Raw genomic sequence first — 109,931 nt, forward strand, 5'->3', positions numbered from 1 at the left:
TAATACTGAAAGCACCACAGCAAATATTCTCTTGATGAAAGCTTCAGATTGTCTCTTTCTCAACAGCTCAATCCATCTTATAAACAATCTTTGTGACAATAAAGGGCACAAACATATGTGTCTTCTGCTGTTAGATTTTATTTGTTGAGAATTGTTAGCAAAGATGATTTCAAGATGTAATATGAAGGAAAAATACACAGCATTCCCAATTTCCAGTAACAAAACTCCAGACTTCTCTTGTATGCCTTAAGCTAGCTTTCTTCAGCTAGTGACTAAAATATTTTCCATATTTCCTGCACCTGTCCATAAAGAAAAATGAACACTGTCTCATCATAGCTGAGAAATTGAACAGTATATAGTGCTTGCAAGAATCTACATAATTTGGGAAAAAAACTCTACTTGCTCAAAATAATCACCTCTGCCAGGAAGCTTATACCACCTGGGGGGAATAACATGCATGAAAATATGCAGGCATCTGAACAAGTCATGCAAGCATAGGCATGGGTGAAATGACATCTGATTAATAAGGCACCTCACAATTTTGAAATGCTGGCTTCCTTAAGACTATAGAAACAGAATACTGCACTTTCAGACAGGAAGATTGTATTTTGAAGGAATCCGAAGAGATGGTGAAGAGATAAGGAAGAATGACAGGAAAAGGTGAAATATTCTTTATTTTAATTACCAATATTCTCTTAAGAGTTTTGAACAAAAGAAGATAAAACATAAATGAAACAATACCCTCCCTTCAGTAGTCTTTACAGAATTTTATTCTTGACTTTAACTAATGACTAAAAGGAAAATTTCTTAAATTATGCCATCTATCACTGCCAACAGTCACAGTCCACAATTCTCTTACAAGCTTGAAAGTATTCAAGCCATTTAAAGAAAATATTATATTCTAGTTCATTATGTAGCAAAAGAAAATTCAAATACTATCAATAAGGGCTTAACCAGAGAAGACATAGTTATGTGCCATTATTTCTATGCAATTCAGAAGAGAAAAAACTATTTGTGTGGTTATTTACTCTATCAAAAGTTCCTTCCCACAAGTCAAATTGAAAATACCATAGATTCAAATTCATGGATACTTAATTTGGTTCTGTTGTGACAGCCCTACAAGACTGGACTTTCCTGTGGATGTGCATGAAACTCACTGAGAATTAAATGAAAAATGCAGCAATAGAAAACAACTTATAAACAGATGATAAATCTAGCAATAACTGTATTTTTATTGTAAGAAAAATTATTTTACATACTTCTCTATCCATATATCAATGCAGCAAGTAGTGTTAATGTTATTCAAAAAGCAGTATCACTTGACTCAACTCAAAGATGGTTCTTATAACCAAGAGCTTCAACATGATGACCTCAAAACTGACTGATTTAAGGACCTGGCTGGAGATGTCAAGGGCGCCCAAAACTCCCATGTGAATTACTACTTTTCTTATGGAATGCAGCCCATTGTGGAATTCAGAGACAGTTTTGCCTGAAGAGCAAACATGCCAAACCTATACAGAAACCTATGTTTCTCTCTAAAATGTTCCTTTGTCAGTCAGTTTTATTCACAACATACAATATTGTCATAGTGCAACAGAAGTAACCTTTAAAATGGAAGTAACAGCTTCAAAGAACTAAAAAAACCTCAAAAATAATATAATATAATATAATATAATATAATATAATATAATATAATATAATATAATATAATATAATATAATATAATATAATATAATATAATATAATATAATATAATATAATATAATATAATATAATATAATATAATATAATATAATATAATATAATATGATTAATATAATATAATATAATATAATATAATATAATATAATATAATATAATTAATAGAATATAATTAATAGAATATGATGGTCTGTGACAATGCTGGAGAAAGAATTTATGAATAGATGTAAAATCCATACTTGCAGACACTGCACACTGGGAAAGAGTACACACACAAGCTAACTGGTAGGGTAGATTAACAAGTTGGTACACATTAAAAAATAATGCAATATACCAAGTTCCAGGTTCAAGGGGATGAGAAAGAAAAGTGTGATCTACAAAAAGACCTCTGTACTGAGAAAACTTTTTCTGGACAAGAGTTGAATTTCTTTGCCTATAAACTTCCTCTGTTCTTAGGGTTGTGCTTGGAGTTAAGACAAAAAAGAAAACTCAAAGTTTCACTGACAAGAAAAGGATCCTACATTTGAAAAAGCTGAGACTGGATGGACAGAATGGTCCCCAAATATTAGCACCCATGAGGTGAGACAGTGTCTCTGTAGATAAGAACAAGGGAAGAGAGGAAGGGAAATCCCAGAGGCACAGCCCTGAGGGCTCTGGAAAATCTCCGTCAAACCAAGAAGGATGGGCTGAGGCAGCAATTCTCATATGGAAATAGCCCAGTTTGTGGGAACAGTGTTACAAAGCTCAGAATGTGGTAAGGTTTAACCTGTGAGAAAGCTGAGAGCACCACCTGTTAGGTGGTTAGGTCTAAGAAAGAGAGAAAGCAGCAGGTTGCAATAGGGCTATTGGTTGCAATTGGTCTTGTCTGGGAGTATGGATGTGCCTAGGATTTGCATTATGATTGCCTTAGAATTAGGCTAAAGAGGAAACCTAGACCTCCCATTGGACTGTGGCTGCAAACAGGCTGAAAAAGTGAGGGCCAGGACACTGGGTCTCAAACAAAGGCTCAGCTAAGGCCAGGACCACTGTTAAGGGTTAGGGTATAGGTTGGGAAAGGGACAAAATCTGCAGCAGTGAGATTAGACAAAGGCTGCAAAGGGGCTGAAAAACAAGGCTGTCAAAAGAATTATTCCCTCCAAATGTTCCCATCCCTGCTGTGGCACTGGGCACTGAGCTAGGGTTCAGCCAAGGAGAAGGCTCAGCTAAGGAAGAGAGTTATGGTCAGGAAAGAGACCTACAGCTGGAAGTGGGGTGGCATTGCAAAGGAGCCATCCAGAGGGGTGTAGGTTTCTGTCTTCAGCCTATATCTTTCTTGTGGCAGTCTGTTTGAAACTCTCCTTCACCTGGATTTCTGTGGTTATTTTTTCTTGGCTCCTAAGAATCCCAAGAGATAAGGTGACAGCTCCAGCCCCAGTTTGTGCTTCTATCAGAGGCTCTAGGTTCCTGGGAGGAAAATTCAAATCTCAGCTGTTCCTTTTCCTAGAAGATTTTTCAGTGTCCTAAACATAGCTATCCTGCAGTTTACTGTAATTTTATTCCTAAATATAATCCTGAATATAAAATAAGTATAGGCACTTTCCTTCTTCATTTTACCCAGAAAAGGATTTTCTCCAGGGGTAGATAAAGCCTACAGGGCTGGAGTTTTTTTCAGACAGCCTTTCTTCTGCACCACTCAAGCTGCAGCTCTAGGCTTTTTCTCTCAATCATTAGAGTTGTAAAAGGAAGTGACTGGTGCAAAAATAATTGTTTCCTTAGGAATTTTTCATCTTCACTGGCCTTTTATTTTCTGAGGTTCATTTCAGGGTTTGGGTTAAGGTTTTTTTTGACTGAAAGTCCACAGCTATGTTTGATCCCATCTGGACTGCAGTTGACAAAGAAACCCATGGGCAGACTCTAATATTCTCCTTGGAAGAACAGAGAATCTTTGCAAGGAGCACTTTTTGGTTTATGCATCAGTCAAGCATTTATGTCAGTGCCAGAGGAGGTTTAGAGACAAAGAGAAATCTGAAATGAAGTTATAGTGTGGCTGCAATGTATCCTCCATTGTTAAGTAAGAACTGATACTACAACTGGAAAATTGCATCATATCCATCTAATTATTTGTCTGAATGGAGAGGGATTCCTCTCCTATGTCCAGGCTAGGCTTAGAGCACTCTGTTAATGTTAGATTTGTTGAGGAGAAGAATTAGCTCAGAACTTCAGGGAGTTTTTGGCCAGTTTTCAGTATAGGTAAAGTCCATCTGGTCTTTTGTGACACTCACATGGCATGTAGAATTTGGTGTTAGGGCTTCAGTTACTGTTTTGAGAAAGAGAAATAAGCAAATGACATTTTGGAGGTATCCTTAACAGTTGAGTTAATACTTACATGTAAATTTATTTTTAGGAATATTGATTCTTTTTGGTTGGAGTATTATCCCTGTCCTAGATCAAACTACACTTATTGCCTAAGACTAGAGCTGCAAGAAAGAAATTTCAGAACTCCACTGGCAGGGGGGGCTGGTAATGGACAGCAAAAGAACCCTGAAATTCTCCCATGAGGAAATTTTTGTCATGACTGGGCTGCCATGCTTTTTTTTTAAGGTTCCCCTTGCACTGGGCATTTGTTGAAAGAAATGTAGTAATTTGTTTGAGCATGTAAGATGTTTCCATTTAACTTGCTTTAACCAACAGAATTATGGTGGATCCATGTGCTTTGCATGGTAAAACAAGTAAGGATTTCTTGTGCTAACCACTGACTTGCAGAATAGGCATATATTCACTTAGCCTAAGTGCAAAAATTGTGGAGGACAAAGTTACAAGGTCCTGTGTAAAAGAATAGCATTTTCTTCCCCCCACTTTCCAAAATACAGCAACAAATACTCTTATCTTGCTAGCATTATTTCAACAATGAAAATCCTGCATGTTCTTGTTTTGTATGACACTGTTTTCTTGAGTATCTGTTGCGTTACATGCATGTTGACACACAGGTCTGCTCCAGTTTTCTGTCAAGATCTGTAAAAACTGAAAAGCCTTAGAACCATGAGGAATGGTTAGAATGAACTGAATTTATATTCAATGACTTTGGAGGAAATAAACAAATTTTATATAATTATTCTACACAATTATTTAATTGTATAATTTGACTTACACTCAGCATCACAGCATCTATGTGTTTATGTTTGTTACATGCTAAAGCAAAGCATCAAACCAATAGCTTTATGATTGCAAACCTAGCTCACACAACATAGCTTATACTTGAGGGAACATAAATATAACTTTTCTGTTGCTTCTGGCTGCATGGATAATCTTCCATAAACAAATTGCGGATGACTGAACAATGCTAGCCTGAACATGCCTGTTTAGGAGATTTTTGTAATAAACCCCCTCTTTCTCAGGGAGATGCTTATGCCTTAGGCTCTCTGCAATAAGAATCAGAATTTAATTTTCCTAACTTGATGGAGCTCAGATTCTGTTTTTCGGTTTAGTTCACTAAGAGCAAGAGAGACCAACATTTAAATATAATCATAAAGATTAGTGGATCCATACCAGGACCTGATTGAGAGCCACCACAACTTCCTGCCTAGGTATAAGCAAATCAGTGAAAGTAAAACAAGGAATTTCTCTGAAAGGCTCTGACATAAATAGGAATGGTTATGGCAGCAGTGGTTGTGGGAATAATCCTAACAGTATTGCAGAGACAGCTCATATTTGGTTTGCTTCTTGAGACTACTTTCCACAAAGCTGACCCAGTTTACATGTATGTTGCTTCTGCTTTATGAGCAGAGCATCTATTAATCAAGTCAGAATTCAGACCACTGGTTTGCCTTCTGCATCAGGCATTACTCAAAATCCTCATTTACATTCTGCGTTACAATCTTTAGAACTTCACAGCCATATTTTGAGTAAAGTACAGAAGCCTGTATATTAAATGACTGCTGTTTTGTATGACACTATTTTGAGTCTCCCCATTTAACCTATTTTCATTATTATTTAAATATATGCACATACAGAGTTCTTCACATCCTTTTATTCAGTACTGTATATATTCAAAGGAAAGCATAATATACATGCACTGCACTCCATGTACACTGGTCATATCACTAATTATTACCATGAAATTATTACAGAACAAGAAAACATGACAGAGCAGCCTTCAGCTACATGACACTGAAAAGTTCTTCAGACTGTTTTCTTGTTGTCTAGAGTATAAGACTGAGGCAAAGGTAGATATGTGATGATGCCCTAAGGACCTAGAAATAAAAGAACAGCCTTTCAAGACAATATTAGTATAGGAGATAATATAAAGGCTGATCTTTAATGGAGACCTCCAGGGGTAGATATGGAAAAATGCCCACCCTGCACAGGGTGAATACAGTTTTATAAGTTTACCAAATTAGCATAATTGACAAGTATTCACAACTAGAAGCATAGGTGATAAGGGAATTCCCCCTTCTGGTTAAATCCTTTTCTGGACACCCCCCTCTGCCCCTCCTTGGTACTAGCTGTACTTTGCTTATGAGAAAGTGTCTGGGGAGAGAAGTTCAGCCTTGCTTCCCAGAGAATTTAGTCTTGGACCCCGACAGCTTGGGGCCTCTGGAGGATGTATTTTGTTTTTCTGCCTATCAGGGGAGGAAAATTACTGGAGTTAGCTAGGAAAGGAATTCTAAGGATTCTACTCTGTAAATGTGTGCATACCCAGCCATGTGCTAATCATAGAAGCAAGAATGTCACAATAGAAATTCTAAACACATGTTAACAGCTGGAAAAAAGTATCTGCACCATTTTTTCAAGTCCTTGTCTGTTTGGTATTAACAAGAAGTATAGATACCTCCTGAGACAAATGACATTTTAAGGATATTTTAAGGATAAATATAAATTTCAGCAGCTGTTATTTTTCATCTTTTGTAGGTTATAGAGAGTAATTGTCTATTTACAGAGATGTGGAGACAGGTGAGCAGGAGTGTTAGCTGAGGGCAAACAAAGGTTAATTGATTTTAGTTACATATCAAGCTCACCCCCTTCACAGTGCCCATTCTGGAACACATAGCAAGTAAATTTTATCCTCAGTTTTAATTATGTGTCTGTATGTGTGTTTACACACATAAGTAAGGGCTTGGACTGGTGACCTAGCTACTCATCTTTGGTTTTATATTTTCCCTGAGTAACAACAGTGCTAGGCTGTATTGTAACACCAGATCGTTACAAAATAAAACTATTTTGGGACTGTGCTCATTGCACTCAGAGACCCAATTGTTCAGGCCTCAGGCAGTATCTGTACAAATGATGTAAAGAAATGATTTAATCTCTACTGGAAAGTAGAGAAGTATCACTGAAAATAGCTGAAAAGAGCCCAGGTAGTGAAAATGGTCAAGCTCATTCTATATCAGGGCACAGGTTTGTCCATGTACTTGCCCTATGGCAATGGGGCTATAATTAGAGTTGTAGGTGCTGGATTAAAAGAGATGCTGCTATACTCAAACTCCTATTATGGGCAAAAAGGAACATAACATATGAATGAGGCTAAGAATGTATTTTTATTCCATTTAAAGTTTTACTAGTCTAACAATCTGAGTTAGATAATTAATTGTTATGATCCTCAGCACATCAATAAGTTTTAATTGCTTTGACCTCCATCCATACCCATTGGTCCAGGAGATGCAGTTAAGCTCCTTGCCTGAATTATGCTGGAGGTATGTTTGTGCTCAGCTCTGACCCTAGCTTGGTTGCTTGTTGCTTTGTGTCTCAGATCATATGCTTCTGTTAGAATGAATGTTGTCTCTCCGCATACTGTTGTACCCACCTTGAATATAATTTTTTATGGTGAAAAATACATAAAGAGCTATGCCCCCAGCCTGGGCTTTTATAACCCTCATAAGGCATCATCTGCTACAGCACAAGCAGCTGATGAAGAGCCAAGACACAGAGGCACACCTTACATTCTATGGCAGCAGCAAAAATGCATATTTTCTACCCAAACATTGTCTTTTCTGCTTCAGACTGTAATGGCTCAGCACCTCGTGCTGCTCTCCATCTGTGCCTCAAGTTACAGTAAAGCACTGAACTACCATGGAAGTTCTGTTAACATACTGATAAGAATTCTTTCAACACCTGTACATTGAGTACATTACTAAGTTTTAGAGGATGAAAAAAAAAGAGAAGGAAGAAAAAAAAAAAGTGCTTTAAGGAAGACTATTCTTCAATGGTTATCACTAAGACATGTTTGAAATAAGCTGTTTAGAAAACATCTAATATTCACTCACAGATGCTGCCACCTAGAGTCTGGCATTATGACACGGTGAACACAAGGATTATAGAGTAACTTTCAGGCAGGAATATTCAATTTGTGTGGAGGTGGAGGTGTTAGTTTCTGGGGGAGTAGAAAGCAGGAAAAGGTTAAAGAGTAGCCAAGCAAGCAGAAGGCAATTTTAGACCTCGAAATTTGTGTCTTCTTTCGGTAATGGTCAAAGTCAGATGTTACACTGAAAGGTGGAACGGTAGAAGTTAGCATGGGAAAGCAAATTGGACCTGCTATTCTGTCCATTTATCAGAACACCTAAAAACTAGATTTATTTCCAGTTCAATTCCCAGGTCTGAAAAATAATGGTCAGCAGAATAAGAGATGTTCTAGTTGTGCAACCTTGCCTTCAATTTTGATGAAAAAGCCTGCCAGTTCTCAAAAAGTCATTGAGAAAGCATATTTAAGTTTCTCTCTCTCTCCATCAGTACAATATTGCAGAAGACAAAATATCCCCATGAAGCAGCCTAACTGGAAATCCAAGGCAGCCTGGAAAATGAGCTATCCTGCTATGCTTTAGAAATTGCAAATAGCAGCAACCCAGTTTCTCAGCTAACCTGAAGGACCGGGCAGCATTTGCTACAAGATGCCTAATTCCATGCCCAGACTCTCACACTGTGTGTTATTTGTTTAGAAATGAGCTACAAACCTGGATCTCAATTTGCTCAACAGGAGATGGTTTGATTAAATGTGTCTGGATGCATTTGTAATGGGATTATAGATTTCAATTAGGAGTCATTACAAAGCAATACTTTGTCATGCATACTTTAGCAAGCAGAACTGGGGCAAGAAATAGGACTATGATGGAAAGGTCTCTCATTTCTCTCCTAGACATTGTTACTGCTTCTTCACCCTCTAGTACTGCTTTTTTCTCAAGTTCATGTTATGTTTCTTTCCTTTCTCTTTGCTGGCCTGCTGTCAAATTGATGTCTTCTAGTTCCACAGAGGTCTGAACATGGTTCCAGTAACAGGCTGATGTGCAATTCTTCTTCCTGCTGATGCATGACATGATGAATGATGAATGATCTTTCCTGTATTTGATTGCAGAAGGGTGAAGCCAATTGCCTCCATGTTGGTAGGGGTACATCTTGACTGAAGGAAACCAGCACTGCCTTCCCTTGTGTCTGTGCTGCCTGCTGGAGAACAGGCTTGAGAAGACAGTGTGTGTTCAGTGAGCCCCACGATCCTCCCAGCTGGTGACAGCTGAAAGAGCCAAAACCCAACACCTACTGTTCAATAGGTGAGTAAGCCTCACTCACATCTGCTTTGTCAGGCTGCATCCCAGAGTCCTACTGCAGAGCCATGCACAGAAGGATTCCCTCTTCTCCAGGAAGCACTAGAGCCAAGGCTGGTTTGGCCCCTTTGTGCAAAATTAAGGGTTTACAACATGGTTTGTGGTCAGTTCTCTTCTAATGGGTGGATTCATATCTCTACTGCCTGCAGTAGAGACTACTATCACAGAACATATAACAAAGTGCAACTTACAACCATGCACCTGTGTTTTCTTTTCACCAAACAGCAAGATCTCATTCAAAATGGAAATGCTGCATAGCCTGTACTGCTCTCCAGACTATGTCCTGGAAGTCTGAAAAGTTATTACCTGGCATGGGCTAAAATCATGCTAGAAAGAGAATTAACAGTGCTGGACTTAACTTGGATCTGTGCCCTGGACTTGAATAGTCTTGCGTCCTCAGAAAGAAGGAACTCAAGACAGCGGTGAAAATAGGTGTGCAACTGATTCTGAACAGGATGCCAGTTTAACAAAATACTGCTTGTCAACTATGGTTTAAGTGCCCATAGCCTCCTGTGAAAAAAATAATGTTCAATGGCAAAGGTAAAAACAAGACAGTTTATTCTCCTGGACTCCCTCTAAGGTCATGGTTACTTAAACAAAAAATAATCACTTAGGATAGGCAAGAGAGCAAGGTTCTAAAGTCTTTTAGAAACATGATGTCAGGAAATCTATTCAGTCCCATACAAGATGATAAAATCACAGAATCATAGAATGGTTTGGGTTGGAAGGGTACCTTGATGATCTAGTTACAAATCCCCTGCCATGAGCAGGGACATCTTCAACTAGGCCAGGTTGCTCAGAACCCCATCCAGCCTGGCCTTGAACACCTCCAGGGATGGGGCATTCACAACTTCCCTAGGCAACCAGTTCCACTGCCTCATCACCTTCTCAGTAAAGAATTTTTTCCCAATATCTAACCTAAACTACTCTCTTTTGATTTGAATCCATTCCCCCTTATCCTGTCACGACATGCTCTTGTACATCTTGTCCCGTCTTTCCTTACTGATTAGAGTTACCTTTTCTCCTTATCCATCATTGTGGTGGTTGGTGATGCCTGTTATCAATAGACATCTGGCCTGCTACTGTTATGGTCTGTCAGTGGATTGCACATGCTCAGATTTTATTCCAACCTACAGAACCGGTCTGCATCAGTCTGCACTGTACTGGAAACCCCGTTTGCATACACTGCTGTGCACTGGCACAAAGAGTATGGAAATGACTCACAGGCAATGCACTACTTATCATTTTGCCAAATGGGGCAGAGTATTGGCAATTTTGTTGCATCTGCCATGATATTCAGGCCAACTTTCTCTTCTGCAAGGGAAAGAAAACTGTCTTCCAGACCAGATGAATTTAAAAGGAAATATGACAAATTCTGCCCATTCATTCCACTATCACATTTTTATTCACTAGTTACTATTTTATTTATATTCTTTAGCATAGTGAAGATCTGGTGCCTCTCAGCTCCAGTATTCTGGAGTGCTATTACCAACCCATGGAATTGAGTGCACTACTAAGAAAAAAAACTCCTTTCTACAAGAACAGAACAAAAACATGTGGTTACTCAGCCTGGACTGATCACTTACTTTCTTGTTAATCCTTTTTTTGATTTAATTTAATTCTTTGAAATTTACAGAAAAACAAAAAAAGTAAAATACATGCCAGAGTTTAGAGTATAGATAGAGAAATGGAAAACCAACTGAGGAAAGAAGAACAAGAGAAAGTGAGAAACACAGGTAACAATTCCAAAGGCACACAGCAGATTCACATGATGAATTATCATTAACTGTGTCAGAAATGAGCTGACAATATCCTACAGATATATCTGATTACTTCAGCAAATCAGAGAGTGGGAAGAAAGATTGCTGACAAGGTGCAGTGACGTGAGATTAAGTTATCCTGAAAATCAGTCCATAGGGGAAATAAATTTTAAAGTTGTAGGTATGTTTTTGAAAAGCACTCACCTTTATACCATTTTCCAGGATCACAAAGCATGTGATCTTAGAGGTACATTAGACACAACTGTCAAAGGTCATAAGCAAAACAAGTCTTAGTTAAATATGGGGTTATTAGACCAGATAATATCACTGAAAATGTTTCCTTCAGAAAGTATTTCCTTTATGTAGGAAAACCTGATCTGCAGATCTTCCATTCTGCCCAACTTTCTAAACCCTCCCTAGACCTCTCTGCTTCCCACTGGTCACCTCCAGGAAAACGCTCCAGGAGAAGGATGTCAGAAAGTTACAGATCAGGAGCAAGGCTGAGTATCTGATATGTAGGGTGGCCAAGGAGTTCAGGGCAAATCAAGCAACCAGCAGATTGAAAAAGAATGCCTTAAATGACCTGTGTGATTCTTCTGTTCAGGGAAAAATAAGAGTCAGTGGAGCCCATATTCACTCTTCATTTTCTCATCAGCCCCACAACCCCATATTTCCTAAGATTTTAATTTATATTGTAATACTATTTATAACAGTGGTTTTCTCCAGAGTTAAAACTAATAAACAGGGAAGTACAAATATGGTAGGATTCAGACAGGTGTAGGACCAACATGTATATGCCAAAAGGTAGTCGCCTGGAAGAATTAAATGCCAGCACTAATGAGCAGTGATAAATTATTTTCACAACAGAGACAAGTTTTAATTTTTAAATTGGAATACATTCAAGTTTTAGGTGAGGGTTCTGGGAGGTCTTTAGGAGTTTGGGTTTTTTGCTTGCTTGTTTAGAGAAAATAGAAAGTGTTTCCAAGACTGCATACTGGAAGACATATTTATTTCTCTTCATCTTACAGGATCATAGAAAAGAGTATCAGGTCTGTTTCATCGCTTCCACTGAGCAATGCCAGAGCAGCTGTATTCCATGTGGCAGTGTAATGAAGTTCATTGGAACCTCAGAAGGCTCATACTTATTTCAGCAAATAATTTTTTACTGCTATGCTAGATAAGTTTTGATCTAAAATTCCCTGGGTGGTTAAAAGCCACTGAGGTTCTCATACTTTCCACCAGTAGGTGAAATCTCCTAAACCAACAGCCACTGTGGGGTGTTTGCTGGATATATGGCTGGGGTTTTTCGGCAGAGAGCATTTTTCAAGGAATGGGAAAGCAATCCCAGCAGGATTGCAGGCACATAAATGAAAACATTACTGTGTTTTCTTTGGAAAGACAATTCATTGTGTAGTAAGGACATTTCATGGGCATACATTCCTCTTCAAATGAAGGACTTCACTGCCCAGATGGTTGGAAAAACAAAGGCAAATACTACACTGGGTTTACCAAGCCATTAGTCCTCAATAAGTTGACACATCTAAGACTTGTACCTAAAGTGGACACATGCTCACACACAACCAAACTCCATAAAGGACTGTTTTCCTAGCATGTCCTTATTAAAGGACTTTAATTGCTCTTTACTTGACCTATCAGCTACTTGCAAAGATTCCAATATTTTAGCACATTTATTCTTTCCTTATATTCATATCTGTTCCGATTTTTTGTTCAACTGAGAGCTGAAGAACAGAACAATGTTAGTGCCTTCTGGGCTTGCCATAAGGAGAACTGAGATGATCAGTAAAAATTCCCAGTAAGCACTCTGTCAAGAACTAAGTTTATAAAAAAAGGATGACCAATTTTCTGCTGTAGGCCAGCTGTGCCTCTTCAACACTCCCAGCTTTACTACTGCTGACAGTGCAGTACAGACAGGCAACAAACAGCACTTGCACACGGAGCATCCCTTGGCTAACAGCAGACTGCAGGATCCATAACAATTCAGTCCCTTTGGGGAGCACGGGCAAAGACACTGCTGCAAAAATTACAAATTCTGACTTTTGATTCAAAGGAACTTCTATGACAGGTCTTGCATTTTAAAAGATCTGTTCTCTGGGGATGTGAATCTTTCCATTGTATTCATGTATCATTTTGCTCAGCATCTGTGGTCTCAGATTTCCCTTTCTATTCCTCTTATACAGTGTCAGTCCATTTGATCTGGCATTTATTCTACTCACCTCTGGAGTCATCCTAAGGCAGCTGGTTAGCCATGGAGAACGTAATAAAATTAAAAACAGCAAACAAAATCCCAGAAGGCAAGAGGTTCACTACCTCAGGGATATTTCATTTTATATAAATAAGCTATGCAATTTAGATTCATGGAATGTGAGAATCCAAGCTTTGACTCCAATTTGCAGATATTACTTCATGCAGAAAAGAAACATGTTTAAGCGGGTAATTATTTTGATGTCAGAATTAACTTATAAATGTATAAGTTATTTGTCAATTTTCCTCTATTTTCAATCAGTCTTCACTACTGTGAATTTATTTTCTATAAGACAGATCTCAGAGTTTCTGAAATGTTTGGGAATGAAAAGCTGTACTATAAGTGTTAAGCTCCGCCACTCAAATTCATTGGCATTTATTTTACAGATTTCTTCTGTGCAAAATCCAAGAGTAAAATAGTGGAACTTATTTGTAAATCATCCTAGATGTTATTGGTTTAATGGCTATAAACACTATTTTGATTTCTGTGCACTCTGCTTTCCAGTCTTTTAAAAGTTATTGCCTCAGATATCTGCAAGCTGCGTTTTTGTCATGAATTCTACACACCTCATAACCCATTGCAGAATAATCAGAGGTTTGTAAAAGCATATTTAATCCATTGGCACACATATTTTCTTTCATTAGGTATTTCACAGTTCATGCCATGAGGTTTTTTAACTATATGGAACTAGAATGACTGCCTTAAGGTCCAGATCCCTGATTTCATTAGATGGATTTTTTTTGCTAGGAGAGGATGAAAGGTTGCTGATTTCTGAGACTGGAAATATATTTGTGCTCATTGTACAGTACTTGGATTAAAATTTCAGATTCTGACTACACAGTTAAGATTCTGTGAAATCCACTTCACTTTTTTCTCCATTTTTTAAAACTCTATTCCCACAAGATGATTTTTCCTTCATATTATGGTGGATTGACCCTGGCTGGATGCTGTGTGCCCACTGAGCCACTCTGTCACCCCACTCTGCAGCTGGATGGGAAAATTTAACAAAAAGCTCATAGGTCAAGAGAAGGACAGGCAGAGATCACTCAGAAGTTAACAGTATTGGCAGGAGTGACTTGACTTGAGGAAATTAGTTTAATTTATTACCAACAAATCAAAGTAGAATAATAAGAAATAAAGACAAATCTTGAAACACCTTCCACCTATGCACCCCTTTTTCCTGGGCTTAACTAAATCCCAGATTCTCTTTCTCCTGCCCCCCAGCAGCTAAGCAGGACAGGAGATGGGGCTGCGGTCAGTTCACCACAGGTTCTTTGCTGCTCCTTCCTCCTCCACGGGGAATTCCTCACACTCCTTCCCTGCTCTACTGTGGGGTCTATCCCATGGGAAACATTCCTTTGTGAACTTCCATGAAAACTGGCATATTACTCAGACTTTAATTCCATTACTTTAAATTTTTATTTTTGATAGAATATTGACCTCCATAGCTTCAACCTTTACAGCTTCTGACAACACATAAGGAGTGAACCAAAAAAGCTGCAAAACAAGAAGGCAAGTAAAGAACTCAAAAAATTGTTCCTTTAATAAAAAATAAATTTCAAAATGTAGACAGAAATGTAAAACTCATCATTTTGGATTTAAGTTCAGGTTCTGCTGAACATTAGGGACAATTATTGCTCACCCATTTGACAGGGAAGTTAAGTTTCTGTTTGTGACTCCTGCCTGCAGCACTTCTGGTCACCACTCTCCTGAAATGCCAGTTAAAAAGCAAACAGGAGCCAGGTGCAGACATCTCCCACTCTTGGGGAAGATGCCTTTCTTCCTTCCTTCTTATTCTTTCTTGTAAAATTAAATGTGACCCCCACGAACTTCATGGGCACAGCTCACATAGCTGTGTGTGCAACACCATTACTGCCACATGCTCATTCTGCCCATGCCAACCTCACAGCAAACTCAAGTAAAACCATAACTAGATACTGGTTACCAATTAAACAGACGTTTAGGCGACAGTCTCAGTGAACGGGGAATAATTAAATGCATCACATATTTTCACTGTCCAAAAATGCATTTAAGCTATTCTAAGCAGCTTTGTTATGGATTCTCATGGCAGACTAATGGACAAACTTGAACAATTTGTTCAATTTGTTGTTTTGGAGGCAACACCAAAAGACCACTAGACATCTACTGCTAAAAAATGCTAAATCTGAGTGTTCCATGTCACTGCAGATTTGATGAAAATCTCAAGAGCTTGTTAGCATATATACAGCATTCCACATTCCAATTAGAAAAGGGAAGATTAATATAATCAACTTCAGTCAACTCAAAGTTGACTACTTCAAAATGAGTAACCTTAAGCCCTGTATGTATGAAGAGAATGAATGAGGCACCTCCAGTGGGTAATTCATCTTACCCTAAATCTGCTGTTTTAGACAAGATAAATCACTCCATGCAGACACTCAATTCATTTCACTGACTCAAAACTCAGTGTTTAAACTTATACAACTTCCAAGATTATAAATCAGATAGGATAAAGGTTGCATAAAACACCTATTGTCTGAACTCTCTTATCAGATATCTATACAGGCATTTTCACTGGGAATATATATCCAAAAACACCTAGAAAAATAGGTTTCATAATGACAGGCAGATTCTGAGTGCAAATATTTCAGAACTTAAAAACGCAGTCATTATATAGCATGCAGTTACTAATATCCATAGACATGACAAGCACTACAGTATGAGCCTTCAGCAAAAAGATCCGTGACTTCAGAATTCTAATAGACTTTTCAAATCCTGTATAAAATGAAAAAAAATGAAATTTCCAAGGAGAGGACCCGTTGGCAAGGCTACAGTAGTTAGAAAAACTAAACAAAGCAGAAACTTGGCATTTAAAGGCCCTAATAATCTGTGGTTTTACTATTTAAAATGTATTACTCATTTTAGTATCATCATGCTTGGAATTCTGCATACACAATATTAGACACAGTAATTGTGCAGTTCTCTTATTCAGCAAAGGCCAAAAGTACTGATACTGTAAGTATGTGTCATGAGAAAGGGAATAAGCATGTCACAAAACAAAAGAGCACAGAGGTGCTACAGAAATAGTGAAGCAGTTGGCTGATGAATACCCCAGACTGAAGTTGTTCACTTCTCATGGTCAATTAACTGGTGTTAGCCTTTCTGACAGAAGGCTGATCACCACCCCCTGTCCCCTAGTCTTTTTGGCTCTGCAGGAATTGGAAATTCCACTTCTGATCACAGCATTTTGGGGCTATCCTAAGAACTATTCTTCTTCTGTGTATAAACTGAAGATAATGGCTGGGATTCCACACGAGGTTAAGTAAGCTGAAGTGTAAGTACAGATATCCAATGCACATAAAATGCTTTCAGCTATTTAAAACACCTGCATAGGGTGGGTAAACATGACACAATCCTTGAGGAAGACACATATTTCTACAGGGGCTGTGAGAGAGCAGAAGAAATATCCCACAAAACCTAAATGACACTAGGGATCTACATACATGCAGCTGAATCTTTCCCAAAGGTAGGTGCCTACAATCATGCTGCTTACTTAGGGTCTCACTACAACTAACAAAGATCTAACCAGCATAATCCAAGGAGCCTAGAAAGCATCACCTTACTGAGTAGATACTGACAGCTTGATTTCATTGCCCACCAGTAGACAACAAGCATTATTTCTGATGTCATAAGCTATTCAAAACTCATGACTCCCAAATATGACACAGGTCTTGGGGAAGACCAGTGTGACCAGTCTCATAGCTGGTCACCTGAAGCTTCCTCTGGGCTCCACTGACAAAATTGACTAGATTCTCATTTTTGTTGACTAAGCATAAGAACCTAATACCATTTGAGATGTTTAAAAGTCTTCCACGTGACTTTCAGAAAAGCTAAGGACTCCTTCAGGACTTTTGTTATACTTATCAAATCCACACAGGTGACAAACGTTAATCTCAGACTGGATCTCAAGCAAGATTTCTTATCTAATATTTAAAGTGAGCTAGCTAAGAGGTTGCTAGAAGAGATCAAAAAAAAAAAAAAAAAAACAACAAAAAAAAGCATAAAATGCTCAGGTGCTTTCACTTGAGGGCATTAATCAAGAAGACTATTCTGTTACTAGTAAGACTAAAATGTGTACTTATATATATATAGCCAACAAAAGGACAAATTTCTGCCCTAGGAACCTGCAGTCTAATAACAAGACCAGACATAGCAGATGGAGACCAGTGAAACCATGACACATCTTTATTTGTCAAGTGCTCTCTGCACACTGGCAAATCTGTTAACTTCTGCAAGAAAACAAAATTTCTATTAATAAATACTTTGTGCAGAATGCCAAAATCTAAGGCATATTTTTTGCCCTAAATATCTGACTCCTTAGGTTCAGTAGTTATCATTGGAGCACTCAGGAAGATTATTCTACTCAATTTCTGGAGGTGCACAGGAAGACTTTTTTTCCTCAAACCTAATATCTGCAGATGTATATTTTGCAGAAGGTTTGAATTTAATTTTCTTTTGGTTTTTTTTAAGCTGTATTGTTTCTTGTAGAAGGATGAATTTGCTTCTCAGTGTGCATTGGCATTTCATAAATACCCATCTAAAAGATCTATTTGCAGTGTGCACAACACAAATGCACCCTCAAATAAAACAACATAGAACTGAATAAATTAATATGTTGAACTAAAATAGAGTTGTTCTGCTCAAGCATGCCTATAATTTCAGAGGTTTATTGCTGCACTAAATTGAAACAAACAGGAGAAAAAATCTGTCTTTGAAGTTTTTTTCTGAAAACCTTCTACTTTGAGTCTGTTTAATTAGTTTTCTAGAAAGATGTCAAAATTAAGTTTTTCAAGTAATTGTATTGTTCAGTTCATAAAAGAAAAGCCAAAGCATAGAATTGTTTATTTCACTTACAAACATAAACAAATTTTGTTAAGAGCAGTCAGGAAATGGATTAGCAAATAGTATGCAAGAACACAATCAGAAGCATTCGGGCTACTGCATCCTGGCAGGTTACCACAGAGGACAGATCTCCTACCCTGGACATCTCAGGCAACTGAGTCTCGTCTCCCTTAGAAAATTCCAGCTAAAACCAGTTCAGTTGTTTGCCTCAACTCACATCCTGAAGTAGTTACAGAATGCCATTGTTCTGTGGAAACACATTTGTCTCTATCTTAATTATAGCTTTTCCATATAGATCAGTTTTTTACCTTCTGATTAAAGGTTCAATCAGGCTTTTTTTTTCAGGCTTTTATTTCAGGTATTTCAAGCTTTCAAAAGTAAAGACAGATCATTTTTGTAAAACAGAACCTCCATTCCCTTGTCATAAACTGTACCTACACATCTTACAGGTTTTTTTTCTTTTTAACTTGGACAGTTAGAACTGTACATGATTCTGATAAGCATTGTCTTTCACCAGGGCATTAACACTCCCATCTTTACCAGAAATATCTGACCCCAAGCATCCTTGCATCATAGTAATCCTTCTCACAATGTTATACATTTTTAGGCCACGCTGATTCCATGGACTAATTCAACTAAAGTGTTACGGTGACACAAATACTAATGCTCATTAAGTCAGTCTGGAAATTAGATTAAATCATCTAGATAGACTGAGAAAACAGCTTTTCAGATGGAAGAGAGCATGAGGGAAGAAGACAGTTACTACTCGTACTTTGAAATGAGGAACATGTGGTCTCCTGTGAAGTGATATGAGCGAAGGCAAAGCAATGATCTGAAGTTTCTATTCTCATTCAGGGCTGAAAACATCCCAAGGAGGACAGGAGAGCAAGAGAAACTGCAGTCAAAAGCCTTCTCTCCTGTAAAGTGATGGAAACCACATGGTTCAAAGGGGCAATTTCAGAGGTCATGGCATGACAGAGAGACAGGTAGGCTTGAAACCTGGTTCCTTCCTTTCCATTAAAATTCCCCTCCTGTGTGAAATACAGAATTCTACGCTTTTATGAAGTTCTCTCCCATTTCATGGCAATGGATTTCCAGCACCTTCAGTACCTGAACCCACGCTGTGCTGTGAGCTGGCACCTCTGCTGATCTTTTGATACCTGTCAAGGATATGCAAAACCTCAGTTCTCTGCTTTAGGATGAGATTAGTGACAGCTCAACGACAACAGAATCCTCATACAAACAAAGCATCACATAAAAGGCATTTGGAAATATACTACTGGGGAAAAAAGCACTCCAGGGATAAAAGACTTTGGTTTTCTTTTTATTTTTGCATTTGTCCACATTGCATTTTTAAATTATATTAACAATAAATCTGTACTTCCCTCCTGTCTTTGAGGGCTTTTATTTTAATTCTCTGGTTTTAAGTGCTGCTTAAGTATTTGCTTGCCATTGGATTTTGAGACCTTCTGTTGACAAACTCCTTAAAATTTTCTCTGTTCCTTTTGATAGCAAAAATGTTTGTTTATTTATGCACCAACATATATTTTGTATTGTTGCAATATTTCACAAGGCCTTCTAGCATACTATGAATAAAAATTTTATATACTACTTCAGTGCTTTGTTCCATGATAGTTCAGTATGTCAGAGGAAGATATATTTAATGTTTGCAGTTTCTCACTATGACATGCTATGCTATTACTGACAAATTGATCCTCTATTTAGCATTAATCAAAATATTCAGCTGAATGACAAAATGTGAGTATTTACAGCAGCTTTTGTTTTTTTCAATTTTTTTCCACAAATATTGAATTTTTAACTGGGCATATGGCTGAAAACTGCAGGAATACATGTCTCTTCCCTTGAATCATAGTCAAAGATCAGGTCAAACAAATGGTTACTCTAAATTCTGCATATCATGTTTAACCATTCCTCAGAAAAGATCAAAGGCAGTTTTGTCAAACACAATGTGGGAATTTGCTCATTTGAACACTTCAGTACATTTAGTCTTCTAATCCAAACAGAGAGAACTACCTTTCCAAACAAGGATATAAACTGAAGTCAGTACTTCAAAGCTTAGAAAAACTCATTAGCTTTATGCATATATTAACAGAAAGAGCTACTTAAAATAGTACAAAAACCATGGTACTTATATGAATATGATTTTATGAGCACATCTCTGAACCACATTAATAAAGTGTATGAATGAGGCAGGTGCTGATGCATTTAGTACACTCACTTGTGAGATTTTCTACATACATGTGCTGTTTAAAACCCTGCATGTCTAGAAATGTGTTGCTCAGGGTAGATTTTATTATTGATATGAATATTCACTGCAAAGAAAGAACCAAATGAGTACCAAATTTCCTCTATCTACTGTTAGGTAGGTAATCACACTAATTAATTGAAAGTGTGTTGTTTCCTAACTGAACCAATTACGCAGAAAAGGCTGCCTGAGGTTGAGCTAAGCACCCTCCTATTAGCACAGCTACAGTGCAAATGACAGGAAAAGAGAGAAGAGTGCACCAAAAAGCAAACATTATGCTATTTATAACTGTGCATTAAGAAGGGACTGTGAAAATGAAAAAAGCCAAAGCTACACACAGCACAAATAGACAGAGTGAAAACCTTTCTTCTAATGAAAGTCCAATAGCCAGTTACCATTCAAAAAGAGCTTGTTCTTTATCCTGCCAGTGCTCTCTGATAAAGGAAGGGGTCATTCGGCACCTGTTCCTTCATCAAATAAACCTTATGAGTCACCACATCAAAATTGTTACTAATATTTTGTGTACAAGAAAAATAAAAAACAAATGAGATGAGAAGTAACCTTTCTGATCGCTAATATCAAAGTAAACACATTAATGAGCAAAACATGACAGCTAAACCATCCAAATTCACAAACTCACCTGTTTGGTAGAAAAGGATGTCCAGCAAGTTATGAAGATAATATCATAACAGATGCGGAAGGAGAGAATTATTTTAAAAAAATTCTAATTTATACTCCATTTCATTCAGTTTACAAACCATTTTCAGACATCCTATTACACAATTATTTATTCATTTACACCTGCAATATCTCTAATTTTTCATCAAAACAGTGGTTACACTGCTATTTACTGTCTTCATCTTAATAAATTCTCTGTATCAAAACCACAGACTGACACAATCCAATTCCCCTGCAAATATCAGGTAAGGTTCCATTATGAGGTGTGACACTGGTCTTCTGAGGAAAAGGAAAATATACTGTGCATATCAGATTTCCTCCAATTCATTTTTTATGCCAAGCAAAAAGTTTTGCGATAAACCACACCTCTTAGAAACTTTGTTCTTCTCTATTTTGCATTACTCATTTTTTCTATGTATTTTCTATATACTCCTAAAAAATATCTGCTATATTACTATTATATTATTACATGAATACTAGAATAACAACCTTCATAATGTACTGTATGTCATACAGACAGCATTGATTCATTTTGACAGGAGTAAGAACCTTATCATTTGCTTTTATTGTCCCCAGTTAAGACAGAGTAATTGATATTCCTAGAGTGAATCAATGCAATACTGTGCATGTCTTTCATAAGAAATTATTTACTTTGTGTCAATGGAATATAGCCATCAATCCATATTATAATAACTATGTAAAAGTCTACTTTAACTTTTGCCCTCATTATAGCTACAAAACCCTTCACACTTATTTTACATACCCGCAACAATGAAACAAAAACATTTGTGCTACTATGATAGCTCTGGAATCAGAGAACTCAGAAGACCTGCAGAAAAGTAAGTGGTATCAACTTCATTTTTCAGCATCATAGCCATGCATAAAACAGATGCTAATAACATTAGAGCTCAGGTAACTGCAAGAGGTTTGTGCTAGTAAAATGAATCAGTTATTCTATTTTTAAAACAAGATTTAACTTAACTTATAAGCTGTCTAAAGAAAATGGATTTCTACAGAAAAAACAAATCTGAACTCTACTTGAATAGCAATTAGGTATGCATCTGTTGTGCATGTGTACATACATCTTGAAAGAAAAGGGTCCCTAGAAAATTTCTTTGATTGTGGACTCACAGCCTGAAATTTGGAAATATCAAATGCTTGTAACAGTTGTGTATTTATGATTCATCTGCTCCTTCTTTACATGCTGGTAGAACACAACTCTAAGCTTAATTTTCAAAAGAAACAAAAAAACAAAAAAACAAAAAAAAAAAAAAAAACCACTAAAAAAAAAAAATCCAAAGCCCACAACAATCCAGCTCTGTTTACAGATGACTATTTCCAAAAATCTGGGAACTGTGGCTTGAACTCAAGCCATACACACACAAGTGAAGGTCCAGCCATTATACATCACTTTGGAATCTTAACTAGAATACTCAGTTTGGCCAGTCCAGTGATTCAGATTCTAGCTGAAAGGGATTCTCTATTGCCTGGTAGAGTATACATAAAATTAAAAGACTTCAAATCCATTTAAGATTAGGTAGGAGGAACACAGTTCTAAGTCCCTAGTTCTTTTTCCTGTTGTCCCCTATGGTACCCTATTTCTGTATAATCTTCATAAATACTGTCCCCAAAATTGCTATCACATTTTTTCCCTGTTCTTCCACTACACTATTCATTCACAGAAATATGCCTAAATCAAGGGCCTCGCTAAGCCCTTGCTGTCTTCTTTGCCTGCGGAGGAGCACAGACACCTCCCTGCTGCAATCAGTGAGCTTGGGTTAGAGCTGCTCTTTGGGGAGCCTGTCTCGCTGCCGGCACAGGCTCCAAGACCAGACCTCAACAGCAAACCTCAGCTGCCCAAGCAAAATGAATCCTGCCCCTAACTTTTTATCTCAAAGGGAACGACAAGGAGCCAAATACTTGTCCCACTATAAATGCTGCTACAACTTACTATGCTGGTTACAAAGTCTTTGTTCACGCTATTTAAACTGCACCCAGCACGACACCAGCCCTGCCAGAGACATTTTCCTGTGACTTTTAGAAGGCAGAGTCACAGAGTGGCTGTCAGGGTCAGTGAAACAGCAGCAACGCAGGAAGCAGCAAGAAATCTGGAAGGACAAGGACAGAGCCTCAGCAGCACAAACCCCATTCCCAGCGCTGGGCAGCTGGCAGTGTCCTGCAGCTGTCCCACCCGGGAGGTGCCAGGCACCGTGTCCTGCTGCTGTCCCTGCTGTCCCCCCCGGGAGGTGTCGGGCACTGCGTCCTGTTGCTGTCCCTCGTAGGAGGTGCCAGGCACCGTGTCCTGCAGCTGTCCCCTCCGGGAGGTGCCAGGCACTGTGTCCTGCTGTCCCTGCTGTCCCACCCGGGAGATGCCGGGCACTGTGTCCTGCTGCTGTCCCACCCGGGAGGTGCCAGGCCCTGGTGGCTGAGGCTCCCTCAGCTCGCTCCGCGGCGGGAGCCCTCCCTGTGCCGTGCTCTCTGCCATCGCCACAGGCGAGTCAGCTCTCGCTAAGCGCCCAAAAGGCCTTTAAGTCTGTGGGGCTCACTCACTTCTGGTGTGACAGCTAAATAAATTCAGCTTGCACCTCGCTGCGTAACAGCGATACCGCTAAGCGGCGACACCATTGATCTCACACCCGATGTAAATTTCATTTCAGGTTTCGCTGGTGGCAGCTCCTGGCGCGCTTCACGCTGAGAGCTGGGCTCACAGCCCAGGCCCCGCTGCGATAGCCCCGAACGGAGCGGCTGCTCTCGGGCCGCCGCGGGCAGCACAGCAGAGCTGCTGCCGTGCCCGCCCCGCCGGGACCCCACTGCTGGAGCCAGCCCCGACTGCGGAAATCGCTTTTTGCTCCTTTTCCCGCGGTTGGCTTTTGTTCCGCCTGTCTTCAATGACCCAGACCGCACAGGGGCTCCTCCGTGCCGCGGGGCGGCGCTGCGGGCGGAGGCCGGCCCCGCTCGCTGCCCGCCGCCGCCCGGCCGCGGCTGACGTGTCGCTGCGCCATGGCGGCGGCCTGGGAGGAGATCCGGCAGCTGGCGGCCGATTTCCAGCGGGCGCAGTTCGCCGAGGTAGCCCACAGGTGAGCAGGGCGGCGCCGGCACCGCCTGCCGCGCCCCTTCCCCGCGCCCCTTTCCCGCGCCGGCCGCCCCTTCCCCCGCGGCCCCCAGCCCGTACACCCCGCGGGGCCCGGCCCGGCACGGCCCCTCTCCCGTTCCCTGTGTCAGTGTTGGAGCCCCGCGTCCCTTCGGGCACTCCAGAGCACGGGCAGGCCCAGGGCAGCGACTGAGTGTGTAGTCATTGCTGAGTTGGAGTTGCTCAAAATCATCACGGCTTTCGTGCTCGGTTTCACTCTTCTGTCTGCTTGACTAGTTGAGGCCATTGCCCAGAACTTGTTTTTGTTAAAGAAAAATGAATCCGAAATGCGCAAAAGTAAAATAAAGGCGCACAGAAGTGTCATAGACACGAATTCTTTAATTACAGGCGTCCCCAAATTCACCAGCAGGTGCATTCTCACAGCTGACAGGGCTGAAAGCTGTTCAGGAGGAAAGTAAAAGTTTTGGAGAGATGACCCACTCAAGTGAAACCATATGGATGATTTGGTGGGTGTTAAGCAGGATACAGGCATTAATTTCTTAGTCTGAAAAAGTATGTTCGCAAAGAACTGCAAGCAGTCTTCGTAGTACTACCCATGTTTAGTGTGTTTGAAACTTTAAAGGTAATTTTAGCAAGCACTTGCTTAGAATAACTGCTGACTCCTTCTGCTTCTGATAGATTGTCAGAACGGAACTGTATAGAAATTGTGACAAAGCTGATCGCAGAGAAGCAGCTGGAAGTAGTGCACACCCTTGATGGCAAGGAGTATGTCACTCCAGCACAGATTAGTAAGGAGATCCGCGATGAGCTCCATGTTTCTGGTGGTAAGTGTGTCACTTTCCTTCTTCCTTTGAATTTGGAAGTTAATTTTGAAGGCTACAGAAAGATTTTGAAAGTTTTCAGTACTCTTAATCTTTCCGAAAAAGTCAGTTTGCTTCATCTACACATTAATTCACCTACTGCTCTTTTATTTTCACTTCAGATCTGTGTTAGGCTTTTAGATAAGCATATCAAGGTAGGCTGTTTGGTTTATCTTCACCCATGTGGAATTTCTGACATAAAAGTTGTATAAAAATCCTGTTGAAGGAAATTTGATGTTTTAATACAGTTAGTACCTGGCCAGGATGTTTGACCCTGTCTTGGAATTTCAAATTCATTCTCCTTTCACGCCATTGGTAATAATAATATTTGTAAATTGTCATTGAGAAGTTCTTTTATTTTACCAATGTGAAGAGCCACTTGCATTGAAAGATATGACTTAGATATATAAGGAAGTTCAGATAGCTTTTTGTTGATGGCTTTAATAAGCAGGCAGTGTATTGTACTTTGAGTTATTCCTAAGGGTGAATTTCACTGAGTCATATGTTCAGAAAAATTAACTTCTTATTATGTCCATACAGGTTAGCCATTTTCTCACTGTTATCACAGGTTTGCCTCAGTTTGTGTTTTGCCATGGTGTATCATACCATTGAGACAGCTTGGACTGAATTAAAATTTGGTGGGTTTTTTGTTAGTAGCATCATGAAAGGTAGAAAGTTTTAACAATCTCTGGGCACTCATGGACTAGTTTAATTGGTCTACAGAAAAAGTAATTAAATCTTTTGTGCACAATGATCTGTACTTTATTCTAAATCTCTTCAAATATGTTTCATGTGCTAAAAGTGTGTTTTATCTTTTCTTGAAGGTCGAGTTAACATTGTTGACTTACAACAGGTAACTTTAGTAATAAAAACTTTATACTTCTTTATTTTCATCACCATGTATGCTGTTAATGCGGAGTTCATTAATTGAAACCTCTCTGCTTAGTGATAATCTAGGACTTCTGAAATCACTACTGATAAATGCACTTTTTGTTTATGAACTCTTTCTTTGTAAACTGAGGAGGGCAGACTGAAAAGAAATATGTCACCCATTTAAATTTAAAGCTGCAGGAGGCTGCATTATTAGCTTTGCATGCCTCTTTGAATCTGTCCTCTTCCTTCATTATTCTTTGTGTCTCCACTAATCTTTGTCCTGCAGTAGTCTTCCTCTGTGGCTAATTTTTCCTTCAGGCTTGAGCAAAATTACTTGGAAACAGAAAACCTTCCTAAAAGCCAGTTTCCTATTTTGTCTTACTGCTTTCTGGTATTTTTTTATCACATAGTTTTCTTCAACCTTGTAACAGTTGCAAAGAGAGGTTTTTTTCTCTAAAGGATTGCTACTTTATTCCAAAACACAGATCAAGTGTATTTGTATGCAATAGTATAAAAAAATAAGAGCATCTTTCCTCAAGATATAGGAATGTGTAACTAATATCTCAATGTTTGAGAATGATTTTCAATTTAAAGTTCTGATAAGAGGTTTTTTTTTTTAGGTGATAAATGTCGACCTTCTGCACATTGAAAACAGAGCTAATGACATTGTTAAATCTGAAAAAGGTATTCAGCTTGTACTGGGACAGCTTATAAATGAGTGAGTACCTTCAGGAGCAATATGTATAATTCATACCATGCTTATTTTTTAAACGCAGACTAAAACTTAGTGTCAAACCTTTGTTGCTTCTGAAGTGAAATACATTTTTCTTGGCTGATCTTAGAGCTGCTTGGTGGTGATCAGTGCTACTCTTGGCAGGTGAGACTTATCTCAGCAAAGCATCCAGTGAATCCATGGTGTAAAGGCCCTACTGAACATCTGTGTTCAGTGTCCTGCATTTAAGAGGCTTCATTTCTTACCCAGTGTGTCTGTGTACCACAGCCAGATCTCATTTGTTTCTAGTTTTGCTGTCTGCCTCAGCTATTGACAAACATTCTATCTCTTGTTTTACCTCACAAGCCTAAGATGTTTGAGCTGGTTATTTCATGGCTTCCAGCACCCTAACAACCACTGAACTAATACCCTTATGGGGCTGTCCTTTTTATTGATTGAGCTTCAGGAACTATTTTTGTCAAATACGAAGTACCTGGCTCTCTTGAAATAGTTAAGACCTGTCTTGCTTACTTAAGCTGTTTTCCAATTTTCATTGACATTTTTTTCCTCTTTCTCTTGCTTGAAATTTTCATACAAGTAGATAAATGCCCCATGTTACAACTAGCTACCTGCTTAGCAAGTTTTTTAAAAAAACATACACATTTTCCCTTACCCTGTTCTCCTTTATTAATTTAAAATAATTTTTAGTTTATTTTTGCAAAGATGTAACAGAAAGGGGTATATTAAAACAGGTCAGTTACTCAGTATGTGATCTTGAGGTTGACTTTGAATGTCACACTTAATGTGTTGTCTTTTCTTTTTCTCATTTTTACTAAAGGAGTTACCTGGATCAATTAGCAGAAGAAATAAATGATAAACTACAGGAAACTGGCCAGGTGACAATATCAGAACTCTGCAAGGCATATGACCTTCCAGGAGACTTCCTGTTACAGGTGATGGAAGCCACCAACCTGGCAAATGCAGGATTGGTTGTGACAACCTTCTTTCTTTATCTTTGCAATATCCATGGCTTTAAGTCACTGTTTTATGCAAAATTAATACAAAGGTTAAATCTTCGTTTTCATGGTACATCTGCAAACTATACTTCTGTTTTCTGCAGTTTTTTGTCATCAGATACCCATATATCTGACAGAAGAAGGCATGCTTAGAAAAGCTCAATTTTTCTATTTTCAGGCATTATCCAGGCGTTTGGGTAGAATTATTCATGGCCAACTAGACCAGGAAAACCGTGGGGTGATTTTTACAGAAGCCTTCGTGTCCCGCCATCGAGCGCGCATTCGTGGGCTCTTCACTGCGATTACTCGGTAAATTGCAATGCTGCAACCACATATTAAAATATTATTGCCATAGGTCTTTATGGTCCAGATTCACTTGTGATTGAAAAAGGATCTATGGGTAGATTCCCCTAAGTGTAGTAAAATTCCTGGGGACCAGTTCTCAGTTACGTTAGACTCACTTGTTAGAAATAGGAACTCACTTTTGGAAAACAAGGGAAGTATTGTTATATTGTATATTGTTATACTGTATATAACAATATACTGTTATATTGTTATATACACTATACAACATACATTAGTGTTTTGGCTGAAGAAAATGTTACTCTGTAGTTCTTTTATTACTTTGTAGAATATCTGTCCTCTTGTCACTCCACTGCTCCTTAGTCGGTTACATATTGATATGGTCACTACATATGATTATAGATAAGTTTTTCTTATTAAATCAAATTTTTGTGTCGCTTTGTAGGAAGAGAAAAAACTTAACAAAGCAGAAGTTTCCTTACAATAATTATCATGGCTTTTGTGTTATTACTTCACAGTAATTCAGAATTAAAACCTTGTAAGCTATTTTAAACATCAGTGTAGTACCCTGAGGCTGTATTCATCTCTAGCAACCTCTCTTGTTTCTGGATTCTCCACATCAGTTTCATATAATTAATTTATATTTTGTTTTTCTTTTTTTCCCAAGGCCTACACCTGTAAGTAGCTTGATCACTCGGTATGGATTTCAAGAACATTTACTTTACTGTGAGTTTCATTCAGAATATTTTGTGTGTTTGTTAGGAAATCCTTTCCTCATTATCAAAAGTGTGCTTTCAAAGAAGCTTTTTAGCACATAGACTTAATTCTGAAATACAGAACAATGTGTTTCTCTTTAGTGTAGAAAGTATTAAACCCTTTGTGCTATCCATAACTGAAGGGATGTTCTCTGTATCCAGAGCAATGAAAACATTTGTTGACGAGATGCCTCTGGGGACAGAATGATGCAAGAAGTACAGTACTTATTTATTCATCTCTTTCATTATTTGCCCTTAGCTACTAGCAGTTTTATCACTGAAGCACACAAAAGGGGATAGATTTTATGTAGCCAAATGGCATTAATTGCTCAGGATTTGATTTACTGACTTTTTTCTGTGATAATGGAGGCTAAGCTTTTGTTGTACTCTTAGTTGAATGACTTTATATGCTGAGAGGTAAAACATATCCTTAAACTGTTTGCTTTTGTTTTCCTTTTCTAAGTAGAAATGCATAAAAATTCCCTATTCAGCAGCTTAAATCTTTAGGCTCTACTTGTTTGTCACTTTTTGTGCCCTCCCCTCTTTCTCAAAAATGCTGCTTCAAGCATCATTAGTCTTCTGTGCTGGCTGACCAAGTGCTGCTGGTCTTTTAAAATCCTTTATTGGTTTTCTGTCTCTTCTCCTGAACCTTAATGCTTCTCTAGATTGGATATTTTTGCCTTCAGGGCATTGTTCACTTTAGCTCAACTGTAATATCTCTCTGCTTATCCTGTTGTTCTCCACCACAGGCTTATTCATTAAAAATTAAAATCCTAGCACTTGAATAAAATCATATGAACAGTCTACTTCCGCATGATCAATTTAAAATCTCCACCATTTTTTTATGTGCCATCCAAGTTTTCATAGATTAAAGGGAAAATCTGTCAAATTGCATTATAATCTTGTCTCAATACCCAGCAAATTTCAGTGTTTGGTTACAGTCTATTTCAGATAAGTCCTTCAAGTACATCATCATGTTTTGATGATGTACAGTGTTAATTGGAATTGAAGTTCTGGTATTCTCCTGACACCAGTGAGCATCACAATACTTACTTCTAGTATTTCCATGGGGTTTTTTTAGTGAGTTTTTTTCATTCTTTTCTTTATTTTTTTTTTTACTTTGTCTCATTACCTCTGCAGTTTCTAAGTTTCAAAGAGCTTTTTATCTTTTTATTTGCTGCCAGATTTTATTGTGTCCCTTTGCTGAGATACCATTTCTATTTCACAAATGTTGCAAACTTGAAAAATACCTTTTAATGATGTTACTTTTTAGCTTTTTATGTCTGTTGCTGTTAGCAATGTGTTTAAAAGTGATCATCAGTTTTCTGTCTCTTCCAGAATAAAAATGTAAGTTCAGTGTAATATTTATATTATTTGCAAACAGCTGATTATTTAATCAATACTTGAGTTTAGACAGGATAAATATTATTCTTTGGTTCTTTCACATAGATGGGCTGCTATTCATCTTAAGGTCTCATAAAGTTACAATAAAAAGTAGTTTTAGAAATGTGAAACTCTTCAGGTTAAGACACTAATTACAAAGCACAATGAAATAACAGATGTTATTCACTTCTGGGCATTATGTTATTGTGTGTAGGACTGACATGGAGGGACACTTACCATCTTTGTCAGACTTTGATGGAGACCTAATAAGTCACTACAAACTACTTGGTCACCTTTAAAAATAAATGAGAATTCATGGTAGTTCTACAGGGATCGTGTTGTTTTAAAACAAAATACTGTCCAGACATAACTGTAGCAATGCACTGTGAAGTTACTGAGAGCACCTCCACTGCCCTGGAGGTTTAGAACTGGCACTTGATAAAATACAGAATTCAATTGATGTGTTCATTTGACTTCTTTTCTTCTGACATCTTCTTTCTGTAAAGAATAGATTTTTTTTCTTTTCCTGCATGAATAGATTTTTCAACCAACTTTGTGGAGTTCTAGGAAAATCTAATTATTTTTCCTAAAAACTTTGAATAAAAAGAAGTTGAAATTGCAAACAGAGAACCATTCTGTATTATGTAACAGTTGCTTAAGTGGAACAGACACCTTGACTCTATTTTCTAGGGCAACTAAAATATTAGGAAGTATAAAAAACTTACTTTATTTCCAGAATTGGCCTTGAAAGTTCCATTTTATTCAATGTAACTGAACCATAGTAGAACATAATTCCTGGTTTTTGTCTTAAATTACATAAAGCTATATCTTGTTTAAATCAGTTTCTCTTTCTGCTGCATTTTTTCAGTGTAAGTATTGTTCAGCTTTGCTAGTGGCAGTTGTGCTCAATAGCTGCTAGCCTATAGAAGCTCATCTACACTATGGGCATATCTGACAAAAACTGTCATGATTTGCTGTGCACTGTTTCTTCTGGAACTGGGCTTTCAGGTAAACTTTCCTGCATAAGTGAGCTGGACCTCTGTGTGCTGTACTAAGCATGTTGAAGTGTTGATTGCTGCTTCTGTTTAATGAGGAAGAAGTCTTGCCATGTGATACCATTTAATGTTTTGTTCCAGAGCAAAACACGTCTTTTAATGAAATAGAAATGAACATAAACTGAGTATTAAAAAAAGCCATTTGGCAAAGCTCTGGAAATTAGCAGAGTTAGCAGTTGGTGTCACTGATTTTTTAAAACGTATCTCTCGTATTACAGAAAGGCGGAAGCAGATCATAGGAGGCAAATCAGATATTCCTATGCAATTTAAATGGATTTTAAAAATCTTATTTAGCATTGAGAAGTGCTTAGTGCTTCAGTACTGCCATTTACAAATATGTTTTTTGTTAGCAGTATTCTCAAGAGGTTATTATTGGCAGCTGTGTTATGCAGTTTAGGTAATGACTTTTCATGTCATTTTCTGCATCCAGATTTTTTTTTTCCATTTTGGTTAATGTGCAAGCAATGAATTAAAAAAAAAATTACTAATAAAATGCTATTATATTTTACTGTTCTGGTCAGAGAAAGAGTCTTCTATGTCTGCATTTTTCAAATTAAATCTAGAAGTGCCCTGGTATATATCCAATAAAAAACATTTTGATCCTGCCATTGTGGCTCACTTTTTAGAAACATTGTCTGATTTGTCTGATTTCCAGAGCTTTTATGAAGAAATTCTCTTAAGTGTTAAAAATAATTGATAGAGCTTGGCAGTGTTTCATTAGAACAAGCACAAACTAATTGGTGGAAAGAAAGGAGAAATAAACCAGGGGAAATAATTACTATCTTTTGATTAATGGATATACTAACTTAGGAAACATCTCTTCCTTTATTTTCCTCTTGTAGCTTTGCTAGAGGAACTTGTTAATGCTGGTCGTCTGAAAGGCACCGTGGTTGGTGGGAGGCAGGATAAGGCTGTGTTTGTTCCAGACATCTATTCCAGAACACAGAACAAATGGGTGGATTCCTTTTTCAAGCAGAATGGTTACTTAGGTAATTAATCTATATTCTTACAGATAAAATAGCTTTCTAAAACTAGTGTAGGTAATTGGTCTTACCTTAATTAGCCAGTGCTTACGGTGAAGCCTCATAAGGAGAAGTGGAAACCAATGCAGTGGCTGATACTCCTTTGCTCAAAGACCACCTTGCTCATAATGATGTGTGTTACTTTATCACAATGAACTGTATTTCAGCAGAGGGACTGTACTGCTAAACAGTAACTATTTCTCACAAACAATTACAAATGCTGGTTTTTTGTTACTGCTCTGAAGACATTGATTAGCCTGCTCATTGTAGACTTTTCAGATCATCATGGCTGGAGTTTCAGGCCAGATGTCCAGATTAAAACCAAACTTTGGTCCAAACATGCAGTGCTCAGGAAGAACTTTTTTCCAAAATAATATTTGTAGAACTGGAGTGAGTAGCACTAGTTTCCTGATTAGAATCCAGACAATTATATCTAACTTGAAGCTGAGTGATGCTGGATGATGGTGTTTTGAAACACCATGAGCTGTGGGAAAATGTGGATCTGAATAAAGAGAGGAATATCCCCTTATGGTCCCAAATGGTCAGGCCCTAAGTAGCTGTAATTCTTGCAGATTGAAAAGGTTCACCCTAACTTAAAATAAATGATAGTATCAAGTGTTTCTGTAACACTGCTTGACTGATGGAGTGTCTGTGAGTCTTTGAATGTTTTCCACACATCTTAAGATAAACTACTAAATAGTTGAAAACAAAACACTTGGACACTGTAGGTATTGTAAATATTGTTCATTATATATTAGAATACTTTGGAAAGATATGACTGCAAATACAAACTTAATGGTATAAAAATATGAAAAAGCCAATTTTCTAAACTCAGATCAAAGTCACATCCATGATTTAATCTGCCTACTTCTATTAAGAACATTTAGATGTAGCTTGTACTGAACTAAGTTTTAGGTCAGCATTAGCTTAAGGCTGCATTGACTTGTATAAAAAATATGTTTAACTCTTCGTTTCCTGCTTTCAAATTAAAGTCATCTCATAAGATCTTGTATGTATATAAAGGAACTAAATTTTAACAGACATCTAACTGTTTTACAGAATTTGATGCATTGTACAGACTTGGCATCCCTGACCCAGCAGGCTACATTAAAAAAAGATACAAGTCTGCACAACTCTTATTTCTGAGAGCAGCTTGTGTTGGTCAAGAGATTGTGGATCAAGTTGAAGCCTCTGTGGAGGAAGCCATCAGCTCTGGAAACTGGATAGATGTAGCAGTAAGCAATCCTTTCAATTGCTTTTGGAATTTTTTTTCTTATTTTTATGTCAAATGATACTTTATTGAAACTACATATATGTGTAATGAAATTCTATGTTGTCAAAGAAGAAAATTCAGGCTAATTAAAATGACAGGTAAAAGGGCATTATTTGCCTTTGATTTGACCTGAACAAAAACAGGGGAAGGACCTACTGGCATTCAGTTTATAGATATGTGAGACTAACTTTCATTTCAAACTAGTGTATTTCTCTACTAGAGAACAATATATTACTGTTGGGCTTTTTTTTTTTTACTTTGAGAAAATGTCTAAACTAAATGCTTACAACACTTTTGGTGAGCAGAGGGACCTTAGCCACTTTGTCCTAAGTCCTAATTTTAGGCCTTACAGCACTACCTTTGTTGCTCTGAAGTGCTGCTGATGTTCTGTGTTTGGTGTTGCTTTGTAGCTGTTGTACCATGCATTTGTCCAGAGGTAACACATATTTCTAGAGAAATGTGGATTTGCATGTTAGAAGATTTAAAATAGTGTGTAGTCTTAAATTAGTAGCTTAATTTGAAAAGTGCAATGCTTTCTGAATAGTTAGTAGGTGTCAAAAGGCCTCTGTCTATTCTGTTTATCCACTTACAAGGCTGCTGTATTTTCATTTTCTTTACCCTAGACTCTTCTGCCCAGCTCATTGTCAGTAGAAGATGTTGGGATTTTGCTCCAGCAAGTGATGAGATCTTTAAACAAAAGCTCTTCAGGTTTGGTCTTCAATGACACCATTGCAGTCAGTGAGAAATTTCTAAGCAGCTGTGCTGAGCTCTTTTCTGATCTGATGCAACAGAAAGCAGAAAAGGTACAGTAGGTTTTTGTTGGTCAAGATGCAGTGCACATTGAGTTTTGGAGTAAAGTTCATGGGACTTTCCAGTCTCTGTTAAAATTTCTGTACATCTCATCTGAAATACAACTAGAGAAGAAGCAACACAAATGAACAGCAGGTTTCTATATTTGATGGGTGTAATTTATATTCTGGTGTACTCAAGAAGTCCAGTCTTGTGTTGCACTTGCAAAATGTGATGTTTGATTCGTGTACTTGAAAATGGCCAGCTGGCTTAAATGTTTCTTCCATTGCTGTATCTTTTTGCTATGGTGTGCATGTTCTTCCTTTTAGGAAATTAAAAACAACCCTGTTAATTTAATCACTGAAGAGGATTTAAAACAGGCTTCTTTAGACAACTCGTATGCTAATAAAAAAGACAAAAAGGATGAAAGAAGAAAGAAAGCAGCAGGTAAGATATTAATATTCAGCTTAAGCAAAAAAAAAACCAAGCTAATTTGTTTTGTTTTTGAAATACTCAAATATAAAATTAGTATATTTTTTAGTCCATTAAATGCTTCCAGTCTGTTGCTTAAGATATTTAAGAAATAATCCAGCTGCTTACCATTATACTGTGGATATGCATACATCTCAGCTATGCCCATGAGAACTAATTTCAGACTTAGAAATGCAGAGAAAGTACTATAAAGGACTCTTGAGTAGTTCAACACAAGTGAACAGTTTTTAGAAGCAAGGAAGCCTGTGTTCATTTATTATTGTATACAGTATGATCACACAAGACTGAATAAAAGCAGTATTAGCTCAGGGACCTCTCTACTATGTTTTATTACACAGTACATATAAAATTTTAGTCTCCATTTTTCAGGGGTCCAGGAAAATTACTATGTTTCTTATTATTAGTCTTTGGATGTTAATTCCAAAATAACTTTTTCTAAAATTAGAATGAGTTTTTGGGATTTTTTTTTTTGAGGAATACTTGTCATCTTTTCTGAGAAAACCATGCCATGGAATTTTCTGGTTTTGCACATGTAACAGTTACTTGGAGATTTAGACAGTTTACTTTGAGGTATATTCTGGATTAAATTAATCCAAACCTTACTTCATTTGTGTGGTGACTGTTTGGAATAGATTTCAGTTGAAGGAAGAATAAATATATGTGGGTTTAACCCTTTGAAATCATCCTGCTTTTTAAACCGGTATTCAGTCTGAAGACTGTGAATCCCAAAAACTTTGTGTGATTCTTGTGCTGTTGCAACAGAGCTGAGCAATCTATGTTGAACTCACTTGCAGAGTGTTACTGTGCTACTGAAAGTAAGAGCATTAGAGCACTGGTGCATCTGGCTTGATTGAATATACTCATCTGCAAAATAGAACATTCTACTCTTAAAAAAGAGCATGAGTAGGCCTGAGTTGACATGGAAATTAAACTTATGCTTGCCACAAGAGATGGCAGATTTTTCTAGGCCATAGCTAAGGTAGAGAAGCTTGAATCTTTAATTGAGTTGTCATAATAGAATTACTTCAGTTTCCAGCCCTCTGAGGAGTGAGACTCTACTGAGCCTGTACCATGTTTCTAGACAAATTGATACCCACAGGTAACATGCTGCAGCATCAGCAAGCACTACCCTGAAATGTTTTATTATGGACTGTTATGTGCATTACCTAAAAACACCCCAACATAACAGTTTTATGTAATGTAATTACTGTAATGCAGTCACATTTCAAATAAGTTTGTGAAAAGCACTATTTTTTGGCTGTTCCTGCAGAGTGATGCTTTAAAATCCATCTGTGGCATGTAACAGATGCAGCTGGCTTTTTAAGGAAGAGCACCATGTCTTTGTGTTTCCTTCTCTTAATAAATAGTAGTTACATAATGTAGTTACTTGAAACCTTGGACCATATTTAAATGGAAAAAACACCCGCTTTCTCAATGCATACATGTCTAGCACCATGGAGTTTAAATTTCTTCTAAGTGAAAAAATAACAGAAGAGGTTGTGAAAAAGGGAAGAAAGAGCAGAACAGCTTGTCTTGTGGAGAGTAGAGATTCTGTCTGCAGTTGCATACATTGATTTCAGAACTTGTGAACAAAGTAATTTGTTATGTGTGTCAGAGCTGGAACATCCCATTACTCTGTAGTCATCTAGGAAAAGTTGAAAGGGATCAAGGTCTCGAGTTAATTGAATGTGTACTTCCAATAATATTTTGGGTAAATGCTTATAGTGTAGGATTCTTTCTCTGAAAATTAACAGTTACATTATCTAACATAATTTTTATAAAGTCAAGTTATTTAGCATCACTGAATAAAAATGCTAAATGCTTACTAAGATGCTGTTTTCAGCTGACAGAGATCTCCTATTACATTATGTACCCTGGTATCTCATCTGTTTTTAGCTGAAGCAAGATACTGCTTTTTTTTTCTTCTTTTTATTATATGTGCATTTGATGTTTGTGTTTATTAATGACAGTAGCTTACACAAAGCTTTGCTTCAGTTGCTTTTCTTTCTTAAGAATGAAACTTATGGCCTTAAGATTCTGAAATATATGTTCTAGGTTGTGTTTAGAATCAGGTTATGGTTTTCAATCCAGCATTAACAAGTAACATAGATAAATTACTGTGGCATTGTAAACTTTTTAAGTGCTGCAAGTTTCCTGTGTACTAAGCAAGTAATTCCCCACCAGAGGGCAGTGGAAGCTTGAGAGGAGGAGGTGGTGGGAATGCCAGAGAGATAAAGATCAAGAAAACCAAGAAGAAAGGGAGAAAGGATGCTGACAGCGATGAAGAGTCACAAGGGCCTGCCACAGGTTTGTCATTTTATTTTAGACACTATCTATTCATATCTATTCCACATGGTTTTACTACTTTGTTTTTTTCCTACATGTCTGTTCTTCCCCCACTGTTTAGATAGGGTCAGCTAAAATGTCAAGAAGATGAGAACACTATGTACTTAAAATTGTATCTATTGGTCTGGTATTTAAATTAAATGGACATTACATGTTCACTGAACAGTATAACTTAGTCTTTAAAAAGGAAATTTAAGTCAAGGAAATAATACCATTGTATATTCATTATTTTATTTTATGTAGGAAATGCTGTAGATTTTGGGGTGAATGTTACACTTGATTTTGTAACACCTGCTGCATAGTGTTTGATAAATGAATGGCCTAAATTAACAAATCATAGCAATCAAGCAGTTTTTTTCTTCATAGGAATAAAATACACAGTCAAAACTAATGTTTTGATAGTTTTAATATCACTTCTTATTGCTGGTGCCTGTTTGTCCACTATTAAAAGGAGCATGAATGGCTTGCTAAGTAAAAGCTAACATTGTTAGATTTAGAGCAAACAGTGGTTGCAAATGAGGCAGCCATGTTCTTTCTTTTGTTTGCTGGAGAACCAGAAATGTGTGTGCTTCCATTTTTTATGTAGGATCGAGGCTTTAAATACTGAGTGAAAGATACTTTGAAACATGATATTTGATGTGTTAAATACACTGTAGTAATTTTGTTTGATACTGTTCTCACAGTGTACTGTAATTCACATATAAATGGAATTATTTTTCATGACTACTCAGTTACTGAGTAAAACAATGTTCACTCTCTTCTGGTTTTTGGTGTAGGCTTTCTGTTCTGCCCTTATTGCTGTATTATAATAAATAGCTTGAACCACGATCTCAAGGTAAACTCAGATGAAACCATTCAAGTATAAATAAGGTCCTTTTTAAAACCTGATTTAACTTCCCTTTTCACTTGTTTATAAACCTTGTATGTTCATTACTGCTGTGGCTCAACATGGAACATCATTGATCTCCATACTTATGTACACAGTAAGCCTGTGTTAAGGTACATCTGGAACATGTCCTTTTCTGGTTCTCTGTTCTGATCTCATTCTTACATGTAAAAATTCTACAGCACCCGGGAAAAGTTCATGTTTTGTGCAAAACTGAAATACAGATGCACTAAATTGTATGCATATAAGTTGCTTTTATTACAGGAACACCTTGTCTGATGTAATTTATCGTGTTTCAGATTTTATACTGTAACCTCAAGTTTAGGACACTGTGTTACATGATTGTGTACCTTACTAAATGGAGTTTAAAAAAATAAAAACAATAGCGTTGTGAAATGCTTCAAGTAGGAACACTCAATTCAGTTTTGGCACTTTATTTGGTCTTGGTGACATGGTTTCTAAAATAATGGGCCAAGCAGAAAAAAAAGTGTCATCAAAAATACATATCCTCATACGCTACTTCAGTTGTCTATTACAGAAACTTCTAAGTGATCAAAAGAGAGATTTTGTCAGTTTTTCACATGTGTAAAATTCCGCTGTCATGTATAATCATCCCAGTTTTTCCATTGTTGATAAGCATTTCTTCTATGGTGGTTGGAATTTAAGGCTTTCCAGTGTCTCATGGCACAGAGTAATTGTAGCAATACTAAGTGGATTGTTTTCTCAGTGAATGTTATTTATGGCCACTACAGGTAGGAGTAAGAAGCTGGAGTTCTTTTTCATGTCACAAGAGGAAATTGAGGATGTTTTAAAGACCCACATGCAGGATTGCCCTGAAGAGCTCATTACAGAAATTGCTGAACATATAAGAAGGTAATTTCAATAATTCAGCTGGAGTTAGAAAAATTGTGATTCGCTTCAGATGAATCTACACTTCAGTTTTTTTTTCTTGCTTAGAAAAGAGGGTCTTGTTGATAGAGAATATTGTGCTTCATGTCTTTCTGTACAGCTCCATGTTACACGTTTTATGTATTAGAAAGCTGGACTGACACAGGAATGTGCTTCTGCTTAGCAGTACATGGTCCTGCAAGCTCATTTTCAGCTTCATGGGTGTATTTACACCCCCCCACACTGGGGTTTCAGCTGTCCCATGTTCTGGACAGCCTTTGATATATGTTCATGTTTGCTGGCATCTGTGTCTCCACTGGTACCCATGAGAGCAGGATAGTAAGTTATGTTAACAAACTGAGCTATGCAAAGATTAATAACTTCTTTTAAAAGATATTCCATACCAAAGAGAATGTGAATATGTATGTTCAGAGCAAAAGGAACATGAGATAAGACTGTAATAGCCAAGCTTGAATAAACCTGGAGTGCCATAGTAACTGCATTTTTAGAAATTTGTCCAGAGGCCCCTGAAAGTTTGTGAATACCATTGCTACTAGAAATCCCTTTATCTTTCACCTTTTTCCCATTGAGGATTGTGAAAACCTTGGCATATATTTACATACCATACATACTATAATATTAGAACATCTGCCATTAAGTATAGTTTAATTAATATTTTAATTTCTTCATAGGTTTTTTTTTCTAATTTTCATAATTGGCTTTTTGTTTATCTCACGGTTCTGTAGCATTCATGTCCCCATCATTTACTACATAATGAGGTCGTTTTCTCTGTTGCTGATATATTTGGGAAAACCTTGTACAGTTTCACACTTTGCTCAATGTTTTCTCCTTTCTTCTTTCCTGTTCTAAGACCTTTGACAAAAACTTACCAGGAGGTTGTGCGTTCCGTTTTTACATCTTCCACATCTTCCTCTGGAGCCAGCAGAAGACAGGCTATGAAGGACTTGCAGGAGGAATTCTCAAACCTGTACAACAACATCCGGTTATTTGAAAAGGGAGCAAAGCATTTCACAGGTACAAAGTATATACTTTGAAAAATGAATATGCTCCTTCAAGGATGCTAAATTTATTCCAGAATCTACATTAAAGTTCAGACAGGAGCTAGAGTTTAAAAAGGAAAATCTAGAAAGAAAAAGCTAGAGATGTGTTTAGTATGCATAACACTGGCTTTATGCTGAAGTGCATAGCTTTGCACAGTAATTAAAATTCATTCTCTTTATCTCATATCCATATTCTGTTACCTTATGTCAAGGTAACTGTGTTCTTATCTTTCCTTCCCAAGTATCTGCATTCTTTCCAATTTTTCACTGTCGGGATGAAAAAAAAAAAGAGGAAAATATTAGTATGCTCATTTTATTCTGTCAGCTGTGCCACTAATGAAAAAATTGAGTACCACCTGATTCTAAGAAGCTACTGTTTAAACCTCATAGGTTTGATACTGAAAGTAGCTGCTGCTTGAGGATAGTCTGTCAGATTTGTTTTGTAGGGGGTTGCTCTGTAAGGAGTGACAGAAAAGTTAGCATTAGGAAATACTGTAGACATTTCCAAGATTCTCTGCTGTATTCAGCTTTTGTCTAGAAAATTGCCTGTGGAGATCTTCTAGCAGAAGGAAACATCAGCAAAACTACCTGATATTCCTTTATTTTGGAATATGTAGAATTATTTCCCATTAGCCCTTGTTCTTGGGCATGTGTTCTGTAGCCTCTTTTTTTTTTTCCCAAATTCAGTATTTCAGTCTTGAAATCACATGGCTGTTCTTCTATTTAACTGCTTGTCCTGCAGAATTTTCCTTTGTATGCTCTTGACTTGTTCAATAGCAGTGGTTCAGGAGGATTGTACAGGGTTGTTTACTGCTTATACAGGTACACCTTTGAAATACTAGCAATGCATTAAAATGTTCTTACAGACCTGAAAGCTCACATTTTTCACTGAACAACATTCCATAACAATGTCACAGCAAATGAGGGGTGTTATCTTCATGTATCCAGATAACTTTCTCATACTGCTCATGGTTGATAGAGTCCACAAGTAGGAAGGTGCTGTGATAGCATCATAGGAACCAGATGATTATAATAAGTTACTTTAATCACTTATTTGTTTTAACAGATGATACTCAGACTAACCTTGCCAAACACCTATTGAAGACTCTGTGTACAGACATTACAAATCTGGTTTTCAACTTCTTGGCATCTGAGTCAATGATGACTACAGAAAATTACTCTACAATCACAAGTGAGGTACAAAAATAAAAGCTCCTTTGTAACAGTCTCAAGTAGATCAGTGATATTTTTTCAATAATATGCCAGCATCTAAAAAGATGATTAATATTACAGGTTATTTCCATTTTTGTCCCATACAGGGCAGAATCAAGATTTTAGGTAAACTGCCAGAAGATACCAAAGGTCCTTTAACTAAACTGCATACGTCTTTGAATGGCAAGGTAAAAATCAAGTTCAGATCTTCTGTTTTGCTGGTAGAATGCTAATAAATAGTAGTTTAGTATGTAATCACTGCTGCTGTGAAGGTTGGAGGTAAAATAATGTTTTGTATTTGTGTAAAGCAGTGAAAGTAAGTGTGCTTTTGTATCTGTGAATGTTCAGAGATGAAAAGGTGATCTTAGATTTTGATACTGATAGTCACCTTTGGCTCCTTGCTGCCATATGGAATCCAGGGTGCCTTTCATAGGCAGGTGAGAAGAGTGAACACTGAGTGAGAATCTCCAGTATAAAGTAGTTGATGGTTTTGTATTTTGTTCCCAGAGTTCTTGATGTTTTTCCATGTATTCCTTAACTAGTAAAATTATGGATAATTTAAAGAAACCCCAAACGTTCAGATTATGGCAGTGTAGGCACAAGGAGATTTATTTATTAATTATTTTATGCAAAAGGCCATACTGAGGGGTTTCTGAATAAAAATATATCTGTAAATAATTGTTGAACATGTATTCATTTTTAATGAATTACAGTTTGGGTTAGTATTTAAGTACATGAACTGTTGTAGACGAACAAAGGTAATTTCTACTAAATACCTGTTACTTTCTCTTTTCTTATGTAGTTTATTTCAAGTGTATTCACAATCATCTTTTGTGTGATTAATTGTGAACAGTAGTTAAATTTTTTTATAATCTGCAAACACAGATTAAATATTTCTATTATTTTTAATAGAGTATAGAAGATTTTCTTTCGTGCCTTGATTCTGCAGTGGATATTTGTGGTGTTATGGTGAAAAAAGGAGACAAAAAGAAGGAAAGGTACCTTAATTTTATTTATTCTATGAAATGTGGCTATATTGCTGAACAAACGTGGGATGGTTAGTATGAGAGCAGTCATACGCAGTGGGTAAGAGGCAGTCCTTCTTTCCAAACTGCTTAACTGAAAAACAGCAAGTCAAGCAGTTCTAAATCCATGGGAGAAGGAGGAGAACTCACATTTAGCTAATTTTGTTGGCTCACTAACTTTCTATAGTATAAATTCCCTAGGGGTCTTTCAAAATCTGAGCTATGCCAGTGATAGTTCTTTGGGTTTTTTTTTTTTTCAATTAACATTTTGGAATTCCGCATAAATAAATGGTCAGAGAAGAAAATTAAAATTAATTGATGTTAAATAAGTTTTAGCATATGTGATCAACTACTATATGATAAAATCATAGAATCATATTTTTGTTTCATATATTCTTGTTCCTTAGGCAAGTCCTGTTTCAGCATAGACAAGCCCTGATTGAACAGCTCAAAGTCACAGAAGATCCAGCTCTTGTTCTGCACCTGACATCAGTATTGTTATTTCAGTTTTCAACTCACTGCATGCTTCATGCACCAGGAAGATCAGTACCACAGATAATCAATTTCCTAAGTGGCAAGATCCCAGAGGTATTCTTTTCTAGCTTTTTAAGGGGAAATTACCTTTTTTCTACAACAGAGCATGAAAGTTTTGCCTTACGCTGTTTTTGCTGCATAAACCTGACACCGTTTGATTTCATGCCTAAACATCACTTTATGTGCAGAATATGCAGTTGCTCTGATCTGGACTGCATTGCAGATCAATCTCTTCAGGGATATGTCATCAAATTTTTTTTTAATAAAATTAAAAATCTGTTATCAGTCCTTTGAAATAACCATAGAGACAGCTCTGTCTTGGGGGATATTACGATTCTTACAATGGAACATTTTTACATCTTTCCTCTGAGCTAGAGCATGGTTGCTTTTTAAACTTTTCTAATCCAGTTTTAAAGAAAGATGTACCTCTTAAAGAGCAAATGCATACAGGTTCTTCTGTAGTTTATACTGCTGAAACTGGTGATGCTTACTAACTGTATTGCTTTCATGCTTCACTGGTTATTGTCCTGTTTTTGCAGCACTTGGATGCTTTCAGTTTTTTGCCTCTTTGAATGTCTCTCAAAATTTAGGTTGTCAAGTACTTTGTTAGAAATATATTTCTGTATTACTAACTCTCTTTGCCCAAGAATGGGAGAATGCTTTTAAAAAATTACATCTTTAATTATAGGTCTGTCTACCTTTTCTGTAACATTGACATTCCCTGGGTTTCTTCTCATTTTGTGCCCTCAGGATCAGTATTCCCTGATAGTCAAATACCAGGGATTAGTGGTGAAACAATTGACCAGCCAGACTAAGAAAACTGAACATGGAGACAGTGACACAAAAGATAACATGGAAGAGGAGGAAGGAGCAGAAAGCATTCGAAAAGAGCTTCAGGAAATCACTACCTCTATCAAAGATCTTGTTCTCAGACCTAGGAAATTTTCTGGAACAGAGGAATGAAACTGTTACTCAGCGCATCCACCTCCATGACAGAGTCAGACTTTATTTTCTTCTATGCTGAAAAGAAAGGACAACAGAAAATGCTTGACAGACTTCAAATTTGGCCTCTAGTAGTTTGCAAATTACAGCCAGGGAACACAGTTGCTGGGTGATGGTGGCAAATGGAATTTTGTTACTTCCACAGTGTACTTGTAACACACATTAATGTAGATGTGGCAGAACACAGTAGTGGATGCTTTGGGTACAAAACCAGTGGGTTTTTATTGGCATCCTCATGTGAGACCTCAAGAAATTACTCTTCAAATAACAGTGTATTTTGTTCCATACACACACAGGCTGATGGTTTTACTTCTCTGATTTGGATTTGTAGTGAGATAAGGATCGCATATAAGGCTGTCTGTCTTAATTTCAAATACTGGTTTTAGAACGTATGCTGATACCTAACAGTGCACCAGCAAAGGCCATCTTTACTCTGGTGTCATTAGTGGATGTTTTCAGTTTCTGTTCACTGGACTGCAACAGTAAAAACACTTTGAGTACAAGTGGATGTAGATAAACTTAAGGGAAGTGATCCACTACTAATGTGAGTTTCATGAACACTCAAGTTCATGAACATCAGCACACTGATACTACTGATGTATTCTGCTAATGTCTGAATAGCTGTTCATTTAAAACTTGTAATCCAGAAAAGGTGACTCTCTTTTGCATTGGCATTTTGGGAGCAGATAAATTCTGTTAAACTTGCCATATTGTACTTGCCATGTGTTTATTCAGCAGATTTGTTGAGTCCAGTTCCCATAGCAGATAGATTTCCATTTGCATTCTGTCAGCTCTTGAGAGAACTTGTGGTGTTCTGTTTATCCTGAGTTTCTTGAAAATAATTTAGTTCATTATCTTTCTACATAAGCTTCATAGACAGAAGTACTGCTTCCCTCAAGTTTTTTGTGAGCCTTATATTTACATTAACAGTACTTTATGTCTTCAGGAAAGTACAAAAATGTGAAAAATTGAGTTCTATCATTATTAATGCCATAATTCTTGTATGGCAAATATACTTCTAAATTTATTTTGGAGAGAAGATAATTTTTAAATATGAAATATCTAAGTTTTGTTACTTCAGTAATACCCATTGATTTCAGGTATGTAATTTCAGGGGGTTTGCATAACATCAAGGTTGAGTAATAAGAGATGGAAAACATTCTTTTCACTAAAAATGTCATTCACTTATCCTTGCCAAAGTTAATGCTCAAAGAGGGCAAATTCTGTGCAAATTCTGCTCCATTCAAATTTTTCTGTTTTCCAACCATTCACACATTCTTGTGAGTTTAATCATAAACATCCAATTGCAACAATCGAAGAGGCCAGGTGTGGAACTCCAGTAACAGAGTAACAAATGTTAAGGTAATTTTGGTGATATAAACAATAGAATTTTACACATATTTAAAAGGCAGTAATGTTTAACAATGTTCATGCCAATGCTGATCTTTTATCAGCCATGAGGCAAGAAGCAAAGGCAGTTGTTTCTCTTTCCTTGGTGGGAGGTTATAACAGCTGACTGTGAAAGACAGTGGGGAATAAAAGACAATAAATATTCAGGTTGTTGAACTTTAGGAAATGGTTTGTGTACCAGGAATAGGTTTGATTTCATGCTGTTTAGCCAGAATAATTAATAAGTTCCTATAATGAATGTAAACACTTTTATATGACATTGAGCTCTTTTGTAAATAATATGCTATATGAAATTCTGTATGCAAATAAGAAATTATTTTAATAACATTAAATGATGAATGAAGTATTTGAAGAGCATTCTGTTGACATCGCCAGTGTTTGATCATCTTGCAACTTGCAGCTTTCAAACAGCAATAGGTAATATGCACTGTTAGACTTAACACACCATTCTGAGTGGAAACAGTTCCATTGTATCTACTTTGAAGTAGATACAATGGAAACAGTTCAGAGATATCTTCTGGCTACCAGCAGAAGTCAAGGAGACATGGTTGGAAAATTGTCCCAGGTATTTTTTCTTGATTTGGAAATTCAATGATATAGAATTGTATCTGCTGAAATAGAAAGAAAAGTAATTTTGTCAGGAAAACAAGGTCTTTAGGAATTGTTAAGGAATGTGATCTCTGAGGTTTTGTTCTTTAAACAATGAATATTCTAAATTGGAACAAGTAACCTGAGTAGTTTAAGGAGAACCATCATTTGCTTGATGAATTTCCCAAACTTTCAACATGAAAAGGAAGCTAGGTCAAGACAGATCTTGTTTGGAGACAGATAAAATAAGCTGCTTTGTATTTCAGAAAGTTCAAGAAGTGCTGCAGGAGCTGCAAGGGACATCATCTAATTGATAGTCTGAAGAAATAACAGGATTTTGCTGACCTCCTCATTTGTACATAATTTGTACCTGTTAGGGAAAACCCTGATTCTGTTTTAGAAGTTTCTCTGGGCCTGTCTTCTATTAATACAGTTCTTATCTCTATCTACAGCTTAGACAAGTTTGAGGGTAGTCTTTGAATCATAAGAAAAGTGATGTGCAATAGGATGTGTCTGAACTTCTCGTCCTTGATGGCAAGAATATATTGTGTTAGTATTTCTAAGTGTCATTAGCTCTCTCAACAGATCTGCTTGAGAAATACTTCTGTCTGGATCTGATTTATGAACTTGAAAAGGTACTTGGTTAAGAACTGTACTATTGGGTTTTTTTTCTTTCTGGAAGGAAGACAAGAGAAAACTATTTATGATTCTCATTCTAGACTTAAATTCACACCTAACTGGTCCTCTCTCTCCTCAATCTGCTAAAATCACAGGCTTGAAATTAAAGGTCCTTGGTATAAATAAAACTTGTAGAACAAATTAAAACAGGAGGAAAGAGATCAGTCTTGTTTAAGTAACGACTTCATGTCTGGAGAGGTTTAACAAGACTACAAGCAGAGATCATCAGGTCTTGGCAATAGTAGTCAGAGGATCAGTCTTAACTGTGAGACACTATCTCGACACAGATAACCTCCAGAACATGTCCAGATTTGGCAATTTTACCAAAGTACTCAGATGACGTCATACATATTTAAACCATTCAAACATTTCCTTCTTTCTTCTATCTCTGCTGAACAGCTCCCACCCATTTGATGTTGTAGACCGAGTGATTCAGATCTATTGGCTCTTGGTTGTGGAAAAATCTGCCTTGAGGTCAGTTGTGGTTCATACCACAAGCAGCCATCCTTTCTTCACTTTGCCTAACCTCAGCCTGCTTTTTTAAATGGACACAATATCCTGACTTTCAGCTGCACTTGGTTAAGGGTCTGCATAGAATCATATGCAAAGTACAAGGACCTCTGAATCCTCTGTGCATGCTGGAGCCTGTCTGTGAGAGCTGGCCCCTGTTGGGCCCAAGCAGAAAGTAAAGGAGGGGGCTGTGACTCAAAAGCCAGAAATACTGGGAAATATTGAGAAAGAGCCTAGAGGAGTCCATTGCTGCCACGCTGATGGTAATCCTTGTGAGCACCTGGTGGAAAGCAGCAAATGGTAACAGCCCAGAAAATGCTTCAGCCGTGTCAGAATTTTGAGTTCTACTGTGTCCCTGAACGTCTTTCCTGAAACTGGAGGAGGTTTTTTTCCTGCCCCCCACCCCCCCTCCCCTGAGATGGTTTCCTGTACACAACAATCAGACTTCAGTAATTGCAACTTTTCTTTTTCTTTTCTGATTTACAAGCCCACATGATGTCTTTTGAATGCATTATGCATGAACTAGTGTGTATCTGGGGATGAATAATGTTCCATCTTACTTTCTTTTTGCCCTTGCACTGAATAGTTTTGTTTTTTAACAGAAATGCCTTTTTCCTTTTGAGAAGTCTCAGAAATATGTTCCTTTAAGAACCTCCTACATGGTATGCATTTGCCATTTGTAAACACAGCATGTCAAAGAATGATTTGTTTCAGTGGTGAGGCAGCCACATATTTGCATGTCATGAGGTCTAAGGGAAACAAACTGACCCTCAGCCTTCCCCCATCCAGGCAAATTTGGATGGGACCCTCAAATAGCTCTGGCAAAGTGTGCTGTTTCTTTTGGACTTGATGGATGCTTGTTTCTGTGAAGACGTGTAATTGTTTCTTCCTTTATTTTACTGCGCAAGTTACCGAGAGAAGCAGCTGAAAACTAAATGTGAGTATTGAGGCTTTTTTCCATTATTCCTTCATCTGATAAGCTTTAAACTTCTTAGTATAGAAGGTACTTAATTTAATGTTTTGGGCAAGCATGCAGGAAGTTTTTCCTCAGAAAACTGCTGAATAAATTAGATGCAGACTTCCACGTATATATTATGTTTTTAATGGTGTGTACCTAAAGAGATAGAGTTTTTTAAAAAAAATAAATAATTTTTTATTAATTCTTTCCATTGTAGTAATTGGCTCACCCACTAATTTGTGGAAAGATTGTCTGGGTTTCCTTTGTAAAGAGATGAGGATGAGTTTTGTTTACCCCAAAGAACCATCCAACAAAAAATTAATGTGCTTTTTCCCATTACATTTTTATCTCCTAGCAAGATTTCATTTGCTTTTGCAAGAAAAAATTCTAGATTGTGTCTTTTCTGTCAAGTCATTTGTTTCTAGCATGAGTGCTTTTAACACCTAATGTGGATTGTTCTTGATTTTGGAAGTAAAACAGTTTCCAAGCTGGCTTTTATAAGAAGTCAAAATATTGCTGTAAACAATTATCATCTCCAAATTTTCCCTCCATAAGACACTTGAGGTTATCTTTATTTTTAGGATCATAATTTTTTTGAATTTACATTTAGAAATTAAGTTTCAGATGCCTTTTTTTCTTTGTGTTAATATTTTTCTTCTCTTTGTGTAACAAGTTGTTATTTGTACAGTAACAGAAGAAACTATAGTGGATTTGATACATTAACATCGTTACAGATTGCTGATGGTCAACTCATGTAATTTTACTGCAGGAAAGTCACTGACTCAAGCGTGTTTAACTGGTAGAATATTGAGATGATACTAACTAACTTGTAGGCTTAAAGAAAAATGAATTCAAAAGCTGCTTGAAAGAGATTCTGTTGTATGCTGTCTCCAAATTATTTGCAGGCAGTCATAATTAATAAAGTGTGTATTTTTTGGTTGATATAGTAAGACGTGTTCCATCAGCTTCGTACCAATAATCCCAGCTATTTTAATTTCTTTTCCCTACCAGAATTTTATTTCTTGAAAGAACAGTTTAAAAATTTTAGTATTACCTAACCAGGGACAGACAGAAAAAATATTTTAATCAGCATGCTTCCAAACATCAAGCCCAAAATCAGAGGGTGAAATTCCAAACCTGTTGGAAGGAGCAGCCCTCCTGCCGGCTCAAGCTCAAGGTGTTGTCAAGGCTTTTAGATTGCCTGGAGAGTAAATCCAAGCGGAGTTTTACTCCACACTTCCCTGCCAATTTAGGGTAAATGATGCTCATAAATTAATCATTTCTAGTTCAACTGTTCTCTTACAATCTCTAGAGCCCTATGTTTGGAAGCTGGTGTAGTGAAATGCTGCTGAACTCATTCTTTTGAGAACGGGGCATGCAGCTCATATGAGAAAGGAGGCTGTGAGCTCCTTGTTTCATGCATTTGTGTTTTCCTGTAAAATGTAAGAGGGATCAAGTAAGGACATTTTTGTGGAAATATGCAAACATGACTCCAAGAAAACAAATTAATAACACCCCATGACAGAAATTCTGTAGCAGAGATAAAAGGGAAGGACAAGACTCACAAAGGGAAGCTACACTGCCTTAGTTCCTTCACAATGATGGCTAAGTTTAATTTCTGCTAGAAGTCACCCTGGAGAGGAATTTATATCTGTCCCTTAGCTAAAAAAGGTGCCTTACTCATTAGCTTCACCTGGTTAAACTAGTTTTTGTGAATATCCCCATTCCCTGTTGCCATATAGTATGTGTCAGCTATTGTCCCTACTTTCCCCTTTCTTAAACTTAAGAGGTTTTTTTGATTCTCCTTCATCCATGCTAGTGTGCTACTTTTCTTCCCAGCTATGGTTGCCTTTGAATTTGTTCAAGGTCCATGTAAGAGGACTGGTTAATTCTTGCACATCTCAGCGTTGTGTGGGTAATGGATCTGAACAGGCTGTCCTAGCTGGTCGCTGGCCTCACACTTGAGAGGCTTTATCAGCCAGAAAAATGTTAATCTCCCTGTAATGTGTCTTTGTGCATAGGCTGCAGAATTAATAGCAAGAATGGCCAAGTGCCAGAGGATGGTGCAGTTGTTGACAGAAGATTTTGCATTAGAATATTCATCATAACCTCAGAGTCATAAAGGACAACTGCAAAGTGCGCAACTGGAACATTTTATTGCTTTGGCTAAATTTGGAAGTGTTTTCTACCTCTAGCACTGGGAACTGACCAGTTGGCAACCTTTGCACGCTGCTTTTAACTGTCCCAGGCCAGTGCCATGGATACAGCCTGATGAGCAGACCCATCTCATGGCAGAGGTGCAGTGAATGGCTTCTTTTGTTCCCACTCACAAAGGTTTGCTCCCTGACCTTGAGGAATTCAATTACTTTGCTTTGACAAGTATTAATCTTTTCTGAAGAAAAGTAACTCACAAATGTGTTTTTGGATTACTTTATTACTGTTGTTAGAAAAGCATTCTGAAACCTTTGAAAGGAGAGCCGTAAAATACCTCAAAGGTTTAGGTTTAATTCTATTTATCAGAAGCCCATAACAGTACTGGGCTTAAACTTGCTTATCAAGTTCAGTCTTTCTCAAGTGAGCTCTTCAGGTTTGAAATTCAGCCACATCATGATTCATTTATGTACTAAAACGTGCAAAACTGTGGCATAATTAGAGTTCAAAAATCTAACTTGCATGGGAAAAAATGTTTAGAGTAAAAATTATTTCATGCTGGTCTTCCAATTGGCAGTCTTTGTTTGAAAGTTGAAGAACATTGAGAAATATTTCAAATTAAAAGCTCAAACAGACTCGATTTGTTAGATTTTTAAAAAATACAGTAGCAGAATTCTTAATTTGTTTGATCACTAGCTTAGACATTTTACTGAAAACTTTTAATAAATTTTACATAAATTAGCAGAAAGGCTTTGGATTGTGTTTGTAGCTTGGTGCAGTTTCTGCCACTGTGTTCTACTCTCCGCCTCCTCAGATGAACCTTTTTCAGCACAGCTGGTCAGAATTATGGTCTCTGAGCACCATCCTCTACCAAAATCAATCAAATCCATTCGAGGTTTGCAAAGATGGTTGTTGCTACACTCTTCACATTGTCACTAGAATAAGTTCACATCAACCAGACTCTGCTGGTAGCAGTGGACTCACTGTTCCACAATATCCTTGAGTTAAATTACATGTTATTAAAATGTTCCTTAATGTTAGAGAGGAATTTCTTCATTCTTGCCAAATTTCCTCCAGCATTCTAAGACTTAGTGGTGGGGTTTATTTGTCTGAAGCAAATGTTGACTGTCTTGGGTGTTCAGATAAACTTTAGCCTTAATTTTTCTTCAATCAGATAAGGTCAATCCTAGACTGGAACCAATTTTTAGATAGTGTGTATTTATAATCACAGAAAGAAATTCACTCTGAAGTCATGGTGCCAAAAACAAAACAACAGCAAAAAAGACTTTTTCACATATATCAGGACATTACAAAAATCCCAGCAGGGCAGTTACTGAAAGGTCAGTAACCTCACATCATAATAAAGAAAAACAGAATACCATGGTCTACTAATTTTAAATCATAGCGACTTCTAGAGTATTTTAAGTAGAAAATGTTTAATGTGTGGTGCAGAGACTTTAAGGCTTGAGGGAAATGTTAGGATACCCAGTCACATAATTGTTCTGCAGATTTTATCTCCCAAGAAGGCAGAACAGGTAATGTAAGAGTCACAAAGGCTTCAAGCAGGGGGCAAATGTCACTGGTGGGAACCCAGGGCTGAGCCTCTGTAAGGACTGGGAGTTGTTGCTGCCACAGGATGTGAGGATTAAGATAAATCTGAGTCAATGCCATGTTATCCCCTGTCTTGGTTGACAGCACATTATCTACTCAACTGCTCGAGACTCCAGAGGTCTTTAAGTAATATTTTTTGCCTGCTTAATGGATGATGCACAAAGCCACATATTTAAAGAGCAAAAATAGGAAAAACACCAACATTTTTTTCCTATATTTGTCCTAGTGACACTGTTATTTTTCCTCCCTGGTAGAGGACAAACAAAAAGCCACTTGATACACTTTTTTCTACCAGCCCCACTCCTAAAAGGGTTCTCCTAAAAATGTTCTCTGCCTTCAAAATTCCTTTTGTGAGACCAATTCTGAAAGTGTTTGTACATTGTGAATATACATATATCCTTTGTCTGTGCTAGAATGAAATGTGCTGGGTAACTATCAACAGTGAATGTAGGATATGATGTAAAAGAATGTGTATATCTGAATATTTTTTTCCCTAGCCCAAAAGGGAGCAGCCTGTCCCTGATGCACCTATGTAGATAATCTAATAAGGCTTTCCTGTCCACAGTGTGTTTAAGGCACCCAGGGCAGGAATTAAAAGCAAAAAGCCACCCTGCTATAATTCCACATCACTGGTGGTATGCACACACAGCTGAATTGCACTATTTTGTAACAGCAACCATAGCGCAGATGCTGACGCTTCAAAACAGAATTGTGCACAGCACTGCCCAATAGATAATAGCTCACCAACCCTAAACGGCAGAATTAAACCCTAATCCAGAAAATATTAAAACACCTAATTTGACATTCGTGAATTGAGATAAATTATTCAGTTACATAAATTTGCACATAGATGTCAGTGTTCCAAGTGATCTGTTGTAAGAGAAGACACAGCAGGTGGTCATGTAACACTTAGAGGGAGCAGAAGGAAGGGAAACAAGTCTGTTAAAGAGTACCCAGAGCACATTTTCATGTTGGTTGGTTGTTATGAGCTCTCCTAGAGACCTTTCTTGCCATCTATCTCAGTTACATCATATAACCAGTTCATTACTGTAAAAATGGTAGAATACAAAGAGTGACACTTCTTTCAGATTTTCTTTACCAGCTTGTATGCTTCATGGTCTGTCCACCCAGCAGATACAATATATGCATATGTACTTTAATATGCTTCTATTGTTATTATGATATCTCTGTATTCCAAAAACAGTGCAACTGCAGAGCATCATTAATGCTAAATATCATAACCATACCTACTGTGTTGTCATCAAAAATCCAGAGTCATAGGTAGAGATCAGGCTGTTTCTAGCTCTCTTCAATGTTTCTGCTTAGCCCTTCCCTCCTTGCTGCCTAGAGAAGCTGTGGATGTTCCACCCTGACAGTGTGGATGGGGCCCGGCTGGATGGGGCTCTGAGCAGCCTGGTCCCCTGGGAGGGGTCCCTGCCCATGGCAGGGGGTTGGACATAGGTGATCTTTAAGGTCCCTTCCAACCCAGAACATTCCATTATTTCTTGATCCTGCCTCTTGGAATTGCCCATCCTGAAGCCTGTTTTCCCTTGGGAAGGATTGGAGAGTGACACAGCAGTGGTCACCCCAAACACCTCACATATCATGGGAAGACATTTGCAGTGTTACAGTGGCAGTGGCCAGCATTTCTTAGACTGTACAGCAGTGGCTTTACAAACAGTGACTCCTGTTGGTGTAATAAGCAGCCTAGGGCTTCTCTGCAGAGCCACATCACCCCTATTTTCAGAGACGAGCTTGATAAGAAGGTGCCAGCCAAGCCTGAGGGAGCACTGCAAGCAGCAAAACTGGCCTGTGGAATATTTGGCCTGCAAAACAAAATACCTGGAAACAATGATAATTGAAGTAGAGGTCTTGCATAACAACACTACTGACAGTCGACTTTACTTTTCCTAAGCTGCAATGCCATCTAACTCATCACCATCTCTTAACAAGGCTGAGACTAGAACATTTTCGATTTGCTTCATTTTGATAAGGTGTCATCCTTTTATTAAAAGAGTGCCACTTCTCAGTTTATATTTTTCCTCAGGAAATTAGGTCAGGTTGACATAGCACAGCTGGAGATAAGAGGAAAAACCACTGCAGCAGATGCTTGATTATCATTTGGGGGATTTCTGTTTGGGTTTGGGGAAGCAAGCATTTCTCTTTTTAAATTGGGTAATGAAAATCCTTTCCAATTTTAGCTTGTTGCTAACAATGCTGCTGCTGCTGATCGTTATATTTTTGTTCATTTTATTTCTTAAAGCAGTTCTAAGTAGGTCACAGGCTTTTAAATAGCCCTTCTAGAAAAAGCTGTGCTGTGTAGACAGTTGTAGTTATTTAAAAAAATATTATTGTAATTCATGTGATGCACCCCTTCTCACACAACAGAGTAATCTTCATCCACCTTGGTATTCCTGAAATAAAACTTAAGGGTAGGGAAATCTGGTGTCTACAGCTAGGATACCTGCAAAGATGAGAAATTACTTTTTTTTTTCCATTAAGATCTTAAAGATTACTTTCAGAATCAGCATCCCCTGTTGAAGTTCTGTTAATTCTTGTTAGTGGCAAGGCTGTTTTGATCAGTGACCTCGGGACGCTCCACTCACCCTTGTACAACAGGTATCATTTCTTGGCTTGTGTCACTTCAGGGAGGTGTGTCCCTGCCAGGTGCTGTCAGAGTATGGCTGAGGTGCTGCTTGGGGCTTTCTGCCCAGCTGTGCAGGCATTTTGTGCAGATGCTGTTCTAGCAGAGATGGTTCCAAAGTGCTCCTCTGATGCTGCTCCCCACCAGTACCCAAAGGGGGCCTAGGGGAAGATGGAGAGGGACTCTTCATCAGGAACTGTAGGGATAGGACAAGGAGTAACGGGTACAAACTGAAAGATGGGAAATTTATTATAGATATTAGGAAGAAATTCTTCACTGTGAAGGGGTTGGGCACTGGAACAGGTTGCACAGAGAAATTATGGATGCCCCACCCTGGAACTTTTCACAGCCAGATTGGATGGGGCATTGAGCAGCCTGGTCTAGTTGATTTGCACAATAGGAATGAACTCACTGGTGGTAGTTTCAGATCAGGACTTCAGTGCATGTTTTCATTTGAAATTTCCACTTTCTGTTCATTGAAACACTTTTTGAAGTATCATTCATGATTCCCTAATCATGGATTGTAGGTGAGTGTCAATGCAAGAAAGGGTACTTGGAAAGAACAAGCATTTACAAGAGACCAATTTTGCTGTTATGAGAATGCCCCCACTCCTGTTCCAGTGCCCATAAAAGAATACTGAGGGTTTTTGGATACTTTTACCCTCCCTCTTTTGCCATTCAGCACTGATAAATTTTCTGTGGTCCATCACCTGGCAACTCCCCCTGCTGAACCTCATGAGCATCCTGTCACCCCACTCCTCCAGTTTTGGGGAGGTCCCTCTGGATAACAGCACATCCATGTGGTGTATCAGCCTCTCCTCCCATTCTGGTGTCATCTGCCAGTTTGCTGTGGGAGCCACTCTGTCAATATGGGAAATACAACTAAGAATAATGACAGGATTTTACATTGAAAGTTACAACAGCTGAATTATTTCATCACTTCATTTTATTCATACATTTGACAGTAGTCAGAAAGGAATGAGGGTAAAATTATTTCAGAAGAGAAAAAAAAGGAAGAATTTAGATGACTACACCATTTGAGTTTGTGCGGTGTAAACAAAGCAGACAGCAATACCAATTAAGGAAAAAATTACAAAATTCCTGAGATGCTTGATTCCCTAGTTAAGCCATAGCTCTTGCCCTTTTTGCTTGTAGTCAGGGGTGTGTAAACACAGTACAATTCAGTACAAATTACCAGACCAACCTCTAAAATATCTGCTTTGCCTTCATACCCCACCAAAACAGTGTCACTTGTGGCATCTGTCCTGGCTGCTTAAAGGAGAATTTCAGCAGTGAGAGCTCTGCACTCACTCAGATGCTTCCAGGACCTGGTGCTGTATTACTGTCCTGTGCCACAGAGATAAGATAGTTCAGAGTTAGTATCTGTGTCTTCTTTCCTGTAGGTTCTTGGCTTGACTTGATCTATAATACATGCCCCCAGTTCCTATTGCTCTAACTATTTTTAGAAAAGCAAATATTACAGAACCTTTAATATATGTAAATGCATGAGACAAAAATAGAAATAGGGAAAATGAAGCCAGAAAATTCATGCAAATAAGGAAAATAGCATTAGAAGATTAAAACATGCACTTACCTGAAAATGAACGATGCCTAGGGCAGCTTGCAGGGATGCAGGGCAGCTTTGATATCATAAAATATCAAATAGTTTTTCTTATCCTTCACTGCTGTTGAAAGGATTTTTTTTCCCATCTGTTTTTTTCCTTTATGCCTCTCTAAGAAGAAGCCTTTTTCCAATAACTGTATGTTCTTAAAGAAAAAGATGATGAAGTTCAACGGCAGGTATATTTAGATTGAGAAATAGTCTATTAGAATTTCCACAAAGTGAAAGATAGAACATTTTTATCTACATGTACATATCTACATCCATATGTATATACTAATTGAATTCTAAGCAGTACAAATGTTTCTGGGTTTTTTATTTTTGTATGTGTGAGAGAGATTAACATATATTTATAGAAAACATCAAGATTAATTATTGAAACATATATGAACCTTCTGGCTCTGCTTTTTGGCTCCAGTGAGGAAAAAAAGCATTCTTTTCCTGATGGTTCCATGTCTACCAGGATTCACAACTTCACAACCATGTTCTTACAGCTTTCTTCACTGGAAATCTTCTAGTCCTCTGCATTTTATGGGAAATAATTTGACTCTCCAGAAAGTCCCTGACCTAATTTGTTGTAGCTAAATTCTATCTCAATCTGTTTTAACAGCAGGCTGACTAGCCAGCTCTTTTTTTTGTATTTTCATCTCTTTTATCATTCAGTCCATGAAACTGCTGCATTCTCAAATCTGACCCCAGGGACTCCAATCACAATATCTTCACGTCCTTGGCAACATCTCTCTGCGCCTCCTTGGAATATTCTTAACATTAAAAATGATACCTCATACCCCTGCTGACTAGGTACATAAAAATCAACAGTATTTAGCTTCCAATTTAAGATGTTCCAATTTAAATAATAAAATCATCTTTTCCCAAGGAATGGCAACATTGCAGTCTTTCCCTGTGCCTAGGAGTCGAGTTAGCAGCTGGAATGCTGGAGTCAGCGTTTCATTCCATGAGAGTGAATAACATCAGATCTCCAGAGATTTCTTAGCTGACCTTCAAAACACAAAGTCTAGCTTCCAGCAAACTTAAAGTAAACATATTTCTCTAGAGATTAGGATCAAAGCACAAGAAAAACATTCTACTTCACTGCGTGGCCCTCGTACCATTACTTATTTATTGGAGCAAGGATAAGCGGTGCTGGGAGAGACGAGATTCGCCCTTTTGTTGCATTTTCTAATGGCAAAAGTAGTTCTCAAAGGTTATCCATACTTTTGCCAAAAGGTTTGCAAAAAATCTTTGTTCTTTTGCTCACCATTGCTGCTTCATTCCCAAACATGGTCTTTTATGATGATTCATGGTCAAACTCTGAAGATTGTCTGAAGAAAAGTTTGGGACAACTTGAGCCTTTTACTAGAGAAGCAGCCCAAGGACACTCTCAAGCTTTGACTCCGTTCTTGAGGGTATTTTATTAAGTCCTCAAGCAACAACTGTCATCTGTAGAACAGGACTAATAGCACTTTGCTCCAATATCCATATAGGGGTTTAGGAGGAAAATAGCATTGCAAATTCAGTAGTTCTGAAGTATTACATTAGTGGGTCTTATTTGTGCACACAGCCTGGGCTTCCTGGGACAGACTGACTTCCTGGGGGGAAAAAGTAATAATAAAGAGAAGCACTTTTTAAAGAAAATTACTTGGAATGTAGTTTTTGATAACTTAAAACCTGATTGACATTGATTAGAATGAAAAACAGAGATGTTTCTACAGATATGGGACAGATGTTTCTACAGATATTTGTTGGAGAGCTTTGTGCAACAAAAATGCTCTATAAGTAACGAAACTTTTCATGAATACCCTGTTTGGATTTTGCTGTTGCCACTTTTAGGCTGAGATGAAGCTCTGTCAGGAATCAGGAGTACTGATCCAGCAGGGAGGGCATCAGAACGGTGGTTCACACAGGGTTATCCTCCAAGGCAGTTCATTACTTTAATTCCCACTAAAAAAATAAATGAAAATCCTCTGAAACCCAGTTTCAAGCCTGACCTTGACTATGGAGCACAGTTAACCACAAACACTCCTTGATTGTGTCCTTAGACACCAGTTTATACTTCTTTCCCCACAAAGAGCAAAACGCACAAAACTTAACCTTGGCTTTGGTCATGACTGTGATTGTGCATTAAATGCACTGAGCTCTGCCTGGTTTTATATGTCATGTTCTATAAATGTACAAGCTGATGGATGTAATTTTCTCATATAAATGGGTTTTTTTGTTACACATTCAAATCTCTGGTTGATCTTAAGGAAATGGAAGTCCTGATTCAAGCCCTGTTATATTATTTTTCCAAGGATATCACATAAAACACATCAGAAATATTTTAAGAAAGCATGTTTCCCACTGATCTGAGTTCCAGATTATTTTATTTCCTTACTACACCCTGTCTTGGCTGACAGAGTGTAGTAATATTAAGGGTAGTAGGAAATAAAATATATCAATTCAACTCTAAAGATTTTCAATTTACAGGAGCAACGAATTTTCCAATCAAGTCATTACTTTTGGTCTGAAATTAGTATGACAGCCTTGCTCCCTACCCTCTTTCCAGTGTTTTACTACTACACATCCCAGAAAAAATTAATTAATAAATGCCTGACCTTATGCACTGGTGCCAGTGGAAACCTGCAGTAATTGGTTTTTTGTCACAGCTCAAACAACCATTTTGGTTAAGAGCTTACTGAAGTAAAAACCCAGAAAAAGATTTTATGCCTTTTTAAAGCTGAACCATGGGTATAAGACAGTCAGTGAGTGCATAAAAACAAAGTATGAGGGTGTAACTCTAAGTGGACTAGATGGAGGCTTTGTCATGGCTAAGAACTCCCTCAAATATTGTCCTCTGTATGTTCTTCCTTACTCTCAAGCTATGCATCTGGTTAAGAGGAACTAATTTGCCCTGTTTTTCAAAGTGCAAAAATTTCAGCTGCCCAAAGTCACTGATATGTGAGAGATATTTTAGGATACTTTAGGAGACCTTTCCCAGCCATTTTCAACTCCTCTAAAATTCATGATTGCTGGTGCTGGCTACAGCTGCACCCTTTGAGTTTAATGAAGAGTGCAACCCAATGAGCTCAGCAGATGTTTTTGGGGTTGCTTCACTGTGAACTTTTTGGTTTCTTCTTCCATCATTTCCAAGAACCAAGACCCAATTTTAGCAAAGTGATGATGATTCAACCAGAAATAAGAAGACTGAAATAGGTCTTCATCTCCACAATCCTTAAAACATTCACAATTGCAGATCTATAAGAAGCCAAGGTTTGGATGCTTGTCCAAGCCTCTTTAGCCTGAAAAACTGAATGATGGGAAATTCATAAACTGACTCTCAATAGATTTGTGGTATTTCCTGCACTTGTCTGGCACAGAAATATAAATTATTTCACGTTATTTTGGTACTGCCAATGTGGAATCTGATATAGAAATAAAGAAATATGTAAGAAAAAACAATATTTTCCAATAACAACAAGGAAAGCTTTCTTTGACTTCTGATTTTGCTTGACTTATTGTTTAGTCTATTTTTCTTTATATTTCACTCTATTGCTCTCCAGGGGAATTTGTGCGACCTTACAATGCCACCAAATATTAGCAGCACAGTTGGGATAATGCAAAAAACAGTCATATATCCTGGAGTCCCTTGCCTTCCTTCCATTGGATCAGGTAGATGTGAGGGTATTTAGAAAAGAAAGGAACAAGCAGAAGGACAGGAGTATCAAGAGAAAGTCAGGAACACACTACAAAGTTCCTGCCTCTTCTCTTCGGCCTTTTAACTCCTCAGTTGGTTTCATTTCTGAATTATTGCTTCTATCTCCCTTACCCAATATCTGGATGAACCATATCTCAGAATCCAGTACATAATGTTCATAATGCCAGTAGTTTTACATAGAGAATGTGAAGTTGGCTTCATTTTCAGGTGTCTGACCTGAAACAGTGTTAGAATAAGCTGAAGCAGCCCTCTTGCTCCCCATCATGTAGGTGATACAATTCACAGTATGTGTTGTTAAAGGCTACCATTTTACTGTTGAACAAGCCAGCATTAAGAAATCCAGGGCCCTGCAAATGACCAGGAAATGCCTGTCCAACTTCCACAGGTAATGCGGCGTTACTTAGTATTTGAGCAAGCATCATGCACTGAATTGCCCAATTTTCCCATCTTTTGCAGAGCACGTGGAGGGCCCCAGCAGGATGACCAGCAGCCACACAGACTGCCATTTCTGCCTGCAGTCTCTGCGTGGCAGGAAATATGCACTAAGGGGTGAGAACGCTTACTGCGTCCCGTGTTACGACAGCCTGTACGCCAACCCCTGCCAAGAGTGCAAGCTGCCCATTGAGTGCAGCTCCAAGGTACAGATTTGGCTTGCTCTTTTTGTTCCTTGTTAAATTATACACAAATCCAATTTCTTTAGTGGTAGATGTGATACCCACCCCTTTGCATATCCCTGTATCATTTTTGGTATATTGATATATTTGCATATCCCTGAAGAGACTTAAGCATAGCTGTTGTACATCCCCACACAGCAGAGTGAAACACTACTGTTTTCCCTGAATAGGAAAGCTCTGGGGTCAAAGATGAGGAAATCTGCCCGTGCATATACCCCAAGCACACAGCAAGGCTGTGTGGACCTCAGCTGGGCTCCATCCTTCACCTCCAGCCACCCACTGGCTGCAGAGGCTGCACAGTGCTGGGGGGTGATAGGGTGGGTGGTGTAATTCAGTGTATCAGGTTGATTGACACCTTGGAATTTCTGAGACGTGCTCATTGAAAAAATATTTTGAGCATTGAATAAATTACTTTTACTGTAGGTGTTGACAAGCAGATGCCAAGCTGAGAAGACAACATGTTTATAGTTTGCTTATTCTCTCTCTTTTGGAAATGAGGGTTTTTTTATTTCTGTTTAATTCCGTGCTTACCTTGCTCATCTCACAGGTGGTGTATCAGTGGTAGTGTTTCTGACCTTGTCTTTCCTTTCACCTCTCCATTTTTTACAATACTAATTAATAATTCAATTTCCTCTGTGGTCTTTGACAGGGTTTCTAGTATCCCCTACTTCAATTTAGAGGACGTATACTTGACATTGAATTTTAAGGTCAAATGAAACCTATCAAAAGGCATTTGTTTTGCCAAGTCCAGTGTGTACTGGCCACCTTCTCCCCATGCTCTCTTTGCCTATGTTCCTTAGAAATAAAAGGACACAAAGATATTGAAATAAACCTCTTGGAAGGCTTTCCCAGCCCAATCACCTCAAGGTACATAGTGTGCATACAGGAATCATCCAAGGGAAATGCTGATTTGGATGAAGACACTCCTCAAAGTCTCATCAGCATTTCACTCACAGTGTGGGTAAACATGTAGCACCCGTCAGATTCAACAGGAGAGCACATGCTTTGAGTTCACTTAATTTCACCTTTAAAATCAAAAATTAAATCAGTGACAAGATTACTATTGTTGAAGATCATAAACAAAAAGCCAGGTCTTTGGACTGAGTGGAAGGAAAAAACGGGAGAAAAAAGCAGACAAAGGAGTGCACCTGGCTAGAGACATCTAGGAAAGTGGCACACAGAGATCTGCAGCTGATTGTCTCACCTCTGCCAAGGGGACAGAGCTTGGTGTTTTCCTCTCCTCCTCACCCAGTCCTTGCCTGGGGCTGCTCTGGGCTGACAGCCTGGTTCCTGCAAGGTTCAGAGTGCCAACTAAAGCAAATGAAAATGCTATGTGCTCAGCACCTCCTGAAACCAAGCATGGCATTTCTTTTATTTTTAGCTCTTTAAAAGGCAGGGGCATGATCAAGGAGAACAATGAGATTGGATTTGTGCCCTTTTGTGTTTCTTACTTATAAAAGAGCCCTGGAAGGGTTTATTTTTTAAGCTGGGAAGGTTTTTTGGAGGTCCATTTTACCCTTGCTTTTCTAACTGTGGGAAAATTAAATCTGTTTGGTCTTTTTTTGAATTCTTAGTCAGGATCTCATACATATATATAGTTAAGCTCTTTCATATACATATATATTGTTAGCTCTTTACACCCTTAAACCCACTGACTCTTAAACTTTTTTCTGTCGAGTTTTCAGGAGGATTTATGTCAGATGTAAACAAAAGCAATGATTTTTTTTAAATATTATTAACAATCATCTTGTTCTCAATGAGATTTTAATTGCTTGTTTTCTGACAGCTATTAGAATTATGTCATGTCAGCTGGAAGAAGAAATAGTAACATTGAAAATACATAAGGTTCACTTCAAATTCTATAGAACATGGGCTTCCTCTCCAGTGGTCTGTGCACATTAAAAATGTTGATCACTTGTTTTCCCTTGAAAGACACCTGTAATATATAACATGATTCTTCCAATAAAAACATATCTCTGTGTTACATAAGGAAGGACATTCTGCCAAAGCAGCTCCCAATGGCCTCTGAAAGAGATCTACACAACAGTCACAATGTCACAAAAGTCACAATGTCACAACAGTGACATTGAGCACCTGCACCTTTCCTGAGCACACTTCTCGTTGGATCCACCACTGCAATGCTTTTCCTTTTTCGTTTTAGTTCTGGAAGGAGCAGAAGGATAAAAGCACTGTAAATAAATGTTTTCACTAACATGAAGTTACTTTCTTCAAGGATCTGGCCTACAAAGGCCGCCACTGGCATGAGGGATGCTTCAGGTGTGCCAAGTGCAGTCGCTCACTCGTGGAGAAACCATTTGCTGCCAAGGATGAGGTCTTGCTGTGTACTGAGTGCTACTCTGATGAGTATTCATCCAAATGTTTTCACTGCCAGAAGACCATTATGCCTGGTAAGATAATAGGGGCCCTTTACTGAGAAATGGAACCACATTTTTAATAATACCCTCCTTTGGAATAACCAAGCTATGAGGTCCTTGACTTTCAGAACAGCTTGGAGGTGACTACTCTTCCTTTATGAGTAGCATTCTCCCATCAGTGGAGAGAAGGCAGGCAGACACTTCTGATCTACCACTGACAGGTCTTATGAATCCTTATAAAAATATTAAGAGTTCAATGCAGGGCAAAATGTGTTTATGTGATGTCCTTGATTTTGTTGCAGTTCTTAGGAAGCATATCCCGCTGTCAGCATAGGAAGACAAACTGAGGTATTGTGAGCAGAAGTGCCACATTAGACAAGTCATCTGCATGTTTTCCACATTGAACAGACCCTGTGCTTGTGTTCTTTATACTAGTGCTTTCACTTAGAAATATGTTTTATTTAAATTGTCAAAACATGACAATATGCTTTCAAATCATTAGCAGCATTTTTACTAAAAGGAATACAAGTCCATTTTACAATATTGTCCGTGTTTACAATAGGCCTACTTCCTGCCATTAGCACTCTTGAAAATTCTGCACTTCACACTAAGCTGCTTCTCAGCTTTTGATTGTATCTGTTCAGGACCCACTCTAGACTTTTCATTTCTACCACATCAGTAAAGCTCTTACAGCAGAGTATGACCCAAAAGCTGCCTCTTCACAGGCATCTGAGAGAAGCCACAGCACCATTTGTTGCAAAAGGAAGCTGCTTGCTTGGGAAAGTGGGTCCCTAGCTTTTGGAACAGAGAACGTCAGTAAATTTGGCAGTGACGTTGGAATTTTATTTTTCAGTATATCTTAATGCCGAACAGTAAGATCCAGGCTGTGCAAAATTATAGTCTTACTATTGGTACTGGATTACTCAGGTTGTATTCAACTTATAACACTAATTTGGATTTTTACCATTTGTTTCCTTTTCATTACAAGTAAAAATCTGCATTAATGGAAACAAATATTGTAAAAATACAGTTGTGTTCATTTAATGGATTATAAACCGCCTAAATTGTACATAGTTTACAAAAATATTGTCAAATAGGCACATCTCACTAGATTTAGTAAAAAAAAAAATGCCAGAATACACTCAGGTTTGCATCATTATCTTCTGGTATAAATCCATGCTGCTTGTTTTGTCACAGAGTGTAAATCCTTGCAGCAAGTGCCTGAAGGTGTGAGAAACACTGCAACGGAGGCATGGGAATGCCAGCCAGTCTCTATATCATTGACTTCCTTCTCATCAACTTGCTAGCTCTGTGTTGAAAAGACCTAGTGGTGAAAGACAGTGAAATTGCCTTCTGATCACTGGGATGAAGCTGCAAACCTTTTGTGTCTAAATACAACCAGCAGTTTCTCCACTGGCCCCACATTTCAGGAAACAGGCACAGTGGGATTAATCAGATATAGCAGCAATCCTCTTCCTCATGTGGAAAGGATGGAAAAGCACCTTGCACCTCTCTGTGCAGTCTTATCTACCTACAGATAGGAAGCTGACGATGGAGATCCACTGGAAAAGCTGCTCCCAGATATATGTGCATATCTTACACTTATGTTTTTATATCAAGATTGGACACCTGTACACAGAGATAAAAGCTCTGAGACTCCTCTGACAAAATTTAACTGAGCAGCTTTCTGTCCTTGTGCTGTATCAAAAGCATGTAGTTAAATATGATTAAAAGAATTGCTGGTCTAGGACAGAAATGGTGAGCTATAGGAGAAGGCAGTGTAATATCACAGAAGGCAGTGTTCTATCACAGAAAAAATATTTACTTTTAGAAAGTTGCCAATTTAAGCTGATTAATATAAATAATGCATTTATAAGTGAAGGAGCCTTAGTTTAAGAAAGATAGAAGACAGGACAATAATAAATGTACTAAACATCCACCAAATTAATTTCTAATTAATAAAATTGCTGTGTACCTGAACATTATCACTGAGTTGGCTGGTTTGAGAGAAACTGAGCAATTTAAGCATAATAAAAAAAAAAAAACCAACCAAAAATTCATATAAGAACTCGAAAAATCACAGCTTAGGCAATTCAGCACATCTTTTGGCAGATGAATATATGGCACTGAATGTGTTCTTGAAATTTCAAGTGCATTCTTACAAGCTCTATTAATTTGAAGATGTTTTCTTGGCTTATCTGATGCTGAGCTAGAAGGTTCAAAAACAAGAGCATTCCCAACATTTAAAACCTATATTACAAGGCTATATCTGAGAGGATTGTTCATTTTGGTGTTTTTCAGGTTCACGTAAAATGGAATTTCAGGGAAGCTCCTGGCATGAATCCTGTTTTGTTTGCCAGTATTGTCAGCAACCATTGGGAACAAAACCATTAATCACCAAAGACAATGAGAATTACTGTGTGCCCTGTTTTGAGAAGCAATTTGCTCACCATTGCTATGCTTGCAAAAAGGTAATTAAACACACAATGCAAATAATGTCCTAGTGAGGCAATATTGCTCATGGGAGAAAGGGCTGGATCACCTGAAATGTGTGGTGAGCTAAGAGTAAGATCAGGATCTTCCCACTGACACTGGACACTGAAAGGCGACTGTGGCACTGTCTGCTGTCCACTCTTGTTAATCTAAGACTGATTATATCTGAAATAATCTTATTTGCAAACAAATGCTTTGGGTTTCTTTAGTTATTGATTGTGATTTTTAGCAAAGGTTAAATGGAAAGTTATATAAAACCCTTCTTTCCTGATTTTGCCTTTGTAAACATGCCTCTCTTTACATTGTTTTTCAGATGTATTCATATGCATAATTAGCCACCTGAACTGAGCAAATCATCCACAATCTTGGCTATTTTTTCTTGAAATGTATCAGGCAATTAGCAGATCAAGTAACATTCAATTGTGATAACACCAGTCAGGAGTCCCACTGATGCAATATGTGATGATACCCTTGTGGGTACCAGAAAGCTTGATTTGATTTCTTCTTTCCCCCAAGCACAGATAAATCAATTCTTCCCTCCCTTGATTTCTTATGTTTTAAGATTGTCTCTTGTTGGTGAAAATACTCAAAGCATCACACTATTTTAGTGTGATATTTTCCTCTAGGGAAATGTTTTAAGCTGTTTTTTAGGGCAGAATTTTACTTATTCTTTAGTACCTGCATCACTCTGGAAGCTTTTTTTTTTTTTCCACTTCATCAAATAACTTATAATTTCCTGTAGTTATGTAATGATTACCTGTAAATCTCTACCTCTAACAAAAGCTTTTAATTTCAGGAAAATATGCTGCCTACTTTTTTCTTCAGTAGCTAAACTTCAGAAAGTACTTTTATATATTCCCAAGTCTTTACATCTAGCCTTTAACTTGCATTAAATGAACACATAGCAATTATAGTAATTATGCTCAATGTTTATTACAGGCATTGATATTAGCACCACCTACATGAAATAATCAGGATTTGCTTCTTTAAAATTCCAGGAATGCAAACAGTCCCCCTACATATTAGCTAAAGCCATTTTATTTCTGAAAATTGCATCAATTCCCATGCATGAGAATTGAGCCCAAATATATTAAATTGCCAAACTGAATCTTGAATTTTTGTCAGCAAATTTTAGATTTTAATGCTAAAGCAAACGTAACCACAAAATAGCCCAAAACTGGAATGTTAAAGGGATTGGAAAATATTTAAATCTCTTAATTGCTTGACATGAGCCCATATTATTCTTGATTTTCCTGAAGCTGTATTCTCCAGGGAAATTTGATGATACCACTATTTTTTACTTAAGTTTCTTCAACTTTTTCTCCTCCTGTTCCAACATTATTCATTCATTCATTCACTCATTCATTAATTCTCTGTCATGCGTGTGACTTGATAGTAGAAACACTATCTTACAGCTCATCTTTATAGGAATTTCTCTGTACAGTCTCTCACAAATTCTGTGAAACCAGCTCCTTGCCACACATATGGGAGCCACAGAACAACTGGAAATTTCCCACTTCAGAAATAACCAGTGCAGAGCTGTGAGTGTATTGCTGGCAAAGAGAAGTTGATGACACTGATAAACCTGATTTTTTTTCTTCTGCTGACTGTGTAGCTCACCTTTCTGTTTTACTTCTGTTTCTTTACTGTCTTCCTATTTAAAACATTGTTGCACTTGAGAGACAGCAAAATACTGGCTGGAGATTAACTATCATCTCAGCATCAGTTCTCTCACCCACTGCCTATCACTGAGAATTTCTCTTCTGAGAGCATGCCTGATTCTAAACACTTAGCTACAGTGTAATAGAAAAATTTCATTTAAAGATAACACACTTATTACAAATTATGAGGTTGTATTGTGATAGAAAATTGAAAATAACAAACCAGTAGTGTATGGAATTCAACTGCAGATTAGTTAAATGGATAATCCAGATGAAAAAAAGTTGATGTGACCACACTTTCTTCTCTTGTGCATGTTGGAAGACAGAAAACAAGTGGAAGTACTTATGAAGGACTGGACAATCCTTCATGATCCACACCTTTGTTTCTTTGCTCTGCCCTTGTTTGTCTATGTATTAGGTTATAACTTCTGGAGGAGTGGCCTACCATGACCAGCCTTGGCATAAAGAATGCTTTGTGTGTGCTGTGTGTAACACTCAGCTGTCTGGACAAAGATTCATTTCCAAAGATGAGTACCCATACTGTGTAGACTGTTTCAGCAAATTTCATGCCAAGAAGTGTGCTGCTTGCAAGAAACCTATTGCAGGTGAGTCTCGTCTTCTAGAGGGGACCAGACACAAATGAATCATCAGTCTCCTCTCAAAGAAGACTTTCACTTTAGGAAAAAAAACATGAAAATTATTCCCATCATAATGAGGACCGAAGGAGTTAACTATCAGAGAGACTCTCTCTGCGTCTTGCTAGGACATACTGATCACACATGTTCCCTAAGAGATGAGGAATGGTTTTATGTGCCCAAAGGCATTGTTTGATATAGTGTTTTCTGTAGAAAATTCCTCCTTAAGAATATTTTTAAAAGTGCTTTTTTTTGCTCTTCCCAGGACAGTACACACAAGCCCCTCTGTGATTTCTTCAGTTTTGTTTTTAAATGCAAATATGATCAAACTGAACACAGATTAACTGCCTGCTGGTAAGGCACACCTGTCAAATTAGAAAGCTTGCCAAATGCAGCAGAGCTCTGTTTCATGAATCCTTGTATACTTATATATGATTTATATTTAGACATGTGTGTCACTGGCCTATGATAGTTGGAGTTTTCTGAGAGCATTTGCTGGTGCTCTGCACTTCAATCCTATTATGTGTGGAGTCAGCTGTTGAAAAGTAATTCCTGATTCTTACAGGAGCATGCTGCACATGTCATTGGACAACGAAATCATTGAATACCCAATCCTGTGTGCGTGACTTAAAAAATACCCAAACCACAAAACAACAGCAAAAAAAAAAAAGCATCAAAACTATTCAAATTCCCCCAGTCTTCAAGATTTTATTTCAGATAATTCTGCTAGGAATCCCATTCTCTGGTAATTTCCAAATGAATCCATCTCGAAGAAACTTAATTATTAAATTTCATTTAGAGTTGTACAGAAACTATGCAAATATGGCAAATAATTTCCATGAGAGTTTGTTGGGAAGATCAGCAAACCTGAATGGACATTATGATAAACCCACTGTGTTCAGATCTCATAATGGGATATGCAAGCAAGTGACTTGTGGCTTTGCTTGAAATACTTCCCACTGTTTAAATTTTAAAGATATTTTTCAATTCAGCCAATAAAAAACATTTCACACTATGAATTTTTGTTCATTTTCCCATTCACTGTATGAATGACAACCTGATCACACATCAGAAAGTTATCTGTTGCATTACTGAACCAGAAATACTGGATTCAGATCTTCTTTTTTTTTTTTTTCATACTCTCTTTCAGCTCTGGGAGGTGCCAAATACATCTCATTTGAGGAGCGCCAGTGGCACGGGGAATGCTTTAGCTGCACAAAATGCTCTGTTTCCCTGGTGGGCCAGGAATTCCTCACTCGGCAGGATGACATCCTTTGCCACAAATGTGGCTCTGCTTCATAGTTCTGTGGAAAGCTGTACAGCTGCAGTATTCTCACTCTGTAGCAAGGTAGTTCATTGGTCTGCTGTAAGAAAACCAGATAGAAGGTACTAGAGTTATTTAGTCATTCAAGTAACTTTCCAACAGGAGTTTAACATCATCATAATTCTCAATTTCTTATAAACAAGAATTAAACAACTGCCCCATACTGGTTAATAAAACAATGCAGAAAAGATTTGTATATATTTTAAGCCTAACTCCAGTATGTTTTCCTTGTAACACACTGCACTCTGCTGTTAGAAGCTTAAAAATTTATCTTTTATCACCTCTGAATCAAGAAGGATTGTGAAACGTCTGTTTGGCATATGAATAATGATGAGGCATTAGCACTGACTCACAGATGCAGATCTTCCTACAGAAAGCTGGGAACAAGCATTTTTCTCTTGGATCATAACATTGAAGAGAACACCTTGTAAATATTATATTCTTCCATACTTTGGGCAAAAAAGATGCTGACAAAGCAGACAGAAATTGTGAGTAGGAGATGCTTTCACATTGAGGAGTGCAGTCAGAAAGGCCCATTCCATGGGCCAATTCAATAGAAAAAAGGTCACTTTCCTTCCCTTACTGGGATTGCTACCCAAAGAAGTCACCCAAAACACTAAAGTGCAGGCCCTTTCCCAAAACTGGGTAACTGTACTTAATTCTTTAGTCATAGCTGCTCTAGAACATAAATAAACCCATATTTTCAGCTACTGCAAGAGGTAAGGAAAGCCCAAGATTTAATAGTGCTGATGTACATTTTCCCGTAACAAATATGCCTTAAGACTTTGTTTCCTCTGTTTTTGCTATACCTTCAATACAGGCCTAAAATATACTTTTTTATTAGTTGACTGAAGAGCCAACTCTTAATGGTCTATTTAACCTCGTACTTTCCTTCATTCAAAACTGCTTTGCCAGCAATTGAAGCCCTGTTAAGGACCTTACCTGCTTGGTCTTTGATTCACAGTTCATTCCTTGTAAATTCCTTATAAATTCCTTCATGTAAATTTCTGCTTGTAAATTCCTGCATGTGGACAGCAGGCTATCCACTCTCCAGAACCAATTCCTGATTAATTTCACCATTAGCCACATGTGTTTTTTAACAGTATGTCAAGAATTAGTAATTGTCATTGCAAGCCAGGCAGCTTTTGCTTGCAGTACAGGACCTTAGTTTCCAAGTAGCCAGCCTTTATATCTGCTTGCTGAGCTCCAGCACTCAAATATCTACTGTTAAAGGTCATCCAGAACTGAGTTACAAACATCTATCTGCCCCTTCTTCCACAGTGTGTGTTGCAGTGCCATTGTGGACGGAGCAGTGATGTTGGAATGGCAGGTTCTGCTCTGTCCAGCAGAGTCTGAGTCCTCATCTCGGGTGCCCATAAGTCATTCTTCTTCAGACTCTGACCTGGAGTGCATAGAGTTATTTGGCTGACTTGAGTGACCTTTATTCATATTGAGGACAGCCATTATTTTAGGTAGAAAAGTGGAAAAAAAGGAAGAATATGTGTGCATGGCTAAGCCAGAGCCAAAGTGCAGTGGCATAAAATCAATATGGATAATGACTGACCAATGACTACACAGCAGTGTGTTGTCAGTCGATAAAATATTGATCTTTTGCTCTATGTGGTGTTAATTTTTGGTTTTCATTTTCTTCTTTCATGGCAGCTTTTATTGCAGTCTAGAGTTTGATTAGTTTATGTTTTTTCATTTTATCCCAGCTGCTTCCTTTTCTATTTACACATCTCCCGTGGCTGACACAGGTTCTTGGTATGGCTTAAATTCCCATAAATAGAATATGCTTCATTGCCTTATATACATAAATATATATACGTACACACAAAACATAGTGGTTCACAGTTATGTATGATGTTCTAAAAATTTGCACTGAGATATCAGAGATAAGTAAATGTTAATGGTCTTAAATTTTTAAATTAAAATTATTAATCACAATATTCAGGCTTGTCTGTGGGGTACCTTTTGTTTGTTTGTGTGATATTACATTCAGCAGATCTCAAGAATGTAGTTTGGGCCCTTTATTCAGTCTCCTCTGAAGAATCATGCATCTTAATTACAAATTGATGCAGGAATTACCAGGCAGCCTCCTAAGACATGAGAGAGTCACAGGTCAGACACACCGATCATGATAATCCTAGTCTTCCAGCCTTAACATTTAGGAAAATTAAATTCTTCTCTGACTCATCAACTAATTATATTTTTAGAAATGCCAACTGAATTATTTATTTCTTCTGCAGTAAATACAGTACAGCCAAACCTGATACTGATCATTTTCACTTCAGAAAAATAGTAAGAAATAAATGTGATTGCTATAAATAGTCAGAATAGAAGTTATATCAGATACAAATTGCTATTTCCTAGTGTCTGTCACCAGCCACCAATGCCTGAATATAAGTACAGTGATACTCCGGGGGTGGGCTGACCCTGGCTGGACAGCAGGTGCCCACAAAAGCCCCTCTGTCACTCCCCTCTGCAGCTGGACAGGGGAGAAGAAACATTCCTCAAGGTTTGTGAGTGTAGACAAGGAGAAGAGATAAATCTCTCAGCAATTACTGCGACAGCAGAACAGTCTTGACTTGGGGAAAAGAAATTTATTACCAATCAAATCAGAATGCATGATGAGAAATAAAACAACATTTTAAAACCATCTTTTCCCCAACTCTCCTTTCTTTTTGGGCTTAACTTCACTCCTGAATTCTCTACCTGCTTCCCTTCCAGTGATGCAGGGGGACTGGAAATGGGGGCTGTGGTCAGCTCATCACACATTGTGTCTGTTGTTCCTTCCTCCTCAGCAGGAGAGCTCCTCACACTCTTTCCCTGCTGCAGCATTGGAGGGAATGCCATGGGAGACAGTCCTCCATGAACTGCTCCAATTGGAGTGTCCCCCACAGGCTGGAGTTCCTCAAACCCTGCTCCTGTGTGGGATCCCTCACATGGAGTGTATCCCTTCAGGAAGAGGCTGCTCCAGTGAGTCTCTCCATGCCAGCAAGCCTGCTCCAGTGCGGGCTCCTCTCTCCACAGGTCTGCAGGCCCTGCCAGAAGCCTGCTCCAGCACAGGTCCCCACAGGGTCACAGCCTCCTTTGGGCACCATGTCTCTGGCATGGGATTCTCCAGGGGCAGAAAGCTGATACCAGCTCCACCATGGACCTCCGTGTGTTGCAGGGGAATCTGCTGTGGCACCTGGAGCACCTCCTCCCCCTCCATCTTCACTGAGAGCTGTTTCTCTCACGTGTTCTCACTCTCCTCTTTGGCTGCTGTTTCCACAGCCATTCTCCTTCCTCCCCTTTCCTGCCCTTCTCCAATCTGTTATCCCAGAGGCTCTGCCACCATCCCTGATGGGCTCAGCAGTGGGTCCAACCTGCAGCCAGCTGGCACTGCCTCTGACAGACACAGGGGAAGCCTCTGGCACCTTCTCACACAAGGCTCTCCTGGGCCCCTTGCTACCAAAACCTGGTCACACAAGCCCAAGGGAACTCGGCACAGTTTGGGTCTTTTATACTTTTTGTGGATGAAACAGACTTGAGAAGGTGCAGAGAAGGGCAGCAGGAGGAACAGAGTGTCTCTGAGGAGGACTGCAGAACACGAAGGGGATAGGTGGCTACTCTAAGTGAAGAGACTACATTTGGTTCCAGAACAACAACAACTAAACTCCTCAGCACTGGAAACTGGAAATTAGGAGGTGATGCCTGCTTCTTTCCAGAACAAAGAGGGAAACAGCCACGTGGGCAGCTTTAAAGTGATGCCTGATCAGTGCATGTTAAATGTCATATAGAACATGATTGCCTGGTATAGAAAAAGCCAACGTGATTATCAGCTTCAGTCTGTGTTGCTAACATTGGATTTACTGCAGGATGACCAGGACACAGACTCCAGCACAATTCAATTTTCTTTAATAAACTTTGGAGGATGGAAAATTTGAGATATTTATTTTAAAGTAAATTTTTAAATGTCATATGTCTTTCTTTAACATTGTACTGTTAAATTTTAAAATAGATCTAGTTCTTCCCTGCGTATGTAGCAGCCCAGCTCTAAGATAATCACATTGCTTTTGTTACAATCAAGTTAAATTACCCTCAGGTGATGTCTATAATACCCTGGTTACATCTCTGCTGTACTCATAGTTATCCCAGGGGACCAGAAGGGAGGCTGCCCTTTGGGATTAACTAAGAGGGAATAGGTGCCCTATTACCTCCCTCAGTATTTCAGGCTAAATTTTAAGTTCCTCAACAATTGCCTGATTGTCAGAGAACTCCCCAAGACAAATGTGCTTAAAATACAGACAAGCCCTGAAGCATTGTTATCTAGTGACTCTTCTCTATCCATATTTCTGAATGTCACATTTTTTACTCTGAGGCAAGGTCATATTATGAGAGCAAGGTATCAGCATTTTCCTGGAAAATTACTTTTAAAATCCAGGCAAGTTTTTGTTAATTGTTGTTGCAGGCAACACAGAGCTGTAGTAATGTTGGAACCAAGGATCACTGCTGCATTTCCCAAACCAAGGCATGCACTCCAGAGTCATGGCTTATGTCTGTGATGAAACCCAGATGTTTTTCATTCTCTAACCTTGTGCCCTAACTCTCCAGAGAGAAAATCTGTGGGCCTAGACTGGGGAAGAGCTAGGACACAGCCTGGCCATGTCAGTGAAGTGGATGTCACTCCACACCACCCAGTTTTCCTGCAATATCTCAGCACATGCAAGATCAGATGGCTCTTGTACTCTGCCAGTGGACAGGCACCAGGTTTTCTTCATGCTGACCATGGCTCAGGGCTACCAGAGGAGCTTTATCAAGAGGATAATAAGGTTTTGCAAGGAATCCTAAACTTGTGGTTTCAAACACTTCCTGGGCCAGGCCTGTCACATGAAAGGCTGATGGGAGGTGTCTGTGGGTGTGTACATGTTCAACCCCAATGAATTGACCAGCAATTTCAGCACCTGCTCCAAGATTTTATGAATCTCATTTGGTTCATAGAATGGGTGTAAAGCACTGTGTTATATTTTAGAAAGTAAAAATAGTGATTTTTATACAATGACAAATAACAGTAGGTGTAGGAAAGTAATGTCAAATGACTGCCTAAGTGGAAACTGAGAGATTATTTCTGCAAACAAAAAAGTTGTCTGGAATCCAAATGTATGGCCAGAACAAACTTGTTTCTCAATCAAACAGGAAAGCTGCAGCAAGTCCTCTACATTCTCATTAATAATATCTCAAAGAAAACATGTGCATGTACAACCATGCTTGTTCCCCCTGGAACTGCCAAAGCTTGAATGGACTGAGTCATGGGAAACTTGGCAATTTAAACCAAAGTGCAAAATACCTAGCATGGCTATAGACTGCTATAACCACAAAGTTTCAGTTCATCGTATTATAAAGTACCATTGTCTTGAACAGAAGTACCAGGTACAAGTAGTTCAATACAAGAGATGAAAGTACCAGGTATGAGTTGTTCTATACAAGAGATAAGTGCTTTGGAGGACAGACATGTTTGCACTCAGGGACACTGGTATGTTATCCAAATGGCAATACACAGCTGCAGTGGAGGATCTAGAGGTACCAGCTTTGGCCTGGATCATTTGGCTTCTCTTAGTTTGTTTGCAAGAATATTTCTCAAATGGCATCCACTTAAACACTTCTGTGGGCTTTCATCTGCATTTTTTATCCAAATCCTTACTGGAGCTTCTTGAAGATGGGGCCAGACATAAGCACAGTCACACAGACCTGCACAATGCCCATAAGAACCTAGATTTTCTCAGTATAAACCAATCCCATGTCAGAAGAACCATTGCACAACACTATATCCAAGCTAATAAACCTTATCTCTGTGTTGAATATAATTCAATATCTGATTTTATTAACTTGAGTCTCTGCTGTACCTCTTTTACTGTCCTCTCCAGTAAGATATTCAAGACTGTAGGCACTCACCTAATTCACTGCCGATTTTTCATAGCACCAACTGAATTCTGAATCATTGAATACAAGAAGCTGCACTACCACCACATCCCTGAAAAACAGGAGCCATGAATCCCTTTCATGCATGATGTATGTGAGACTTTGAGAACAAATCACATTAAAACAAACAAAAGACAACCCCACTCACCTCTTTTCTGTAGCCTGGGCACAGATACAAAGGCACAAAACCAGTCAGATGAGATTGCTTATAGAGCAAGCAAAGGAGCATGGCCTCAGATGTTTCAAGAACTGTCAGGCAGATTACCCAGCAAAATCAGGAAACAACTGAGTTGTTTTTGGGGTTGAGATGTTTCACTCCAGTTCTCAGTGCTCTCTCAAGTCACTTCTTAGCTCACACCCAGCACCTCACGTCCTAACTGTCCTCAAGGGCATTCTCATAATTTCCATTTGTGACCAGAAGAGCAGACCGCTGCAAAAGGATTTCAGTCTGGCACAATGACTCAGCCTCAGGAATCTCATTGATGACTTGTTCAATAGAGATAGGTCCAGCTGGAAGTAACAAAAGTCCCACCAGCCTTAGATAATTGCTCACAATTAAATGTCAATGCTCATCTTAAGAGTACATTCATAGCAAAGACATACTTCAGGTAGGTATATCCCAATTATTCCTGGATGAAAATCCTCATTTAACATCTTTGTTTTCACCTCAGATTTTGGAATAGCTGTTGCTAGACTTAGTATCAAATAAATAAATTTAATGTCTTCCATCCAAGCCCAACTTGCCTGGATTAAAAAAAATAAAACTACAGTGTAAAGTAATGCAAACAGTTTATCCAGTTCTGCTGAGTTGCATTTTTTTGTTGTTGTTTCCCAAAGGAAAAAAAATGACTACTTATTTCTTGAGAACAAGATTTTTATTTATAAAAAAAGCAAATCAAGCTCTTAGTCAAACATTTTCATTGGAAGGACAGCCATCTGAGTAGAAATTTATGGCTATGAATGCAGATGACCGTAAAAGGCTACTACCATGAAGAATTTCTCACAATAGCCATCTTATTCCCTGTTAGCTTGATTCTTTTTTAAATGCTACAGAATTCTTATTGTAATCTTAACTCTCAACTCACTGAAAAATAAATCCCCCTGACTGACTGGGGGGCAATGTCTGTGATTGGTTACCAAGGTCTTTGATTCAGGGTATGTCTCCACTTGCCCATAAAACACTGTCAGTAATAGTTAGGTGAAAACTTCCCAAATACAAGGATGTGGTGTAAGCAACAAAAGAAGAGTGTATTAATGAAAAAATAAATGCAGCAATAGCTATCAGAATGAGACAGAAAATAAATAAATAGGTCTGTTGCAGCTAGCTACAGGTTCATTTATGAGAATAATGCCTTTAAGTACTGAACCAAAAGCATAGGTGCAATTCCTCTGAATATCAAATATTAAACATGCAGAACACATTCTAAGAGCGACAAGCATAGCAACAGAAAAGTGAAAGGAAGCAAATGAAATATAGGAAAATAATAATAATGCATCAATCAGTATTGACAGCAGAACTTTCTTATTTTAAAATTATGTAGCAATTTAGTCATGGAAGGATGATGTCAAATCTAAAGACTTTCCACATGAATCAGTAATCTTTAGCAAAAACCCAAACAAACGATAAAAATAAAAAAAATAAAAAAAAATAAAAAAACCAAGAAAAGTCTGTTGTATTGTTAGAACAGTCTCCAGCTGGGTGAAAAGTTAATAAAGTGCCATGACAATTTAAATGCATTTCTCCTTATAAATAATTTATATATTTTCAGCATACTTAGTATTTCTGCCACTTAGGCCACATGTAGCTGAGTCTGTGTAAAAGCCTGTTATTATAATCCATGCTAGGTGAGATTATTTTTACTTGATGAAAATATTTTGTGTTGCCACACAGATTTCCTTATCTTGTTAACTGGAGAAACAGTAAATGTGTGCGCATATTTATTTCTCACTTGCTCCACAGCCTTCATCAACAAAAAAAAGGAATTTTCTTTGTTGAAGTGAATCTATGAAAAGCAAATCCTTCAAGGCTTTTTTTAGCCCTGCCCAGATTAACTAGGACAATATTTTAACAACAGTTTGGCTACCCTATCTTATGGCCACTCTCACAGTTAGAAACTCAGTCCTATGTGACATGGAGAACAGCAGAAAAGTTGGTTTTGCACTGTGCCGTTTAGAAGAGTTGGTTTCTTCATTTGGATATGGAAGATCTCAGTCAGACAGCAATAAGCCTGCCTTACCTCACTGCACATAAGAAAGGCTCATAGGACACAAGCAGCTAGAACAGCTTCTCTGCTGTTACACAGCACCCAGAGAAGCATAAAGTTGGTAGGACAGCTACTTTTAATACAGCTTTGCAATCCATCCTCTGCTGTGCTCAAACGAGTCTATGATAAATTATTTACCACTGCAGTGACAGATGTATTCTGTCACACAGTGTGTGCCAGCCACATGAGATGGCTCAGAGATAAGACACCCGCCCTGCCCTGCTCAGATGGAGCTCACACAGCAGCCCCCCACTGTCCTGCACATCAGACTGGTGCTCAACAGGCCCTCCCGAGTGCAATCTCCAGTGAACTCAAAACCCTGAGCTGTCAGGACGTGAAAGAGATGTGGCAGTTCTGACAGGTGTAATGAAAAACCAGCGCAAGTGCCTTTTACGCTCAGCCCTCTGGAATGACTGGAAACTCAACTTTCAGCATGAAGAGGCAGAAATGCAGCTCATTTGCCATTATCCTTTACAAATGCAAAACTTTCTAAAGAAAGCTGTTGAAAGGATGGTCTATCAGAATTGGTTAAACATCACCTGCAGTGCAGTACTTTTCTTTCCCACCACAGGAATCTGTCATTTATGTGTCAGTCAGGTCAGCCATGGTACTTCTCACAAAGGGCTCTCTTCATAGAGCCCATCATTTAAACCCAGACAACTGCAAGAAATTCTCACTAAGCTCATTAAGTTCCAAGAAATTCTCACTAAGTTCATTAAGTTCATCATAAAACACACTCCACTTCCTTGGAAACAAGAACTTCAAAGTTCATACCTTTCCCATTTCTACATTTGGTTGAAAGTCATCCTTTGTGAAAAGTAGTAGCTTAGTGTTGCTACAGGTTCTATGGCAAGAGTAGAGAAGGAGAGAGGTTTTCTGTCAGAAAAAGTCCATCACCCCCAGAGCACCTGTAATTAGTCAGTTCAATGCCATGACAGGTTCACTGCATGAGATTGTGTGCAGAAAAACTCCAGTATTTCTCACTTCCCTACCGACTGTCAATCCAGACAGTGGCTCATCACAGGTATCAATAATACTTGGTGAGTAACATTCAGCATCTCTAGTGACAAAATCAAAGATAAATCTATCCTGAGTCGGGAGCTCTGGCTCTGCCTGGAGCTAAGGTCTTGCTAATACTGACTAGGAGTACATCTCCTCTTCAAGGATGAGCTCTCACTGACAGTCTGTCAGCACATCTAAGATCTAGTTGTGTGTTCTGCTTGTAAAGGAAAAAATACACTTGGAGACTGTCTCCAAAAGCTGTGGATTTGTGGCCTTGTGGTGAGAACTACTCAAGATCAAGAGAATGTCTACATTAGGTCTGTCAGTACTGGCTAGCTGGTCTGGGGTTGCTTCTGAAGATCATCAGCAGCAAATGCTCATGAATCAGTTTAACACCCAGGATAGGAGAGAAAATGCTTCATTAGGACCATCATAAGAGAGAAGATGGAGGCTTTTCTGACACTGATGCATTTAGAATAGGAGTTATTCTCATAAAATTATTTAACTTTGATTTTTCTTTTTTTCATATCTGAAACATTAGGCTTTTATTTTTAAATTCCAGAAGCACAAATCTTTATTTAATGATATTTGGCGGTTTTCCACCATAGCACTTTACAGTGCTTTAGAAACATTAACCACATTTTAAAGGTACAGAATAGCAGCTAAATAAAATGATTGATGTATTTATAGTCATGGCAGTTGGGAAGCAGGAGAAAATGGGCATGTAACTGCAGTTCTTTATTCTGGGGTGAAACAGAAATCTCACCTTCATAAAAACCTCAGCAAGCAAGATAAACAAAGCCAAAATCTTTAGAAGCACAGTGGGAATAAAGCAACATTTAAAATACAGTTCATTTAACCATGTAGACACATTTTGAGACATTAGAACTGATATTGCTTAACTTTGCTAATGACCCAAGTAGCAGGAGAGAAAGTACCCCAGGAGGCTCTGGAGCACATGCAATTGGAGGGGGAAATTCATGTGCTAGAGGGATGGATTGCCATCCAGAGAGCCCAGAGGAGCTGGGGACATGGGCCAACAGGAACCTGATGAAATCAAATTATGGGAATGCAGAATAGACCAGAACAATCCCACGCACCACTACAGGCTGAACTGCAAATTGTGGTTTGTAGAAAAAGATCTGGGGGCCTGGCAGACATCAAGCTGAACACGAGCCATCAATGTGCACCTGCAGAATAGGAGGCCAAACATATTTGGACTGCATTAGAAGGACTACTGCTAGCAGGTGATGGGGTGTGATACTTGCCCTCACTTCAGCACTGGTGATGCTGCATCCACAGCCCTGTGCCCAGTTTTGGGCTTCCCAGTCCAAGAGAGACCATGTTGTTGAGGAATGGATGGGTCAATATCCCATTCTTATTTCTGAAACAGACACTAGAAATGAAGACACTTGAAACAGCATGGAAAAATTTATTCAATTCCTCCCCTCTACATAAAGAAAAAAGTTACTATGTCACATAACGGAATTAATAGTCTAAGGTAGAAAGCATAGAAGAAAATGTAATTTTAACCAGTGTTCTCCAGAACCTCCTCTTTATGTTCTCTTCTGTTTCTCAGACTCAAGCTGCTATAGGAAAGTTTTGACAAACCAATGACTATCACACAACATTCTGCTTACAGACAGGATGAATCATTTCCTCCAGCAGCTCATTCCAGATACATCTCAGAGGCAACAGCCTCCCACCACTGATACTTAATTAGGTCGGCTTGGGGCTGATTCTTTCATGAGAATGCACTGAGAGAGGCAGGAGCAGTACAGGGCCCTCAACAAGCTGAGAACAAGGCCCACGATTAGAGGAATGGCTTCTGTGCTGTCAGCCCTGCTGCATTCAGTTTGCTGCCAGACAGCCGGACTGACCCAGATTAATCATTGTACATGTGCATTCACACATGCACAGCCAGTGTGAATGTGCAGCAGCTGTCTGATGACCCTCTTTGGCAGATGGCATTAGCCCTCACAGGCTGATGCATTGCATTCCCATATTTTTTGAAACATATCGAAAGACATTCACCTAGATGTTGGTGAAGCTTGTCAGGTGCCATTCAGTACAGACACACATTGAAATTCACTGGGTTAAAATTGCTTGAACATCTATGACTTCTAAACAAGACCATGAAAACTGCTTCTGTGCTGAACATAATCCACAGTCGCTCGTTACAAAATACTTCAATATGCACAGTGTAGAGCTCCTATGTTTTCAAGACCCACTTCTGCAAATCTCAGTCAACATCATCTAACACCATATTTGCGACCTTTTGTAATAAATATTTCCTTAACACAATTGATAAAGTTGAAAGGATGCCATTTGGTGCCAATTAATATGGACATTCCTTTCTTCCATGATTAAACTTTTCTAGTTAATTTCTACTGGTGTATAAGGCTTATCCTTGCCATTCATCCATACAGTGAAAACCTCACCTTGAATGGGACCTCAAGCTTGTGTTCCAACATCTTTAAAATAACCTTCCACACAGTGATTCAGCAAGGCAATGTAACTTTCCAGATTTATTTGATCTGTATCTTTGGAGCAAACAGTTAAGCTGCCTGTCTCAGAAAGAAAATAAAGCACTTGAACTCTTGCCTTGGTCCTATTTTAGAGTTCTGTTTGCATGTTTGTTTTAGCATCTTCTGGGAACATTCTGTCTCCTCAAGGGCTATTCTACCAACATAGAAACACAATTTGATTGAGATTTTTTCCCATAGGCTCTGTCAACTTGATTTTGTCTTAAATATGCAAAACACAAGGATATAAATTATGCTTGGCATGATAAACATATATGGCCATAAATAGAAAATCTCAGCAACAGTTATACTGCCACTATATGTGAATACAGTATTCGGCTGCAAAATAGAATATCAGCCAGAGATTTTTATAGAAATGCTGAAAGATGACCAGTTTCTGCCTCACAAATAATTTTCTCCAAACTACCTAAATACCTAGAGACATAATAGCTAAGTGCAAGATCACATTTTTATAGACTTCACACTTCTGTGTGTTTGAGTGATAATCATGCCTCATTGAACTCAATGGTATCTTGCCTTCTTAAATTACTGCTACAGGAAAGCAAAGGGAGCAGTTCTTTGGGTTTTGATAATCTGATCAATAGCCTGAAAGTCAATTTAAAGCAATTTCAGTGAGCTGTGGCATTATAGTCACATCTGAGTACTTGATAGCATGAAAAAATTTGTCTTTATTGACAAGAACAGAGCAACTGTCTGCCAGAATTAAAATCATTGTTCTGCATGTGTTAACAAATTTGTCACATTGCAGAATAATGTAAAAACTCGCTGTAGAGTGAGTCAGTTGCACAAACACGTGGAAGAAATCAATTTATTACCAAAGGCTTAAACTTCAGTCAAGAGCCTGCTTGTGACAAGCAAAATGGGACAGAAGTACAATAGGATTGACTGGAGAATGGGGCAAGCCATAAAGTAAATAATTTTGGACCACTGTGGCATGTTTACATTGAATGTTCTCAGCTGCCATCCTTGGGATAATCTCAGTTGTAGCCAGTCTGTCAATATGAGACGTTTGCTTTGCAGCTATGCCAGCCTTGGAGGCTGATCTTCTGCACCAGCCCAGAATGTCAATACTGCACTGACACTACTGCAGCAGAAATTAAGGAGTTTTAGCCACTTGTTTTCTCATTGCTGAACAGCACTTACTAATGCTAATTCTGGGGCAATAAAAAAAATAAATTTAAAAGGAGAAAACAGTTCATAGAATCATAGAATCACAGAATATCCTGAATTGGAAGGGACTCGTGGGGATTATCAAAGTCCAGCTCCTGGCCCTGCACAGGACAGCCACAAGAGTCACACCATGTGCCTGAGAGCACTGTCCAAATGTTTCTTGAACTCTGTCAGGCTGGTACTGTGGCCACTTCCCTGGGGAGCCTTTTCCAGTGCCCAACCACCCTCTGGGTGAAGAAGATTTTCCTGATGTCCAACCCAAACCTCTCCTGACACACCTTCAGGCCATTACCTGGCGTCCTGTCACTGGTAACCACAGAGAAGAGATCAGTGCCTGCCCCTCCTCTTCCCAATTTGAGGATTTTGAAAACTGCAGTGAGGTCTGCCCTCAGTCTCGTCTTCTCCAGGCTGACCAGACTAAGTGACCTCAGCTGCTCTTCACACAGCTTGTCCCCACCTTAGCCATTCCCTTTCTACTGTGGTGAAGGAACTGGCTGAAGCAAGCTCAGCACACAACATCTTCCTTTGGGCGACAAAGAATACTCATGTGTGAGGTAATGGTAGATCATGATGGGACAGAAAGCTGTAGCATTTCACAGGTGACAAATTGCCTTTGAGACAAAGCCCAGGTGGCTCTCAGCTGGTGATGCTCTGGCTCACACAACATCACCAACCTCATCAGCATGGCATAGGAGGAGCCAAATGACAGCTATCCATGGCAGTAACAATGGGTGGGGTGGCAGCATACCCAAGGGAAAAACAACTCAGAGTAGCAGCTGCTATTTTAAGTTTTGGGGAAGAAGAAGAAAAAGGAGGTTTGAAGCATGAACAGCTCTTTTAAGCAGTCATCAAGATCTAAATATAGTAAAAATATGTAAAGTACAAGTAGCAAAAAATGAGCATCCCAGAATACAATGCATCTTAGGCCTGTATGAACAACAACAACAATAACAACATCCCAAATAATAAAAACCTATTTAGTAAATATATTTGTGTTAAGACATTTTGCTTTAAAAACAAATATCCTAGACATAGGAGAAATTCGGTGGTAAGAAATCTGTTGATATAACAACTTTGCAAAGTATTTAGATCCAGCACATGGGCTTCAATTTGGCTTACCAGCAAATAGGCTTGTCTTCCCTCCTCTTTCACTAGATAAGACAACATGGGTGAAAGACCCATGCTTCTTCACCTGCTTACTCTCTTGGTGGAAATAAGCCAGTCACACTTCTCTTACCTTGGTAGGTCTGAGGACTGAAGCAGATAACAAAAACAGCTGTTCTCCATTCCTCTCTTCTCATAGTTTTTTTCCTGGCAGAACATCTAATTAAGTTTTGCTTGGATGCCGTTTAGGTGGTATTGAGTAAACAAACCCATATATTTACTAAAGCAAAAGAAAATTCCCATTGTCTGGCTGGATCCTACTGTGCTTAAACCACAGCCTGGAGCCACTGCTATATCCCATATATGACTGCAGGGAAATAGACATCTGAGGCCTGGTGGATGATGGAACTAACACTAAGTACCTGTACTTAGCCAAAAAACCAGAATATACTGGAAAAGTAGATAAGAAAAACGGAGCCTTGTTGGACCTGAGAATTCACTGAAGGAAAGGTGACTACATCATTACCAAAATTAGTTTCTGGTGGTTAATCCTGTGTTTATTAGGGCAGTTAATTCCAGTGTCTCTTTCATTAAACCAATAGCCCAGATGTTTTGAAAAAAAGCAGAAAAGCTCTGAAGCAGACAATAGAACATGTTCTAACTGACAGCCAGCAGTTTATTGCTAATACAGTGGGAAAGGCCTTTTCTAGAGCCAATACAACCATTCCACAATTTGGTATCTAGAAATCTGGCATTCTCATCAAGAAGAAAAAAGATTAACTAAAGAAAAAAAATCTGTTGCAGTGCAATAATATTTTATCTTAAAATCTGAGGTCTGTGTTTTCCCCCTTCAAGGTCTCATGTAGTTAAGTATTTTCCAGCATGAAAAGAAACAACAAAAAAAACCCCAAAAATCAGATAATTGTTACAATAAGAAAATAATAACGATTGAAAAATGCTGACTACTCTCTGAAAATTGTAAACTAAGTTTAATACAATCAAGGAGAAAAAGGTATAAGACAAGAATAACCAAGCTCCAGGCAAGACTCACAGAGGCAATTGATGTTCAGTTCGCACCAAAATTAATGAAAACCATTTTAAAGCCACTTAATCAAAGAATTTTACCTTTTAACCTACAATGACATTTCTCCTAATTTAATAAATTATAAAGTTCCTAATAAAAGATGCAACAAAATGCCATAATAAAATGATATTTGAAATACATCTGAAATAAAATGAAAAATAATTCTTCATGTTCTTCTCCACATGAGAACATTTGTTCCTATGAAGAAGTATTTCCAAGTTTCTTAACTGGATTCTAATTCTGGACTGAGGACAATATCATTACAACCCTGTCCCAAATACTATTAATTTTGGACAAAAAAAATGAGGCTTTTGCTGTCACCACTTTTCTAGGGAGACATCTAAATAGAACATAAAACCTCATTTCAGTCAAACAAGATATTCTGTACCTTATTCAGCTCTACTAAACAAACACATTCAGCTCTACTAAACAAACACACACCCCTCCAGAATGTATGGGCTTCCTAAAACATTCAGACAAATTGAAGAGCAATGCAGCTGAATTATACCAAATGCAGCAGACTACACTGGATATTTTCATACTAAAGCCTTGACAGCTCTGATTATCCACCAAAGTTCTCTGTCTCTACTCCTACATCTTTTTCCAGCCTCAAGTGATTGCTCCCAGGTGTTCTTAAGCTTCCTTATCTTTCCATGCCTAACCATCCCTCGGTTCTCCTGCATCTTCTTGCAATGCTCTCCAAGCCATGTAGAACCCAACTTCCAAATGGGTGTTAGGAATCTTCAGAGTTAGCTGAATCCAACACATGTGAAGCATTCAGCTGCCAAATGATTTTCTCTGTTAAACTGTGCAACAAGAAATCCCATTTTGGAAGCTGGTGTGTAAAGGTGCATTGATTTTCAAGTTCAGTGCTGTGAGTGACTGAGGGCTTAACAACTGTGTCTGATTATGGAGTTCTATTTCCCCACTTCAGCTTTTCTCAAGAAATTTACCAGGACTCCAGGCAGGTTTGTGTACATACAATTTTAAAAGCAGTTTTTGGGGAAAGGGGTGAACTGCAGCCAGTTCTGACAGCAGAACTTTCAAAATGCCTTTTCCCTCACTGATCTTTCTGTTAATTTGCCAAGGAACTTTAAAAAAATATAAATTTATGAAGTATGTTCAATGCCAGGGTCCAAAATTTTAAGACCTCAGTCATGAGATTAAAAATAGTTAAAAGCAACAGGATGAACTAATAGATCTTTTTGTTACTGCTGTAGCTTTTGTTAGTATTCAGCTTTCAAGGTCTCCAATAGTTTGATTCCAGCTGGGAGGACATTTGTCTATAGCACAGAGAAGCTGAAATGTGTTGCATCTTTTTTAAAATATCTGATATTCTCACTGAATCAACAAAAATCGGTTAATAAGGAAAATTGGTTCATAAAGAAAAAATCAACAAAAATTGGTTAAGAAGGAAAAAAATATACACCACAAACCAGGTTGGAAAATGGGAATTGTGGCAGTACTAATGCCATTTCTCCCATCCTTCCCAGAAAGACACAGAAACACTGACAGTGAAAAGACAAAAGGAAAGAACCAAAAGCTGCAAAGAGTTGCTCGTTTTTAATTCCTCTGCAAGTTACACCTGCCAGAGCAAAAATGTCCCAAAGACTTGATTTGGTACCAAAGTGCAAGCTTTTGGCACTTATCTTTTTTTTATGGCACTCCTCTGAGTAGCAAGGCAACCTCCCTTGAGATGTAGGAGGCTTTGAGCTGGTTTTTCTGGGCTTACAGAGGAACAGCCATTGTCAGGGCGTCAGCCTGAGCAGAGTCACCCAGCAGCCTCACAACCACCTGCCCTTGGAATGCCGAGAGCAATCCAATATCCCGGCCATGCGGCCTCATTAAAAGCATCCAGGGATTCCTCTCCATGTTTGTGTGCTGACTACCTGTGCCAGCAGCAGGTATTGTGTCTACTCCTCAGAACTAATGAGGTCTGTTTCCAGATCCAAGGCAGGCTCATCATTCTCAGTCTTCCCGAGCTGACAAATCTCCCAGGGACGGAGCATGCTGGAATAACTAACTGAGGTGCTAAACATTACTATAGCAACTGGGGAAAAACAGAGGCTCAGAATATAACTCAGCTACATTTTCTTCTTCTTTTATCATTCATACTCAATCTTTAGACAACTGTAGCACAGTCCTTTGGCATTATAAACCTTCCTATTTATTACAAATAAAGTAAAACCAGTGTTACTCAACATGATTGCATTTCCTTCCCTGGAGATTCCCCTTGCACATTCATTGACAGGCTAGCTCCCATTCTGTGTCAACAGAGAAAATTAAACCTTTCTGGCCTAAAGTGAACTGAAGAAGAGTAGGAAGCAGCATGACAGAGTTTATGATGAAAACATTATTTCAGTGTAAATCATATAGCTTCTTTTTTAAAATGAAGTGTTACACAGTTTTTACTGTAACTCTCATCACATTGTAAGGGCCATGAGAGAGATCTGAATGCCGATTTTTTCTGGTTTCCAGCTTTAGTATTTCCCTGGTAGGTGTTTGAAAGAGCACAGGATATGGAGTTTCACTTGACAGCATGACAATTTTTGCATGTTAAAGCCCCAGTAATTTTTTCTTCTTTCATTCTTTTATCCATTTAAATGTACAATGTTCAATGAAGAGAATTTAGTCTTTCAAACAGTGTGTAAAGGGTACTCCAATACCTGGATTCCAAAACTGCCTGGGACTAGGGACCAGACTCTAAATTTCCCCTTTATGTGACAAAGATTATGCCAAAAACATAGCACTATCTGCCTGAAGAAAAACATCTCCCTTTTCTCCATTATTACTGTGTGGGTTTCAGGTCTGGCTTCCACTCACTGCTCTGGCAATTCCCTCTAGCTTCATAACACTCTGCTGAACTTTGCCATAAAAAAGCCAGAAAGAAAATTCATTTGCTTTCCAAAAATATGAGTTACATCCTTTATTTTTTCTGTTGGCCTTCCGATCTCAGTAGAAGACGGTGATGTAAATTCCACATGTGTGCCCTGCAATGACTTCTTATGTTAAAAAAAACCTTTTAAGGTTGTTATTATTAACTCCATATATAGAGAATGTTTCATGGAGGTGGGTGTATTTATCTCAGATGGCCTTTGATGAAATAATTCCCTTTTTATCATGCATTTTATCTGAGATTTGGGAGGGTTCTAATAATCTTCAGACACCTCAGATTAAATGCATATTCTAAAGAGATTTTCAAAATTTATATTTAAAATTAATAATCTTGTACTCTCATATTTGGAGTAATCAGAATTTGCTTCACTGCACAGATTTTTCTTTTCACTTTTGTTTAAGGTAGTCCTTTTAATATTAATCCTAAAAATGTCCTACATCACTTAAGAGTTCTCATAACTGAATAATCGATTCGTTAAACTGAGCCAAACACAATGAAGGCTTTGATGTGCATAAATTTTTATTATTTTTAATAAATGACTGGCAAGATATGACTAATTTATTTAATAAAAACAATGCTATAATTCATATTCATTGGCTACAATATAAATCTGGGGAAACAATATAATGGGTTCAGGAAAATTTTGAAAAAATCTTCGCAACTGGAAATGGATCATAAAAACTAATATACCTTGACTATTTGTAAAAAACTTCTGAATTTTTCTGTTTTAAATGCATGTGTGTGGTATGTGTCAGGTAAAACTAATTCATATAGCAAAAAGGATAACTGAGGTATTACTTGGAAGAACTCTGAGCCTGCCTTCATAATCTAGTGGCTTCATCATCTGCATTTTTGAGAGTAAATTTACATTTCAAATCACTGAAAACATTCACTGTTTATAAGTAAATACAGTATAATCAGCGAGAGAGAAAAATCTATGAGGATAACTGCAGAAGCAATAACAAAAGAAAATGCCACATGAAGAGAGAGACAGAGGGGCCTGGAAATATCAATCTACACTGTTTCTCTTCCCCCTGCCCTGCTGCGCACCCCAGCTCATCCACAGGCTCTGGGAAACAGAGAGAGTTAACATGACTCGCCTGGAGCAGGGTCCATGTGGACAGGCCAGCCTGGTACGTGCATGCCTGATTACCCAGGAGGTTGCTATGAAAGAGGAATACAATGACTGAGCTGTGCCTTCCTTGGAGGAGTCATAAATTTCTCCTTTATCCTGATATTTGTTTCCATTAGACTAGTAGGAAAGCATCTTTGAGTACTCCACCATTTTTCAAAGCCAGTTAAAACTACCTAACATCAAAAATAATGGGGAGAAGGGACTTGGCAAAGGGATCAATGTGAAAGTTATAGAAAAGCCTTTTTTAAATTTATTTTTTTAATAGAAATTCAGGTCTATAAGGATTAAAAGTTGAAGCATTCATGCTCTGTTTCATTATTAGTAGTTATTTACCCATCCCAAATGCAGAAAAATGAGATGTTGATTAATTTCTAAAGTAAACAAGTTTTTCACAGCTCATACCTTGAGCCCTGACTTGCAGTGAGCTCTGAGTCTGTTGCCAGCCCCACGGGACTCAGCGGGGTTGAAAAGTCTTGGATAGAAATGTGGAGCTGCCTTCCTAGGTTGTTTTAATGACAATATTTACTCAGCCAATATTTCTTTGGTAGCTCAGCACCTCATAAACTGCAAGTTCTGTATTTTCATCTCTGTGAAGCACAGAGGCTCCTAGTTTACACATAAGATACTTGTTAAAGTTACCTCCACCAAGGGAGATGGCTGAACAATCTTTCAGCACTTCTGCAGTAAATTTTCAGATGTCAGGTGCCTAAAGAGACACGATTCTTCAGCAGGTCCTTGATTTCTTTGTTCTGCAAAGCTGAGCAATTTAAGTGCCCACACTGGGTAGGTACCCCACCTTGTCTCCATGTGCCACTCCAGGAAGAAACACACCTCCAAACCCACTGTGCTGTATCTGTCTGCTCCACATTGACACCTTGGTAACCAAGGCCATCTCCACTGGCACTTGGCACCTATGTCCGTGTGTCCATGTCCCACCGTAGGTGGGGGAATTCACAAGAACCGGTAATTTCTGCATAGGTGAGATTAAAACATATTTTTAAAAAAATATTCCCTCCAAATAGGGAGGAGTACTGAGGGACTCAAAATTTATAAAATTTTATAGGGTTTGGGCATGAAGTGGGCATGTTTCACCCAGTGTTCACCAGGAAGATACTGCCCACACTGAGAGCTGTAGACATGGTGAATTTTTAAGACTTTGCTGTATCACTGACAAACTAAGAAAGATCTGCACACTTGAGACAAAATGACTTGATTTGTCATAAAGAACATCAGGAGGAAAGGAAGAAATTGGACCTCTCTCTTCAGTCACCTAAAGCCCTGGCCCATCCAACCTTACAGCACACTAGCCTGGAAAACAGTATCCTAGCAATACCAACCCAATCCCTACTTGCTTGACTCTTTATTTTGATTTTATATTTCTTGTATTGGAAATGATTCTCAGAGAAGTCTAACTATATTAAAGAGGTTTAAAGAGAACAAAAGGGATACAGATTTTTCTGGGAAGTGAAAGACAAAGCTTGAAAAGAAGATTGGAGGAGGTTAAATGGGAGTCATTTGTGCAATTGGGAAGTACTGCTCAAGAAAGGTCTTGCTTCCTTTATTGTACCAGAGCTGATGAGTGCTAGATGCACTGGCACTGCAGAATGATTGGTAAAAGAATTGAAAAGCAAAATAAATGGCAGCCCTTACTTTCCCTAATTAAAACAGTTTAGTTACAGCAATTTACTGCCACGATTAATGCAGCAACAGCCAGGCAGATGTGATCTATTAATTAGTTCTGCTTTTGCCAAAAGGAAATAATTCAGGACAACAACTGGATTTTATAAAATCTTCTTTGCATCTAAACATCTGCATCTAAATCCTCACAACTTTATGACTTTTTTGCATTCTTTTTCTATATGTTTTATTACCAGAGCATATTCTGTGCTTCAAGGCATTTATAAATATGCATTCCTTTTTCTGTGTCCTCTATTGAGAGCACAGTTCCACTGTAAGGCTTTGTCTAGATCACAGTGGCAATTATTTCAATCTCAGCAAGAGCAGGAAAAATCAAGAATGTTAAGGTTTAAATGGCACTGGACCTCCATCTAGTGAGAAGAAGAACAGTGCATGTTTTTATGTTAAAAGATTTTCATGAGGGGAATTCTGCTTAGCTGCCAGAAGAGGTGTAGATACATTTGCATAAAATACAAAGGAAAATGTTATATATTATGCAAAAACCTTTACATAATCCATAATTTCAGTTTAAGTGTCAGTGATTGCTCACGGATCTTAGTAAAGGAAGAAGACATTGATAAAAACCTGCTCACACATGTGAGAGCTGATCTTGTATTGCAATGCCATGCTCCACTGTCTATCCAGTTTAAAGACTGAAAAGGCCTCTCAAGCCCCTATTCTGAGGTGGGGAGGTGTTACCACCCCATTGCACAGATATGGATGAAACACAGCAAACAAGGGCTGGATTTTACAGGTTTGAAGATAAGCACCTGCTGATCTCTCCAGATATGCCTAAGTCCGAATTGTGCCTGACAATTCAGGTGTCAAGTGCCCAACTCCTCCTAAGCATCATGGCAGATGTCTGTCTGCACCTTTTGCCACATAAATGCCTGTAAAACTTGTCCTGAGGTGCCAGACTGATGCTCTGCTCTTCTTCCCATCTGGAGGGGGGCAGAACTGCAGAGTTAGTATCTGCTCACTGATACACCTCCAGTAATGACAGTTCCACAGGGGGTTGCACCAAGGAAACCTTCCCAGCATGACTCATGACATCACTGTAAAAATTCAATCATTTGATTTCATAGCCTGGAACTCACTTCACTTTAAAAAAATTCGATGTCATCATAAAATCTAAGGCAAGACACAAACCAATGTTCAAAGCAATGCTCAGTTCTAGTTTTAAAGGTGGTACCACTACACAAATAGGAGCTCTGCATAAAGCTAAAGTAAACCCCAGGTAAGGTCTATAAAGAGAAAAACAACTAATTCCTCAAAAAACCCACCCAAAACAAACCAAAAAACCCCATCAAACAAGCCAACCAACCAAGCAACCAATCAAACAAACAAAATAATAAAAAACCAACAAAAAAGACAGCACATATCATTGGAGAGTGTTCATGACTTGCAAATTATAGAACACTGAGATATGCTTATCCAGACTGAAACTCTCTAAATATAAAGAGACATTCAATGAATTACATCTAGACATCTAGACAGTTACCAAGGCAGCTTAAAATAGCTTTTAATGTGTTGAGCTGTTAAATTGCAGGATCTGTATTTGGCACACAAATCTAAGTCTCCAGCTTAGCTCACATGGATGCCTATTGCAAAATCCTGTCTAATAACTGTGTCCCTTTTTTTTCTGCATTAGCAAATGGGAGTCTGAGAAATTAGACATTGGTTCTGTTTATTAAGATGCTCTAGACTGTTTTTAAGAGGACTGGGAAATTCGTTTTCCTTTTTCTGTGGAATTACCTCAGGGTACCAAGAGAGTATTGACTTTCTATTAATCCTGTCTTATAACCTTACAACAGAATTAATGTATCTATTCAAAGATAATGGACATCAGCTATTTAAATCCATGTCTTAAACCATATAAAGAAGGTTGGTTTAAACAGCAAAGAAGACCATGTCTGGGAGGGATGACCAAGAATATTAGAGGAGTTTATAAAAATTCAGACAGACTGGAATGGTTTCTCTGCAGCTGTAATTATAAACATACCTTAATGAACTCTAATAAATTACTATTGGTAATCAGGGAAATCTATAAATCATTTGAAATATGTTCCTCAAAAAATGTATCATTCTGGAAATAGAAGATGAGGAATTATTGTAGAAATAATTGAGAAGTAAAGGAGGAAAATCTGCTAAATTTCTCTTGAACATTGCATATAGTTTTTGTCACTTCATTTTGAAGATAACAGGCAAGGGTAGATGAAAGGATGACTGAAACGATGGAAGATAGGAAATAGTTTCCTAAGAGCTTTGGAATAGATTCCTGACAAGGAAATACTGACAAAATTAGGAAAGTTTTACTGAAAGGACACAACTGATATAGGATACAAACAGCTCTACCCAACACAGTGCCAATAGAAAAGGGAAACATTATTCAGGACCATGGAAGCTTGGCCCCACCTTTGCTCCCTCCTTTTCTTGTGCCAGTTTTGCATTGGAGGAAAACCTTCCTGTGTCCTTGGGGGTCACAGGTGCCTGGGCAAGGAATCCACTCAGTGGGTTCTTCTTATGAGGGCCTTACAGCAACAGCCAATGCCTCTGACAGCAGGATGAACCTTCAACAGGAGGGACATTGAACAAAGCCAAGGTTCCAGGCTGTGTACCAAAGGGCAAGGCTTTACTGGGGCTTGGCCAGACTCAGCACATCCCCCAGACTATAGCTGGATTTCCTCCTCTGTGCTCTCACTATACTGCCACCTGGCTTTAGACTGTGCTCATTATATAAGCCCTGAAAGTGCTTTTCCAGGGCAATGGCTTGTTCTGCCTCACCCTTGTCTTCCCAAAAAGAAATACAGTCCAGGTGCAATTCATTACCTCCTAGTTAGTATAATTTTCCATTTTGAAGACAATTATTACAAGAAAAAGATGCAAAATCTTAGTTTTGGAAGAAAACAAGGTGGCACTTTTCTTTATAACTCCCTAAAGTTTCTTTGCTTATCTCGGGACCTCAAGAGATTTTGCAACCCTGCTGAATTTCAAGTGCAAAACACAACCACACAGGATAAATAATACAGATTCAGCCAACTTTATTCAATTTCTTCAGGTGTTAAAGTGTCAAGAATTTATAAAACATGCCAGAGAATTTTATATAATTTCCTTATGTACAATAAAAAGAAATATGTGTGTCTATGTCATTAAAATTGCCTCTGATGAAATAGTGACAGTAGGATGAAAAGCTATTTAATGAATATTGAGCTTTGCTGCATGCAAACTGGACATAGGAATGCATAAACAAACGTCAGATGCATCATTAATGGCATGGCATTTTTTCTTCCTCATTCCTAACTCCCTGAATACTGTGAAGCCCACATAAGCCTTAAGAAACTTCCTGTATGGTTGTCAGCCACAGACTTGACACCTCACTCAGAATAAAAATATCAAGGCAGTGTGCTTCTTTTAGTTGAAAAGAGTCTCTTTATTAGCAGGAGATTTGCACTACCAGATGCCATTTATATCTTCCCTTCTTCCCTATCCTAATTTAAAGCATTACTTTTCAAGTCTGCACAGAGGTAATGGATAGAGAACAGCTTATTAACTGGCATAACACAAAAGAAATCCAGGACTAGAAATGAAACAGAACGGTTGCAAGAACACAAAAACTGTGTTCATGAAACCACTGATTTCCTGAGGCTCATTGCACCTTGCTGTCATTCGCTTTCAAATGCCTTAGCTTGTCTGCAAACACCACTACTTGCACATAAAAATATTCTCGTACACTTACTACAAGAAAAATATGCTAAATTCTGAGGGCTTTGTGTCAAAAAATCCATCCAAACTTCCTATTGAAACTCAAAAGACTATAATAACTTCATTTGGATAAGGTATCTGAAACATGGCCATAAGATTACAAGGTTCTGCAGCCACATGTACAGGTGCCTTCCTCTAGGTACATTTGGTATTCTTAGTTATCTCATTGCTTTGTTATCTTGTGAGAAAGTAAGGAAGGATTGTGCAATCATACTCACACAAAAAAAACCTCACACAGTATTCATTGGTGTGTATACATCCTAGTTATTCTCTGGTGTTTGCCCATATTTCATACAGCTGTCATAATTCATTACTTAAATTCAAAATGAAGTAAATTATTATTCCTTTGCTCTGGTCTGCATATTTATTTGTTTGAATTTATTTTATGTAAATGTATTATAACACTCTGCATTTATAATTTAATTTTAAATTTACATTCCCCAAATATTATGCATGTGTGGTTTTACTTAAGAGATAAAAAGGGGAGGGGATGTTCTGAATATACTATTATTTTGTTCCCAGCACATGCAGTAACTTTTTGTCATTTTAATTTCTTATGTTTTTAAATTCCTCACTACATTTCTTTTTGTCCAGTTCAGAAAAGCCACTCTTAGATACAGCAGGCTCAGGTGTGATTCTTCACAACTATTTTTAGGATGCCCTTGCACTAAGATTTATACCATTCTCTGGAGGCATCTGTCTCTCTACACTGATTAAATTGGCAGGCTGTGTGATTAAGCTTCTAATTCAGGCTTCTCGATGCTGGGTTTAGGCACAGAATGTTCTCAAGGGTCCTGGCCACATCACCTGCATATCTGGCATCATTGGGAAAAGCACTTCCCTTCTTACAAAAAGTCTTCACTGCACAGACAGTGACAATTTATTAAGTCCTTGGCCACGGGAACAGCAAAATTCAACAGGGCCTGCCTTCATGAGAAGACTTTGGCCAATTCAAATGGATATCTCAAGCCAGCTGCCTATGATTTTCTAAGTCCCAGATCAGCATTTCAACTCACGACTTGAGCTCAGCGGATGAAGACTGCATATGTGAAGAGTGAACATGTGCAAAGCCCACCATGCAACGTGGAGCTCCCGTTCAGGCATTATGAGTCAAGAAGACGTCACTGTCAGTGCTGCCAGGAGCTGGTTTCTGGTCCTGCTCCCTCTTTTTATCCCAGATCTAGCCATAAGACTCATCCATCATTTTTCTCAGTTTTATTCTTCATAACTGAGATATGTCATGTATTTTCATCCTGAATTTCTTAGATGATTGTCAAAAATCACAGAACTTTATAATTTAGATAGGGATGGAGATTTTAAATATTTCTCTATTTCAAACATGAAAACAAAAACATTTCTGGCCCCTTGATTCTTAACCATTCATTGATAGTACCACCTAATGTTTTAGGTTTGAAAAAACTTCTTAGATTATTGAATCTAACATTAACCCAGCACTCCCATATTCATCAATAAACAATTTCCCTAAGTCAATGTCTTTTTAATATCTCCAGGGGTGGTGACTCAACCATTTCTCTGAGCAGCCTGTTCCAAGTGCTTGACAACCCCTTTTATGAATAAATTTTACCTGATATCCAGTCTACACCTCCCCAGGAGCAACTTGATATGGTTTCCTCATGTCCTATTGCTTGTTACCTGAACAATAAGGTCCCTTCTGAGCCTTTTTCCCCTTGGCTACTCCTCAAAAGATTTCTGCTCCAGACCCTTCACCAGCTGTGTTGCCTTTTTCCCAGCTCAGAGGGGCTGGATACCCAAAGAACAAGTGGTCTTGCTGTTAAAGACTGAGGCAAAGAAAACATTAAGTATCTCAACATTTTCATCATCCTTTGACACTACATTTCCCCCCACACCCAATAAAGGGTGGAGGGTCTCCTTAAGCCTCAATGTGTTGCTGATTTATTTATAGAAACCCTTCTTATTGTGTTGTACAGCAGTGGCCAGATTAAATTCTAGTTTGGCTTTTCTCCCTGCATAACCTCACCTCATGCTTGTAGTCCTCCTGAGTTACTGCCCCATCTTTAAGAGGCCATAAACTCTTGTTTTTTTCCCCTAAGCTTCAGATGAAGCTCTGAGCTCTGTTCAGCCAGGCTGGTCACCCCTGCTGGCTCATCTTTCAGCACATGTGAAGGGCCTGCTCCTGTGCTTTTAAGATATCCTTCCTGAAGAACATCCAGTCTTCCTGAACTCCTTTGCCTTTCAGGACTATCTTCTGACCCTGTCAGCCAGGTTCGTGAGGACAAGCCTGCCCCACAGTTCAGATGGCACCCTGAACTGAACCAGTTCAGTTCCTTATTTCTCTGAGGGTTGAAAATGACCATTTTGTGACCTCTGTGCCCAGCATCACCCACCAGTCCTTCTCTGATCACGAACAGCAGGTCCAGAGCCTTCCCTAACTGACTCCCTCACCACTTGTATTGAGAGATTATCTTTCACACAATTCAGGAATGTCCCAGACTGCTTCCTCTCTGCTGTGCTGTGTTTCCAACAGACATTTGGTAAGTTGAAATTCCCCACAAGAAAAAGGCTAGTGACTGTGAGACTTCTTCCAGCTGCATACAGAGTATTTCTTCTACATTTACACCCTGTTTGTGTGGACCCTAATAGACTCCCACCATGATATCTGCCCTGCTGGCCCTCTCCCTGATTCTTACCCTTAAGAACACAACCCTATCATCACCATCATGGTGGACTTCCATGAAATCCTTTCTTGGTGGAAGAAACCCTGCTGCCCTGGGCAGGGATACCTTCCACTGGACCAGCTTGCCCAGAGCTCCATACAGTCTGACCTTGAACACTTCCAGGTATGAGGTATCCACAGCTTCCCTGAGGAACCTGTTCCAGTGCCTCACCACCCTCACAGTAAGGAATTTATTCATATTTCTAATCTAAACTCACCCCCTTCGTTTTAAAGCCATTATGCCTTGTCCTATCACTACATGCCCTTGTAAAAGTCTCTCTCCAGCCTTTCTGTAAGCCCCCTTAGGTACTGGAATATGCTATAAGATCTCCCCAGAGCCTGCTCTTCTCCAGGCTGAACAATCCCAACTCTCTGAGCCTGTCCTCATAGGAGAGATGCTGCAGACCTCTGATCACCTTTGGGGCCCTCCTCTAGACTTGCTCCAGCATTTTCATATCCTTAATGGTTAATTTTTGTCATCTGCTACTTCCCCCAAGACCTGATGGGTGCATCTCATAAGTCCCATGGGCTTTTGCACCTCCAGGTTCCTTAGATGATCTCAAATCTGACTTTCCCCTAAATCAGGCAGTTCTTCATTCTCCAGTCCCTGACTTTGCCTTCTGTGACTCAGGTGGTGTGGCTGAAGCACTTGTTGGTGAAGACTGAGGCAAAAACATTGCTGAGTACCTCAGCCTTCTCTGCATGCCAGGTAACCAGTTCTCCTCTTTCCATACAGAGAGGGCTCAAATTTTCCCTGGTCTTCTTTTTATCATTGACATACCTATAGAAGCTTTTTCTTGTTGCCTTTGACGGCCCTGGCCAGGATTACTTCTATTACAGTTTTAGCTTTCCTGACCTGATCCTTGTCTGCTCAGAGAGTTTCTCTATATTCCTCCCAAGCTGCCTTTCCTTGCTTCCATCCTCTGTGGGCTTCCTTTTAGTGTTTGAGTTTGTCCAGAAGCATCTTGTTCTTCTCTTTGGGAGGCATCTTCAGGATGTATCAATCCTGAGCTTGGAGGAGGTGACCCTTATTTATCAGATTTCTTGGACTCTTCTTCTTCCAGGGTTTCTCTATCAAGCACATCCCTGAAGAGGCCAAAGTCTACACATATTAGAAGTGAAAATGAGGCCACTGTATGCTTATCCTCTTTATTTTTAAAAGTATGAATCTGGGAAATAAGATGCTTTTTAGAGAGAAAGGCAACATTTTTCTTCCAAGTGGTTCTCTTTAAATGTGTCTTTGTTTGGTGTGTGGGATGGGGTTGTGCTGTAACCATTACACGGTAAGAAATGAGAAGAGAAAGTTCATTAAATGAGCAGAGAAAATGAACATCAGTCAGACCAGCTTGATCTATTTCAATTTAGTATTAGAGGTCCACAGAAACGAGTGCCTCAGGAAAGTAAATATGTGGATTTCTCTGGCAGAAAGAACAGTTGCAAACTGTAACAAATGTAATGAGAAAAATGAGAAAAAAAAATGAGTCACATGGTGAGTTTGAATGAATCACACACAACTGTACACATTGTGTTCATAGCCAGGAAAGGCATTTTTCTTAATATAGCCCCTTGCTGACTCCTTTAAACACTGTTATTATTTCTGCAACTCAAAGGTAAAAAAATCTAGCACAAACTGAAAATGCTTATATCATTCTCCTCCCCCATCAGAGTTTAAAGTTATCTAAATTTTGATAATTTTTAGATTTACATTATGTTCAATTACAGCATGTTTTGGAAACTAAAGCTTTAGGATAAAACAAATGACTGTGAAGGTTGAAAAAGCCATAAAATAATAAACCCAGCTCCTGCTGGAACACAGATTCAGCACTGCAACAGTGAGAAAGCAAATCAAATAATCACTTTGGATTGCCAGAAGATCAGGACTCCCCAGCAGCTGCATTTTTGGTTTCTTAATGGACACCAACAGATGGAAAAAAGCTGAAGAGAGCAGGCTTGCTTTCTCTGCACACTGAATTATTTCCTTCTTATGCCTTTTTGTCTATCTATAGCTTACAGCTCTATTTATACAAAATGATTAGGGCTTTCTGTGAAACAGAAACTTGGAGGAACACAGAAGGCCATGCACATTCTTGCTGATAGAGTCACCTGTTGTCTTGCCACATTCTCCATTTATTTACTACTGACATGTCACATGGCACCTAGATTTCTCCTTTTCACTTTTGATGCAGCAAGGTAACAAAATGACAAAAGCTGTCTGCCCAATTTTGTGACCTTTCTCTAGTGACATTTTTCCTGCCTTTACCAAAAATCATCACGATTTTACTCCCTGACACTCGCTCAGCCATTCAAGGGAGGTGATGGTGCCATGGGCTTCCAGACACAGGAGATGGTTTTGGGGCATGAGAGGGGAGCAAGGCAGAATATTCATATTGAAGTTACTTCACAATGGCAAATCAACTGAGCCCCTGGCTTATCTCCCGAAGCAACTTGGCTCTGCAAGAGATTAATTTTCTCTGCAGGACTTTTGGCAATGTTGCTATAGCCTGCTGAGACACTCTGGACTGCCAAAATCCACCCTAGTAAGGGTCTCCAATATGCTGGCATTTCTAGGTCAAGTCGGTTCTGAGATAAGATTTTTATAGAATATACCACAAGGCAATTCAAAAAATGAAGCACCCTCATTTTTATAGGGCCTTCTCTGCAACATAGGCATTGTCTAATTATGTTGAAACTTTCCCAGAAAAAAATGTACCTCTGGCCACAGCTTCACTCTACCTGGCAATTTTAGATGGAAAATACTTTAAAAAAAGAACAAGAAAAGTGGTAATCATTTGTTGATTGGATGAAGATAAAGCAGCCAGAATTAGACTTAGAACAGAAGGCAATTCCCATTTTATCCTTGGATTTACTTTTCAGCATCTGTAATTTCACCTGTTCTCATTTTGCAGGAAGACAAGAGGAAAAAAAAGACAGGGCTGGAGATAAGCTGAAGGAGGCCATGGGCACATGTCTCTGACTTTCAGGAGCACCCAGGGGAAATTCATATAACTACTTCAGTGGCCTTTTGCCACAATCACTGTCTTCTGCTTCTCTGAGAAGTTGGATGAACCAAGGCACATATTTAAGAGATTTTCCCAATTGCTTTCAAACTTTGACTAACCCTTTAGACAGGTCATCTATCTATCAGACTTCTTCCATGAAGAAGCAATGTTAGTTTTTCTTTTCAATCACAAAGGTCTTAATTCAGTGTTTCTAAATGGTTTTGGGAAGATATGTGATCCTTTGGTTTCTAATGAAACCAGTTAACTGTGTGGACTGAAAGAGCAAGTTTTTTGGGGGTAAACCTTGTTAATAATACTTGCAGTGGGAAGTATTAGGCTGCCTTAGTCAGCATCAACATTTTATTTCAGAAATTCTGTTACATGATCTGTCAGATTATATTCACTGTTTGAGATTTTTTTAGGAAGAAACACTCAAATTAGATTTGGAAATATTGCAAAGCAATGAGATGTGCTAGAGAAAGACCCAGCAAGCCTCCTTTTAGGATCTAAATGACAGCCAGAACAGAGGTGTGCACATGCTCTTTGGGCAGGTGGCTACTACCAGCCCATATAACACACCACATCTGACCTCTTCTCATTCTCTTTTCAGTGGGATCTTTTCTTTTTTTTTTTTCCTGGCTCTGTTCTGGCTGTCATTTAGATCCTAAAAGGAGGCTTCAGCACCCAAAGAGCTTGAGCTGGCTCCAGCAAGCTTCATAGTTCAACACATGCTTGGTTTCAGCTACCTGCTACTGGGGGAGAGCCATTTCTTCTCCAGTACTATACCAGTTGCCAAGAAGAAACCCATCAAGAACACTTTTTTTCCTGCTCAGAAAGTGTCGCATGAAGGTACATCTTGGATAAACTGAAGCGGGTCACACTAAGACAGAGTGACAAAGGAGATTTAAGTAGTAAAAAAAATAATAGGTCCCATCTTGAGGGCTAGGCTTACATTTCTTGTTCTGAGTTTAGACACTACTCTCCCACTGAAACCACTCAAGGAGTATGACAGGAAATCTGCTTGTCTAAGATACAAGAGCACAGAATGTTAAAGATTGTAAGGGACATTAATGGTCACCTTGTTCAAACCCCCTTTAGAACAGGTTGCTCCAGGTCTTATCCACCTTGGCCTTGAACACTGCCAGCTATGAACATTCACACCCTCCTCAGGCAACCTGTTCCACCCTCAAAAATTTATTCCTAGTATCTAGCCTAAATTTCCCCTCTTTCTGTTTGTACCCATTACTCCTCGTCCTATCCCTACAGTTTCTAGTGCAGAGTCCCTCTCCAGCTTCCCTGTTGGCCCCTTCAGATACTGCAAGGTTGCCATGAGGTCTCCACACAACCTTCTCTTCTCCAGGCTGAACCTTCTCAGCCTGTCTTTGTAGGGAAGGCACTCAAGTCCTCTTAGAGATTTTGTGGCCTCCTCTGGACTTGCTCCAACTCTTCCATGTCTTTCTCATCCTGAGGACACCAGAACTGTACACAGAATTCCAGGTGGGATCTCATGAGAGCAGAGTGAAGGGGGAGAATCATCTCCCTCGTGCTGCTGCACGTTTCTTTGGATGCAGCCCAGAATCCAGTTGACTTTCTGGGCTGCAAGCTTACAATGCTAGCATATGTCAAGGGCTTTTTTTTAAAGATCCCCATAAAATTTTAATTATAGAGCCAAGTTTTGGCCACTGTAGTGCTTCTGGACACCACCAAAGTTCCCTCTCCTAGCCAGACCTGAAACTGATATAAGGCAACAGCAAGTGATATTTTAGGTGCTTGTTTCCACCAGCACAGACAGACTTCTGCTGTGACCCAAACTATAAGTACTGAAAGGACATTTCTGTGGCTATACGTGGCAGTCAGGGAGCAAAGAAGTGAAGAGGCTGGCTCTGCCCCAGGATATCATTGGCAGTGATAACAGTCATTATTGATTCTGGAGACAAGGACAAGATTCTTGCCTTCACCTTGCCCTTGGGTGATGCAGACAATGGACACTCACCGGATAGTGGCCCCACTGGTGCTGGCTCTGTTCAATGTAATGTTCAGGCCATCCAGAAATCCAAAAGGAAAGTCAATCAAATGTCAGATAAGCATCCAAATGCATTTTCTATCCAGACACAGAACACGGAGACCCCCTATTTTCACAGCAGGGAACCAGGGGAAAAGGACAGAGAAGTATGTGTCACATCACAAGCTGATAGCCTGGCTTTATTGGTGTCACTGCACTAGAAGGAAGAGATTGTGGGTCTGGCACTGAAAAAGATGGGGTTCATATTTGGCCAAAAGATGTTAGTGCTCATAAGCAAGCTGATCCTGCTGTTTCTGCTTGCCTAATTGAGGCATACCAGAGGAGACAGGTTTGTGACTCTTGGTCCTCAACAGAGACCCTGAACAACTCTTCCACTTGCACTGAGGGGATCAACACTGAGCTCCAGACAAGGAGGGCAGGCTGAACAAGGGCAGGCTGCTCCAGGCTTGAACGGGTGTCCCAAGTTTAGGCATAGCCTTTTTCCATTGCAGATGGGTGCCCACCCCTCGAGCAGTGAGTCAAAGAAGAGAGAATTTTGCAACCCTTGAATCCTTGCCATTAAGAGTAGGCAGAGCTGATACAAGTGACGCTGGAGGGGTGATGCAGACAAGCTGAGGGAGAGGTGTGGGTAGAGAAACCAGCGTTGGGGAGACTTGAGAAGTCCATGAAACAGCGAGATGGGATTTGCTTCTGCCAGGCTTTGCATGCAACTGAAGCAAGCTGGAGATAAATGGCTGTGATTAAAGCAAGTGGAGACCAGAGCAAAAGCCAAGCAACCTGTAGTGCTCTCTTCAAGAAAAAAAGGCTTTTTAAGGTTTATGTCTAATTTCACTGCTAGGATAGCAAAGCACCCAGGCTTCCCAGAAGATAGAGAAAGGAAATTGAAGAATTCAAGCTGTAGTGTAATGAAATGCGCTTTCCACCCACTTAGATTTAAGACTGTGATTCAGTACTGCATTTATGCAGTTTCTGGAATGGAAGGGCATTGTGATGCATCTAAATAAGATTCCTGAGCCAGTGCTAGCAGATGGACCTCAAGAAAAAAAACCCCACACAGTCAGATAGCTAAAATAAGGAGATATTTTTCATCACCGCTATTTCGGTGATGGTGTCATCCTCCGTCATTGCCAATTCCAACAAAACTAATAAAGTCTTTAAAAACTGAAACACATGGGAGATAAAAATATCCAAAGCAGAGATTAGTCAAATTAGTCCCTCACACATTTTCTGCACAATTTGTATCATCTATATCATCTGTCTGACACTTTGACAAACCGTTAAACACAGAGCCTTTACTTGCAATCTAGGACACCAACCACTAAAGGTTATTCCATGAATATTACTGAAAAAAAATACATTAATAAACATCTTGAGAAAATGATGGCACCAAACTTGATAATTAACTCAGTTTTAAGGAAAAGTATAACAGACTGTAAATTTGCAGTTTTATTAATCATTAATTTGTTTTATTAAAATACAACTCTAAAATTAAATAAACCAATGAGGCATTGAAAATCTTTTAAGCCTAACCTAATCTTAATCTTAACAGAGGAAAGTTGCTTCCACTTTAAAGTCACACAGCTATTCTGCAAATTTTGCTTAGTGTTTCCCTACCAAAGCAGCATTTGTATTTTTTATTCCTCCTTTGGGAAGTCCTGTACTCTCACTTGCTGTTTTAAAAAACCCAACAAATGAAAAAATGAAAAGTCAACCAACTAAGTAAACAAACAAAAACAATACAACTACTCCCAGCAAATTACAGGACAATGTGATTGCTTCTTATTTGATTTGGTCAATCCAGTGTTCACTCAAAATATTCAGTTTAATCTAAGGGAGATAAATCACTCCAGCATAATGACAAACAGTGCCTGTGGTTTCAGGCAGAGGAATAATTATTGCTTTCCAAGTCTAACCTAGAAGGGGATACTAAAACAAGTAAATTTAGACTAGCATGTAAAGCAGAAAAGTTCAGTCATCCTGAGGCAGACCAGAATAGCTTATAAATTAGGAAGACATATGCACTGATTTAACATTTTTTGCTTCTGAGACTTTCAGTTACAGAGATTGCCGTACTTAAATACGTCATTACCATTTCATTCACTGCTTGAGATAAAATGTGGCCAAAAGCATCCATCTGTTCATCTTTAGCACCCACCCAGACATAATCTATAGTGCCAATTTCTACTCAGAAGTACACTGAGGTAAACCAGTAATAACCACTTTGACAGTAATGTATTCAGGTTTAATATAGAATAAAATTTGTTTCCTGTTTGGCAGCTCTCGAAAGACTAGAAAATCTCCTTGGAGCCCTATCTAATATTTCTTCTGAAAAAATCTCCCTAGAGACCTACCTAATACTTCTGGGAATAATAATGCTTATCTGCAATAGTGTTTAAGTCATTGTTTGGCAGATCAGTGTAAACACTCTTACCATTGTTTAACTGCTGGGCAATCTGCTTTAAGGCATCATATTTTAGAAAAGCATCATACAATGATCCCACAGTTTATTAAATATGTAGGAAAAAACCTCCAAACAACATTTTCTCCAGTATCTTGTTCTCTAATTAGACAGTAAGATATCTGTGGCATATTATAAGAAGTTTTGAAAGTTCTTTTTCAAACATCCAGTTTCACCCTGCACGGAGCAAAGCTACAGAGGGTTCAGGTCACAACAATCTTCAAATCAATCCACTCTGTGTCTCAAATGGCTTCATAAGCATATGAAATCTCACACGAGACTCTGCACTCTCATGTTCAATGAAGACCACAAGTGAAATAAAGTTGAGAGACCTTAGAGTGCAGCTAAAGTATCTGTGATCATTCTCCTTCTCCAGCAAAAGCTGGAGTCTGTTTCTGAGTAGAAACATATGGTTTCTACTCAGGGTGGAAACAAGATGAGTTGATTCTGTTACCCATATCAAGGTCCAGGAAAAACTGTATGAAAATTCCATTTTAGGAATTTTCTGATAAGATTAGTTGGAACTCGCTATCAGTTTCTGAGAACATTAGTGGTTGCTGAAAGCCCTCCTTATCTTGGTCTTCGATGCCTCTAATCTAAACTATTCATATAGGTTCAAATCTATAATCCTAATTAGAATTTTGTTTCACTTCTGCAACTTTAAAGCTCTCTGAAAGGCAATGGCATTTCTAAGTGTTAAATAAATGTGTTTGTAGTAAATGAGTGCATTTCAAGTTCACTGCTTTACTTTCTACTTGGCTACTGAATCTATATATGAAGTGAGTATTAAAAATAAATTGATGTTAAATTTGGAAGGCCCACCTGTTATTTGATAACTTCATAACTCTACTTAGAAACCATGAAATGTATCTGATACAATTCATTAAAAATTTATTAAACTCTGTTCAGCCTGAGTACTAGAAACACAGTCACCATTTCCTGATGAGACAATCACCAATGGAAATGTTTGCCGTGACAAATGTAATAAGTGAGGTTAGAATGGCAATGTCTGGATTTCCTCACTGCATTCCTGCAGGGTGACATTTTTGCCTGCCAGTGCAATATCTGGCAAATGGGCTTGTTTGCACATTCCCATGGCTGACACTCACTAATAGGATTGTGCCCACAGAAACACTGACTGTCTTATTTTATTATGATTCTCCCATATAGCAGGGTAATCACAATATAACCTCCATTTCTGGATAAATGATTTCCATTTTCACACTTACCTTTGCTCAGACAGTAAAGCTACACTGACAGATCAGAAACTGCCCCCTCGTGCACAAGTAGCTTTCAAAAAATTGACTTTTTGCAGCTTCCACACTTTTCAAATAATTGTACCAGTTCTTGCATGAGCTAAAACCAGTTAGTCCTTCAGCATGTGTAGCAAGGAAGAAGCTCCTGCCGAGTCACTGACCCCCATTTTGACCTCTAATCAACAGATGAAGACCTGCTCAGCGCCCTGGACAGACCTGGCAGGAAACCCTTCTGATGTGTCTGCAAACATGCTGATAGCAGCTGGTTAAAGTTTAGAAGGAGCTCTTGGAAACTCATCCTGCTCACCCCACAGGCTGCTGGGAATAACTCTCTGCTGTGCCACTGGACAGTCTCTCTCCTTCCTGTTTAACACAGCTCTGGGTTAAAGCAACCCAGAGAACATTACAGCCACTATTATGGTGCTCTTGTACCACAGTACATCACAAGCTGTGTTGTAGCTATATTTAGGTCCTGCATTGTGAGGACAATTCTCTGTAGGTGGAATTGAAAGACTGATTTGCTGAAGATATCAAAAATATCATCGGAAAGGGTGGATGAAAGAGAGAAATGCTGCTGGACACAGCCTGGAGCTAAGAGAGAAACTTTTAGACAAGTTTTCCTCTGTGCTGTATTTTATATCAATATTTAAAAAAAAAATTAAAAAATTATCACGTAACTGTGCCATAAGAAGGCGAAGTATAAAACAACCTAAATGTCACTAACAATACAGTTATTAGATACAGAACATGACAGTAACAACATTTTTGTTATTATTATAATGCTGAAATATCTGCCATAACAGAAGCTTTGACTTACATTTTTAGCAACTGAAAGTCAAAGTCTTAAGGTAATGATGCAAAGATACAGTAAGTTAGCTACAGGTAGGTAAAATTAATGGATTAAGTTACTATAAGAAAGTAAAATAAGATGAGTATTGAAAAAAGGGTGAGGGTGAGTGCAAGGCCTGTCATAAGAATCACACTGAAAAGTCTGAGAATTCTCACCTAAAAATTTGAGGGGTCATTTGCAAGCTTTAAGTGATGTCATACAGGAGGAAAACAAGGGGCTCATTATTTCTGCTGCTGACACAGAAGCAAGAAAAAACAACGATGAGAAAAACTGGCCAGTCAAAACTTGAACTAAAGCAATCTACTGCCTCTTTATATCTGAGTAGAGCAGACCATTCTATATAGTCAAAAGACAATGGGAATGCCATATCAGGTATCTCATTTGCCTGCTCACATAGGACTTTATTCAATAAAACTATTAATTAAGTATCATGGGATAATCACCATGGTTGCCATGGTATAATTCTGTGCTTCTCTCTGAAACAAACACCGTCATAAAATAAATCACAGATGAAGAGAACCAAACTCTTAACTTCATCCTACCACACTTTGGAGATACAAAATTTAAACCCCTCCCACCCCCCCCCCCCCCCCGGTTTAAGTTTACCCTGCTCAAGGGTCACTGGAAGCAGGTGGACATTTCTGAATAATCACTCATCCTCCTAAAACAAGTTTCTTGGATAGAAGAGATGATTCACCACCTGAAGACACCTAGGGAGCACATGGGAGTAGTTTAGATTAGATGTCTAATCTATTAGTGCTGAAAGTTAGGCAAAATGAATCTGTAATACAGTAACTATCAGGTATTTCCCAGAATCCACAAAAAAACAAACAAACAAACAAAAACAAAAAAAAACAAAAACAAAAAAACCCACCAAAACAAAAAAAAAAAACCCCGCAAAAGCAAAACCAACACAAAAGATTCATTAATTTGCCTCACTCTCCTAGACCTACATTGCCTTTCAGAGCTGGCAAATAGTTCATTCTTGACAAAATTCAAAGCAAATGCTGTTAAAAGACATGTACAGAGCAGATAAATGTAGTAACAAAGTAAGATTTTACTGTTTCTTTTATTTCTCACATTGCTATTATGGAAAGGAGGCACACAGTTCAGGAAACCATAATGAGTCCTATTATTAATTTCCAAATACAAACCTCTCAATGCAATGTGCATTTCTCTGTAAGACATAAAAAACAGCACAAAATCATGTTGGTCCAAGACACTGGCACCAGAACTTCAAGCAAATATCCAGCCTGTCTGTAAAACCCACCAGCCTACATTGACTCAAGAAAAAAAAGTCCAAGTTCAATTCACTGCCTTGTCAAATGAAAGTGTCAAACTGAATATACACACCCTGCAGCTTTAACAGTGGTGGATGTTTCCCAGCTCCTAATCCCAACCGGAGCTAGAGGGCCTTCTTTTTAAACAAAATATTTCAGGATATAATATAGAGAAACTGGAAGTAATAGGCCCTTATTCCCAAAATGAAGCATCCTCTGTATTCGGTTCACACGAGGGTATTTCATAGCAGTGTGTGTCTTGGAGTATTTCTTCAGCAGAAAGAGGCTTCACAACTCTTTTCTTGGGAGAGGGGTAAACTGGCACCAAGAGGCTGCCACAGTCTTTGTGTTACACTGGTCCTTCTGGTGGCAAGGAAAGAGCAGAGACATTAAAAAGTCATGTATTTGTTCTTTTTAATATTCCCTTGAAAGACTATAATCTCAATTTCTGGCAAATATGTTTAAATTAACTTCTCAGATGCAGGGGAGTATCAGGGAACAGCAGGAAACTCTGGGCAAAAGCATGTTCTGACAGGCATATTTAGAAAAAAGTTTATTTTTCCAGAAGTTCAAGCACATTACTACCTAAGCCATAATTGCACTTACTCTCCGTTTGTCAGGAATGGTTGCATTCTTAGTATTGAATTAAAGGTTCAAAAAGCAATAAAAGCACAGATTTTACTATGTATATTTTACTGTTTTACACACTTGTAAACCAAAGTTTTCTACTGCACTGAGAGCTCAGCAGAGTATCTTACTGTTTGAAGCACAGTTCATATAGAAACCTATTATTAAATATTCCTGACTGGAAATGAGTTAAATTAAAATAGCACTGGCTAGATAAGTTCATTGGAAAAAAAAGTCAAAATTTGATTTCTTGAGACTTGTTCACTAACAAATTGTTATGAAGTCCGGATAAGAAAAGTGATATATTAGTCACGAATGCATTACAAATACCAGGGTTTTTTTGCTCTACAAGAGCCATTATACCTCCATGTCAGAAATATTCGGTCAGGTTTATATTTTCTTCAGCATGCTTTCTTTTAGTCACTCTGTCTAGGGCAGGCTTCAATCAGAGGATTGGTTCTAGGGGGTCAGAGCACAGTGATCATGATATGATGATACAACATGACATATCATGACATCATGATACTAGGTGATAGCAATTGATCTGATATGATGATTCAGGCTCTTTACCTTCCACCCCAAAATAGCATGAGATTTGCAAATCAGGTCATTTGAAAATGGTACCACCTTACTTGGGCAAGACATACATTTTACATCACCAAGAATGATGGCTTTGTCATTTTCCACTCCAGCTGGGAAGAAGGCCAGTACAAAGGACTATAGTAATCTCATTATTTTTACATAATCAAGGTGCAGTAAGAAATGTGTAGCAGTAGAGCCTTCCCTTTTCCACTGTGGGTGCATCTATCTTTGAAGACCAATTCTAAACTATAGGATTCATTTTATGGAGCTTAGTGTAAATAAATCTGTAAACATAAATGACAATGATGACATTGACAACAACAATATGTAAGTACACACACACTCAATCACAGGCCACAGAATACTCTGATTTGAAAGGGATCAAATCCAACTCTTAAGTGAATGGCTGATATGAGGATTGAGCCCACATTCTTGGTGTTATTAGCACCATGCTCTGTGTAGAATCATACAAAAAATTATTTAGTTCTGGAGAGTGTCGTACCTTTTATACTGGCATGTGCCTACGTTCAGAAAACTAGGACCTACTGCAGAAACATAACCCAAAATCCTCCACGCCAAGTTATTTTTGAGAACAATTACTCCACCAGCAGCAGAACTAAGGAATTCTTGTTTCCCAGTTTACAGATTATGCATGCTTATGCACTTCCCCCTACATTAACTACACTTTTCTCTTCGTTCCTTAGAATTTTGGATATAACAAAATGTACTGAAGCCAGTAAAAACAATAACTGCTCTATTGCTCTATGTCACTCAAACGCCAATTTTGAAGTAGTGCTAGTATCAAAATTTTGAAAACCATTAATTTTCTCAACATTTTTATAAAATATAAGCATCATTGCAGATATGCAATTGCAGCGAGGGTGTATCTGGCCTGGGATGGTCAGTGTCCGGCTAGCAGGGGCAGGCTGACACCCTGCTGTACTTCAATGCAAGCACCCCTTGGCGTCTGAGGGCCTCGGGCTGTGCTCGCACTACGGACCGGCCTCACCGCCTGAGCGACTGCGAAAGGAGGAGCTGGACTCTCGGTGGGGCTAAATCCGGTTTAATGAATGAGACAAGATGACATCCAAGCAGAGGCCCCAGGGAAGGACCCCAAGGAAGAACCCCAAAGAGAGACCACAAAATGGGGGGGGGGGGGGGGGGGGGGGGGGGGGGTGAAACAAGGTTATAAAGGAGGTGGGTGTACCAAGGAGGGGTTTACATTGAACCAATCAGGAAGGGTGGAAGGATGAACTTAACATAATTGACATAAAGGGGAAACCAACAAATACAAAGTAAAGGAGGGGCCCCGGGACCACAGCCAACCACAACCCCCAGAGAGGAGAAGATTCTGGAAAGTTGGGAGGGGAGGGGGGGGGGGGGTGATTGACTGGGCCCAGGGAGGAGAGAAAGTCTACAAATAAGGGAATAAGGGGGAGGAGGAATTATATAACTTAACTGACAATTTATACCAATGGCGGGAAAACTGGGGAGGGCAGAACCATTTGCAAACATAGGGGGGAACAATACAAAATGGGGGAGCAATGCAGTAAATTTAACAAACACGCTACTACATGCAATTGACCTGTGGGAGCACCGCAAAATCTTTACTGCTGTAAGACTGAAAGCTATACTTACTATAATCAATTAATCAGACTTCTCACAACTTACTTATTCCAAACCCTTGCTTACATGATTTATAGCCAACAACATAAAATGAACATAAAATTAAAGAAGAGAACTTATTTCTAACTGCACATTCATTTTTAAAAGCCTTCCAGTCACTCGATACACATAATAGAAGCCGAGGAAGTGGTGATCTTTAAACTGAGCTG

General features: G+C 38.6%; 2 protein-coding genes across 2 annotated transcripts; both read left to right on the top strand.

The window, feature by feature from the left end:
- The first annotated feature begins 24,103 nt into the window (after positions 1 to 24,103).
- Positions 24,104 to 45,451, top strand: UFL1 (UFM1 specific ligase 1). Its single transcript, XM_063153038.1, has 19 exons — positions 24,104 to 24,194; positions 24,887 to 25,032; positions 25,893 to 25,921; positions 26,562 to 26,659; positions 27,492 to 27,606; positions 27,848 to 27,978; positions 28,640 to 28,698; positions 32,008 to 32,154; positions 33,247 to 33,422; positions 34,084 to 34,263; positions 34,579 to 34,696; positions 36,926 to 37,048; positions 38,726 to 38,846; positions 39,733 to 39,896; positions 40,989 to 41,119; positions 41,242 to 41,322; positions 42,047 to 42,132; positions 42,567 to 42,747; positions 43,444 to 45,451. Exons 1-19 carry the CDS (start codon positions 24,118 to 24,120, stop codon positions 43,654 to 43,656), a joined length of 2,376 nt encoding a protein of 791 aa, XP_063009108.1. The 5' UTR covers positions 24,104 to 24,117; the 3' UTR covers positions 43,657 to 45,451.
- A 1,832-nt stretch (positions 45,452 to 47,283) lies between these two features.
- On the top strand, positions 47,284 to 71,345 carry FHL5 (four and a half LIM domains 5). The gene is made up of 6 exons (XM_063153039.1): positions 47,284 to 47,818; positions 60,017 to 60,198; positions 62,468 to 62,642; positions 64,911 to 65,080; positions 67,182 to 67,368; positions 68,549 to 71,345. Exons 2-6 carry the CDS (start codon positions 60,040 to 60,042, stop codon positions 68,698 to 68,700), a joined length of 843 nt encoding a protein of 280 aa, XP_063009109.1. The 5' UTR covers positions 47,284 to 47,818; positions 60,017 to 60,039; the 3' UTR covers positions 68,701 to 71,345.
- The last annotated feature ends 38,586 nt before the right edge of the window (positions 71,346 to 109,931 follow it).

The sequence above is a fragment of the Melospiza melodia genome, chromosome 3, assembly GCF_035770615.1.
Source record: "Melospiza melodia melodia isolate bMelMel2 chromosome 3, bMelMel2.pri, whole genome shotgun sequence".
Lineage (NCBI taxonomy): Eukaryota > Metazoa > Chordata > Aves > Passeriformes > Passerellidae > Melospiza > Melospiza melodia.

Coding starts and splice junctions, on each gene's coding strand:
- UFL1 (XM_063153038.1), top strand. CDS start 24,118: ATGGCGGCGGCCTGGGAGGAGATCCGGCAGCTGGCGGCCGATTTCCAG. Junction 27,607..27,847: donor CAGGAGACTTCCTGTTACAG/GTGATGGAAGCC, acceptor TTCTATTTTCAG/GCATTATCCAGGCGTTTGGG. Junction 37,049..38,725: donor GTCACAAGGGCCTGCCACAG/GTTTGTCATTTT, acceptor TGGCCACTACAG/GTAGGAGTAAGAAGCTGGAG.
- FHL5 (XM_063153039.1), top strand. CDS start 60,040: ATGACCAGCAGCCACACAGACTGCCATTTCTGCCTGCAGTCTCTGCGT. Junction 60,199..62,467: donor CCATTGAGTGCAGCTCCAAG/GTACAGATTTGG, acceptor ACTTTCTTCAAG/GATCTGGCCTACAAAGGCCG. Junction 67,369..68,548: donor TTGCAAGAAACCTATTGCAG/GTGAGTCTCGTC, acceptor ACTCTCTTTCAG/CTCTGGGAGGTGCCAAATAC.